Consider the following 143,507-nt stretch of genomic DNA (forward strand, 5'->3'; position numbering starts at 1 on the left):
ACTATGCAAGATTTGCTTTAGCGCTCCCGCTACTGGTCTCCTGTGAAAGTTCACTGTCGTAAACGTCCACCGCATCACCCCCCACCCCCCACCCCCACCCCCCACCCCGCGTGCAGAACGTGTCCCACTCCCGTTTTCTTTTTTTCCGCTCGTCAAAGGTTTTTTCTGTCTTTCTGGTTCTGCCATCCGTGAGCACCTAAGGGTGGCGTTGCTAACGCTAGCGAGGGTTTCATGTTTGTTATATGCGCTTTTGTTAAATCTTCTGCAGTGGCAGTTCCTCGCGCTGCCCGGGAGCTTCCTCTGGTTGCTCCCTCTGTCGTAGACATGCCTGCCTCGCACACTCAAACTTATTGGAAAACAAACACAATGGGAGATGCTTTCAGCTCAGTGCAGCGAACTCACTCGCGCACACTTCTACGGGTGGAGGTACCACTCCTCTTTATTTTTCAGTTACCAAACAGAAATTAGAACCAATCAACACATCATGCAAAGATCGTCTATTGCAACACAACGACAGATATCACACTCCAACAGCTTTTATACTTGTAATCCCGTATATTCTGGTTGTGTACCGCACTGGTGGGCGGTACACAACCAGAATATATGCTTTGATGGGAGTAGTGACCGTTAAAGCATGATATTCAAACGTTGTGTTGTTGTTCGACGGGCGCAGTGAGGAGGAGGACCAGTTGTCCGGAATGAGAATGCCAGCACCGCCTCCTCGGCCAGTAGAGTGAGGGGTGTGGCTTAGCGCAGCTGACGCAGAGAGTGCAGCTGGAGTAGCTGAGTTTTCTGGGCTGATCCACGTCTCAGTCAGGGCTAGGACCTGAATGTCTGAGAGTTTCATCAGAGAACTGATGAATTCTGTCTTATTAACTGCGGACTGACGGTTCCAGAGACCGAAGGTAACGGAGTGTGGGCTGGACCACTTCCAGAGAGAGTGGACAGGTTGTGTAGATTGCGTTTGCGGAGGACTACGCGTCTTTTCCGGTTGCCGACGATGACTGGGATACGTAAGAAACACATTGTGCGTTAGACTGTGACAGACAGACCTTAGTGAAGCCGGTGTCCTTGCTCGGTGGACTCACGCAGGTAGACTCGCAGGTCTTTACCCTCTGTGGTCTTCACACTATGTGGGCTGACGCTGGGGCTGACGCCCAAGCACAGTCTGTGCTGTTAAGTACCTGATGGAGTAATGCTGTTTCCAACTTGACTGATTGCGCCCGGCTGACCCGCCCCTGTCTGATGTCACTGGAGCCACACAATAGAGGGTGTGACCCGCGTCAACGACCTCTCTACTGGGCAGACAGAAACCGAAACTGCAGTGCAAGCACCTAACCACCCCCAAACACAACAACAACAACACAATAAGCAATTCAAACTCACCAAAGCTGGCTCTAACTTCTGCAGTCTAAGATTCAGTGCTTGTTACTGTTACTGCATTAGAACTCTTAAGTGAGCCAATGATGTTATTTACCCCAAGTTCTGTTATTTCCACTGAGATAGAACATGGGCCTTGAGGGGTCACTGAGTCCAGATGTTATCTGAGGGGCAGGAAAAAGTTCAGTTATTTCCCTAACAGAATTGCAGAAAAAAATGATTAAACTCATTAGCTAGAGAAAATGGATTTGTCACCAGCGCATCATCAATTTTAAGTTTTAAGTTAAGGTCTTGGACTGATTCTTTATTTTGCCTGCCAAGTAATTTGTTGAGATTTTGCCGTATTTTTTTGCCATCAGTAATCATATCCATATAGAATTTTGCTTTAGCCTTTCGTAGAGTGTTGGTGACTTTGTTTCTGAAGTATGTGAATTTCTGTCTATCAATTGTAAGACCTGATTTCAAAGATTTTTTAAGCTGCACATCCATCTCTCTCATTAGTTTACTGCATTCATCATTTACCCAGGGTAACAAATTGCCTTTTTGCTTGTGATGGCTCCCCCTAATGATAAATCTTGACATTACATCATTAATTTTGAGTTTAAATAAATTGCTACAGTTCTCTATGTCCTCACTTTGAATTATTTCACTCTAATCCATCAAATGCAGAGTTGCCACCAAATTGTGTGAAACTAAAGAGCAGACTGAGTCATCCTTCGCTGTCTCCGCCGCTCGTCGAAATCGCCACATTGGTGTCAGAAGTGGGATGGAGCCACGGCAAACACCAGAGAGAAGACGCCCGGAGAATGCAGGAAGGATCGCCGCTCAGTGGGGGACCCTGAGCCGGCCCGACGGATCTAGCGACTGGCGGAAGCACCGTCCAGAAGCGGCGAGGATGAAGATGGTGATGGTCGCGTGGATGCGGGAGCTCGCCCACCAACCGCTCCGGCGAGAGTCGCCGTCAAGCTGCCGAAGTATGACGGCGCTGGCTCACTGGAGCTCTTCATCAAGCAGACACGAGTCGCAGCTATGCATAACGGCTGTAGTGACCAAGACACCGCCGCGCATCTAGCCCTGGCCTTGGAAGGCAGGCCCAGCAAGTTCTCCTCGACCTGGCACCGAGGGAAGAGCGGGTCCTGGCCACGTTGATCACCGCACTCGAGCGGCGCTTCGGGCAGCGCACTGTAGAGGCCGCTGAGAGAGAAAAGCTGAATAATCGCCGCCGCCACAAAGGAGAGAACCTGGGCTCCTTCGCCGCCGACGTCCAGCTATACGCGCAGCAGGTCTTCCCCCACCTTCCCCGTAAGCGTGCTGGAGGAACTGGCCCTCCATGCATTCCTGCAAGGACTCACACCTGAACGGCTACATCAGCATGTGCGGCTCGCTACACCACAGACCCTGGAGGAGGCCCTCCGGGAAGCAGAGCGAGCTGAGACGATCCTCTCCATACCGGGGGTCAGCACCAAATCACCGCCCCGTGTTCAACTGGCTGAAACCGCAGAGGAAGATGCTGAAGCAGCCCTCCAGGCACAGCACTCCAGATCGCCCCAGGCAGTTCGTCGGAGGCACCGAGAAGCTGACCGCTGTTACCAGTGTGGCGAGCCAGGCCACGTTGCAAGAAACTGTCCAGCGCCCGCCCCAAAAAGTCAGGCTCCGGGAAACGGGAGAGGAGCATCTCCATGAGGGGGTCGCTGCTCTCCGCTCCAACCCCTCGCCCAGGCCCGTGTCTGCTGGTGGGACAGTGCAGCTGTGCAAAAGGGCTGTACCTGTCCTGTCATGTAAACAATCAACCCTGCCACGCCCTCGTCAACACCAGCTCCACCATCTCTACAATTCTACAATTCTACAATTTCATTTAGCAGACGCTTTTGTCCAAAGCGACGTACAACACAAGCAAGAATATAGACATAAGAAAGAGAGAAACCATTAGTAAATGCTTCAATTGCTTCAAGTGCGATTGGTCAAGGGAGTTGCCATCAAGTTGCAGAAGAGGAGCCACTACCCCCCCCCCCCCCCCCCTTTTTTTTTTTTTTTTTGTGTGTGTGTCAACTTAGTCAGTGGTACATAAGTGCTGGGTTTTATAACACCTGATCTATTCTTCCCCGAACATGGGGTCGGATTAAGACCCTAAGTGTTCTCTGAACAATTGAGTCTTCAATTGTCTCTTGAAAGTAAAAAGAGACTCGGCAGAACGCACCGAGTTAGGTAGTTCGTTCCACCATTTGGGAACAACAGAGGAGAAGAGTCTGGCAAGAGATTTAGAGCTGTGCTGGGCTGGAAGCACCAGACGTCTCTCACATGCAGAGCGAAGAGGGCGTGAAGGAGAGTAGACCTGGATCAGGGAGTCCAGGTAGGCCGGAGCCGTTCTTGTAAGCGTTTTGTAAGCCAGGAGGAGAGATTTGAATTTGATCCTGGCTGCAACTGGAAGCCAATGAAGGGAGATGAACAGAGGAGTGACATGAGCTCTTTTGGGCTGGTTGAAGACCAGATGTGCTGCTGCATTCTGGATCATCTGTAGAGGTTTGACTGTACATGCAGGGACACCCGCCAGAAGAGAGTTGCAGTAGTCAATGCGTGATATCACGAGAGCCTGAACCAGAAGCTGTGTGGCCTGTTGGGTCAGGAAGTGTCTGATCTTCCTGATGTTGTAGAGGGCATAACGACAAGACCGAGAAACTGAGGCCACGTGAACCTTAAAGGTCAGCTGGTCATCAATCATGACACCCAGGTTTCTGGCTGAGTTTGTGGGCACAAGTAGGCTCAAGTGAAGTTGGACACTGATCTGAGGCTGGACAGATGGACAAGCTGGAAAGACCATGAGTTCAGTCTTAGACAGATTTAGCTGAAGGTGGCGTTCCTTCATCCAGGTGGAGATATCAGCCAGACATGCTGATATTCGAGCTGAGACTGTGGTGTCGTCAGGTGGAAAAGAGAGGAAGAGCTGAGTGTCGTCAGCATAACAGTGGTAGGAGAAGCCATGGGAGCGAATCACTGCACCAAGTGAAGTGGTGTACAGAGAGAAGAGTAAGGGGCCAAGCACCGACCCCTGAGGGACCCCTGTCGATAGGCCATGTGACCTTGACACCTCCCCTCGCCATGAAACTCTGAAAGATCTGCCTGTGAGGTAGGACTTGAACCACAACAGGACGGAACCTGAGATGCCAAGGTCAGAGAGTGAGGAGAGGAGGATTTGATGGTTCACGGTGTCAAAGGCAGCAGACAAGTCCAGCAGCAGGAGGACAGAGGACTGACCAGCAGCTCTTGCCAGCCGCAGAGATTCTGTGACTGAAAGGAGTGCAGTCTCGGTGGAGTGGTCGCATCTGAAGCCTGACTGAAAAGGGTCAAGTAGGTTGTTGTTCCGCAGGTGTTCAGAGACTTGGTTACATACTGAGCGCTCCAGTATTTTCGACAGGAATGGTAGAAGTGAGACTGGCCTGTAGTTTTCAACCTGGGCTGGGTTGAGATGAGGCTTTTTTAGTAGTGGGGTGACACGGGCTTGTTTAAAAGTAACAGGAAAAATGCCGGTTTCCAGGGAGGAACTGACAATGTGCGTGACTGCAGGTTTGATTATGGGCAAGATGGTCTGCAGAATGCTGGTGGGTATTGGATCGAGAGGACATGTTGTCGGTTTTGAGCTCAGAAAAAGTCTGGAGACCTCATCCTCACTCAGAGGAGCAAACGAGCAGAGAGAAGGCACAGTAGTGGGTTTGAGCTGACTGAGCTGGTCAGGCTCAGAGAACTGGTTGCTGATTGCAGCCACCTTTTCAGTGAAAAGGAGGCAAACATATCAGGAGTCAGCTCAGTGGACGGCTGAGCAGCTGGAGGAGAAAGCAGGGAGTTGAACGCCATAAACAGTTCAGAAGCTGCACAGATCTTGTTCTGATAAAAAGCTTTCTTTGCGGACTGCAAGCGGGAGGTAAAGGAAGCAAGTTTCTGTTTGTATGAGGACAAATCAGCGGGCTTGTGGGATTTACGCCACTTTCTTTCTGCTGCCCTGAGTCCAGCTCTTTGTTCTCTCAGAACTTCTGAGAGCCATGGTGTGGCCTGGCTTCCTCCCCGACACGGCGGGCCGACCCTCCGCCGACTGGGCCCCCACCGATGTCAAGCTGATGACCGTCTCCGGGGAGAAGATTGACATGGCGAGGAAGAAGCAGCTGACTGTCCGCGCTGGTGACTGAGAGATAAAACACGAATTCTGGCTCGCCAATATCCAGGCCCCCTGCATCATCGGTCTAGACCTGCTGAGCCGCTGGAGAGCCAAAATCGACGTCACCAGAGGCAGCATCATCCTGGGGTCCCACATCCTCCCGCTCCAGCCTGACTGGGAGAAACACTGCCGAGTGGGGCAGACCAACGACTCCACCCACTCTGAAAAGCAGTCGTCAACTACGTCCGCGAAACGTGAAGTGAACTCCATTCCTACAGAGCGGGCACCAATCGCAGGGCGGGAGCAGAGCTCCGCCCCCTTCAAAAAGCTGTCTCCAATGACGTCCGCCGTCCAGAGACAGTGCCTCGCCGAGTCCACCTCCCCTGTTGGCCACCCAGCGTCAGCAGCTTTGCCGCAACCACCAAGCTGCACCTCTGCCTTCCACTCCCTCCAAGCTGGGCTGACTGAGGCTCCCATCCAGGCGTATCCATCCCCAAACGAGCCGTTCATTGTGGACACTGATGCCAGCAATGTCGGTGTGGGAGCGGTGCTGTCTCAGGGAGAAGGGGAGGCCGAGAAAGTCGTGGCCTACTTCAGCAGAGCGCTAAGTATGGCGTCATTTTAGTGCCAAAATTCAGCGTGCATAAAAATCATAATCGCGCACAGTTAAACCACTCTTCTGTGCGCTCGCGATGCCTCTGCGCTCGCGATGCCTCTGCGCGCGCGCGGTCACTTTCTACACGCGCGACATCACTTTCTGTGCGCGTGCGATCTCTTTCTGCACGCGCGGTGACATGTCTGTGCTGTCTGCTCGCGCGGTGGTGTTGCCTTCTGGCACTCAGGGGGCAGGCTTTGAGTTGATGCCACTCAACTCCTTCTCCTTTGTGATTGGTTGCTCTAAACGTCTACTGTCTTCCGGTCAGAGCCAATCAGAGGTTAAGTAGGGCGGGTAGTCATCGTTTGGCGGCAGAATTGGAAAATTGAGGAGTAAAATTCACATAACATAACCTCCATACAGTGATTTGATTACTGTGGAGGAGACCTGGCTGTTTCCTGGGAGGAGAAAGAATGAATAAAAATGTTTTCATGGAGCCATCAAGGCTATCTGTCTCAAATGTATATGTAAATTATATTTGATTTATATCTGTTAGTGTATATCTGTTATTCATCTAATTATAAATCTTAATTTTTTTTAAATTACATTTAATTTGTATCAGCTAGTGTATATCTGTTATTTATTTAAGTATATCTGTCTTAGATTTATACGTAAATTATATCTAATTCATATCTGTTAGTCTATATTTGTTATTTGATTATATCTGTCTTAAAATAATATTTAAACTCTATTTAATTATGTTGTTTAGTTTATATCTGTTATTTAATTATATCTATCCTAAATTTATAGTTAATTTTTTGTCCTTTTTTTCTGTCTTTTTCCCTCTCTCTCAGATTTCATTTGATTTTATGCCAGGATCAGTGAAGTACTTTTGCTTTTTTTTTTCTTTGTTTTGAGCAGGTGATATGTTGATAAGTTTCATAAGTCACAAAAGTAATAGACCCATTTGAAGACAGTAGATGTTTAGAGCAACCAATCACAAAGGAGAGGGGGGTTGAGTGGCGTCAACTCAAAGCCCGCCCCCTGAGTGCCAAAACTCAACATCACCGCTCGAGCAGACAGATCAGACATGTCACCGCGCGTGTAGAAAGAGATCGCATGCAAACAAAGAGTGATGTCGCGCGCGTAAAAAATGACCACGCGCGCAGAAAGAGACCACGCACGCGCGGAGAGGCATCGCGAGCGCACAGAGAGTGGTTTAACTGTGCGCGATTATGATTTTTTTGCGAGCGGAATTTTGGCACTAAAATGACGCCATAGCTAAGCCGGAATGAGCGGAACTACTGCATCACCCGAAGAGAGCTGCTGGCAATGGTGCTGGCTGGCTCTGCGGCAGTTCCGGCCGTATCTCCTGGGCCGGCGGTTTCTCCTCCGCACAGACCACGCTTCGCTGACATGGCTGCGGAGTTTCAAGAACCCGGAGGGCCAGGTGGCTCGCTGGATTGAAATCCTCCAGGAGTTTGACTTTGACATCCGGCACTGGGTGGGCACAGCAATGTTGACGCGCTATCCCGGTGGCCCTGTGCAGCAGCCGAGTGCCGTTACTGTCAGCGGCAGGAGGAGCGGGGACCCAAAGCCCAGAGTGCGGACGTGGTGAGTATCACCCACGGTCTCTCACTCTCCGCTGCTGAGTTACAGGCGTCCCAGGCGGCGGATGAAACACTGAAATTCCTCCAGAGATGGCTGGAGGCGGCCCGGCGGTCGGAGCGGGCCGAGGTGACTGGCTGTGCACTCCAGGTGAAGGCGTACTACTCGGAGTGGGGCTGCTTTGAGAGTCATGACGGACATTTGTACTGCCGCTGGAAGGCGCCGGGTCGAGGGCACGACCTACTCCAGCTACTGGTTCCAAGAGCGCTCCGTTCCTCAGTCCTGGGTGTCGTTCATGGCGCGGTGGGGACCGGACACTACGGCATCGCCAAGACGCTGCACCGGCTGCGGGCTCGATTCTACTGGCCGGGCTGCCGGTGGGACGTCGAGCTCCACGTGCACTGCTGTGACACCTGCACTGTTCAGAAAGGACCAAGTCAACGCTCTCAAGCGCCGCTGCAGCCACATCTGGTGGGGGCCCCCATGGAGCATGTCGGGGTGGACATCCTGGGTCCATTCCCCATCACCGAGTCTGGAAACCGGTCTGTGTTGGTCGCCATGGACTACTTTACAAAGTTCCTGACCAGAGTGCCTCCACAACCACCGAGCGGCTGGTGGAGGAGATGTTTTGCAGGTTCGGTATGCCGGAGGAGCTCCACAGAGCGACAGGTTAGTGGAGCGCTTCAACCGCACCTTGGCCACACAACTCGCCATACTCACCAGCCGCCACCAACGGGACTGGGACTGCCATCTGCCCCTGGTCCTGTGGTCATACCGATCCGCGGTACAGGACTCCTCCAAGTGCACGCCGGCTGCCCTGCTTTTCGGTCGGGAACTGCAGACCCCCGTGGACTTAGCCTTTGGGCCACCACCGGAACCAGAACTTGCTGCAGGTCCCGAGCTGGACTACTTCCAGCACCTGAAAGAGCGCTTGTGTGTGGCGTACGCTTTTGCCCGGCAAGCCCAGGAGGACGCGGGGCTCCGGCAGAAGCGTGCGTATGACACCCAATGTCGGGAGCAGCCCCTCACCCAGGGACAACGGGTGTGGGTGCACTGCCCCACTCGCAAAAAGGGACCCTCCCCGAAACTCTCCACCCACTGGCGCGGACCGGCCGTGGTGCTGGAGAAACTATCGGAAGTGGTCTACCGGGTCAGGATGGCTGACCGAAGATCTCCGGTGGTTTTGCACCGGGACCGGCTCTCCCCGTACCAGCCTTTGGAGCTGCCCGGGGGGGGGAGCAGACGGCACCGCAAGCCCTGGAACTGTTGACGTACACCCCCGGCCAGGACCGGCGCCAGAGGGTCTGCGTCGCACCACTCACCGCCGGCAGCGACCGGGACATTTGGACTTATTTTGTTCATGGCTCCGGGGTTTCGGGGACGTTTAAACCCCTCGGGTGGGGGCTATGTAGCGACCACAGAGGGTCGCTAGGGGGCGCCAGAGGGCCGCTGCCCTGCGAGACTGTGTTGAGCCGCAAAGGCTCATGGGAAGCGGGACCATTTGGGCTGTTTCAGGCCAGTTTGTGTGTGTGTCTTGGTTTGTCCACGTTTCCTTTTATTATGGATGTGTTTTGTTTATTGTTGTTGTGCTGTTGCCACCTGTTTTTTGTTTCTTTTATTTTCATTTGTGTGCACCGTGGGTCAGGGAGACTTCTTGGGGAGGGACCTGGCCTGCTCGCCTCCAGGGAGGGCGCTAATGTGCGCAGATTGGTTGTTCTCACAATAAACCAGTACTTGTGTAAAACTAAAGAGCAGACTGAGTCATCCTTCACTGTCTCCGCTGCTCGTCGAAATCGGCACAGTATTTTTCACATACAACAGGACTGCTCTGGCTCTACCAGAGCCTCTGTCTTCCTGTATACATTATACCCAGGCATATTTACAAGGGATTCTGGAGAGTCCTGTGTTTCAGAGAGACCCATAAAGTCAATGTTGGAATTTCAGAGCAGATTTTCAAGCTCCTCACGTTTAGATGCCATGCTCCTTATATTCAAATGTGAGCCCAATAAGCCTTTAGGCTTGGCCCGCGGGTCCCATATGATTTTAGCTTGAATCAAAGTACTGAAAATATTACAAGATTGATATCTTTTCAGTACTGGATTCCTCAGTCTTAATGTTTGTGGACTGGTTTGAGTGTGTAACTTTGAGCACTCACCAGTAGAGGTGACAGATCGTGCAAGTTGCTGGTTTAGGCTGTCTCCAGGATCCAAAATATTTGCCCCAGAGTCTTTCAGCACGCAATCCCCTGGTCCACCATGCAGGCAGCAATAACCGTTTCCAGGCAGGACAAGATGATCAAAAAACCTCCTCGATTGCATTGCACACAGCGAGCAGAAGCCGGCAGACCCGACAGCTCCCTGATCAGCTGATAAGGACATGGAGGCTGACCCTGTTGTTAGCTGGCCGCCGCTTTCGTTGGAATTTATGCCGCGATCCGCTGCATTCCGTGAGGTTCCGTGGGTCCAGTCCAGTGCCGGGGGTTGAGCAGCACTTCCTTGCGCACACGGAGAGCCCGTGACGGCCGAACCCACATCCCGCACATCCAGGGGACCCAAAGCCAGAACAGCTGCTGTCCCTCCAGGGTGAGGCACACCACCAGGGCTGCCCACTACACGACCAAGGACTGGCCAGGTAGGAACAGCAACGGGCCGCCGCCACCACCAGTCAGGGGAAAACCACGGCCCCACAAATCCCACAGGTGAGTGAAACACTGCAGGAGGCCAGATGTTAGGGTGCGCGCACTGGATGCGTAAAGATGAAAGTGGCATCGATGGCGTTGCACAAGTTGTGCTTTGCGTTGTTTCCAGAAGTTGGGGGCTGTTGAGACTGAATTTGAAATGCAAAAAAAGATGCTTGAAACCTCTAAGGGCCAATCCCAATTCTACCCCTTACCCCTACCCCTTACCCCTACCCCTATGATATGCGCGTTCACGAGGCTTAAGGGCTATCCCAATTCTCCTTTTTGAATAGGGGTAGGGGTAAGGGGATAAGCAGTCGGGTTTCATCTATTTCACCCCTTTCAGCGAAGTCTGCATCGATGCTCCCTATTCTCTATAGGGGTAGGCGGAGTTTCACATTGGCCAGAAAAAAATAACATGGCGCCCACCACGGAGTCGCACAAATGTAAGATTGCTTTCTGTATACTATTTAAAAAGCTATAAAAAGTGTATTTGCTTCACTGAATTTATAGATAAACTAGCGTGACAGTGTCCCAGTCATGGATTAACGTTTTAGCGCTGCGCAGCACCGTTTCCAATCGTGAATTTGTAACTTATGAAGAGCACTTATCACTGAATTAAAGTCATCCTTTATCATGTTTTTAACGTAATATGTTAGACACAGGGACCCCCGATGAAACCCGACTGCTGATTCAGTTTAGAGCCGGGTTCCTCAATTAGCGGACCGCGGTCCACGACCGGACCGCGGCACACCTCGCTGCTGCCCCAGGGCAAATGTATGGAAAAAAAAAAAAGAAAAAAAATCTTTCTTTAAACGCTCCATGTTCCGTGTGAGCACCGTTCTGCACCGCGCCGCTCTGCGCATGTCCAGCGCACTCCGTCGCACCGCACTGCTCGGCAGTCCTCGGTATCCCCCCCCCCTCCCCCCCTCCCCCTCCCACAGGGCGCTGAAGTCCGGACCCATGCTTGTATATAAAAAGCAAATGTGGACCTTCAAGATTTGTATTTGAGGACCCCTGGTTTAGAGGTTAAAAAGGAAGAAAAGTTTTTGAAATCAAAATACAGCGCCAAAACACATTGGGAGTAAATTATATTATTCGTCTAAGCTATAATATGTCAGTAATAAAACGTGTTTATATAAATATATCTGTATTACTTTAGGAAATTCATAAAATAAAATGGCTTGGAAGGGGAAATTACAGCCCAGCAAGCTTCAAAAAAGTGGGAGAACCTCAAAAAGAAATATAAGGTAAATAATAATACCATTTTTAAAAAAATAAAAGTAATTTCTAATGTAATTTCTATCATTTCTAATATCCATAATTTTTTGTTGTTATAGGAGTGCGGCGGGGCTTAAAGGGCCAAGGGGTATCCCAATTCATAGTGCTGCAAAGATAGCCCTTGCCCTCAGCCCTATTCTAAAAGGGGTAGGAGAGTGATAGGGGTAGGGCTAAGGGCTAAGGGGTAGGGGTAAGGAGTAGAATTGGGATTGGCCCTAAGTCTCAGCACAAGTTCTTTTATTTGATTAAAGATGATCAGACAGAGGAAAAGGTCTAATGCTAGCAATAAAATCAAAATACAGGACGTCCCAGACCACCGCCCTGCGAGAACTGATCTCAGTCAGAACCCCAGGCAGAATGGTGTCTGACTGGTAATATACAAGGGATTTCATGCACTGTGTTTGCCCAGTTAGGGAGGGTTGCTTTCCTCCACTTCTTCCTTGGATTTTACGACCAGAGCAGAGATACCAGACCTTCTTCCCATATCACTGTGGCACTGATAATGGCTTGGCTTATCATGACAGGCCATTCCACAAGTTGAGATGTTTAGACTTTTTCACCTCTTAAGGCACTTAGGCAACAATAAGTGTAGTGTCTGTTAATCCTCTGACCAGATCTTTCTCCAAGGCTGTGGTTTAACATTGTTTATAGCTCACTCTGAAGGTTAAACTAAAGTGACCTTTCAAACATGCAGTCACAAAGTACAAAAGCAGAGTGGTAAAATCACAGTTTAGTCATATAAATAGAATAGAAATATAAATGGAATAGAAATATACAACAGGACCTGGATTTAGTTCGATATCACCCGCAAGCATGAGAATCGGAGCAAGCTGAGAAAACTGATTTGATATCAGTACCCATCACTGTTTGTTTCTTTAGGCCACAGAAACAGGACCCTGTTCCAGCCAGGCGTTTCTGTTGTCCTGCCAGAAATCCTTTCAGAGTATCTTGAGCAACAGAGGCTAAATTGGATCGAATGTGACCTAACATCTGAACTGCTCCTCAGTGATGCTGGTGAAATCCAGGGAACAGGAGGGAATGCTTTGTCATGGTTGGAGTCCCACACAAATTCACTGTTGTGTTTCAGCAGCTGTCGCAGCGGTGCATTGATCTCAGACAGATGTTGGGCGAACCTGGCGAGGTAATTGATCATTCCTAGAATAGTCTCTAGCTCTGCCTTGTTCCATGGTGGCTGCATCTCCTTCACAGCGTTCACTTTCTGTGGATCAGGCTTTATGCCTTCGTGCGACAGTGTGTGGCCAAAATAGCTGACCTCTGGCATGCAGATGTGACACTTGTCAGGGTTCAATTTCACACCTCTCTCGCAGCTGCACTGCAGCATGGCTCTGAGGTTTCGGTCGTGTTCCTGCTTGGTCTTGCCGTACACCAGCACATCATCAACGATGGCTGCTACGCCGCTGAGGCCCTCACACGTCTTGTCCACGCGTTGCTGGAACTCATCCTGTGCTGATATGATCCCGAATGGCAGGCAAAGGAACCAGTACCTGCCAAACACTGTGTTAAACATTGTTAACATTGAGGATTCATGGCTGAGTTTGATTGACCAATAGCCAGACCTGGCGTCCAGAACGCTGAAGTATTTGGCTCCAGCGAGCTTGGTGGTGACGTCCTCCAATGTAGGTAAGGGGTAATGAGGTCTCAGAATGGCTTTGTTGAGGGGCCTGGGGTCTAGACACACCCTCAGTTTTCCTGACTTTGGCTTTTCAACTACAACAAGTGCGTTTACCCAGTCTGTGGGCTCTGTGACTTTGCAGATGACTTTGTCATTTTCCATGCTGTCGAGCGCATCTTTAAAGGGGCTATATCATGCAAAATTCACTTTTTAGATAGATAGATAAGACTTCATTGATCCCACGATGGGGAAATTCCACTGTTACAGCAGCCCAAAGAAGAAGTACCACAGTTGCAAATAAATATCAATAAATAGAAAAAACAAGAACACAAAGTGCAAAAAAAGTTTGCAGGCAACCATTTCACACATTTTGCAGGCAACCACGTGCACATCCTTAGCACCAGAAACAGGAGGATGGGGCATGCGCCACTGCCCAAAAGTAGATGGTTGAGTATGCAGACCGGAGGAGGCAAAAACACATCAAAAACACCACACAGGGGAATTTATACAGCGGCATTGAATAGTCTGACAGACGCTGGAATAAATGACCTGCAAAAACGCTCCTTCTTACACCTAGGGTGCACTAGTCTGTTGCTGAAGGAGCTTTTTAACGAGTTCACAGTTTGGTGCAGAGGGTGGGAGGAGTTTTCCAAGTTGGACAGTAGTTTGGCCAGAGTCCTCCTCTCTCCCACTACCTTCATGGAGTCCAGAGGGCAGCCACAGACTGTATGTTTTAACCTTGTTATATAGTTATGTACTCACCAAAAACACCCCCAAAGCGTTTTTTTCCTTCGTGCCTGCGTGTTTGAGCTTTGCTTGTGTTTCAACTGGTCAGATAGGCAGCCCCTCCCGCACCCGTGAAAACGCTCCGTTTCCCACGTTCACGTCACACGGAGAAGATGGCTCCCCTGAGCCCCCCCCTCCCGCAGGCCCTCGGCAATCAGCGTTGCTGCTTTTTGTAACTCGGATTACGGAGATTAACTTTAACCATCATCTGAAAGCAACAGTCAAGCAAGAGCAAGAGTCTGAAGGGTCTGCGCTTGGTGAGTTTCTCACAGGAAAAGATGTTTTCGCGTGTCTTTGCATGTAGAGAAGCTCGAGCTAAAGAGCTAAAGCTAGCTAGCGTATTTGTTTTGAAGCGCTGATTGGCTGAAGTACCCTGTCAGTCAAAGTCCACAGGGGGAGAGGCGGGATTTTCAGTGAAACAGAGCGTTTTCTCTTCCGGGTTTCAGAATTAGCCCCAGAAAATCTTTTATTTCACACAAAATGACTTTTCCTTAGCGCCAAAAATAAACTATAGCCATGTTAATGCCATTTCTAGGGTTTGGAGTAGCTAAAAAAGCATGATACAGCCCCTTTAAGGGGCTTTCTTAGAGCTATAGGGATTCTGCGGAGTGGGCATACTACTGGTGTGATGTTAGGGTCCACACTAAAGTTACATTCACCTGGGAATTCACCTATGCCCTGGAATACGTCAGCATACTCGTCCATAATGCTCTGACAGTCAGTGTCCATTTTGTTTTTCTTCTCAGGCATGGCCATCACCATTTTGACTAGGTTTAAGTCATGGCATACTTTGATGGCAAGAACAGGTGGGGCGCTAGTGTCAACAATGTGGAAAGCTAACAGTAGTGTACTGTTTTTGTGTCTGCACTTTAACTTACATTTTCCATCCACGGATAGTGCGTGTCCTCCGTAGTCTGTGAGCTTGCATGTTACTGGTGTTACTGCCACATCTTTGAATAATGTCTGGAAAATGTTGACTGGAATAGTGTTGGTCTGGGCGCCAGTGTCCACCTCGAATCAGACCTTTTGAGGGGGAGAGCCAAGCTCGACGTCTGTGTATGCTTGCTCGCTGCTTTTCCCTTCATTTTCAATAGTGATGCTGTTTATGTAGAGGCCTGAATCTTCTTTATTGTTATGTTCCTCATATGCATCTGCATTGTCTCTGACAGTGTGTACTGTTGCGATGAGAACCTGACTGTGCTGAAGGCTTAGATTTGCATGCTTTTGCAAAGTGATTAAACTTTTGGCATTTCATGCACTGTTTTCCTTTGGCTGAACATACAACTTTGCTGCTGTGGTGACCGGCACTGTATGTGCAGGGCTTTTGTGTCAACAGATTTTCTTTGGGTCTTGCAGATTTCTGTTGCCTCATCTGCCTGTGTGGCTTTCTGCTTACAGCATGTACAGTGGCATGATCCTTACGCCTCCCATTGCCTTCAGCTGTTGATTTGCTATCTCATGGGATTGGTGGGGTTGGTTGGTTGGTTGTAGGATTGGTGGGGTTGGTTGGTTGGTTGTAGGATTGGTGGCTTGGTTGGCTGGTTTGATTATTGGTTGGTATGCAACTCAAAACTTGTGGATGGAATATGATCTGGGCAATGGAACAGGGAGGAGGCGATTTAAATGAGATCCAGGTCTGATTCTTTCCAGGTGGTGGTATGAGCTCCCTATGCCTTTGTCTTGTTTAAAACTGACAAACAAATGCTGCTACAGGTGCACCGGTGTTGGGCCCAAATAAAAAAAAAATCCAGCTTGATGTTATTTTACACCCCAGAAACACCAGAACTTGTGCTTGAGTCTGCACATGCACACATTTCTCATTTCAGATTTCTCAGTGAGTTTTCATGCAGTTGCAAACTTGACAGACAGATGGATGACTAAATGCTTGCTTTCTGGGATAATTGATAGATCAGGTGTTAAAGGTCTAATACACGATTTTCTCGAAAAGACGAAGCCCCACGTCTGTTACTCACTTTTTGAACATCGCGCATGCGCCAGACCATCCGCCCGGCTCTCCTGCTTCTCCCAGGAAACGCAGAAGTGTACGAGCGCGATCTCCTCTTCTCCGGCGTGCACGGCTCTGTTTACAGTTTCTGCGATCCGCCTCGCTCATAAATAAAGCTTTTTTTTCCGAAACAGTTACAGTTTCATTATGTCAGACTCGCCATCGGTAAGTACGAGCTCAGAAGCTCACCGGCTACATAAACACTCTGAATGCGCATGTGCAAAAGGGAGAAGCTGATTGGGCGCAAGCACGTAGAACCGCCTTACGAAAGCAGCTCGTCAGAATGATTGACAAACAGACCCACCAATTATTTAGGTGGTCCACCCGGAAATCAAAATGTTGTATTACACCTTTAATTGTGGGCTGGTTGGGGGAATTGTTGTTGGTTGGGTGATTGGTTTAATGTTTGGTGGGGATTTATTGTTGGTTGGTGTTTGGCTGGTTGGTTTGTTGGTGGATTGACAAGTTAACCCAAAAGTTGTGAATACAATACGATCTGCACTGCAAAAAATTATAACCTAAATACAAGATATCAACACTTAAAGGTGCCTTAAGGAGTTTGCACATTGCGAAACAGCGCCCCCTGTAGGCCTTGGGCGTAATGCAGCTTAGTGAAAAACTTGTCCCTGTGGCTCGCGTGCACGGAAGAGGGGAACTCCGTCTTCGCTCTTTTAGAAGTGCTCAAGTAAGATTTAAGTTTCTTTTACCTGGTGGAGTCTGTGCTGGAGCTGTGGCAGTGCTAGAAGCCAGTCTTTTCTTACTTTCTGGAAGCTCCTGCTCAGTTGTTGCTCACTAAGCATCTGGCGGAGTAATGGCGGACAAATCGAAACCGAGCCAGCCGGAGCACGCATTACGTCATTCCTTTCAAATTCTCCCCAAAAAAATGCTGGTGCCGGACCGGCACTGCAACTTTCAAGTGACAATTTTAGCGCTGTTAGAGGTACTTGTAATGAATATATCAGGGCACATTGTACACATCATTAAAAATGTGTACCATATTTATGGTGGAAAATAAGTATTTTTAAGGTTGTAAAACTCCTTAATGCACTTTTAAAGAAAATTACTCTTAAAACTAGTGAAATTATCTGTCCATGCAGCAAGTGAATTTTACTTAAAACGAGATCTTGATATAAGAATATTAAACCAAGAAATAAGCCTCTGTATCTTAAATATATCTTAAATCAAGTGAGATGAGACATTTTGACTGAAACCAAGACTTTTGAACTTTGTAAGATTTTGAATTTTTGCAGTTTTTGCAGTGTGGATAATGTGTGAGAGGATTTAAAGGTGCTTTATGGAGTTTGCACATTTCATGCGAAACAATGGCCCCTGCAGGCCTTGAGCGTAACTGCAGCTTAGTGAAACGCTCGTGCCGGTGGCTTTCGTCCATGTACGTGCCCGGAAGAGGGGAACTCCTTCCTCGCTCTTTCAGTAGCACTCGAGTAACCTTTAAGTTTCTTTGGCCTGGTGGGGTCTGTGCTGAAGTTGTGGCAGTGCCAGAAGCCGGTCTTTTCTTACTTTCTGGAAGATCCATCCTCAATACTGCTCAGTTGTTGCTCGCTAAGCATCGGGCGGAGTAATGGCGGACATTGTCATTGACAGTGGCGGACTGTGCATTTCACACTAAGGCCTTCAGAACAGATTAACTATTTTATGTCTATAAAAAAAATCTTATATGCAGATATGCTTATAAAGAGCTGTTGCACAGCAGATAGATACTTGTGCAGCCACAATAAATGCCTTTACTGAAGTGCACACGTCTCCTACTACATCTGTGCACATACAATAAGCATCAACTTAATAAAACAGCAATATTATTTAGGAAAAGAGGAACATTTTACTCACCAAAATCCCGATTATTTGTAAACAAAATACATCCTCCTTTCCTTCCTCAAAAAGAATGAAATTGTTCTGTCATACAGATTATCCGTGCGTTTCAGTTCCATAAAGCCAGGGCTGAAAGTCCAGCTTGCCCTGTGGTATTTCTGGCATAAGTTTTATTTCTCTTCAGGTCTTCTTCTTCTTCTTCTTTGGAATAATTGAGGTAGGCGACCAACAACTTAGGTGTATACCGCCCCCTACTGTATCTCTTGGTGAATGTAAATCAGAAGGCCTGGATCTGCTGTTGTTAGTGTACGCTAGCTAGAAGGCGACTTGAAATCTGATTGGTTGAAGCAACTGTCTGCTTGACGCTTCACTTTACTTTACAGGGCTATCAGAACGGACAGTGAAGGCCTCAGGCAGATTTCTTTGACTCTAGCAACAGATGATGCCTGAAATCTGATTGGTTAAATGATTTAAAAGAATACTCCGAAGATTTTGGACCCACGCCCTATCCCGATCATTTACAGAGTGAGATAAGCTCATAAATACCTTTTTTGTGTCCGTTCATCCAGTGCCTGGCTAACAGCTGTTAGCATCGTAGTTAGCTTAGCTCAACTACGTCAGGTGAAGAGGAGACAGAGCCAGACTAAGAAAGTGGACAAAATACTCCTTCCAGTGGACCAGGGGACGGCGTATTAGCACGCGAAGTAAATCCGAATGGTTATAAAACTTTTTAAAAGACGTGTTTTCTTTTCAATCCCTTAAAATAGCGTTTTGATACACACAGATCTGCACAAGCATAGTGCTCCGCGGAAGGATATATCAGGCGCACAGCGGCCGAGTCTATGCTTCTACTGCTGTGCTCCGGTATATCCTTCCGCGGAGCACTGCGCATGCGCAGGTCTGTGTAGATCAAAACATTATTTTAACGGATTGAAAAAAAAAACATGTCTTTTAAAATGTTTTATAACCATTTACTTCGTGTGCTAATACACTGTCCCCTGGACCACTGGAAGGAGTATTTTGTGCACTTTCTCAGTCTGGCTCTGTCTCCTCTTCACCTGCCGTAGTTGAGCTAAGCTAACTACGATGCTAACAGCTGTTAGCCAGGCACTGGATGAACGGACACAAAAAAGGTATTTATGAGCTTATCTCACTCTATAAATGATCGGGATAGGGCGTGGGTCCAAAATCTTCGGCGTATTCCTTTAATATGAAAAAAACATGTCTGGAAGCAGCGCAACCATGGGAAAACTATAAAAGGAACCAGAACATACCGTTTGGAATCATTTATTATTATTTATGGACAAAATATAATTTACATCAGTCTGTAATTCAGATACTTTTTAGGCCAGCAGAGAAGGCCTTGCAGGCCCTGACGGCCCACCACTGGCGGACAAAACGAAAGCAAAGCAAATCAGGCCAGCGGGAGCACGCTTTACGTCACACCCTCTCAAATTCTCCCCAAGAAATACTAATTGCCCGACCTGCACTGCAACTTTCAAGTGACAAGTTAGCGCTGTTAGTGACACTTGCAATGAATATGTCAGGGCACATTCTACACATCATTGAATATTTGCAACATATTTATGGTGGAAAATAAGTATTTTTAAAGTTTAAAACTCCTTAATGCACCTTTAAATGAGTTCCAGGTCTGATTGTTTCCAGGTGGCATTATGAGCTCAATGAAAAAAGTTTGTCTTGTTTAAAACTGACACATACAAACAAATCTCAAAGGTGAAAAAGTAGGTCTTGAAAAATTTATTAGATTCTTAGTTTCCACCTAATTCAATGAATGATCTTTAAACAGTTTATGTGAGTTTTAATTGAAACTTAAAGCTCCTGTCCGGAGTTTTGAAAGAATGAGTTTTTTTAATCCAACGTCTCAAGGTTCCACCCTCCCTCTGCTTTAGTGAGCGACCAAGCCACGCCCCTTTAATTGTGCACGCTCATTACCCGTAGGCTGAAAATTAGTGCCTCCGCAAGCATCTTACATGTTTAGCTGTTTACGGTGAATGTTCAGCAGACAATGGATATATTCGAGGTAAGCGGGGCGGCTGCTGCATAGCTAACTCACTTCTGCCTGGGCGAATGAATCCTTGGTAACCCCTGTTCATCCACCTGGTGATAAACGACATGATCCAGCTCACAACAACCATCAGCCTCTTTGTCTACAGTTACATCTTCTATAAAATCAATGCTTTCTTCTGTTGTTTAATCTTGATATTCGCCATCTTCACCACTTTCAACACTCCGCTTAACCTGGCTGCCATGGCCATGGAGTGTTACATCGCTGCCTGCTTCCCTCTGCGACACTCTGAGTTGTGCACCATCAAACAGACATACATCCTGATCGGGTGTATTTGGGCCATGAGTGCTTTATCCATATTTACAGACGTCTTTAATGCTGTAGCAACAGAGCCTTTACGTTTAATGTATGCCACAGTTTACTGTGAGAGGGATAATCTCTTCCGGCATTCGTTCAGCATATAAAAGAGGGAGATTTCCTACATAATTTGTCTGGTTGTTGTTTGGCTCAGTCTCTTCTACATAGGGTTGCCAACTCCCAGAGATTGAAATAAGGAACGCCTCTCGCAGGCAGCTGAAAAAAATTGGGTTTTTGGGGGGTCAAAAACACATATATAACAGCATTTTGCCACAGTTACTCCTATTACAGACTATAAAAACACATTAGGCTACTGCATTACACCTACAGTAGCAAGATTGCAATAACTCATGATCAGCTTCATCAGTTTGTATTTGAGGCCTACAGTGAGACAGTTATCATTCAAGTATCATCATCATCATGGCAGCAGCTCTCAGCCACTGCACCGGACGGTAGAGCAGCTCAGCAGCTCCTTCAGAGGCCGACTGAGACCCTCAGAGCAGGAAGGAGCTACCACAGGCCTCTCATCCCCACCGCTGTCAGACTGTACAATTCTACTGTGTAGAATATGAGCAATAATCCTGGACATTATAGTATCCTGCACCCCCCTTTAAAAAAATTCAGTGACACTTTATCATCCATTCACTCTGCTGTATCCATTCACTCCACTAAAACATGTTGTATATATTATATCATACTGTATAGTTATATATTGCATCATATATTGCATATTGTATTGTCTATATTGTATATATTATATATATCCTGTTATATTTTTAAGATTCAGGTTGTACATACAGTTAGATCTTCATTGTCTTTAGCTTCTATTGTCAATCCTACTATGATTTGCACTGTTACTTGTTAATTATTGCACCATTCATTAGTTTTGCACCCTGCTGTGGGTACTATGAGCCTATACACCTGTACATTTCTCCACTGTGAGATTAATAAAGTCTTCTATTTCTATTCTATTCTATATTTATTGCTAAATGTGCAAAATAACATCAAACAGCTGCTGTCTCTTCTGGATTTTAACATGTTCTTTTTTTATTTTCAACTAAAAAAGTGCAAAATCAAAACTGAAAAACCTTCTGAACAAAGAAACCAACAAGGTTCCGTTTCTAAACTGAAAACACTCCACAGTCTGCAGCAGCAGACACAAATCAATGAACTAAACATAATATATCCGATATGGAAACGGCACAAACTTACATGTCTCTGGAAGCCATGCTGCGCTGCTTTAATGTTTTCATTTACTTCTTCCCATGCGCTCTGTGACCAAACTGACTACTGGCCAATGAACTGCCGCAGCCTCCTGGGAACGGTCTTTTTTTGACCAATGAGATAAGAGTGATTCTGCGTTGTCAAGCCATCTCTGTCAGCTCATTGGTCACAGAACGTCAGAGAGCCGGTGAACAATTTACCGTAAGTTTTCAAAAAAAAGCGCAAGTTCCATTGCTCACGTTTTGACTCTCAGAAATACGGAACAAAGTGCGTTCCTTTTCAGCTCAGTACGGAACGCACACTTTTACATCCAAATACGGAACGATTCCGTTTTTCAAGGAACGGTTGGCAACTCTACTTCTACAGTTACTTCAATATTATTTGTGCTGCTAAAACTGCAAAAGTCGCAAAATCAACAAGTGGAAACATGTCAAATACCAGGAACACCGTCCTGCTTCACAGCTTCCAGCTCCTGCTCTGCATGCTCAACTACGTGTCCCATATAATGATCAGTGCGTATGTGTCCTGGTTTCCCAGACATTTTCGACAAGTTCTGTTTTTTCATTACATCACCATCCAGATCTTCCCCAGATTCATCAGCCCCATTGTGTACGTGCTGCGAGACAAGACTTTTAAACAGTATTTAAAACAGTATCTGGTGTTTACAGTGAGTGCATGACACAAGCAATAGATTACAGTCATATACTTATTAGCCATAACATTATGACCAGTGACAAGTAACAGGAATGTCACTGATTCTCTGTATCATGACTCCCTGATGGGACATATCATGCATTCAGCATGTCAGAAAGTCTTTTATGTTTAGCGGGTGTTTTACTTTGAAATCGCAAATCGTGACGTCACTTCCTTTACCGAGTGCAATGTAATAAAGGCATGGATTACTGTTTTAAAGTGCTCGTGTGCAAGAACAGATTTCACGATGGCCAACTTCCTGAGGTGGAAGAAGCTGGACTTAACTACTGCGCTTATCTGTGAATCCAGTTTAAAATCACTGTCCATTTTAAAACCCAGATTTTAAACAATATCTTTCACATATGGAGTCAAGGGGCCCAAGTCAGCAGGTGGAGGTTCACAGGAATCACTGGGACCAAAGACAATCACATCTGTTTTACTCTCATTAAACTTCAGAAAGCTTAGGGCCATCCAGGGTTTAACGTCCTCAAAGCAACACAGTAGAGGCGTTAATGAGAAGGCCTCTTTCTTTTTCAATGGGACATAGATCTGGCTGTCGTCCACATAACAGTGGCCCAGTTTACATGGGTGTTTTTTCAATCCGATTGAAAACAATCGTGTTAAATGCATGTGTAAGGCACCGTATTAGAGGCACTAATGAGAAGGCTTCTTTCTTTTTTAATGGGACATATAACTGGCTGTCATCCGCATAACAATGAAAGGAGATGCCGTGCTTTCTCAGGATGGACCCTCGTGGCAATAAATATATAGAGAAAAGCAGTGGCCCCAGGATTGAGCCCTGTGGAACCCCATAAGACAGAGGAGTGGAAAAGGATTCAGAGCTGGCCAGACAAACACACATCGCTCTGTCTGTCAGGTAGGACCTGAACCACTGCAGTGCAGGACCACTCATGCCAACCAGGTGCTGCAGTCGGGATATCAAGATATTGTGGTCCACGGTGTCAAATGCAGCAGTCAGGTCCAGCAGAACCAGAACCGCATAGTCACCAGAGTCATTTGCCAGGATGTCATTAAAAACCCTGAATAGAGCTGACTCGGTGCTGTGCAGGGGTTTAAAACCGGACTGGAAGACCTCTTAGATGTTATGATTGTCCAGATGGTTTTTCAGCTGCAGGTAGACAACCTTCTCCAGGACTTTTGAAAGGAAGGGCAACTTTGAGATGGGCCTAAAATTAGCCAGGACAGCCTGATCCAGGCAGGGTTTCTTTAGAAGGGGTTGTACCACTGCATGTTTAAAATGTACAGGGACAACACCAGAGGACAGACTGCTGTTAATGACAGCAAGGACAAGCTGACCAATGCAGGGAAAAATGTCTTTAAAGAGATGTGGGGGAACAGCATCTCGGGGGGAACCTGAGGGCTTAATGTGGGCAACCAGATCCTGTAAGGATGATAAGGTCACTGGCTCCAACTTATCAAATACACCAGAGCAGTGAACAGAGTCAGAGGGATCATGGTCAGGTGTCAAAATCAGGGCCCTGGTGGAAACAACCTTATCAATGAAAAACTGAAGAAAGTGCTCACAGGTTTCAGAGGATGGTTCTATGCAGACAGGCTGTGGGGCGTTAAGAACATATACAGCACATGTGGGTCATGGCGGTTCTCCATAATAATGTTTGACAAATATTCTGTCTTCACGCCTCAAAATAGAGAGAGAGCTGCCGAGTGGCTCTGTGTCTCTGTGTCCTGTTGGCGAGACGTGACTCAGTCCGTTCCTGCAGCCACAGTCCGCTGGATGCACCGAATATTTAACTGAAGATGCAACAATACTTTCATATCACTGTAGTCATGCAGAAAAACATGACAAGGATTAAGAGCAGCTGTTGAATGTAGTTTTTCTTTTTGTAATTTTTATTCTCGTTTAATATTAGCTTTATGAATGTCTCAAGAACTTTTAGGATTGCCTTCACGTGTGCACACGCACACACACACACAGACACAGACACACACACACACACACACACACACACACACACACACACACACACACACACACAGACACACACACACACACACACACACACACACACACACACACACACAAACTGCATGAGTTTATCAAGCACGGCAATCTATAAGTTACAATCAAACTGGGAGTGCCTCCCATCCTTTCAGACGTCAGACGGATTTCTGCAGGTGAGTGTTTCATTGTTGGAATTTTCTGTGTGGAAATGACTGTGTTATTAACACGGTATATAGATTTAGAGTTACTTTTTGAAATTCTTTTCATTTCTGAATGTTTAATTTCTGCAAATACCAGTTTCTTGGAGTAAAATTTCCACCCATCATATTTGTCGCTATTTCTCTAATTAAAATTCATGACCAAGCAGGACCGATTAGAATGGACACAAGTGCAGAAAAAGAAAAATCAGATCTTTAGGAAATGCTCACTCATGCACGCAGAAGCAGCACCACAGCGCAGTGAACATGTTTTTGTTTTTTATCTGAACTTCTGACATTCAAACAGATTTTTTCACTTATTTAAGCTGACATGCTTTTAAGTCAACATTATCAAAAGATTATGTTCTTTACTATGAATAATACGGCAAAGAATTACTCTTATTTCAATAATTAGCGGAACAATTTTTTTCCTTTATTCTCATTTTCTTAAATGATTGATTTTTTTGATTGATTTTTTATTTCAGTCTTCTTTTAGCATGGAAACACAAGTAGCATAATTCTTAGTACTTAAACAATACATTTGACTGAAAGGGTATAGGCAGAAGTTTATCACTTGTATCGCCTACCCCCAGCAACATAAACATTACCAAGACAGCAACAAAAAATTGATCTCAAAAAAGAAAAGAACTAAACCGATCTAGTTCATACAGGTATTACTTCTTCTTCTCCTTATAATTTTTATTTTTATTTTTTTTTTTTCCACCTCTCGGTGTCTCTTACCCTCATACATCTCACACCCACACACTATTCTATGTTCAAGACACACACCCAAAATTATACACTCACACACAAACACACACGCTCAGCCATAATTTGATTACAGTCATTTGTATACTTTGCAAGTTTCCAGAGTGAGTTAGTTTGATCAGTAACTTTATATTTATTTATAATACTGACCTTGTACATTTTTTTAAAAGTGTGAACATTTTTGGAGCCCTTTCATGTATCATCCAGATAATTCCATAAGTTGACGCCTCTAAACGAAACGCATCGACTTTTCAAGTTGGTCCTCACTGGAGCCGTTATAAAAATCATGTCTCCTCTGAAATTATACTGTCTCTCTCTGGGTTTGAACAAGACTTGGATATTGTGAGGGAGCATATTATTATGAGCCTTATATATGACTAAAGAAGTGTTCAGATTGACAATATCCTGAAATTTAAGACACTTTAATTGTATAAAAAGATCATTGGTTGGAGCATCGTAATCTCCCTGAGTTACAATTCTTATTGCCTTCTTTTGGAGTAAGAAAATTGAATTCATGCTTGTCTTATAATTATTCCCCCAGGTTTCAACACAATAACTAAGGTACGGAAGGATCAGGGAGTTGTATAATAATTTAAGAACACTTTTATTCACTGAATGTTTAATTTTATGTAATATAGCAATTGTTTTTGACACTTTTGTCTTGATTGTGTTAATGTGCAATTTCCAGCCTAATTTATTATCAAGTATTACTCCTAAAAATTTTGTGGAATCCACCCTTTCAATCTCTACACTGCCAATTTTAATACAACACTGTTTGTTGATTTTTCTGTTACCAAAAATCATGTATTTAGTTTTGTTTACATTTAGCGATAATTTCTTTAATAAAATGTTTCATATATCACTGTACTTCTACATAGAAATTCCTCTGCTATCTGACAGAGGGTCCCGCTGCACTTCCTGCGACAGACTGGCGACCTGTCCAGGGTGCTGGGATTGACTCCAGCCCCCCGAGCCACTGAAAAGGACAAAGTGATCGAGAAATAGAATGAATGAATACTTCCATTCCTTGTTTGGTTTAATGTATAATCTGACACTACAGAAGCAGATTCCTACAGTTCAGAGATATTTAATTGCGGTTTAAATTACTTTGACTTGGTCAAAATAATATTTTATTTACTTTAGGAAATTTTTCACAGTGATTAGGGGAGGGGGTGGGAGACACACGTTGACATGTCTGCTTTAGCAAGTTTATAATTTAACCATAAAAACAGGCACACAGTTAAAGCTTTAACAGTGCTGCAGAATATTTATCATCTGATGATTTGAATTATAGAGAAAGCAGCTTTCATTCATGCGAATACCTGGCAACGTTTTTCAGATGCTGGTCCATGTTTTTTTTTTTTTTTTTTTTTTTTTTTTCTAGTCTTTCAGACATTGGAATGAATCAGACAACAGTGATCTATCGGGACTCCTTAACAGAAGCCTTAATCAAGAACATGGTAACCTTGACTATCTGTGTCTCCATCATCTACATCAATGGGATGCTGGTGCACATCTTCACCAGACACCAGGTTTGATCCACCACACTTTGATCCTGTCAGTTTGCTCTCAATAGTGTCCTGTGTATTTAAATCAATGCCTTGCTGTTTCAGATTTTCTATATGAATCCCCGGTACATCCTGTACATCCACCTGGTCATCAACGACATTATCGTGTTGATAGTGTACATCCTGCTCCAAGCCCTGACTTACAACTTGTCTGGAATCAACGTCTCATTATGCATCATTCTGATCGTGACGGCTGTTTTGTCCAATCAGAACAACCCTCTGACCATCGCTCTGATGTCTGTAGAGTGTTATGTGGCCGTTTGCTTCCCTCTCCATCACTCACGGATCTGTTCTGTCAGGAGGACGTACGTCCTGATCGCTCTGATCTGGCTGGCCAACTCACTTTCAATCCTTCCAGATGTGTTTGTCACATTGGGAACAGAAACCACAGATTTCCTTCTTTCCAGGACTATTTGTATGAGGAAACTGGTTTTAACGAACATTTATCTCACAAGGAAGAGGTCCATATCTGACATTGTGTTTTTAGTGCTTGTTTGGCTCATTGTTTTCTTTGCATACTTCAAGATCCTGTTAGCTGCAAAAGCAGCTACTGCAAATGCTAAGAAAGCTCAAAACACAATCCTGCTTCACGGTTTCCAGCTGCTGCTCTGTATGCTCAACTTCCTGTTTACTCTGATAGTACGAGGATTGGTTGTCTTTTTTCCCAGAAGGGTTCTCCACGTTCGCTTCATGGCTGCATTATTCATCCAGGTTTTGCCTCGACTCATCAATCCAATAATTTATGGGATACGAGACAAGATGTTCAGGAAGTACCTGAAAAGGTATCTGCTCTTCAAAAATAACGCAAACATTCATCCACTAAAGACTCAGAAGAGATCATTATAAAAATTGTTTCTGACTTATGTCTTCTATCAGTGCTCATGTTCACCTACAAAAACACTCAAAAGATCATTGTAAAACACAGTTCACACTAAAGCTCCATTTCTGTGACAATGGTTTCTAATGAAAATGCAAAAATGTTGCTTTCCTGTGCTTTCGGTGCTCTGCGGAACTGACAGTGCAACCTCCTGAAAATGTTGGGTTCCATCTCTGTGTAGTTGATGGGAACGCTGCTATTTGTGCATGCCACTTCAGTCATAGTGTGGAGTTCTTCTGCATATGAGCGAATAGACTGATAACAACTATGTTTACCTCTGGCGTGTCATGACTCCCAGTGCATATTCTTCTGGACTTGGTCTTGATGTGGACCAGATAGCTGGAATGAGGGGATGTCAATGCATTTGAATAGCAGAATAAACAAAATTAAAGCCGCATGCGGTGATGAAAGCCATCGCCGTAAGTGCTTCACTCCCTGCTATTGCCGTCGACGTCTCGCGCTCGCTAAATTGACATTAATGAAAACGATTGGTAAAAGTAATTTTTTAAATTGCATTGTAATCTTTGAACACTCCCATAGGTGGCGCTGTAGCATCTATCACAGTCATTCATACATCGATATAGTCAGAATCATGTAGTGTGTAATTGATCAAAATTTCAAGACAGTCGGACAAAGTATGTGCTTGTAAGAAATGTTTATGTATTTTTTTGGGGGGGTCTTTGCGCCCCTGCTGGCATAGAATTTTACTGCACAGTTTGGTTACTGTGGAAGAATGTTAATATTTTAGGTCTACGGTAGGGGGCGCTATAGAGTTGAGTTGTATTAAACTTTATAATGCATTACATGAGGACCATTATGGCACATCACTGACTGTAATATGAGTGTTCTGGGTGTGGCGCGGAGCGGGAATGTAATTTGTCAATTTCCCTATTTAAACAAAACCAACAACGCCACCCCAGGAATTGCACCTGGAGAATTACAGAACTAAAACACACAGATTCGGAACTTTACGGAGAGGTGGAGACTAGTCAGTTGGTTTTGATAAGTTTTATTTACAGAAGAAAAAATATTTATGACTGTACTTTATTATAACAGTCTCTTTTTAAAAGGCCAAGAATTGCTTAAAAGTAGTGAAGCAACTTTTCTTGTCTCACACACACACACACACACACACACACACACACACACACACACACACACACACACACACACACACACACACACACACACAGTGAAAAAGAGGACTAGGAGCTAGGGCTTAACCGTGACTGGGGAGGGGGAGAACCAGAGGGGGTAGAAACCTTAAACTAAGGGAAAACACAAAAACTCAACACAGCAAACTAAAAAAATGAAGTGCACCACAAACTAAACGGAGATGACCACCACCACTGGACTCCACCACCAGCTCCTAGAACAGAACAAAACAAGTATTACAATTTATAAAAAAAAATGAATTTCAGTTTTCCCACAATGGAGGGAGGGATAAACGGTGTCCCAATTGCGCAGCCCTCCTTCAACAAGACATTAACTGGTGAGCCGTGTAGTAGTCACCATCCAGGGGCAACAACCAGACATCAAACCCTCCCTGTGGTTAGACGAGGCGCCATCCTAACGGCGGCCGCACTGAAAGCAGGGAGAGTTTAGGAGCAGTACAGGCCGCGGCAGGACAGGTCTACACAGCAGCAAGCAGCAACAGCGGAGTGCAAAAGCAGCAAAGCGACAAATAATTTGTAGCAAAGTGTCGAGGCAGGGCAAAACAGCAGCATCTGAAGCAGAAGTGGAGAAGAAATATTAGATTGGAATGTTGGAGCTCAAACACCACAATAACAGACATTCCTTACCACTTTTGAGCTGAAATGCATCTCCTCAAAAGGGAGAGGCTCGAGCCGAGAGCTGCACTGGTTGCCTCGTGACAATACAGAGGCTAAGTTAGGCTAAAGCTAAGCTAACTTAGCTACCGGAGCCCTGTACCCCCACGAATGAAAAATACGCTTACCAGCGATCGTGCCGCGAGAGGCGTAGGTCCGCGTCTAAATGAACGACTGTCTGTGCTAAAAATAGATGCTCTAATTAGAAAGGGATTTTTACCCATTTCCAAGAAGAGCAGAGCTCCTCTTACCTGCCGCGAGGCACCGAAGAACACGAAGTGAGACGCCGGTAGGCGGGCAGATGCGTGAGGTCAAAGGGGGCAGACCAAGAGACGGCACTTTTATGGATCACCAGCTGGTGCAAGTGGCCAATGAGAGCCCAGGCCCTCAATTGAAATCCCACCTCCAACCACGTAATGCCACATAGGACAATGCCTGAGCTCGTGAGGGGCTGTCGAAATAACAGGAAATGAAGGTGTTATTCGACGGCGTGCTATGAGGAGACCAAGCGACGTATCAAAAAAAGCTGGCTGATTATTGAAAGTCAATGTGTCTAGATGCAGTGTGCTGAAATTGGGCTCATTTGGAAGAAAGGAAGTAAGAGTTCAGTTCATTTCAAAAATGAAAAGCGAAATGGTGGCGAATTTTGTATCCAAGATGGCCGCCTTCCTGTTGGTCCCACAGATTTTGGCCAAGAGAGTTTTCTGTTTGTCCCCTCATGCTCTGTCACTGGTGTGAATTTCGTGTACCTATGTCAAAATATGGCCACTCTGTGGGCCATAGGGGGTCTGATTGTAGGTGGCGCTGTTGAGCCAGTGTTGATCTGTCACTGTGGAGGTATAAATTTCATTGAATTTTTCGCCAGGCCGGTCACGTAGATTCCAAAAAACCCTACATTCAGCTATGTTCAGGGGGTGAAAAATACATTCTCGTGGGACAAAGAATAATAATAATAATAATAATAATCATAATAATAATAATGATAATACAGAAGAAACTGAGCAAAAACAATACCCTTCGTCGTTACACTACGTGTTACGGCGATGGCTAATAACACAGAAGAAACTGAGCAAGAACAATACCCTTCCCTAACTGACAGCACCAGTCATAAGAAGAAGATGCACAACGAAAGAATTAGAAACTGTTTTGTGGGCAAACATGGAGTGATTAGGAAGTGCAGGCGCTTATTGATAGATGGTTAAAAGACTATAAATCACTATTGTTCGTGGTTAGCCGTTAGCTGAAACCGCTAGCCAGCAGTCGGATTTCATCTTCTGCCTGTCTGGTCAGTGTTTTTCTTCGGCAGACAGTTCCCCCACAAAGAGCAGCTGCTGTTACTGCATGATGTTGCAACTGATCGTCTCTCAAGAGTGCAGTTTGCAAGAAAGGCCAACAAACTGAAGGTGTAAAAAAACCCTAACATCTGAATCCCACTTCAGGCATAATGGGTTGTACACTGCACGGGAAACCATGCCTGAGCTGGCCAGAAAAGGGGGCCCACCTAACAAATTCTCTGGTGTGTGTCAGATCAGAAGAAGAGGCAAAAGGCTTAACGGAGGCCATCTGGCCAAGGTTGCCTCAAATCAGACCTCAAATCGTTTGAACAACCCCCGGATGGAAGCACCACTCTCCTGGGGAAGTACTCTGACTGCAGAGGGAGTCTGATAGCGGGTTCACGCCTCAGGCAAATATATGGCCTACAATCCAGACAAGTTGTAGCCCAACTGAGAAGTTGCTGGGAGGCCTGCAATAACCGGGCACACTTGGTGCCGCCCTGGTGGTTGACGTGGAAGGTGACCAAGGTGTTGACTGACCGTGCGAGTACGTGCCTTCCCCTCAGGTATGGTCAAGAAATATGTAAGGGGGGGGGGGGGGCTGCCTGCTCTTTTTTTTTTTTTTTTTTAATTTTCCCTTGTCCTGTTCGGCAGCTGGGGCGTGCAATATTGTATGATTGTAGCCTTGTACTATCCGAACAGATTTTAATGTTAGCAGCAGGAGGAGACTGAGTCTCCTCCTGCTACAATCTATGTACAATCTATGTACAATCTATGTACAAATCTTTGTACAATCTATGTACAAAGTCACAATACAAAACAGTGTTGTCGACGCACCACACGCAACCTAGAACAATCCCAAACCCCCAATCTAGACAACACCAAAACAGAGCCGACAACCAACACAGAAAATTACAGAACCATACATACATTTTTTTTTTTTCCTTTTTTTCCGAACCATATTAGTGAACAGACCAGGCCACAAAAATAAAAGGAGGTGTAGGGGAGGAAGGAAATGCAAGGACACCACAAACCGTTTTTTTTTTTTTTTTTGAATATAGCTAGTCGTAACTAGTAGTAAACTCGGCGCGTGCATCAAGAGAGGTCTGCTACAGATCACCATTAGTCTAACCACCACAAGAAGACAAGGTAACCGAGTATGTGAAGAGTGATTAAAGATCAACGTGATCATGTTAATATGATGGTGACAATGATGGTGATAGTGATCATGCATATATGACCTCTGACCTCTGAGAAGGCCAGAAGCAGGCCAGAGAGGCCCTCAGAGCCCAGACAGCCGGCGGTCATCACAGAGCCCGGATCCAAGCCGCCCCCCCAGGCAGACGCCCACGCTCTTGTCCAGAAACGGGGCAGAGGAAAGCCCCGGCCAGGGACCCCGGCAGCCCCGGGGCCCGGGCCCCGCGGAGCCACGACCGGCAGGAGCCCCGAGAGCCCAAGGCCCAAGAGCCCAGGAGCCAACCCCCCACCCAGGCGGAGGGCCATGACCCACCCGAGAGAACCAGCCCACACGGGCGGCTACCCACCCCAGGCCAGTACACCCCCCAGCGCCCCGGCCACGCACCCCGAGATCCAGGGCATCACCCCCCCCCCACGACCCCCACCCGGAACCCACCCCCCCGTCCACCGCCCGGCCCACCCCTCCCACCCCCTGTCCTCTCCCGCCTCACTCCCCCCCTGCCCCAACCCAACACTCATACCCACTCACTCATACTGACACACACACATGCACACACACAACCACTCATCCCTAAACCAAACGCCCACACACACTCACATTACAACACACTCACACACTCACACACTCTCACGCACACGCTAACAAGCACGTGCGCACACACACACACAGTCAACCCTAACCCAAACACACTCACATTCCCGCGTCATCCAACTGTCATATCCTGTGGGAGACACCCCCGGAAGGCAAGGGAACACCGAACCCCACATCCAGGACCCCCCACCACCCACAACTGCCGCCCCCACCCCCACACCACCGCCGCAGACAGATATGCACCCCCCAGAGCCAGCAGCCCCCCAAACCACAGCCGCTCCAAACCCCAGGCCTGTGGGGAAAACAACAGCCCCCCCCCCCCCGCCCCACCAGAAGGAATCCGGAAACGGGGGCGCAGAAGACCCCATTGCCCTCCCTCCCCCCTCCGTCTCGTGAGTGTTGATGGAGTATATGTTGTTTGCGATTAAAATTTGAGGGGCAGTAACCACACCGTGCCGCAAGTGAGGCCAAATGAGCAGTCCCATCTACCTGAACAGCCCCACCCCCGACACGGCGCGCCAAGACCCCCCGACGTGTGTGTTTGTATGTATTTGGTCGTGTTAGATGACCAAGTGCAATTAAGACTGAGAGGCGAGCCACCGAAGCGTGCAGTGATTGGGGCCACTGAGATGGCCCCCTCCACCACACCCAACTTGATAAGCCCGCCTCCCAAAGCCCTACGTGTGTGTGCATGAGAGCGGCGGGAGAGAGGTGTCCGGGGATGCCGCAGCACCCCCGTCACCCAGGAGCCCCCCGATGAAGGACAGGGCCAGGGGCCAGGAGCGCCACCCCCGCCGCCCCCCCCCCCCCCCCCCAGGACCAGGGCGGACAGCGACCATGGCCAGAGAGCCACCGACCCAAGAAGCACACACCCATCATGCATCAGGAGGAGTGAAGGTGAGGACAGACAGGGGGCAGCAGAAGGACCCAGACCCAGGGCTCACCGCCCCCAGGCCCACCGGGGCCACCCCCCACAGGACACCGCACTCTCTCATACATAGCTCCAATCGCCCACACATATACACCCACACGTACAGACATACATACATACTTAAAGATACACACCCACACACACATACATACACGCTCACAGATACATACCCACACACATACACACTTACACATACATAGTCACACACATACACATACATATCCAGATACACACCCACACACTCACATACACCTACATAAATACCCACACATACAAAAAAAATACATACATACTCACACATACACACCCACACACATATACACATACACGCACCTTCCCCAACACCCTAAGGGGGCTGCCTGCTCTGGAAGAAGGCGCTCATGGGAGAAGGCCAGGCCGGTTGTGGGACCTCCACCTGCAGCCATTCCAAGGCTGCATGCGTAACAGCATGTGTTTAATCATCCTGTCTCACTCACCAATCTCTGAGCCGACCGCACAGATTTCGGCTCTGATACCACGGAGACTTGATAATAATAATAATAATAATAATGCATTGGTTTTACATAGCGCTTTTCAGGACACTCAAAGACGCTTTACATTGCATTGCATTATTCATTCACACCATACTGGGTGGTGGTAAGCTAAGTTTTACATGTCCGAGCAGCTGATGGCAGAAGATCGCCTCGATTTGTAAAGTTTGTCATATTAAGGCAAGATGTGAAAAGAAAAGAAGACTCCAGCCTTAGCCATAAGCAGGCCAAAGTGGTACGTTCATTTTTCCTCTGTAAATGTGTAGATGCTTTTTTTTTTTTAGATACTGGTATTGGGGTTAATCATTTTGCTATATTTTGTGTTTTGCATTCTGTTATTAGTTGTACGGTGTTTGGTGGAGGTGAAACCAATAAACATCTGTGAAAAAGAACATGACATCTTCACGTTGTAGCCGAGGCCGGCATAGGTGAACTCCGCCCATACAAAGGAACGAGGATAGGGGCTTACCAGGCAGCCAGAAAACACAAACACACACAAGGGGGATCTACACACCACGTGGCACCACAAACCAAGGACACCCAGAGTGGACGTCACTGCAAACAACGGATCACCACCACCACCAAGAGACTTGGACCCAAAAACAAGTCAAATGCACAAAACCCACAAAGAATAGATAAGAAAAGAAACAAAAATTATTGGAGAAAGAAAGAAAATTAAATAAAAAGACAACAATAACAGAGGTTTTAGCCAACCAAAGAAAAAACAACAACCACAGTGTAGGTTTCAGAATTGCCTGCAAATAACATTTTAAAATCAGTACTCTGAAGTGCAATATTGTTCATGACAAAGGAGCCAACCCTCACAGGTGAGCCAGGTGAAGGAGTCATGGATAGTTGTACAGCTACGCAGAGAGCCTGTCGACGAGGAAACAGCTACAATGAGAAACAACGAGCCAGCCCCAGCAGCGAACGGATGACGCAAATTGCAGTCAGCTGCACATGCAAACATGCTGCAGACACAACACGAGTGGTCACGTGGACATATTGTGGATCGGTGAAGTAAGGGGGAAGCTAAACTTACCCTTTTCAGTGGTGCAAAGCCCTCAAGGCAGAACAAACGCCACCATGCAGAAACCACACTGCAGCCTGATACTGCCCAAGCAGCACCACTGCAGCAGTGTGGCATGAGGGAAGCAGGGCAGGTGTGAGCCAGCAGGTAAAATGCACCCTGCCCCCCTCAAGGCACCGCCCCCCATTCACACCATCAGCTGTGTGGGAGAGTCAGCAGAGAACTGGGGCAGAGGTCATCCTGCTGCACTGGCATGGTCCGGGTGGGTGGCATCCTCGCCTTATGCACAGGAATGGCAGGCTGCCATTCTCACAGGACAGATCTCATCTCCTCCAGCTCCCCGTGCAATTGGTCCACCTCCGAGGGAAGCTGCCACTCGGTGTTGATCCTGTTGATAGGGGGTCCCACAGGCAGTGCAGTGGTGAGAGCCATCCATTCTTTTGCACCCAGCTCTCTTTTCTTCATGAAACTCCCTATCTGCGAGAAGCTGAGGGAAGGAGGCGAAGGCCACCTACACTGCAGACGCAGATCACAAGGATAGTAGCATAGATAAAGCTCCATCCAGCACCGGCAACAGCCACATTGCGGCTCCCTGCTCCTCCTGCAGCAGGTCAGAAAACAACAGTAGTGCGACGAGCTGAGAGAAGGGGGAATACACCGCCTACACAGCAGACGCTTGACGACTAAGCCCGTAAGTTTCAGCTGGGGCCATGCTCGGGAGAAGGAGCGGCCGCACAGCGGCTCCCTCCAGACAATGACCGGGCAGGACTGGCGATGATAGCAGGCGAATGAAACACAGCAGTGGCCTTCAACAGCGGTGGAAAAGCTAACACCCTATTGGGGTTTACATTGGGTAATCCGTATTAGATTAAGTATTAAGGATTCCCGGAAGTAATTAATTACTTTAAGTAGTTTATTGACATATTAATTTGAGTAAATCCGCTCCACACCTCTCGCTTGTGAGTCGGGGCGGGGGCGACACGTGGGCACGTGCGTGGACGAGTGCCCGGATCCGAGCTTCGCGCTCTCGTTTGTAAAATATCGCGGCCGAATATTAGCATAAAGAGGGAAGATGGAGCGTGCTGCTTCTTTGTCACTCACACGGACGGCGCAGCTCTGGCTGTGTCTCCGTGCGGGTCTGAGGTGGGAGCGAAGCGACGTGCTCGCGGGGGTGCATGCACGTGGGTATGGCTCCCGAAAGAAAAACAGTCAAAGAACAGTCAGAGAACAAAACTCCGGTTTCAGTTCACAAATAAAAGCACAAGCTTGGAGATTATCACACTTCTATCTACACCTGCCCAGACACGCTCAACTCAACTCAACTCAACTAAACTTTATTTACATAACACTTTAAAAACAACTGCAGCTGGCACAAAGTGCTGCACAAAGTCACAAGATATAAGTACAAATGCAAGAATAAACGCGCGCTCCTTGAACTTCGGAAGCCGCGGCAGACCAAGCCAGACGCTTGCGCGCTGTCAGCGACGACTCTGCTAAATTGCAAGCGTAGAAGAAGAAATTCCACTGTTTATATTCTGCTGTGAGTGACCGAGCTGTGGACAATCACAAAAGTGATTGGCTCCTGTTTTAAAACTTTGACTTTGGTGTCCTGCTGAAAGCGCACAAGCGTCTGGCTTGGTCTGCCGCGGCTTCCGTAGTGCAGGGAGCGTGCGTTGACGTGCACTGGGGCAGTACGAGAGAGCACTGTTTAGACTCCAAAAAATGTATTAAACGACCTCGTTTCGAATTAATTATGGACGTTACCCGCTCAGGAAACTGGGATTACAGCGGACGAGCAGTATGAAGGAAAATAGGCACGTTTTGTGGACTTTATGGACCTTTTTCTTTCGGGCTCTAACGGTCCCTGTCATATGGAAGTTTGTTGACAACGAAAATCCCCCTGGATCTCCGGCTGCATTTGAGACATCAAAAAAGTGCTCCATAGATTTCCTCGGCAAAAGGGTGAGTAGAAAATGAGGCCAAATCATTGTTTGGGTGAAATATTCCTTTAAGACGTTGTAGTCCACGGTGTCAAATGCAGCAGTCAGGTCCAGCAGAACCAGAACCGCATCGTCACCAGAGTCATTCACCAGGAGGATGTCATTAAAAACCCTGAGTAGAGCTGACTCGGTGCTATGCAGGGGTTTAAAACCAGACTGGAAGACCTCCTCGATGTTATGATTGTCCAGATGGTTTTTCAGCTGCAGGTAAACAACCTTCTCCAGGATTTTTGAAATGAAGGGCAACTTTGAGATGGACCTAAAATTAGCCAGGACAGCCTGATCCAGGCCAGGTTTCTTTAGAAGGGGTTGTACCACTGCATGTTTAAAATGTACAGGGGCAACACCAGAGGACAGGCTGCTGTTAATGACAGCAAGGACAAGCTGACCAATGCAGGGAAAAATGTCTTGAAAGAGATGTGGGGGAACAGCATCTCGGGGGGAACCTGAGGGCTTAATGTGGGCAACCAGATCCTGTAAGGATGATAAGGTCACTGGCTCCAACTTATCAAATACACCAGAGCAGTGAACAGAGTCAGAGGGATCATGGTCAGGTGTCAAAATCAGGGCCCTGGTGGAAACAACCTTATCAATGAAAAACTGAAGAAAGTTCTCACACGTTTCAGAGGATGGTTCTATGCAGACAGGCTGTGGGGCGTTAAGAACATATACAGCACATGTGGGTCATGGCGGTTCTCCATCATAATGTTTGACAAATATTCTGTCTTCACGCCTCAAAATAGAGAGAGAGCTGCCGCAGTGGCTCTGTGTCTCTGTGTCCTGTTGGCGAGACGTGACTCAGTCCGTTCCTGCAGCCACAGTCCGCTGGATGCACCGAATATTTAACTGAAGATGCAACAATACTTTCATATCACTGTAGTCATGCAGAAACACATTTCAAAGATTAAGTGCAGCTGTTGAATGTAGTTTTTCTTTTTGTAATTTTTATGCGAGTGTAATATTAGTTTTACGAATGTCTCAAGAACTTTTAGGATTGCCTTCACGTGCGCGCACGCACACACACACACACACACACACACACACACACACACACACACACACACTGCATGAGTTTATCAGGCATGACGATCTATAAATTACAATCAAACTGGGACTGCCTCCCATCCTTTCAGACGTCAGACAGATTACTGCAGGTGAGTGTTTCATTGTTGGAATTTTCTGTGTGGAAATGACTGTGTTATTAACACGGTATATAGATTTAGAGTTACTTTTTGAAATTCTTTTCATTTCTGAATGCTTAATTTCTGCAAATACCAGTTTCTTGGAGTAAAATTTCCACCCATCATATTTGTCTCTATTTCTCTAATTAAAATTCATGACCAAGCAGGACCGATTAGAATGGACACAAGTGTAGAGAAAGAAAAATCAGATCTTTCGGAAATGCTCACTCATGCACGCAGAAGCAGCACCACAGCGCAGTGAATGTTTTTTTTTTTAATCTGCACTTCTGACATTCAGATTTTTTCACTTATTTCAGCTGACATGTTTTTAAGTCAACATTATCAAAAGATTATGCTCTTTACTATGAATAATACGGCAAAGAATTATTCTTATTTCAATAATTAGCGGAACAATTTTTTCCTTTATTCTCATTTTCTTAAATGTTTCATATATCACTATACTTCTACATAGCAAATCCTCTGCTATCTGACAGAGGGTCCCGCTGCACTTCCTGCCACAGACTGTCGACCTGTCCAGGGTGCTGGGATTGACTCCAGCCCCCTGAGCCACTGAAAAGGACAAAGTGATCTAGAAATAGAATGAATGAATACTTCCATTCCTTGTTTGGTTTAATGTATAATCTGACACTGTAGAAGCAGATTCCTACAGTTAAGAGATATTTAATTGTGGTTTAAATTACTTTGACTTGGTCAAAATAATATTTTATTTACTTTAGGAAATTTTTCACAGTGATTAGGGGAGGGGGTGGGAGACACACGTTGACATGTCTGCTTTAGCAAGTTTATAATTTAACCATAAAAACAGGCACACAGTTAAAGTTTTAACAGTGCTGCAGAATATTTATCATCTGATGATTTGAATTATAGAGAAAGCAGCTTTCATTCATGCGAATACCTGGCAACGTTTTTCAGATTTTTTTTTTAATCTTTCAGACATTGGAATGAATCAGACAACAGTGATCTATTGGGACTTCTTAACAGAAGCCTTAATCAAGAACATGGTAACCGTGACTGTCTGTGTCTCCATCATCTACATCAATGGGATGCTGGTGCACATCTTCACCAGACACCAGGTTTGATCCACCACACTTTGATCCTATCAGTTTGCTCTCAGTAGTGCCCTGTGTATTTAAATCAATGCTGTGCTGTTTCAGATTTTCTACATGAATCCCCGGTACATCCTGTACATCCACCTGGTCATCAACGACATTATCCTGTTGATAGTGTACATCCTGCTCCAAGCCCTGACTTACAACTCATCTGGAATCAACGTCTCATTATGCATCACTCTGATCGTGGCGGCTGTTTTGTCCAATCAGAACAACCCTCTGACCATCGCTCTAATGTCTGTAGAGTGTTACGTGGCCGTTTGCTTCCCTCTCCATCACTCACAGATCTGTTCTGTCAGGAGGACGTACGTCCTGATCGCTCTGATCTGGCTGGTCAACTCACTTTCAATCCTTCCAGATGTGTTTGTCACATTGGGAACAGAAACCACAGATTTCCTTCTTTCGAGAAAGAGGTGCCTGAGGAAAATCGTTTTTAAGAACATTAATCTGGAAATTAAGAGGCCGATATCTGACATTTTATTTTTAGTGCTTGTTTGGTTCACTGTTTTTTTTGCATACTTCAAGGTTTTGTTTGCTGCAAAAGCAGCTATTGCGAATGCTAAGAAAGCTCGAAACACCATCCTGCTTCACGGTTTTCAACTGCTGCTCTGTATGCTCAACTTCCTGTTGAACCTGATCTTTGAAGGACTGGCTGTCGTTTTTCCCAGAAATATTGCAAATCTTCACTTCATGCTTTCTTTTTTCATCCACATTTTGCCTCGACTCATCAGTTCAATAGTTTATGGGATAAGAGACAAGACGTTCAGGAAGTACCTGAAGAAGTATCTGCTCGTCACAGATAACTTTGTGAAGATTCATTCATTTACGTGAAAATGGTTTCTAATGAAAATGCAAATTTTTATCTTTATTTTATTTTTTTCCTTTGGGTGCTCAGGGGAAAGAAGGAGGAACTGAACCTCCAGTATGTCATGACTCCCAGTCCATATCCTCCTGGCCTTGGTAGTTTCAGAACTGAGTGTGACTTGAATCCAACTTGGTCATCTGTCTGTACAAGTGTCTGCATACTCGTTAATCTTTATAGCATCTTGTTCTCTGCACACTGTATGTGTGTAGCTTCAGTACAAAAACAAACAACAGCACCCACTCACAGAGTTTCTGCCGTTTTCACTTGAAATATTAGCACACAAAAGCAGCCTACGTTCTGCTGTCTTGTCACCTTTGTGAACCAACGAAAACAACACAGCTAATGACGTTATGGTTAAAAACATCAACTGGACTCACTTTGTTTCTGTCTTGTTGATTGTGTCAAGAAATTAAATAATGCTAACATCCATGGTTTTTGCTTCTGACATTTTTATGTAAACAAGACAATGTTAGTGATATTAATCTATAAAAAACTGAGAAAATGTGCAGACAATTCACATGGCTCTTCAGCTAAACCAGGAAATATTTTATTACTTTATGGTAAAACTCTTGAAAGCAACACATTTTAGCATCAGGCTGCAGCATCAAACAAGAACAGGATTGCTTTTTAATTTTTTGACAACAAGGGAGCAAACTTGTCCCTCCACCAGAGATGGGAGTAACTCCGTTAAAATAATTTATGTTACTAATGGTATTGCTATTTTTTTAGATATAAGTAATCTAACTAATTAGTTATTCCGGAATTATATTTAAAAACAAATAAAAGAATCTCAAAATGGACTCTAAAGTTCAAAGGGAGTCAGTGGAGGGAGACCAGGATGGGAGTGATGTGGTCCCTCTTACGTACTCCAGTTAGTCGCCGCGCTGCAGCATTTTGGACCAACTTGAGACATGTGAGGGACGACTGGCTGACTCCAACATAAAGTGCATTGCAGTAATCCAGCCGAGATGTAATAAAGGCATGGATTACTGTTTTAAAGTGCTGGTGTGTAAGAATAGATTTCACTCTGGACAGCTTCCTGAGTTGGAAGAAGCTGGACTTAACCACTGCGCTTATCTGTGAATCCAGTTTAAAATCACTGTCCATTTTAAAACCCAGATTTTAAACAATCTCTTTCACATATGGAGTCAAGGGGCCCAAGTCAGCAGGTGGAGGTTCACAGGAATCACTGGGACCAAAGACAATCACTTCTGTTTTACTCTCATTAAACTTCAGAAAGCTTAGGGCCATCCAGGGTTTAACGTCCTCAAAGCAACGCAGTCGAGGCGTTAATGAGAAGGCCTCTTTCTTTTTCAATGGGACATAGATCTGGCTGACGTCCACATAACAGTGGCCCAGTTTACATGGGTGTTTTTTCAATCCGATTGAAACAATCGTGTTAAATGCATGTGTAAGGCACCGTATTAGAGGCAATAATGAGAAAGCTTCTTTCTTTTTTAATGGGACAAATAACTGGCTGTCGTCCGCATAGCAATGAAAGGAGATGCCGTGCTTTCTCAGGATGGACCCTAGTGGCAATAAATATATAGAGAAAAGCAGTGGCCCCAGGATTGAGACCTGTGGAACCCCATAAGACAGAGGAGTGGAAAAGGATTCGGAGCTGGCCAGACAAACACACACAGCTCTGTCTGTCAGGTGGGACCTGAACCACTGCAGTGCAGGACCACTCATGCTGACCATGTGCTGTAGTCGGGATATCAAGATATTGTGGTCCACGGTGTCAAATGCAGCAGTCAGGTCCAGCAGAACCAGAACCGCATCGTCACCAGAGTCATTCACCGGGAGGATGTCATTAAAACCCTGAGTAGAGCTGACTCGGTGCTACGCAGGGGTTTAAAACCGGACTGGAAGACCTCTTAGATGTTATGATTGTCCAGATGGTTTTTCAGCTGCAGGTAGACAACCTTCTCCAGGATTTTTGAAATGAAGGGCAACTTTGAGATGGGCCTAAAATTAGCCAGGACAGCCTGATCCAGGCCGGGTTTCTTTAGAAGGGGTTGTACCACTGCATGTTTAAAATGTACAGGGACAACACCAGAGGACAGACTGCTGTTAATGACAGCAAGGACAAGCTGACCAATGCAGGGAAAAATGTCTTTAAAGAGATGTGGGAGAACTGCATCTCGGGGGAAACCTGAGGGCTTAATGTGGGCAACCAGATCCTGTAAGGATGATAAGGTCACTGGCTCCAACTTATCAAATACACCAGAGCAGTGAACAGAGTCAGAGGGATCATGGTCAGGTGTCAAAATCAGGGCCCTGGTGGAAACAACCTTATCAATGAAAAACTGAAGAAAGTTCTCACAGGTTTCAGAGGATGGTTCTATGCATGGTTTGGATTCGTATATACAGGCCAGAGGTTATTTTTGCCTACCTTGACATGTTTCGGCTGCCAAGCTGCAGCCTTCCTCAGAAGTGTCTCTATGCAGACAGGCTGTGGGGCGTTAAGAACATATACAGCACATGTGGGTCATGGCGGTTCTCCATAATAATGTTTGACAAATATTCTGTCTTCACGCCTCAAAATAGAGAGAGAGCTGCCGCAGTGGCTCTGTGTCTCTGTGTCCTGTTGGCGAGACGTGACTCAGTCCGTTCCTGCAGCCACAGTCCGCTGGATGCACCTAATATTTAACTGAAGATGCAACAATACTTTCATATCACTGTAGTCATGCAGAAACACATTTCAAAGATTAAGAGCAGCTGTTGAATGTACTTTTTCTTTTTGTAATTTTTATGCTAGTGTAATATTAGCTTTATGAATGTCTCAAGAACTTTTAGGATTGCCTTCACGTGTGTGCGCGCGCACACACACACACACACACACACACACACACACACACACACACACACACACACACACACACACACACACACACACTGCATGAGTTTATCAAGCACGGCAATCTATAAATTACAATCAAACTGGGACTGCCTCCCATCCTTTCAGACGTCAGACAGATTACTGCAGGTGAGTGTTTCATTGTTGGAATTTTCTGTGTGGAAATGACTGTGTTATTAACACGGTATATAGATTTAGAGTTACTTTTTGAAATTCTTTTGATTTCTGAATGCTTAATTTCTGCAAATACCAGTTTCTTGGAGTAAAATTTCCACCCATATATTTGTCTCTATTTCTCTAATTAAAATTCATGACCAAGCAGGACCGATTAGAATGGACACAAGTGTAGAGAAAGAAAAATCAGATCTTTAGGAAATGCTCACTCATGCACGCAGAAGCAGCACCACAGTGCAGTGAACATGTTTTTGTTTTTTTATCTGCACTTCTGACATTCAAACAGATTTTTTCACTGATTTAAGCTGACATGCTTTTAAGTCAACATTATCAAAAGATTATGCTCTTTACTATGAATAATACGGCAAAGAATTACTCTTATTTCAATAATTAGCGCAACAATTTTTTCCTTTATTCTCATGTTTCTCATGTTTCATATATCACTATACTTCTACATAGCACTTCCTCTGCTATCTGACAGAGGGTCCCGCTGCACTTCCTGCGACAGACTGGCGACCTGTCCAGGGTGCTGGGATTGACTCCAGCCCCCTGAGCCACTGAAAAGGACAAAGTGATCTAGAAATAGAATGAATGAATACTTCCATTCCCTGTTTGGTTTAATGTATAATCTGACACTATAGAAGCAGATTCCTACAGTTAAGAGATATTTAATTGTGGTTTAAATTACTTTGACTTGGTCAAAATAATATTTTATTTACTTTAGGAAATTTTTCACAGTGATTAGGGGAGGGGGTGGGAGACACACGTTGACATGTCTGCTTTAGCAAGTTTATAATTTAACCATAAAAAGAGGCACACAGTTAAAGCTTTAACAGTGCTGCAGAATATTTATCATCTGATGATTTGAATTATAGAGAAAGCAGCTTTCATTCATGCGAATACCTGGCAACGTTTTTCAGATGCTGGTCCATGTTTTTTTTTTTTTTTTTTTTTTTGTTGTCTTTCAGACATTGGAATGAATCAGACAACAGTGATCTATCGGGACTCCTTAACAGAAGCCTTAATAAAGAACATGGTAACCGTGACTGTCTGTGTCTCCATCATCTACATCAATGGGATGCTGGTGCACATCTTCACCAGACACCAGGTTTGATCCACCAAACTTTGATCCTGTCAGTTTGCTCTCAATAGTGTCCTGTGTATTTAAATCAATGCCTTGCTGTTTCAGATTTTCTACACGAATCCCCGGTACATCCTGTACATCCACCTGGTCATCAACGACATTATCCTGTTGATAGTGTACATCCTGCTCCAAGCCCTGAGTTACAGCTCATCTGGAATCAACATCTCATTATGCATCATTCTGATCGTGGCGGCTGTTTTGTCCAATCAGAACAACCCTCTGACCATCGCTGTGATGTCTGTAGAGTGTTACGTGGCCGTTTGCTTCCCTCTCCATCACTCACGGATCTGCTCTGTCAGGAAGACGTACGTCCTGATCGCTCTGATCTGGCTGGTCAACTCACTCTCAATCCTTCCAGATGTGTTTGTCACATTGGGAACAGAAACCACAGATTTCCTTCTTTCGAGAAAGAGGTGCCTGAGGAAAATCGTTTTTAAGAACATTAATCTGGAAATTAAGAGGCCGATATCTGACATTTTATTTTTAGTGCTTGTTTGGTTCACTGTTTTTTTTGCATACTTCAAGGTTTTGTTTGCTGCAAAAGCAGCTATTGCGAATGCTAAGAAAGCTCGAAACACCATCCTGCTTCACGGTTTTCAACTGCTGCTCTGTATGCTCAACTTCCTGTTGAACCTGATCTTAGAAGGACTGGCTGTCATTTTTCCCAGAAGTATTGCAAATCTTTACTTCATGCTTTCTTTTTTCATCCACATTTTGCCTCGACTCATCAGTTCAGTAGTTTATGGGATAAGAGACAAGACGTTCAGGAAGTACCTGAAGAAGTATCTGCTCTTCACAGATAACTTTGTGAAGATTCATTCATTTACGTGACAATGGTTTCTAATGAAAATGCAAATTTTTATCTTTATTTTACTTTTTTTCCTTTGGGTGCTCAGGGGAAAGAAGGAGGAACTGAACCTCCAGTATGTCATGACTCCCAGTCCATATCCTCCTGGCCTTGGTAGTTTCAGAACTGAGTGTGACTTGAATCCAACTTGGTCATCTGTCTGTACAAGTGTCTGCATACTCGTTAATCTTTATAGCATCTTGTTCTCTGCACACTGTATGTGTGTAGCTTCAGTACAAAAACAAACAACAGCACCCACTCACAGAGTTTCTGCCGTTTTCACTTGAAATATCAGCACACAAAAGCAGCCTATGTTCTGCTGTCTTGTCAGCTATGTGAACCAACAAAACAACACAGCTAATGACGTTATGGTTAAAAACATCAACTGGACTCACTTTGATTCTGTCTTGTTGATTGTGTCAAGAAATTAAATAATGCTAACATCCATGGTTTTTGCTTCTGACATTTTTATGTAAACAAGACAATGTTAGTGATATTAATCTATAAAAAACTGAGAAAATGTACAGACAATTCACATGGCTCTTCAGCTAAACCAGGAAATATTTTATTACTTTATGGTAAAACTCTTGAAAGCAACACATTTTAGCATTAGGCTGCAGCATCAAACAAGAACAGGATTGCTTTTAAATTTTTTGACAACAAGGGAGCAAACTTGTCCCTCCACCAGAGATGGGAGTAACTCCGTTAAAATAATTTATGTTACCAACGGTATTGCTATTTTTAGATATAAGTAATCTAACTAATTAGTTATTCCGGCATTACATTTAAAAACAAATCAAAGATTCTCAAAATGGACTCTAAAGTTCAAAGGGAGTCAGTGGAGGGAGACCAGGATGGGAGTGATGTGGTCCCTCTTACGTACTCCAGTTAGTCGCCGCGCTGCAGCATTTTGGACCAACTTGAGAAATGTGAGGGACGACTGGCTGACTCCAACATAAAGTGCATTACAGTAATCCAGCCGAGATGTAATAAAGGCATGGATTACTGTTTTAAAGTGCTGGTGTGTAAGAATAGATTTCACTCTGGACAGCTTCCTGAGGTGGAAGAAGCTGGACTTAACCACTGCGCTTATCTGTGAATCCAGTTTAAAATCACTGTCCATTTTAAAACCCAGATTTTAAACAATCTCTTTCACATGTGGAGTCAAGGGGCCCAAGTCAGCAGGTGGAGGTTCACAGGAATCACTGGGACCAAACACAATCACATCTGTTTTACTCTCATTAAACTTCAGAAAGCTTAGGGCCATCCAGGGTTTAACGTCCTCAAAGCAACGCAGTCGAGGCGTTAATGAGAAGGCCTCTTTCTTTTTCAATGGGACATAGATCTGGCTGTCGTCCACATAACAGTGGCCCAGTTTACATGGGTGTTTTTTCAATCCGATTGAAAACAATCGTGTTAAATGCATGTGTAAGGCACCGTATTAGAGGCGCTAATGAGAAAGCTTCTTTCTTTTTTAATGGGACAAATAACTGGCTGTCGTCCGCATAGCAATGAAAGGAGATGCCGTGCTTTCTCAGGATGGACCCGAGTGGCAATAAATATATAGAGAAAAGCAGTGGCCCCAGGATTGAGACCTGTGGAACCCCATAAGACAGAGGAGTGGAAAAGGATTCAGAGATGGCCAGACAAACACACACAGCTCTGTCTGTCAGGTAGGACCTGAACCACTGCAGTGCAGGACCACTCATGCCGACCAGACGCTGCAGTAGGGATATCAAGATATTGTGGTCCACGGTGTCAAATGCAGCAGTCAGGTCCAGCAGAACCAGAACCGCATAGTCACCAGAGTCATTCACCAGGAGGATGTCATTAAAACCCTGAGTAGAGCTGACCCGGTGCTACGCAGGGGTTTAAAACCGGACTGGAAGACCTCTTAGATGTTATGATTGTCCAGATGGTTTTTCAGCTGCAGGTAGACAACCTTCTCCAGGATTTTTGAAATGAAGGGCAACTTTGAGATGGGCCTAAAATTAGCCAGGACAGCCTGATCCAGGCAGGGTTTCTTTAGAAGGGGTTGTACCACTGCATGTTTAAAATGTACAGGGACAACACCAGAGGACAGACTGCTGTTAATGACAGCAAGGACAAGCTGAACAATGCAGGGAAAAATGTCTTTAAAGAGATGTGGGGGAACAGCATCTCGGGGGTGAACCTAAGGGCTTAATGTGGGCAACCAGATCCTGTAAGGATGATAAGGTCACTGGCTCCAACTTATCAAATACACCAGAGCAGTGAACAGAGTCAGAGGGATCATGGTCAGGTGTCAAAATCAGGGCCCTGGTGGAAACAACCTTATCAATGAAAAACTGAAGAAAGTGCTCACAGGTTTCAGAGGATGGTTCTATGCAGACAGGCTGTGGGGCGTTAAGAACATATACAGCACATGTGGGTCATGGCGGTTCTCCATAATAATGTTTGAGAAAATATTCTGTCTTCACGCCTCAAAATAGAGAGAGAGCTGCTTGCAGTGGCTCTGTGTCTCTGTGTCCTGTTGGCGAGACGTGACTCAGTCCGTTCCTGCAGCCACAGTCCGCTGGATGCACCGAATATTTAACTGAAGATGCAACAATACTTTCATATCACTGTAGTCATGCAGAAACACATTTCAAAGATTAAGAGCAGCTGTTGAATGTAGTTTTTCTTTTTGTAATTTTTATGCTAGTGTAATATTAGCTTTATGAATGTCTCAACAACTTTTAGGATTGCCTTCATGTGCGCGCGCACACACACACACACACACACACACACACACACACACACACACACACACACACACACAGACAGACACACATACACACACACACAGAGACACACACACACACGCGCACACACACACACACACACACACACACACACACACACAAACTGCATGAGTTTATCAAGCACGGCAATCTATAAATTACAATCAAACTGGGAGTGCCTCCCATCCTTTCAGACGTCAGACAGATTTCTGCAGGTGAGTGTTTCATTGTTGGAATTTTCTGTGTGGAAATGACTGTGTTATTAACACGGTATATAGATTTAGAGTTACTTTTTGAAATTCTTTTCATTTCTGAATGTTTAATTTCTGCAAATACCAGTTTCTTGGAGTAAAATTTCCACCCATCATATTTGTCGCTATTTCTCTAATTAAAATTCATGACCAAGCAGGACCGATTAGAATGGACACAAGTGCAGAAAAAGAAAAATCAGATCTTTAGGAAATGCTCCCTCATGCATGCAGAAGCAGCACCACAGCGCAGTGAACATGTTTTTGTTTTTTATCTGAACTTCTGACATTCAAACAGATTTTTTCACTTATTTAAGCTGACATGCTTTTAAGTCAACATTATCAAAAGATTATGCTCTTTACTATGAATAATACGGCAAAGAATTACTCTTATTTCAATAATTAGCGGAACAATTTTTTTCCTTTATTCTCATTTTCTTAAATGATTGATTTTTTTGATTGATTTTTTATTTCAGTCTTCTTTTAGCATGGAAACACAAGTAGCATAATTCTTAGTACTTAAACAATACATTTGACTGAAAGGGTATAGGCAGAAGTTTATCACTTGTATCGCCTACCCCCAGCAACATAAACATTACCAAGACAGCAACAAAAAATTGATCTCAAAAAAGAAAAGAACTAAACCGATCTAGTTCATACAGGTATTACTTCTTCTTCTCCTTATAATTTTTATTTTTATTTTTTTTTTTTCCACCTCTCGGTGTCTCTTACCCTCATACATCTCACACCCACACACTATTCTATGTTCAAGACACACACCCAAAATTATACACTCACACACAAACACACACGCTCAGCCATAATTTGATTACAGTCATTTGTATACTTTGCAAGTTTTCCAGAGTGAGTTAGTTTGATCAGTAACTTTATATTTATTTATAATACTGACCTTGTACATTTTTTTAAAAGTGTGAACATTTTTGGAGCCCTTTCATGTATCATCCAGATAATTCCATAAGTTGACGCCTCTAAACGAAACGCATCGACTTTTCAAGTTGGTCCTCACTGGAGCCGTTATAAAAATCATGTCTCCTCTGAAATTATACTGTCTCTCTCTGGGTTTGAACAAGACTTGGATATTGTGAGGGAGCATATTATTATGAGCCTTATATATGACTAAAGAAGTGTTCAGATTGACAATATCCTGAAATTTAAGACACTTTAATTGTATAAAAAGATCATTGGTTGGAGCATCGTAATCTCCCTGAGTTACAATTCTTATTGCCTTCTTTTGGAGTAAGAAAATTGAATTCATGCTTGTCTTATAATTATTCCCCCAGGTTTCAACACAATAACTAAGGTACGGAAGGATCAGGGAGTTGTATAATAATTTAAGAACACTTTTATTCACTGAATGTTTAATTTTATGTAATATAGCAATTGTTTTTGACACTTTTGTCTTGATTGTGTTAATGTGCAATTTCCAGCCTAATTTATTATCAAGTATTACTCCTAAAAATTTTGTGGAATCCACCCTTTCAATCTCTACACTGCCAATTTTAATACAACACTGTTTGTTGATTTTTCTGTTACCAAAAATCATGTATTTAGTTTTGTTTACATTTAGCGATAATTTCTTTAATAAAATGTTTCATATATCACTGTACTTCTACATAGAAATTCCTCTGCTATCTGACAGAGGGTCCCGCTGCACTTCCTGCGACAGACTGGCGACCTGTCCAGGGTGCTGGGATTGACTCCAGCCCCCCGAGCCACTGAAAAGGACAAAGTGATCGAGAAATAGAATGAATGAATACTTCCATTCCTTGTTTGGTTTAATGTATAATCTGACACTACAGAAGCAGATTCCTACAGTTCAGAGATATTTAATTGCGGTTTAAATTACTTTGACTTGGTCAAAATAATATTTTATTTACTTTAGGAAATTTTTCACAGTGATTAGGGGAGGGGGTGGGAGACACACGTTGACATGTCTGCTTTAGCAAGTTTATAATTTAACCATAAAAACAGGCACACAGTTAAAGCTTTAACAGTGCTGCAGAATATTTATCATCTGATGATTTGAATTATAGAGAAAGCAGCTTTCATTCATGCGAATACCTGGCAACGTTTTTCAGATGCTGGTCCATGTTTTTTTTTTTTTTTTTTTTTTTTTTTCTAGTCTTTCAGACATTGGAATGAATCAGACAACAGTGATCTATCGGGACTCCTTAACAGAAGCCTTAATCAAGAACATGGTAACCTTGACTATCTGTGTCTCCATCATCTACATCAATGGGATGCTGGTGCACATCTTCACCAGACACCAGGTTTGATCCACCACACTTTGATCCTGTCAGTTTGCTCTCAATAGTGTCCTGTGTATTTAAATCAATGCCTTGCTGTTTCAGATTTTCTATATGAATCCCCGGTACATCCTGTACATCCACCTGGTCATCAACGACATTATCGTGTTGATAGTGTACATCCTGCTCCAAGCCCTGACTTACAACTTGTCTGGAATCAACGTCTCATTATGCATCATTCTGATCGTGACGGCTGTTTTGTCCAATCAGAACAACCCTCTGACCATCGCTCTGATGTCTGTAGAGTGTTATGTGGCCGTTTGCTTCCCTCTCCATCACTCACGGATCTGTTCTGTCAGGAGGACGTACGTCCTGATCGCTCTGATCTGGCTGGCCAACTCACTTTCAATCCTTCCAGATGTGTTTGTCACATTGGGAACAGAAACCACAGATTTCCTTCTTTCCAGGACTATTTGTATGAGGAAACTGGTTTTAACGAACATTTATCTCACAAGGAAGAGGTCCATATCTGACATTGTGTTTTTAGTGCTTGTTTGGCTCATTGTTTTCTTTGCATACTTCAAGATCCTGTTAGCTGCAAAAGCAGCTACTGCAAATGCTAAGAAAGCTCAAAACACAATCCTGCTTCACGGTTTCCAGCTGCTGCTCTGTATGCTCAACTTCCTGTTTACTCTGATAGTACGAGGATTGGTTGTCTTTTTTCCCAGAAGGGTTCTCCACGTTCGCTTCATGGCTGCATTATTCATCCAGGTTTTGCCTCGACTCATCAATCCAATAATTTATGGGATACGAGACAAGATGTTCAGGAAGTACCTGAAAAGGTATCTGCTCTTCAAAAATAACGCAAACATTCATCCACTAAAGACTCAGAAGAGATCATTATAAAAATTGTTTCTGACTTATGTCTTCTATCAGTGCTCATGTTCACCTACAAAAACACTCAAAAGATCATTGTAAAACACAGTTCACACTAAAGCTCCATTTCTGTGACAATGGTTTCTAATGAAAATGCAAAAATGTTGCTTTCCTGTGCTTTCGGTGCTCTGCGGAACTGACAGTGCAACCTCCTGAAAATGTTGGGTTCCATCTCTGTGTAGTTGATGGGAACGCTGCTATTTGTGCATGCCACTTCAGTCATAGTGTGGAGTTCTTCTGCATATGAGCGAATAGACTGATAACAACTATGTTTACCTCTGGCGTGTCATGACTCCCAGTGCATATTCTTCTGGACTTGGTCTTGATGTGGACCAGATAGCTGGAATGAGGGGATGTCAATGCATTTGAATAGCAGAATAAACAAAATTAAAGCCGCATGCGGTGATGAAAGCCATCGCCGTAAGTGCTTCACTCCCTGCTATTGCCGTCGACGTCTCGCGCTCGCTAAATTGACATTAATGAAAACGATTGGTAAAAGTAATTTTTTAAATTGCATTGTAATCTTTGAACACTCCCATAGGTGGCGCTGTAGCATCTATCACAGTCATTCATACATCGATATAGTCAGAATCATGTAGTGTGTAATTGATCAAAATTTCAAGACAGTCGGACAAAGTATGTGCTTGTAAGAAATGTTTATGTATTTTTTTGGGGGGGTCTTTGCGCCCCTGCTGGCATAGAATTTTACTGCACAGTTTGGTTACTGTGGAAGAATGTTAATATTTTAGGTCTACGGTAGGGGGCGCTATAGAGTTGAGTTGTATTAAACTTTATAATGCATTACATGAGGACCATTATGGCACATCACTGACTGTAATATGAGTGTTCTGGGTGTGGCGCGGAGCGGGAATGTAATTTGTCAATTTCCCTATTTAAACAAAACCAACAACGCCACCCCAGGAATTGCACCTGGAGAATTACAGAACTAAAACACGCAGATTCGGAACTTTACGGAGAGGTGGAGACTAGTCAGTTGGTTTTGATAAGTTTTATTTACAGAAGAAAAAATATTTATGACTGTACTTTATTATAACAGTCTCTTTTTAAAAGGCCAAGAATTGCTTAAAAGTAGTGAAGCAACTTTTCTTGTCTCACACACACACACACACACACACACACACACACACACACACACACAGTCTCGTATTTCTATCCTTGTGGGGACCGTCCATTGACTCCCATTCATGTCTAGCCCCTAACCCTGACCCTTACCCTAACCCTAACCCACACCACAACAAAGCCTAACCCTAAAGAAATGTTTTTGCACTTTTACTTTTTTCAGTAACAACAACATGGTCAAGAAAACACTGTTTCTCCTACTTAGGACCGGAAAAAGGTCCCCACAAGGCACGTCGTTCCACGTTTTGCTATCCTTGTGGGGACATTTGGCCCCAACAAGGATAGAAATACGAGAACACACACACACACACACACACACACACACACACACTTACAGAGAAAAAGAGGACTAGGAGCTGGGGCTTAACCGTGACTGGGGAGGGGGAGAACCAGAGGGGGAAGAAACCTTAAACTCAGGGAAAACACAAAAACTCAACACAGCAAACCAAAACAAGGAAGTGCACCACAAACTAAACGGAGATGACCACCACCAAGGGAATGCACCACCACCACCACTGGACTCCACCACCAGCTCCTAGAACAGAACAAAACAAGTATTACAATTTATATAAAAAAAATGAATTTCAGTTTTCCCACAATGGAGGGAGGGATAAACGGTGTCCCAATTGCGCAGCCCTCCTTCAACAAAACATTAACTGGTGAGCCGTGTAGTAGTCACCATCCAGGGGCAACAACCAGACATCAAACCCTCCCTGTGGTTGGACGAGGCGCCATCCTAACGGCGGCCGCACTGAAAGCAGGGAGAGTTTAGGAGTAGTACAGGCCGTGGCAGGACAGGTCTACACAGCAGCAAGCAGCAACAGCGGAGTGCAAAAGCAGCAAAGCAACAAATAATTTGCAGCGGAGTGTCGAGGCAGGGCAAAACAGCAGCGTCTGAAGCAGAAGTGGAGAGGAAATATTAGATTGGAATGTTGGAGCTCAAACACCACAATAACAGACATTCCTTACCACTTTTGAGCTGAAATGCAGCTCCTCAAAAGGGAGAGGCTCGAGCCGAGAGCTGCACTGGTTGCCTCGTGACAATACAGAGGCTAAGTTAGGCTAAAGCTAAGCTAACTTAGCTACCGGAGCCCTGTACCCCCACGAATGAAAAATACGCTTACCAGCGATCGTGCCGCGAGAGGCGTAGGTCCGCGTCTAAATGAACGACTGTCTGTGCTAAAAATAGATGCTCTAATTAGAAAGGGATTTTTACCCATTTCCAAGAAGAGCAGAGCTCCTCTTACCTGCCGCGAGGCACCGAAGAACACGGGAGTGAGACGCCGGTAGGTGGGCAGATGCGTGAGGTCAAAGGGGGCAGACCAAGAGACGGCACTTTTATGGATCACCAGCTGGTGCAAGTGGCCAATGAGAGCCCAGGCCCTCAATTGAAATCCCACCTCCAACCACGTAATGCCACACAGGACAATGCTTGAGCTCGGGAGGGGCTGTCGAAATAACAGGAAATGAAGGCATTTTTCGACTGCGTGCTATGAGGAGACCAAGCGACGTATCAAAAAAAGCGGGCTGATTATTGAAAGTCAATGTGTCTAGATGCAGTGTGCTGAAATTGGGCTCATTTGGAAGAAAGGAAGTAAGAGTTCAGTTCATTTCAAAAATGAAAAGCGAAATGGTGGCGAATTTTGTTTTCCAAGATAGCCGCCTTCCTGTTGGTCCCACAGATTTTGGCAAAGAGAGTTTTCTGTTTGTCCCCTCATGCTCTGTCACTGGTGTGAATTTCGTGTTCATATGTCAAAATATGGCCACTCTGTGGGCCATAGGGGTCTGATTGTAGGTGGCGCTGTTGAGCCAGTGTTGATCTGTCACTGTGGAGGTATAAATTTTATTGAATTTTTCGCCGGGCCGGTCGCGTAGATTCCAAAAAACCCGACATTCAGCTATGTTCAGGGGGTGAAAAATGCATTCTCGTGGGACAAAGAACAACAACAATAATAATAATAATAATAATAATAATAATAATAATAATAATAATAATTAAAGCCGCAAGCGGCATTGGTCGGGACCGAGGCTCCCCTCTCCCAACATGTAGTTGTTAGCATCTCCCATCCACTAACATGTAGCTGTTAGCATCTCCCATCCACTAACATGTAGCTGTTAGCATCTCCCATCCACTAACATGTAGCTGTTCGCATCTGTCATACACTAACATCAAGTTGTTAGCATCTCCCATCCGCTAACATGTAGCAGTTAGCATCTCTCATCCACCAACATGGAGTTGTTAGCATCTCCCATCCGCTAATATGTAGCTGTTAGCAGCTCTCATCCACTAATTTTGAGATGTTAGAATGTCCCATCCACTAACATTGAGCTGTTAGCATCTCCCATCTACTAACATAGAGTTGTTAGCATCTCCCATCCACTAACATAGAGTTGTTAGCATCTCCCATCCACTAACATACAGTTGTTAGCATCTCCCATCCACTGACATGGAGTTGTTCGCATCTCCCATCTACTAACATGTAGCTGTTAGCATCTCCCATCCACTAACATGGAGTTGTTAGCATCTGTCATCCACTAACATGGAGTTGTTAGCATGTGCCATTCACTAATATGGAGCATTTCGCTTCTGTCATCCACCAACATGGAGTTTTTAGCATGTCCCATCCACTAACATGGAGCAGTTAGCATCTGTCACCCATGAACATGGAGTATTTAGCATGTCCTATCCACTAACATGTAGTTGTTAGCATCTGTCATCCATTAACGTGGAGTTGCTGGCATGTCAATTCCACTAACATGGAGCTGCAAGCATGTCCAGTACACTAACATGCAGCTGTTGGCATCTGTCATCCACTAACATAGAGTTGTTAGCATGTCCCGTCCACTAAAATGGAGCTGTAAGTATCTGTCATCCACTAACATGGAGTTGTTTGCACGTGTCATTCACTAACATGGGGCTGTTAGCATCTGTCATCCACTAACATGGAGCTGTTAGCGTATGTCATCCACTAACATGTAGCTGTTAGCATATGTCATCCACTAACTTGTAGCTGTTAGCATATGTCATCCACTAACATGTAGCTGTTAGCATGTCCCATCCACTAACATGTAGCTGTTAGCATGTCCCATCCACTAACATGGAGTTGATAACATCTGTCATTCACTAACATGGAGTTGTTAGCATGTCCCATTCACTAACATGGAGCTGTTGGCGTCTGTCATCCACTCACATGGAGTTGTTAGCATCTGTCATCCACAAACATGGAGTTGTTAGCATGTCCCATCCACTAACATGGAGTTGTTAGCATGTCCCATCCACTAACATGGAGCTGTTAGCATCAGTCATCCACTTACATGGAGTTGTTAGCTTGTCCCATCCACTAACATGGAGCTGTTAGCATCTCCCATCCACTAACATGGAGTCATTAGCATTTCCCATCCACTGACATGTAGTTGTGACCATGTTCCATCCACTAACATGGAGCTGTTAGCTTCTCCCATCCACTAACATGGAGCTGTTAGCTTCTCCCTTCTGCTTTTAAAAGGATACTTCAACATTTTGGCAAATTGGCCCGTTTAGCCCAATTCTTTCGTCATTTCGAACAGCATAATTACGTTTTTTGAGAGGGCGAGCTGTTGTTTATTCAGAGGTGACTCGGGGAAGGTTTTCTGGACGGACACAATGGAAGTGAATGATATTTTTGCTTCCCCTCGTCAAACTCATCAAATACACAATCCAACAACCCCCAAACACTTTGGTGGACACGTTATAATCCGCACATTCACTACGCTGTGGAACACCAACAAATAATATTGTAGCGTTACGACACTGAAGCAAATACTGGGAACTACTTTTTCTTTTGAGATCACTACGCCCAGACGCCATATTTAGTAAGTAGTTCCGTCTTAGCAATCTTCGCAAAATCAACTCAATCTCGTAATTTTGCATTAATATTTCACTAATATATATGAAGGAGTCATGGATAGTTGTACAGCTACGCAGAGAGCCTGCAGACGAGGAAACAGCTACACTGAGAAACAACGAGCCAGCCCCAGCAGCGAACGGATGACACAAATTGCAGTCAGCTGCACATGCAAACATGCTGCGAGAAGCTGAGGGAAGGAGGCGAAGGCCACCTACACTGCAGACGCAGATCACAAAGATAGTAGCATAGATAAAGCTCCATCCAGCACCGGCAACAGCCACATTGTGGCTCCCTGCTCCTCCTGCAGCAGGTCAGAAAACAACAGTAGTACGACGAGCTGAGAGAAGGGGGAATACACCGCCAACACAGCAGACGCTTGACTACTAAGCCCGGAAGTTTCAGCTGGGGCCATGCTCGGGAGAAGGAGCGGCCGCACAGCGGCTCCCTCCAGACAATGAAGGGGCAGGACTGGCGATGAAGGCAGGCGAATGAAACACAGCAGTGGCCTTCAACAGCGGTGGAAAAGCTAACACCCTATTGGGGTTTACATTGGGTAATCCGTATTAGATTAAGTATTAAGGATTCCCGGAAGTAATTAATTACTTTAAAGGTGGAATACAACATTTTGATTTCCGGGTGGATCACCTAAATAATTGGTGGGTCCGTTTGTCAATCATTCTGACGAGCTGCTTTCGTAAGGCGGTTCTACGTGCTTGCACCCAATCAGCTTCTCCCTTTTGCGCATGCGCATTCAGAGTGTTTATGTAGCCGGTGAGCTTCTGAGCTCGTACTTACCGATGGCGAGTCTGACATAATGAAACTGTAGCTGTTTCGGAAAAAAAAAGCTTTATTTATGAGCGAGGCCGATCGCAGAAACTGTACAGAGCCGTGCACGCCGGAGAAGAGGAGATCGCGCTCGTACACTTCCGCGTTTCCTGGGAGAATCAGGAGAGCCGGGCGGATGGTCTGGCGCATGCGCGTTGTTCAAAAAGTGAGTAACAGACGTGGGGCTTCGTCTTTTCGAGAAAATCGTGTATTTCACCTTTAAGTAGTTTATTGACATATTAAATTTGAGTAAATCCGCTCCACACCTCTCGCTTGTGAGTCGGGGCGGGGGCGACACGTGGGCACGTGCGTGGACGAGTGCCCGGATCCGACAGGCGCTTCGTGCTCTCGTTTGTAAAATATCGCGGCCGATTATTAGTATAAAGAGGGAAGATGGAGCGTGCCGCTTCTTTGTCACTCACACGGACGGTGTAGCTCTGGCTGTGTCTCCGTGTGGGTCTGAGGTGGGAGCAAAGTGGCGTGCTCGCGGGGGTGCATGCACGTGGGTGCGGCTCCCGAAAGAAAAACAGTCAAGGAACAGTCAGAGAACAAAACTCCGGTTTCAGTTCACAAATAAAAGCACAAGCTTGCAGATTATCACACTTCTATCTACACCTGCCCAGACACGCTCAACTCAACTCAACTCAACTAAACTTTATTTACATAACACTTTAAAAACAACTGCAGCTGGCACAAAGTGCTGCACAAAGTCACAAGATATAAGTACAAATGCAAGAATAAACGCGCGCTCCTTGAACTACGGAAGCCGTGGCAGACCAAGCCAGACGCTTGCGCGCTTTCAGCGACGACTCTGCTAAATTGCAAGCGTAGAAGAAGAAATTCCACTGTTTATATTCTGCTGTGAGTGACCGAGCTGTGGACAATCACAAAAGTGATTGGCTCCTGTTTTAAAACTTTGACTTCGGTGTCCTGCTGAAAGCGCACAAGCGTCTGGCTTGGTCTGTCGCGGCTTCCGTAGTGCAGGGAGCGCGCGTTGACGTGCACTGGGGCAGTAAGAGAGAGCACTGTTTAGACTCTAAAAAAATGTATTAAATGACCTCGTTTTGAATTAATTATGGACATTACCCGCTCAGGACACTGGGATTACAGTGGACGAGTAGTATGAAGGAAAATCAGCACGTTTTGTGGACTTTATGGACCTTTTTCTTTCGGGCTCTAACGGTCCCTTTTATATGGAAGTTTGTTGACAACGAAAATCCCCCTGGATCTCCGGCTGCATTTGAGACATCAAAAAAGTGCTCCAGTGTGTTCCTCAGCATGAGGGTGAGTAGAAAATGAGGCTAAATCGTTGTTTGGGTGAAATATTCCTTTAAGATGTTGTGGTCCACGGTGTCAAATGCAGCAGTCAGGTCCAGCAGAACCAGAACCACATAGTCACCAGAGTCATTTACAAGGATGTCATTAAAAACCCTGAGTAGAGCTGACTCGGTGCTGTGCAGGGGTTTAAAACCGGACTGGAAGACCTCTTAGATGTTATGATTGTCCAGATGGTTTTTCAGCTGCAGGTAGACAACCTTCTCCAGAATTTTTGAAAGGAAGGGCAACTTTGAGATGGGCCTAAAATTAGCCAGGACAGCCTGATCCAGGCCGGGTTTCTTTAGAAGGGGTTGTGCCACTGCATGTTTAAAATGTACAGGGACAACACCAGAGGACAGACTGCTGTTAATGACAGCAAGGACAAGCTGACCAATGCAGGGAAAAATGTCTTTAAAGAGATGTGGGAGAACAGCATCTCGGGGGGAACCTGAGGGCTTAATGTGGGCAACCAGATCCTGTAAGGATGATAAGGTCACTGGCTCCAACTTATCAAATACACCAGAGCAGTGAACAGAGTCAGAGGGATCATGGTCAGGTATCAAAATCAGGGCCCTGGTGGAAACAACCTTATCAATGAAAAACTGAAGAAAGTTCTCACAGGTTTCAGAGGATGGTTCTATGCAGACAAATATTCTGTCTTCACGCCTCAAAATAGAGAGAGAGCTGCCGCAGTGGCTCTGTGTCTCTGTGCCCTGTTGGCGAGATGTGACTCAGTCCGTTCCTGCAGCCACAGTCCGCTGGATGCACCGAATATTTAACTCAAGATGCAACAATACTTTCATATCACTGTAGTCATGCAGAAACACATTTCAAAGATTAAGAGCAGCTGTTGAGTGTAGTTTTTCTTTTTGTAATTTTTATGCAAGTGTAATATTAGCTTTATGAATGTCTCAAGAACTTTTAGGATTGCCTTCACGTGTGTGTGCGCGCACACACACACACACACACACACACACACACACACACACACACACTGCATGAGTTTATCAAGCACGGCAATCTATAAATTACAATCAAACTGGGACTGCCTCCCATCCTTTCAGACGTCAGACAGATTTCTGCAGGTGAGTGTTTCATTGTTGGAATTTTCTGTGTGGAAATGACTGTGTTATTAACACGGTATATAGATTTAGAGTTACTTTTTGAAATTCTTTTGATTTCTGAATGCTTAATTTCTGCAAATATCTGTTTCTTGGAGTAAAATTTCCACCCATCATATTTGTCTCTATTTCTCTAATTATAATTCATGACCAAGCAGGACCGATTAGAATGGACACAAGTGCAGAAAAAGAAAAATCAGATCTTTAGGAAATGCTCACTCATGCACGCAGAAGCAGCACCACAGCGCAGTGAACATGTTTTTGTTTTTTTTATCTGCACTTCTGACATTCAAACAGATTTTTTCACTTATTTAAGCTGACATGTTTTTAAGTCAACATTATCAAAAGATTATGCTCTTTACTATGAATAATACGGCAAAGAATTACTCTTATTTCAATAATTAGCAGAACATTTTTTTTCCTTTATTCTCATTTTCTTAAATGTTTCATATATCACTATACTTGTACATAGCACTTCCTCTGCTATCTGACAGAGGGTCCCGCTGCACTTCCTGCGACAGACTGGCGACCTGTCCAGGGTGCTGGCTGATTATTGAAAGTCAATGTGTCGAGATGTAGTGTGCTGAAATTGGGCTCATTTGGAAGAAAGGAAGTAAGAGTTCAGTTCATTTCAAAAATGAAAAACGAAATGGTGGCGAATTTTGTATCCAAGATGGCCGCCTTCCTGTTGGTCCCAGAGATTTTAGCCAAGAGAGTTTTCTGTTTGTCCCCTCAGAAGAAGAGGCAAAAGGCTTAACGGAGGCCATCTGCCCAAGGTTGCCTCAAATCAGACCTCAAATCGTTTGAACAACCCCCGGATGGAAGCACCACTCTCCTGGGGAAGTACTCTGACTGCAGAGGGAGTCTGATAGCAGGTTCACGTCTCAGGCAAATATATGGCCTACAATCCAGACAAGTCGTAGCCCAACTGAGAAGTTGCTGGGAGGCCTGCAATAACCGGGCACACTTGGTGCCGCCCTGGTGGTTGACGTGGAAGGTGACCAAGGTGTTGACTGACCGTGCGAGTACGTGCCTTCCCCTCAGGTATGGTCAAGAAACATGTAAGGGGGGGGCTGCCTGCTCTTTTTTTTTTTTTCCCCTTGTCCTGTTCGGCAGCTGGGGCGTGCAATATTGTATGATTGTAGCCCTTTACTATCCGAACAGATTTTAATGTTAGCAGCAGGATGAGACTGAGTCTCCTCCTGCTGCTGCCTTTATTTAAAGCTGGCATCCGGCATGACTGCCGGACAGGACCGGGACGGAAACGCTCAGAGAGCAGGGACAGAAAGAGAGAAAGATAAAGAGAGGGAGAACGGGGAGGGGGGGGGGCACAATCTATGTACAAAGTCACAATACAAAACAGTGTTGTCGACTCACCACACGCAACCTAGCTACCTGAACAGCCCCACCCCCGACACGGCGCGCCAAGACCCCCCGTCGTGTGTGTTTGTATGTATTTGGTCATGTTAGATGACTAAGTGCAATTAAGACTGAGAGGCGAGCCACCGAAGCGTGCAGTGATTGGGGCCATTTAGATGGCCCCCTCCACCACACCCAACTTGATAAGCCCGCCTCCCAAAGCCCTACGTGTGTGTGCATGAGAGCGGGGGGGAGAGGGGTCCGGGGATGCCGCAGCACCCCCGTCACCCAGGAGCCCCCCGATGAAGGACAGGGCCAGGAGCGCCACCCCCCCTCTCCAGGACCAGGGCGGACAGCGACCATGGCCAGAGAGCCACCGACCCAAGAAACACACACCCATCATGTATCAGGAGGAGTGAAGGTGACAGACAGGGGGCAGCAGAAGGACCCAGACCCAGGGCCCACCGCCCCCAGGCCCACCGGGGCCACCCCCCACAGGACACCGCACTCTCTCATACATAGCTCCAATCGCCCACACATATACACCCACACGTACAGACATACATACATACTTACAGATACACACCCACACACACATACATACACGCTCACAGATACATACCCACACACATACACACTTACACATACATAGTCACACACATACACATACATATCCAGATACACACCCACACACTCACATACACCTACATAAATACCCACACATACAAAAACATACATACTCACACATACACACCCACACACATATACACATACACGCACCTTCCCCAACCCCCTAAGGGGGCTGCCTGCTCTGGAAGAAGGCGCTCATGGGAGAAGGCCAGGCCGGTTGTGGGACCTCCACCTGCAGCCATTCCAAGGCTGCATGCATAACAGCATGTGTTTAATCATCCTGTCTCACTCACCAATCAATCTCTGAGCCGACCGCACAGATTTCGGCTCTGATACCACGGAGACTTGATAAAAATAATAATGCATTGGTTTTATATAGCGCTTTTCAGGACACTCAAAGACGCTTTACATTGCATTGCATTATTCATTCACACCATACTGGGTGGTGGTAAGCTACTATTGTAGCCACAGCTGCCCTGGGGCAGACTGACGGAAGCGAGGCTGCCAATCTGCGCCATCGGCTCCTCCGACCACCACCAACCATTCACTCTCACAACTTTCATACTAGGCAAGGTGGGTGAAGTGTCTTGCCCAAGGACACAACGACAGTTTTATGCCTGCGGGAGCAGGGATCGAACCGCCAACTTTCCGGTTATAAGACGACCTGCTCTACCAACTGAGCTACTGTCACCCCGACACCCTCACCCTCACCCTCATAAAAATGAGAGGCAGAAGCTGCAAGGGACAGACATCCTCCTTGGGGACATGTACTGGTGTGGCAGGGTGGTGGAATTTTTAGTTTAATGCCGCAGACAACGCCACCTGGGGAATTTCGCCCCAGGACACAGTTGGGTGGGGGTGGGGTTATCAAAAAAAAAAAAAAAACTAATTAGGGTGCCAAAGATGCAATTCCCAAAAATATGACAACAATTTTATTATACCAAAAAAGGGGTTTACCATAGATATGGAGGAGCAAAGTACAATCTAAATTCACTAGGATCATGGGTGATGTAACGGATGGTGTGATATTTACATGGAATTTCATTTAAAATCCTATAGGTGGCAGTGTTGCACTGTAAATAATTTTATACTGCATTTATTTGTATGTTGTATTTATGAAGAAGCACGACAAGTAATGTTTGTTTTTGTATATTAACTTAAGCACTTTGCTAAGAATTGAAGATATACCTGGATTTATTTATTGATAAGTTGGGGAAAATTCTATTTATTCGAATGAGTTCCGCTTCCGAGTTCCGCTTCCGAGTGATGCGATGTCAGCAGAAGTTTTACATGTCCGAGCAGCTGATGGCAGAAGATCGCCTCGATTTGTGAAGTTTGTCATATTAAGGCAAGATGTAAAAAGAAAAGAAGACTCCAGCCTTAGCCATAAGCAGGCCAAAGTGGTACGTTCATTTTTCCTCTGTAAATGTGTATATACTGTTTTTTTTTTAGATACTGGTATTGGGGTTAATCATTTTGCTATATTTTGTGTTTTGCATTCTGTTATTAGTTGTACGGTGTTTGGTGGAGGTGAAACCAATAAACATCTGTGAAAAAGAACATGACATCTTCACGTTGTAGCCGAGGCCGGCATAGGTGAACTCCGCCCATACAAAGGAACGAGGATAGGGGCTTACCAGGCAGCCAGAAAACACAAACACACACAAGGTGGATCTACACACCACGTGGCACCACAAACCAAGGACACCCAGAGTGGATGTCACTGCAAACAACGGATCACCACCACCACCAAGAGACTGGGTACCCACTTGGGACCCAAAAACAAGTCAAATGCACAAAACCCACAAAGAATAGATAAGAAAAGAAACAAAAATTATTGGAGAAAGAAAGAAAATTAAATAAAAAGACAACAATAACAGAGGTTTTAGCCAACCAAAGAAAAAACAACAACCACAGTGTAGGTTTCAGAATTGCCTGCAAATAACATTTTAAAATCAGTACTCTGAAGTGCAATATTGTTCATGACAAAGGAGCCAACCCTCACAGGTGAGCCAGGTGAAGGAGTCATGGATAGTTGTACAGCTACGCAGAGAGCCTGTCGACGAGGAAACAGCTACAATGAGAAACAACGAGCCAGCCCCAGCAGCGAACGGATGACGCAAATTGCAGTCAGCTGCACATGCAAACATGCTGCAGACACAACACGAGTGGTCACGTGGACATATTGTGGATCGGTGAAGTAAGGGGGAAGCTAAACTTACCCTTTTCAGTGGTGCAAAGCCCTCAAGGCAGAACAAACGCCACCATGCAGAAACCCCACTGCAGCCTGATACTGCCCAAGCAGCACCACTGCAGCAGTGTGGCATGAGGGAAGCAGGGCAGGTGTGAGCCAGCAGGTAAAATGCACCCTGCCCCCCTCAAGGCACCGCCCCCCATTCACACCATCAGCTGTGTGGGAGAGTCAGCAGAGAACTGGGGCAGAGGTCATCCTGCTGCACTGGCATGGTCCGGGTGGGTGGCATCCTCGCCTTATGCACAGGAATGGCAGGCTGCCATTCTCACAGGACAGATCTCATCTCCTCCAGCTCCCCGTGCAATTGGTCCACCTCCGAGGGAAGCTGCCACTCGGTGTTGATCCTGTTGATAGGGGGTCCCACAGGCAGTGCAGTGGTGAGAGCCATCCATTCTTTTGCACCCAGCTCTCTTTTCTTCATGAAACTCCCTATCTGCGAGAAGCTGAGGGAAGGAGGCGAAGGCCACCTACACTGCAGACGCAGATCACAAGGATAGTAGCATAGATAAAGCTCCATCCAGCACCGGCAACAGCCACATTGCGGCTCCCTGCTCCTCCTGCAGCAGGTCAGAAAACAACAGTAGTGCGACGAGCTGAGAGAAGGGGGAATACACCGCCTACACAGCAGACGCTTGACGACTAAGCCCGTAAGTTTCAGCTGGGGCCATGCTCGGGAGAAGGAGCGGCCGCACAGCGGCTCCCTCCAGACAATGACCGGGCAGGACTGGCGATGATAGCAGGCGAATGAAACACAGCAGTGGCCTTCAACAGCGGTGGAAAAGCTAACACCCTATTGGGGTTTACATTGGGTAATCCGTATTAGATTAAGTATTAAGGATTCCCGGAAGTAATTAATTACTTTAAGTAGTTTATTGACATATTAATTTGAGTAAATCCGCTCCACACCTCTCGCTTGTGAGTCGGGGCGGGGGCGACACGTGGGCACGTGCGTGGACGAGTGCCCGGATCCGAGCTTCGCGCTCTCGTTTGTAAAATATCGCGGCCGAATATTAGCATAAAGAGGGAAGATGGAGCGTGCTGCTTCTTTGTCACTCACACGGACGGCGCAGCTCTGGCTGTGTCTCCGTGCGGGTCTGAGGTGGGAGCGAAGCGACGTGCTCGCGGGGGTGCATGCACGTGGGTATGGCTCCCGAAAGAAAAACAGTCAAAGAACAGTCAGAGAACAAAACTCCGGTTTCAGTTCACAAATAAAAGCACAAGCTTGGAGATTATCACACTTCTATCTACACCTGCCCAGACACGCTCAACTCAACTCAACTCAACTAAACTTTATTTACATAACACTTTAAAAACAACTGCAGCTGGCACAAAGTGCTGCACAAAGTCACAAGATATAAGTACAAATGCAAGAATAAACGCGCGCTCCTTGAACTTCGGAAGCCGCGGCAGACCAAGCCAGACGCTTGCGCGCTGTCAGCGACGACTCTGCTAAATTGCAAGCGTAGAAGAAGAAATTCCACTGTTTATATTCTGCTGTGAGTGACCGAGCTGTGGACAATCACAAAAGTGATTGGCTCCTGTTTTAAAACTTTGACTTTGGTGTCCTGCTGAAAGCGCACAAGCGTCTGGCTTGGTCTGCCGCGGCTTCCGTAGTGCAGGGAGCGTGCGTTGACGTGCACTGGGGCAGTACGAGAGAGCACTGTTTAGACTCCAAAAATGTATTAAACGACCTCGTTTCGAATTAATTATGGACGTTACCCGCTCAGGAAACTGGGATTACAGCGGACGAGCAGTATGAAGGAAAATAGGCACGTTTTGTGGACTTTATGGACCTTTTTCTTTCGGGCTCTAACGGTCCCTGTCATATGGAAGTTTGTTGACAACGAAAATCCCCCTGGATCTCCGGCTGCATTTGAGACATCAAAAAAGTGCTCCATAGATTTCCTCGGCAAAAGGGTGAGTAGAAAATGAGGCCAAATCATTGTTTGGGTGAAATATTCCTTTAAGACGTTGTAGTCCACGGTGTCAAATGCAGCAGTCAGGTCCAGCAGAACCAGAACCGCATCGTCACCAGAGTCATTCACCAGGAGGATGTCATTAAAAACCCTGAGTAGAGCTGACTCGGTGCTATGCAGGGGTTTAAAACCAGACTGGAAGACCTCCTCGATGTTATGATTGTCCAGATGGTTTTTCAGCTGCAGGTAAACAACCTTCTCCAGGATTTTTGAAATGAAGGGCAACTTTGAGATGGACCTAAAATTAGCCAGGACAGCCTGATCCAGGCCAGGTTTCTTTAGAAGGGGTTGTACCACTGCATGTTTAAAATGTACAGGGGCAACACCAGAGGACAGACTGCTGTTAATGACAGCAAGGACAAGCTGACCAATGCAGGGAAAAATGTCTTGAAAGAGATGTGGGGGAACAGCATCTCGGGGGGAACCTGAGGGCTTAATGTGGGCAACCAGATCCTGTAAGGATGATAAGGTCACTGGCTCCAACTTATCAAATACACCAGAGCAGTGAACAGAGTCAGAGGGATCATGGTCAGGTGTCAAAATCAGGGCCCTGGTGGAAACAACCTTATCAATGAAAAACTGAAGAAAGTTCTCACAGGTTTCAGAGGATGGTTCTATGCAGACAGGCTGTGGGGCGTTAAGAACATATACAGCACATGTGGGTCATGGCGGTTCTCCATCATAATGTTTGACAAATATTCTGTCTTCACGCCTCAAAATAGAGAGAGAGCTGCCGCAGTGGCTCTGTGTCTCTGTGTCCTGTTGGCGAGACGTGACTCAGTCCGTTCCTGCAGCCACAGTCCGCTGGATGCACCGAATATTTAACTGAAGATGCAACAATACTTTCATATCACTGTAGTCATGCAGAAACACATTTCAAAGATTAAGTGCAGCTGTTGAATGTAGTTTTTCTTTTTGTAATTTTTATGCGAGTGTAATATTAGTTTTACGAATGTCTCAAGAACTTTTAGGATTGCCTTCACGTGCGCGCACGCACACACACACACACACACACACACACACACACACACACACACACACACACACTGCATGAGTTTATCAGGCATGACGATCTATAAATTACAATCAAACTGGGACTGCCTCCCATCCTTTCAGACGTCAGACAGATTACTGCAGGTGAGTGTTTCATTGTTGGAATTTTCTGTGTGGAAATGACTGTGTTATTAACACGGTATATAGATTTAGAGTTACTTTTTGAAATTCTTTTCATTTCTGAATGCTTAATTTCTGCAAATACCAGTTTCTTGGAGTAAAATTTCCACCCATCATATTTGTCTCTATTTCTCTAATTAAAATTCATGACCAAGCAGGACCGATTAGAATGGACACAAGTGTAGAGAAAGAAAAATCAGATCTTTCGGAAATGCTCACTCATGCACGCAGAAGCAGCACCACAGCACAGTGAATGTTTTTTTTTTTTAATCTGCTCCTCTGACATTCAGATTTTTTCACTTATTTCAGCTGACATGTTTTTAAGTCAACATTATCAAAAGATTATGCTCTTTACTATGAATAATACGGCAAAGAATTACTCTTATTTCAATAATTAGCGGAACAATTTTTTCCTTTATTCTCATTTTCTTAAATGTTTCATATATCACTATACTTCTACATAGCAATTCCTCTGCTATCTGACAGAGGGTCCCGCTGCACTTCCTGCCACAGACTGTCGACCTGTCCAGGGTGCTGGGATTGACTCCAGCCCCCTGAGCCACTGAAAAGGACAAAGTGATCTAGAAATAGAATGAATGAATACTTCCATTCCCTGTTTGGTTTAATGTATAATCTGACACTATAGAAGCAGATTCCTACAGTTAAGAGATATTTAATTGTGGTGTAAATTACTTTGACTTGGTCAAAATAATATTTTATTTACTTTAGGAAATTTTTCACAGTGATTAGGGGAGGGGGTGGGAGACACACGTTGACATGTCTGCTTTAGCAAGTTTATAATTTAACCATAAAAACAGGCACACAGTTAAAGTTTTAACAGTGCTGCAGAATATTTATCATCTGATGATTTGAATTATAGAGAAAGCAGCTTTCATTCATGCGAATACCTGGCAACGTTTTTCAGATTTTTTTTTTAATCTTTCAGACATTGAAATGAATCAGACAACAGTGATCTATTGGGACTTCTTAACAGAAGCCTTAATCAAGAACATGGTAACCGTGACTGTCTGTGTCTCCATCATCTACATCAATGGGATGCTGGTGCACATCTTCACCAGACACCAGGTTTGATCCACCACACTTTGATCCTATCAGTTTGCTCTCAGTAGTGCCCTGTGTATTTAAATCAATGCTGTGCTGTTTCAGATTTTCTACATGAATCCCCGGTACATCCTGTACATCCACCTGGTCATCAACGACATTATCCTGTTGATAGTGTACATCCTGCTCCAAGCCCTGACTTACAACTCATCTGGAATCAACGTCTCATTATGCATCATTCTGATCGTGGCGGCTGTTTTGTCCAATCAGAACAACCCTCTGACCATCGCTCTAATGTCTGTAGAGTGTTACGTGGCCGTTTGCTTCCCTCTCCATCACTCACAGATCTGTTCTGTCAGGAGGACGTACGTCCTGATCGCTCTGATCTGGCTGGTCAACTCACTTTCATTCCTTCCAGATGTGTTTGTCACATTGGGAACAGAAACCACAGATTTCCTTCTTTCGAGAAAGAGGTGCCTGAGGAAAATCGTTTTTAAGAACATTAATCTGGAAATTAAGAGGCCGATATCTGACATTTTATTTTTAGTGCTTGTTTGGTTCACTGTTTTTTTTTGCATACTTCAAGGTTTTGTTTGCTGCAAAAGCAGCTATTGCGAATGCTAAGAAAGCTCGAAACACCATCCTGCTTCACGGTTTTCAACTGCTGCTCTGTATGCTCAACTTCCTGTTGAACCTGATCTTTGAAGGACTGGCTGTCGTTTTTCCCAGAAATATTGCAAATCTTCACTTCATGCTTTCTTTTTTCATCCACATTTTGCCTCGACTCATCAGTTCAATAGTTTATGGGATAAGAGACAAGACGTTCAGGAAGTACCTGAAGAAGTATCTGCTCTTCACAGATAACTTTGTGAAGATTCATTCATTTACGTGAAAATGGTTTCTAATGAAAATGCAAATTTTTATCTTTATTTTATTTTTTTTCCTTTGGGTGCTCAGGGGAAAGAAGGAGGAACTGAACCTCCAGTATGTCATGACTCCCAGTCCATATCCTCCTGGCCTTGGTAGTTTCAGAACTGAGTGTGACTTGAATCCAACTTGGTCATCTGTCTGTACAAGTGTCTGCATACTCGTTAATCTTTATAGCATCTTGTTCTCTGCACACTGTATGTGTGTAGCTTCAGTACAAAAACAAACAACAGCACCCACTCACAGAGTTTCTGCCGTTTTCACTTGAAATATCAGCACACAAAAGCAGCCTACGTTCTGCTGTCTTGTCACCTTTGTGAACCAACGAAACAACACAGCTAATGACGTTATGGTTAAAACATCAACTGGACTCACTTTGATTCTGTCTTGTTGATTGTGTCAAGAAATTAAATAATGCTAACATCCATGGTTTTTGCTTCTGACATTTTTATGTAAACAAGACAATGTTAGTGATATTAATCTATAAAAACTGAGAAAATGTGCAGACAATTCACATGGCTCTTCAGCTAAACCAGGAAATATTTTATTACTTTATGGTAAAACTCTTGAAAGCAACACATTTTAGCATCAGGCTGCAGCATCAAACAAGAACAGGATTGCTTTTTAATTTTTTGACAACAAGGGAGCAAACTTGTCCCTCCACCAGAGATGGGAGTAACTCCGTTAAAATAATTTATGTTACTAATGGTATTGCTATTTTTTAGATATAAGTAATCTAACTAATTAGTTATTCCGGAATTATATTTAAAAACAAATAAAGAATCTCAAAATGGACTCTAAAGTTCAAAGGGAGTCAGTGGAGGGAGACCAGGATGGGAGTGATGTGGTCCCTCTTACGTACTCCAGTTAGTCGCCGCGCTGCAGCATTTTGGACCAACTTGAGACATGTGAGGGACGACTGGCTGACTCCAACATAAAGTGCATTGCAGTAATCCAGCCGAGATGTAATAAAGGCATGGATTACTGTTTTAAAGTGCTGGTGTGTAAGAATAGATTTCACTCTGGACAGCTTCCTGAGTTGGAAGAAGCTGGACTTAACCACTGCGCTTATCTGTGAATCCAGTTTAAAATCACTGTCCATTTTAAAACCCAGATTTTAAACAATCTCTTTCACATATGGAGTCAAGGGGCCCAAGTCAGCAGGTGGAGGTTCACAGGAATCACTGGGACCAAAGACAATCACTTCTGTTTTACTCTCATTAAACTTCAGAAAGCTTAGGGCCATCCAGGGTTTAACGTCCTCAAAGCAACGCAGTCGAGGCGTTAATGAGAAGGCCTCTTTCTTTTTCAATGGGACATAGATCTGGCTGACGTCCACATAACAGTGGCCCAGTTTACATGGGTGTTTTTTCAATCCGATTGAAACAATCGTGTTAAATGCATGTGTAAGGCACCGTATTAGAGGCAATAATGAGAAAGCTTCTTTCTTTTTTAATGGGACAAATAACTGGCTGTCGTCCGCATAGCAATGAAAGGAGATGCCGTGCTTTCTCAGGATGGACCCTAGTGGCAATAAATATATAGAGAAAAGCAGTGGCCCCAGGATTGAGCCCTGTGGAACCCCATAAGACAGAGGAGTGGAAAAGGATTCGGAGCTGGCCAGACAAACACACACAGCTCTGTCTGTCAGGTGGGACCTGAACCACTGCAGTGCAGGACCACTCATGCTGACCATGTGCTGTAGTCGGGATATCAAGATATTGTGGTCCACGGTGTCAAATGCAGCAGTCAGGTCCAGCAGAACCAGAACCGCATCGTCACCAGAGTCATTCACCGGGAGGATGTCATTAAAACCCTGAGTAGAGCTGACTCGGTGCTATGCAGGGCTTTAAAACCGGACTGGAAGACCTCTTAGATGTTATGATTGTCCAGATGGTTTTTCAGCTGCAGGTAGACAACCTTCTCCAGGATTTTTGAAATGAAGGGCAACTTTGAGATGGGCCTAAAATTAGCCAGGACAGCCTGATCCAGGCCGGGTTTCTTTAGAAGGGGTTGTACCACTGCATGTTTAAAATGTACAGGGACAACACCAGAGGACAGACTGCTGTTAATGACAGCAAGGACAAGCTGACCAATGCAGGGAAAAATGTCTTTAAAGAGATGTGGGAGAACTGCATCTCGGGGGAAACCTGAGGGCTTAATGTGGGCAACCAGATCCTGTAAGGATGATAAGGTCACTGGCTCCAACTTATCAAATACACCAGAGCAGTGAACAGAGTCAGAGGGATCATGGTCAGGTGTCAAAATCAGGGCCCTGGTGGAAACAACCTTATCAATGAAAAACTGAAGAAAGTTCTCACAGGTTTCAGAGGATGGTTCTATGCATGGTTTGGATTCGTATATACAGGCCAGAGGTTATTTTTGCCTACCTTGACATGTTTCGGCTGCCAAGCTGCAGCCTTCCTCAGAAGTGTCTCTATGCAGACAGGCTGTGGGGCGTTAAGAACATATACAGCACATGTGGGTCATGGCGGTTCTCCATAATAATGTTTGACAATATTCTGTCTTCACGCCTCAAAATAGAGAGAGAGCTGCCGCAGTGGCTCTGTGTCTCTGTGTCCTGTTGGCGAGACGTGACTCAGTCCGTTCCTGCAGCCACAGTCCGCTGGATGCACCTAATATTTAACTGAAGATGCAACAATACTTTCATATCACTGTAGTCATGCAGAAACACATTTCAAAGATTAAGAGCAGCTGTTGAATGTACTTTTTCTTTTTGTAATTTTTATGCTAGTGTAATATTAGCTTTATGAATGTCTCAAGAACTTTTAGGATTGCCTTCACGTGTGTGCGCGCGCGCACACACACACACACACACACACACACACACACACACACACACACACACACACACACACACACACTGCATGAGTTTATCAAGCACGGCAATCTATAAATTACAATCAAACTGGGACTGCCTCCCATCCTTTCAGACGTCAGACAGATTTCTGCAGGTGAGTGTTTCATTGTTGGAATTTTCTGTGTGGAAATGACTGTGTTATTAACACGGTATATAGATTTAGAGTTACTTTTTGAAATTCTTTTGATTTCTGAATGCTTAATTTCTGCAAATACCAGTTTCTTGGAGTAAAATTTCCACCCATATATTTGTCTCTATTTCTCTAATTAAAATTCATGACCAAGCAGGACCGATTAGAATGGACACAAGTGTAGAGAAAGAAAAATCAGATCTTTAGGAAATGCTCACTCATGCACGCAGAAGCAGCACCACAGTGCAGTGAACATGTTTTTGTTTTTTTATCTGCACTTCTGACATTCAAACAGATTTTTTCACTGATTTAAGCTGACATGCTTTTAAGTCAACATTATCAAAAGATTATGCTCTTTACTATGAATAATACGGCAAAGAATTACTCTTATTTCAATAATTAGCGCAACAATTTTTTCCTTTATTCTCATGTTTCTCATGTTTCATATATCACTATACTTCTACATAGCACTTCCTCTGCTATCTGACAGAGGGTCCCGCTGCACTTCCTGCGACAGACTGGCGACCTGTCCAGGGTGCTGGGATTGACTCCAGCCCCCCGAGCCACTGAAAAGGACAAAGTGATCTAGAAATAGAATGAATGAATACTTCCATTCCCTGTTTGGTTTAATGTATAATCTGACACTATAGAAGCAGATTCCTACAGTTCAGAGATATTTAATTGTGGTTTAAATTACTTTGACTTGGTCAAAATAATATTTTATTTACTTTAGGAAATTTTTCACAGTGATTAGGGGAGGGGGTGGGAGACACACGTTGACATGTCTGCTTTAGCAAGTTTATAATTTAACCATAAAAAGAGGCACACAGTTAAAGCTTTAACAGTGCTGCAGAATATTTATCATCTGATGATTTGAATTATAGAGAAAGCAGCTTTCATTCATGCGAATACCTGGCAACGTTTTTCAGATGCTGGTCCATGTTTTTTTTTTTTTTTTTTTTTTGTTGTCTTTCAGACATTGGAATGAATCAGACAACAGTGATCTATCGGGACTCCTTAACAGAAGCCTTAATAAAGAACATGGTAACCGTGACTGTCTGTGTCTCCATCATCTACATCAATGGGATGCTGGTGCACATCTTCACCAGACACCAGGTTTGATCCACCAAACTTTGATCCTGTCAGTTTGCTCTCAATAGTGTCCTGTGTATTTAAATCAATGCCTTGCTGTTTCAGATTTTCTACACGAATCCCCGGTACATCCTGTACATCCACCTGGTCATCAACGACATTATCCTGTTGATAGTGTACATCCTGCTCCAAGCCCTGAGTTACAGCTCATCTGGAATCAACATCTCATTATGCATCATTCTGATCGTGGCGGCTGTTTTGTCCAATCAGAACAACCCTCTGACCATCGCTGTGATGTCTGTAGAGTGTTACGTGGCCGTTTCCTTCCCTCTCCATCACTCACGGATCTGCTCTGTCAGGAAGACGTACGTCCTGATCGCTCTGATCTGGCTGGTCAACTCACTCTCAATCCTTCCAGATGTGTTTGTCACATTGGGAACAGAAACCACAGATTTCCTTCTTTCAAGAAAGATGTGCCTGAGGAAAATCGTTTTTAAGAACATTAATCTGGAAATTAAGAGGCCGATATCTGACATTTTATTTTTAGTGCTTGTTTGGTTCACTGTTTTTTTTTGCATACTTCAAGGTTTTGTTTGCTGCAAAAGCAGCTATTGCGAATGCTAAGAAAGCTCGAAACACCATCCTGCTTCACGGTTTTCAACTGCTGCTCTGTATGCTCAACTTCCTGTTGAACCTGATCTTAGAAGGACTGGCTGTCATTTTTCCCAGAAGTATTGCAAATCTTTACTTCATGCTTTCTTTTTTCATCCACATTTTGCCTCGACTCATCAGTTCAATAGTTTATGGGATAAGAGACAAGACGTTCAGGAAGTACCTGAAGAAGTATCTGCTCTTCACAGATAACTTTGTGAAGATTCATTCATGTACGTGACAATGGTTTCTAATGAAAATGCAAATTTTTATCTTTATTTTATTTTTTTTCCTTTGGGTGCTCAGGGGAAAGAAGGAGGAACTGAACCTCCAGTATGTCATGACTCCCAGTCCATATCCTCCTGGCCTTGGTAGTTTCAGAACTGAGTGTGACTTGAATCCAACTTGGTCATCTGTCTGTACAAGTGTCTGCATACTCGTTAATCTTTATAGCATCTTGTTCTCTGCACACTGTATGTGTGTAGCTTCAGTACAAAAACAAACAACAGCACCCACTCACAGAGTTTCTGCCGTTTTCACTTGAAATATCAGCACACAAAAGCAGCCTATGTTCTGCTGTCTTGTCAGCTATGTGAACCAACAAAACAACACAGCTAATGACGTTATGGTTAAAAACATCAACTGGACTCACTTTGATTCTGTCTTGTTGATTGTGTCAAGAAATTAAATAATGCTAACATCCATGGTTTTTGCTTCTGACATTTTTATGTAAACAAGACAATGTTAGTGATATTAATCTATAAAAAACTGAGAAAATGTACAGACAATTCACATGGCTCTTCAGCTAAACCAGGAAATATTTTATTACTTTATGGTAAAACTCTTGAAAGCAACACATTTTAGCATTAGGCTGCAGCATCAAACAAGAACAGGATTGCTTTTTAATTTTTTGACAACAAGGGAGCAAACTTGTCCCTCCACCAGAGATGGGAGTAACTCCGTTAAAATAATTTATGTTACTAACGGTATTGCTATTTTTAGATATAAGTAATCTAACTAATTAGTTATTCCGGCATTACATTTAAAAACAAATCAAAGATTCTCAAAATGGACTCTAAAGTTCAAAGGGAGTCAGTGGAGGGAGACCAGGATGGGAGTGATGTGGTCCCTCTTACGTACTCCAGTTAGTCGCCGCGCTGCAGCATTTTGGACCAACTTGAGACATGTGAGGGACGACTGGCTGACTCCAACATAATGTGCATTACAGTAATCCAGCCGAGATGTAATAAAGGCATGGATTACTGTTTTAAAGTGCTGGTGTGTAAGAATAGATTTCACTCTGGACAGCTTCCTGAGGTGGAAGAAGCTGGACTTAACCACTGCGCTTATCTGTGAATCCAGTTTAAAATCATTGTCCATTTTAAAACCCAGATTTTAAACAATCTCTTTCACATGTGGAGTCAAGAGGCCCAAGTCAGCAGGTGGAGGTTCACAGGAATCACTGGGACCAAACACAATCACATCTGTTTTACTCTCATTAAACTTCAGAAAGCTTAGGGCCATCCAGGGTTTAACGTCCTCAAAGCAACACAGTAGAGGCGTTAATGAGAAGGCCTCTTTCTTTTTCAATGGGACATAGATCTGGCTGACGTCCACATAACAGTGGCCCAGTTTACATGGGTGTTTTTTCAATCCGATTGAAACAATCGTGTTAAATGCATGTGTAAGGCACCGTATTAGAGGCACTAATGAGAAAGCTTCTTTCTTTTTTAATGGGACAAATAACTGGTTGTCATCCGCATAACAATGAAAGGAGATGCCGTGCTTTCTCAGGATGGACCCTAGTGGCAATAAATATATAGAGAAAAGCAGTGGCCCCAGGATTGAGCCCTGTGGAACCCCATAAGACAGAGGAGTGGAAAAGGATTCAGAGCTGGCCAGACAAACACACACAGCTCTGTCTGTCAGGTAGGACCTGAACCACTGCAGTGCAGGACCACTCATGCTGATCATGTGCTGCAGTCGCGATATCAAGATATTGTGGTCCACGGTGTCAAATGCAGCAGTCAGGTCCAGCAGAACCAGAACCGCATAGTCACCAGAGTCATTCACCAGGAGGATGTCATTAAAAACCCTGAGTAGAGCTGACTCGGTGCTATGCAGGAGTTTAAAACTGGACTGGAAGACCTCTTAGATGTTATGATTGTCCAGATGGTTTTTCAGCTGCAGGGAGACAACCATCTCCAGGATTTTTGAAATGAAGGGCAACTTTGAGATGGGCCTAAAATTAGCCAGGACAGCCTGATCCAGGCCGGGTTTCTTTAGAAGGGGTTGTACCACTGCATGTTTAAAATGTACAGGGACAACACCAGAGGACAGACTGCTGTTAATGACAGCAAGGACAAGCTGAACAATGCAGGGAAAAATGTCTTTAAAGAGATGTGGGGGAACAGCATCTCGGGGGGAACCTGAGGGCTTAATGTGGGCAACCAGATCCTGTAAGGATGATAAGGTCACTGGCTCCAACTTATCAAATACACCAGAGCAGTGAACAGAGTCAGAGGGATCATGGTCAGGTGTCAAAATCAGGGCCCTGGTGGAAACAACCTTATCAATGAAAAACTGAAGAAAGTTCTCACACGTTTCAGAGGATGGTTCTATGCAGACAGGCTGTGGGGCGTTAAGAACATATACAGCACATGTGGGTCATGGCGGTTCTCCATCATAATGTTTGACCAATATTCTGTCTTCACGCCTCAAAATAGAGAGAGAGCTGCCGCAGTGGCTCTGTGTCTCTGTGTCCTGTTGGCGAGACGTGACTCAGTCCGTTCCTGCAGCCACAGTCCGCTGGATGCACCGAATATTTAACTGAAGATGCAACAATACTTTCATATCACTGTAGTCATGCAGAAACACATTTCAAAGATTAAGAGCAGCTGTTGAATGTAGTTTTTCTTTTTGTAATTTTTATGCTAGTGTAATATTAGCTTTACAAATGTCTCAACAACTTTTAGGATTGCCTTCACGTGTGCACACGCACACACACACACACACACACACACACACTGCATGAGTTTATCAAGCACGGCAATCTATAAATTACAATCAAACTGGGACTGCCTCCCATCCTTTCAGACGTCAGACAGATTTCTGCAGGTGAGTGTTTCATTGTTTGAATTTTCTGTGTGGAAATGACTGTGTTATTAACACGGTATATAGATTCAGAGTTACTTTTTGAAATTCTTTTGATTTCTGAATGCTTAATTTCTGCAAATACCAGTTTCTTGGAGTAAAATTTCCACCCATCATATTTGTCTCTATTTCTCTAATTAAAATTCATGACCAAGCAGGACCGATTAGAATGGACACAAGTGTAGAGAAAGAAAAATCAGATCTTTAGGAAATGCTCACTCATGCACGCAGAAGCAGCACCACAGTGCAGTGAACATGTTTTTGTTTTTTTATCTGCACTTCTGACATTCAGATTTTTTCACTTATTTAAGCTGACATGTTTTTAAGTCAACATTATCAAAAGATTATGCTCTTTACTATGAATAATACGGCAAAGAATTACTCTTATTTCAATAATTAGCGGAACATTTTTTTCCTTTATTCTCATTTTCTTAAATGTTTCATATATCACTATATTTGTACATGGCACTTCCTCTGCTATCTGACAGAGGGTCCCGCTGCACTTCCTGCGACAGACTGGCGACCTGTCCAGGGTGCTGGGATTGACTCCAGCCCCCTGAGCCACTGAAAAGGACAAAGTGATCTAGAAATAGAATGAATGAATACTTCCATTCCCTGTTTGGTTTAATGTATAATCTGACACTATAGAAGCAGATTCCTACAGTTAAGAGATATTTAATTGTGGTGTAAATTACTTTGACTTGGTCAAAATAATATTTTATTTACTTTAGGAAATTTTTCACAGTGATTAGGGGAGGGGGTGGGAGACACACGTTGACATGTCTGCTTTAGCAAGTTTATAATTTAACCATAAAAACAGGCACACAGTTAAAGTTTTAACAGTGCTGCAGAATATTTATCATCTGATGATTTGAATTATAGAGAAAGCAGCTTTCATTTTTGCGAATACTTGGCAACGTTTTTCAGATTTTTTTGTAGTCTTTCAGACATTGGAATGAATCAGACAACAGAGATCTATCGGGACTTCTTAACAGAAGCCTTAATCAAGAACATGGTAACCGTGACTGTCTGTGTCTCCATCATCTACATCAATGGGATGCTGGTGCACATCTTCACCAGACACCAGGTTTGATCCACCACACTTTGATCCTGTCAGTTTGCTCTCAATAGTGTCCTGTGTATTTAAATCAATGCTGTGCTGTTTCAGATTTTCTACACGAATCCCCGGTACATCCTGTACATCCACCTGGTCATCAACGACATTATCCTGTTGATAGTGTACATCCTGCTCCAAGCCCTGATTTACAACTCATCTGGAATCAACATCTCATTATGCATCATTCTGATCATGGCGGCTGTTTTGTCCAATCAGAACAACCCTCTGACCATCGCTCTGATGTCTGTAGAGTGTTACGTGGCCGTTTGCTTCCCTCTCCATCACTCACAGATCTGTTCTGTCAGGAGGACGTACGTCCTGATCGCTCTGATCTGGCTGGTCAACTCACTTTCAATCCTTCCAGATGTGTTTGTCACATTGGGAACAGAAACCACAGATTTCCTTCTTTCGAGAAAGAGGTGCCTGAGGAAAATTGTTTTTAAGAACATTAATCTGGAAATTAAGAGGCCGATATCTGATATTTTATTTTTAGTACTTATTTGGTTCACTGTTTTCTTTGCATACTTCAAGGTTTTGTTTGCTGCAAAAGCAGCTATTGCGAATGCTAAGAAAGCTCGAAACACCATCCTGCTTCACGGTTTTCAACTGCTGCTCTGTATGCTCAACTTCCTGTTGAACCTGATCTTAGAAGGACTGGCTGTCATTTTTCCCAGAAATATTGCAAATGTTCACTTCGTGCTTGCATTCTTCATCCACATTTTGCCTCGACTCATCAGTTCAATAGTTTATGGGATAAGAGACAAGACGTTCAGGAAGTACCTGAAGAGGTATCTGCTCTTCACAGATAATGCAAATATTCATCCACTAAAGACTCAGAAAAGGTCATTATTAACATTCATTCATTTCCGTGACAATGATTTCTAATGAAAATGCAATTTATTTATTTATTTATTTATTTGGTCCGGCGGCAGTAGTTCAGATGGTAGAGCGGGTCGTCTTATAACCGGAAGGTTGGTGGTTCGATCCCCGCTCCCGAAGGTGTAAAACTGTCGTTGTGCATGACGCTTCATCCATCTTGCCTAACTATGAAAGTTGTGAGAGTGAATGGTTGGTGGTGGTTGGAGGGGCCGATAGCGCAGATTGGCAGCCTCGCTTCCGTCAGTCTACCCCAGGGCAGCTGTGGCAACAATAGTAGCTCACCACCACCCGGTATGGAGAGAATGAATAATGGAATGTAAAGCTTCTTTGAGTGTCCTATAAAGCGCTATATAAGACCAATGCATTATTATTATTATTTTTATTATTATTATTATTATTGTTAGGGTGCTTAGGGGAAATGATGGAGGAACTGAAGCTCCAGCATGTCATGACTCCCAGTCTATATTCTCCTGGACTTGGAAGTTTCAAAACTGAGTGTCACCTGTAATCCAACTTGGTCATCTGTCTGTACAAGTGTCTGCATTCTCGTTAATCTTTATAGCATCTTGTTCTCTGCATATGAGTGTAGCTTCAGTACAAAAACAAACAACAGCACCCACTCATAGAGTTTCTGCCATTTTCACTTGAAATATCAGCACACAAAAGCAGCCTACGTTCTGCTGTCTTGTCAGCTATGTGAACCAACAAAACAACACAGCTAATGACGTTATGGTTAAAAACATCAACGGGACTCACTTTGTTTCTGTCTTGTTGATTGTGCCAAGAAAGAACAGTAATTAATTTATAATAATGTATATGTAAATATTTTGCTTCTGGTATTTTTTATGTAAACAAGACAACTGATGTTAGTTATATTAATCAACGAAAAACTCAGAAAATATGCAAATAATTAACATGGGTCTTCAGTTAAACCAGGAAATATTTGATTACTTTATGGTAAAACTCTTGAAAGCAACACATTTTAGTATTAGTTAGAGTCAAACAAGAACAGGATTGCTTTTTAATTTTTCGACAACAAGGGAACAAACTTGTCCCTCCACCAGAGATGGGAGTAACTGTGTTAAAATAAATGATGTTACTAACACATTATTATTTCTAGCTACAAGCAATCTAACTAATTTGTTATTCTGGCATTACATCGATGTTACCATTGCTGATCACAAGATGAGGCGTGGTTCCATTAATATAATTCATCGTCCAACTGAGCCGATGGAGCATGAAGTTTGTATTTTTTTTTCTTGCAGAAAAAAGGAACCCTGTTGGCGCAAAGTGTGTCACATGACGCAACAGAGATACAGCCATGGAGACCTGATCTTTCAAAGGCAGCTTCTAAATGGAAGTACAGACTTCTATTGACATACATCTATTGTGTTTTATTATTCTTTTACAAATGTAGAAATGCTATCTACAGTTACAAATGAAGTTTGGTGTCTTGTCTCATACTCTGCTCAATCCAACTTTATTTGTATAGCACTTAAAGGTGCATTAAGGAGTTTTACAACCTTAAAAATACTTTTTTTCCACCATAAATATGTTACACATTTTTAATGATGTGTACAATGTGCCCTGACATATTCATTACAAGTACCTCTAACAGCGCTAAATTGTCACTTGAAAGTTGCAGTCCCGGTCCGGCTCCAGCATTTTTTTGGGGAGAATTTGAAAGGAATGACGTAATGCGCGCTCCGGCTCCTTGAGTTTCGTTTTGTCCGCCATTACTCCGCCAGATGCTTAGTGAGCAACAACTGAGCAGGATCTTCCAGAAAGTAAGAACAGACTGGCTTCTAGCACTGCCACAACTCCAGCACAGACTCCACCAGGTAAAAGAAACTTAAATCTTACTTGAGCGCTACTAAACGAGCGAAAACGGAGTCCCCCTCTTCCGTGCAAGCGAGCCACAGGAACGAGTTTTTCACTAAGCTGCATTACGCCCAAGGCCTGCAGGGGGCGCTGTTTCGCATAAACCGTACAAACTCCTTAATGCACCTTTAAAAAAAAACTACTTCTGGCAAAAAGTGTTGCACAAAGTCATAAAAAAGTGCAAGTGCAAGATAAAATGCAATACGAACAAGGAAAACAACAACAAAAACAACAAAAAGACATTTGATAAAACGGTAAAAAAAAACAGGGGCAGAGTCTCAGGCTGAGTTAAAAGACAGTAAATAAAAATGTGTAAGATCTTTCTTAAAAATAGACAGTCAGGTAGCCTGTCTGGTGCGCAATGGCAGTTCATTCCAAAGCTTAGGGGCTGCTATAGAAATAGCTCTGTCCCCTCTTAGCTTACGCTTGGACCTCGGCAACTCCATGAGCAGCTGAACAGCTGACGCAAGACTCTGTCTGAACCAGGGCACCTCTGGGAGTGGCTGATCAGCTGACCTGAGGCGCCGAGCAGGAGTGTAGGGGTGAAGCAGTTCAGAGAGGTAAGGTGGGACAAGACCATTCAGGGATTTAAAAACAAATAGAAGAATCTTAAAATGGACTCTAAAGTGCACAGGTAGCCAGTGGAGGGAGGCCAGGATGGGAGTGGTGTGTTCCCTCTTACTCCAGTCAGTAGCCGCGCTGCAGCATTTTGGACAAACTGAAGACGAGCGAGAGACGACTGGCTGACTCCAACATAAAGTGCATTACAGTAATCCAGCTGAGATGTAATAAAGGCATGAATTAGTGTCTCAAAGCACTCACGTGCAGGAATAGGCTTCACTTTGTCCAACTTCCAAAGGTGGAAGAAGCTGTACTTAACCACTGTGCTCATCCATGAATCTTATTTAAAATCACTGTCCATTTAAAACCCAGATTCAAGGCAGTCTTCTTCACACCTGCACACCTGCATGGGTGTTTTTTCAATCCGATTGAAAACAATCGTGTTAAATGCATGTGTATACATGGACAGCATACAAAGCGATCCACGATCAATCCTCATTTACAAGGGCCCTGGGTGAAGCAGATTATATGGCATTCTGTGACATGCGTATTCAGTCTCTTACGGAACTTTCAGGTCTTTAGCATTGCAGCCAGAAGTCCTCAGCACCTAGTAGAGTGTTTTAATCTCCTGGATATCTGATCAAATAATCTTCCAAAATCTCCATGATAAGCTGCTCAAAGAGCAAGCGCTCCCCTGGCCAGAGTACCACCCCGCCGGTGTGGAAGGAGTCATTGACTTTCCTCTGCTTGGCTCTTAACCTTTTTCAGACAAAATCTGAGTTTAACCCTCTCGGTGTTGGTGACATCCAACTTGCATCTCAATCGTCCATAACCCAAATTGTCCCGCTTTCAAAAGAGTTCGCACAAACTGACAGCGTCAGTTTTTGCCCGTTGATTTGAAATGACCGACATCTTCTTAATCCTCCAGAAGATCAGGATGCAGCACAGACCGATCAGCCACAGGCCTCTCATCACATGATTGCACATGACAAATTAAAGTGAAGACTGTCTTGACATTTCGGAGAGTGTGTGGTGTTTTTTGTTTTATTTTGTGTAGTACTGGTTGTAGAGTCTGATGGCAGCAGGGAGGCTGGGGTGACGCAGCCTGTCACTCACACAGCTCTGCAGGGCCCTCAGGGTGTCCTGCATGGGATGGTAGACCCTGTCCAGTAGGGATGTTAGCTTAGCTAACTTCCTTCTTTCTCCCACCATCCCCACTGGGTCCAGAGGACACCCCACGACAGAGCTGTCCTTCTTGATCAGCCGATCAAGCTTCCTCCTGTCAGCAGCCCCAGCAGACCACTCCATAGAAAATAGCTGAGGCCACCACAGAGTCATAGAAAGTCTTCAGGAGTGGCCCCTGCACCCCAAAAGACCTCAGTCTCCAGTCTCCTGAGCAGATAGAGTCTGCTCTGGCCCTTCTTGTAGACTGCCAGTAGAGTTTATTGCTGAGGTGAAGACCCAGTCCACTCTCTCAATGTCCCTGCCCTGGATTTCACTGGTGTTGGGGGTTTGTGACAGCGCCTGCGGAAATCCACCACCAACTGATTGGTCTTTCCAGAGTTGATTTGGAGGCAGTTCTGTATTCGCAAAGCTCTGGATCAATGAGATCATCATCATCTGAGATGAGACTCACGATTGCAGAGTCATCAGAGAACTTCTGCAGGTGACAGCTGGCCGAGTTGTAAATGAAATCCACAGTGTACAGGGTGAACAGAAAAGGAACCAAAACTATTCCCTGAGGGGCTCCTGTGCTGCAAACCACCATGTCAGACTCACAGTCCCGTGCCCTCACAAACTGTGTGTTTGAGAGGTAGTCCAGGATTCAGCCCAAGCGGTGGTGATGGCTGCACCCCAAAAGGGATGCAGGGGTGGCTCACCATTCCCAAAAAGGTTGGTGATCCACCCCTGTGACCTTCAGCTTGTCCCTCAGAAGAGCATGGCTGGATCGTGTTGCAAGCACTGGAGAAATAAAAGAACAGGATCCTCACAGTGCTTTCAGGCTGCTCCAGGTGGGACAGAGCTCAGTCCAGGAGGAAGATGACAGCATCGTCCACCCCAATGCCAGCCTGGTCTGCAAACTGCAGTGAGTCCATCGATGAGCTCACAAGAGGGTGGAGATGGGCGAGGACCAGCCTCTCTAGAGTCTTCATCAGATGGGACGTCAGTGCCACCGGCCTGTAGCTGTTGAAATCCTTGGGGTGAGATGGGTACTGGTAATACTGGTACCATTATAATACTGGTAGTGATTCGGTGGTTGTATCGCTCAGTTGTGGTGAAGGAGCTGAGCTAAAAGGGTAAGCTCTAGATTTACCCATCAGTCTCCGCCCCTCATGGTCAAGAGCTTTGGGATATGACTGAAAGGACAAGATCCTGGATACAAGCGGATGAAATGAGCTTCCTCCGTAGGGAGGCTGGGCGCTCCCTTAGGGATAGGGTGAGGAGCTCAGTCACCAGGGAGGAGCTTGGACTAGAGGCGCTACTCCTCCACATCGAGAGGAGCGGGCACCTCTTTAGGATGCCTCCTGGATGCCCCCCTGGGGAGGTGTGCCAGGCATGTCCCACCGGGAAGAGACCCCGGAGAACATATAGGATGCGCTGGAGAGGCTATTACCCCTTTTCCACTGGCCGAAAAACCCGTTTAAACCCGCTAATAATCGGCTCCTCATGGCAGTGGGAAAGAGTTTAATCGGCATTTCGACCCGGGTCGTTCAACCTTGCAATCGACCCGGGAATTTACCGGGTCAGCTTTCTACCGGCTTTTAGTGGGAGGGACACATCCGGGAACTTACATGACGACGTTGACGCAGCGTGGCTACGTCAGCCCGCTAGTTGCTGTTTCTGGACACAGCGTGAGATATCCTTCGTCAAGATGACCCAGCATTGGCAGGATAGCGAGACCAGAGAGCTTTCCCTGATCCATGGGGAAGAGGAGATTCGTCTACAGGTAACACTGACTGTGTTCGGCTGCATTGTTTACTTTTGTTTTGCTCCATCGTGCTGATGATGTCACTGCTGACCCGTCAGAGGACGGGGGAAGTCTGGACATCTCTGCTTAGACTGCTGCACCTGCGACCCGGTCCCAGATAAGCGGTGGAAGATGGATGGATGGATCGATGGATGGAAGGATGGATGGATGGATGGATGGCTACAGAAGGCTGATTTTGGCTCCTAAAAATGTCTACATTAGCACCTCCATATAGTCCATGACTGGAAGAGGGTGGTCTGCGCTCCCTGGGTTGGCAGAGAGACCCTGCTCCAAGTGGAGTTCACATATCTCAAGGTCTTGTTCAAGAGGGGGGGACGGAGAAAGCGTGAGATTGACAGGCTGATCGGTTCAGCAGCTGCAGCATTTTGGTCTGTTGTATTGAAGAAGGAGCTGAGCTGAAAGGCAAGACTTCAAGCCTTCCAGACCAGAGCAGGTGGAGGAACCTGGAGCTTTTCTCTCCTGGTCCTCAGGCATTGCTCCATCCTGGTGGAGTCGTTGATGGAGCTACGTCAGAATTCTTCCTCCTGGAGAACCACAGAAACATCTGTTCCCCAAACAGAAAGTTTTCCCCTCTAACATACTGCAGGGTGTCTGTGATGCCAAAGGGAGGTTTACTGATGTCTATATTGACAACCTGGGATGTGTATGAGGCCCTGGTCTTACTCAGATCCCCCATGAACCAGCTGGTCCTGTATCCACCAGTTGGGTTTCTGCTGGGTGGAGGTGGAGACTCATCCCTGCAGCACCCAGTTACCTTTATGACACTGTCAACCTGTTGGAAGGCAGAAGCTTTATCTCAATAATCAGAAACATAAACATGTCCACAGTGAATTCTTCCCATGATAAGATCACAATATATCAATTACAGGAAGCATATCTGGTGACATTCAAAGTAAAGAAAGAGATCAGATACCTTGGATTAGGCCTTCAGATTATGCCTCTTATATTTATAGCTTGTTTGACGTCACAGCCAACCCTGCAGATGTCCTAAAGTCACTGAGGAGGACAAAAAAACAAAAAACAAAAAGAATCACATACTACAAACTCAGTGAGTTATTCATACGTGCATTAATTCAAGCATTAAAAAACAAACTTCACTCCATCCACATCTGGCTGCAGACCACCTCTGGATCAGGTCCTGTTTCCTCAGTAGTCCCTTGATTGAAACAGTTCATGGTTGTAATCTGAGTGCTCAACATTCACCAGTATAACGAGCAGAAGACATTTACACCACTGAGACTAAACTTTAGGGTCAATAGTAACATACGAGGGGGTACCCAAAAGAAACCGGAATTTGGTCAGAAAACAATAATAATAATGAGTTCCGACTTCTGGCCGTCAGATGTGCTGCAGGTAAGCCTCATGCACATCTGTGAGAAATCTGAGCTCCGAGAGTGACACTGACGCCTGTCAGGCGCTATTTATAGTAACAGAGTGCAGAGGCAGTCTGCGATTTTTCCAAAATGGCGACATTGACTGGGAAGCCAGAGCAGCGCGCAAACATTAAATTCTGCGTTTTGCTGGGAAAAAACAGCAGCAGAAACACTCACCTTGTTGCAACAAGTCTACAAGGATGATGCTCTGAGGAAGACTCAGGTCCATGAGTGGTTCGGGTGGTTTAAAAAGGGCCAGATGTCGGCGCGTCAGGTCCGCTCAGCCGTGAAAACAATGCTGAGCTGCTTCTCCACTGTCCAGGGTATCGTCCACAGCGAGTTTGTCCCTCCAGGTCAGACTGTAAATCAGGACTACTACATGGAAGTCCTCAGACGCTCCGTGAGGACGTGAGGAGGAAGCGGCCCACGTAGTGTTGGAGTGGAGCCGGTTGATCCACCACCACAGAGCGCCAGCGGACACGGCGCTGCGCGTCACGCAGTTTCTGGCGAAGAATGAGATGAATCTCCTCTCCCATCCGCCTTATTCGCCAGCTGTAGCCTCGAGTGACTTTTTCTTGTTCCCCAAGTTGAAGAAGGAGCTGAAGGGACAGCGGTTTGCAGATGTGGAGGAGGTGACAGAAAAATCGCAGCCAGCAAAAAATGGCACAATTACACGCGGGTCTGACGACGCATTCGTGAAGTGGGAGACACGGCTGGAGCGCTGCATTAATGCGGATGGAGACTATTTTGAAGGCGACAGTGATGTTTTATTTTGAAATGTCAGAAATAAAAAGTTACAGTCGAATTCCAGATTCTTTTGGGTCCACCCTCGTACATTCACCTCTCCTTTGAAACATTAAAGTTAAATTAAACAGCTTTAAACGTGAACTTTTCCTTCAGCTGAGCAGATTTACTCTGAAACAGATTAAACTGGGCCAAGTCGCCGTTGGATTCACACAAAACAATACATATGTCACGTTAAACCACAGCTGAGAGTCACAGCCAGCTGCAGCCGGCATGAAGCAGCTGAGCGCCAGGTCGCCTCGGTGCGCCGTCCGGATTCCCAAATGTCTGAAATCATCGGAACAAATTTTCAAATAAGCTTGAAATGGACAGATTGATCCCCTATCAACATTCTAAACAGCTATAATCTCACCTTAAACACCGTGAAAACTAAGTTCTGTTAAACAATTACGCTAATATTTCAGAGTTTTTTTTTACTCACCGCTGTGCGTTTACTCCTCCGGCATGTCTTGCGAAATGCATTCTGGGTAATTTCGCTTCTCAAGCCTGCACAAGTCTGGTACAATGCAGACTCAGTAAAGTGGGCGGAGTTAGTCCACATTAGGGTATTTCATGCGTGCTGAAACCGGATGGATTGATGGATGAAGAGTAAAATATACAAAAGTTTCTTGAGATGGAGCGATGGCTTTTCAGTGTTTTTTGTCTCATTAGATTTCAAAAGATGTTAAAAATAGAATAAGTAAGAAATTTACTATGAAATTCAATAATATCATTCTCAGTTTTCACCTTTCGTTGAAGAAACATTCCCTTTAAACAACCTGTCATCCCCATCGATAAATGACTTGGTCAAGTTTTTTTCTTTCAAAAGGACAGTTATGGAATGGAACAAGTCCGATGGGCAGGGCTAGACCGTCACACTTCCGGATTCCAGAGCCAATCATATGTGTGTTCCTGAGGTTGCCAAAAAAGCAGCAATTGGTATTGTATGACTGCACCATCGACTGATAGGCCATGCACATGTGTGCCACACGCGCCAGATGCCAAATGTGCGTGACGCACATGGGATGCTGGTCATGTGCACACCTGAAACGTCTAAACCAGGGGTGGGGAACCCTGGTCCTGGAGGGCCGCAAACCTGCATGTTTTCCATGTCTCCCTGCTTCAACACACCTGAATCGAATCAAGATTCATGGCCAAGTCCAGCAGAAAGCCAGATAACGAGCCTCATTGCAATCAGCTGTGTTGAAGCAGGGAGACATGGAAAACATGCAGGTTTGCGGCCCTCCAGGACCAGGGTTCCCCACCCCTGGTCTAAACTCTCTTAAAGTTGACCAAACTGGTAACCTGCGCAGGGGGGACTACAGTATGTCACAGAATATTACTGATTGCACCTTTAAAGGTGCATTAAAGCTTGTGTCCGGAGTTTTAAAAGAATGAGTTTTTTTTATCCATCGTCCCGAGGTTCCGCCCTCCCTCTGCTTTCGTGAGCAACCAAGCCACGCCCCTTTAATTGTGCACGCGCATTACCCATGGGTTGAAAATGAGAGCCTCCGAGTCCTACAGCATCCTACATGCTTAGCTGTTCACGGTGGATGTTCAGCAGACCATGGATATATCCGAGGTAAGCGGGGCAGCTGCTACGTAGCTAACTCACCTCTGCCTGGGCGAGTGCGCGTGCTCTCTGGCTGCGTGCACACGTTGATTGACAGCATGACAAAGCGGAAGCTCGAAATCTATTGGCTGAAGCTGACCAGCGCTTTTTCGGATAACATGGGGGTCTATGAGAAGAAGGCAGAGCTCATGAATACATTTTTATATTTCTTTATGCTAATATTATATTATAGTATTGAACGAGACTAACACATTTAAGCTCTGTTAATAAAAAGGATACATACGTTGGAAACGAACGGAAACTCCGGACACGAGCTTTAAAGGTGCATTAAGGAGTTTAAAACATTAAAAGTACTTATTTTCCATAACAAATATGTTACAAATATTCAATGATGTGTAGAATGTGCCCTGACATATTCATTGCAAGTACCACTAAGAGCGTTGACTTGTCACTTGAATAGTTGCAGTGCTGATCGTAATGCGCGTTCCCGCTGGCCTGACTTGCTTAGCTTTCGTTTTGTCTGCTATTACTCCGCCAGATGCTTAGCGAGCAACGACTGAGCAGTCTTAAGGATGGATCTTCCAGAAAGTAAGAAAAGACCAGCTTCTGGCACTGCCACAACTCCAGCACAGACCCCACCAGCAAAAGAAAATTAAAGGTTACTCAAGCGATACTGAAAGAGCGAAGGAGTCTGACCAAAAGTTACAAATGTAACTTTACTTACTTCAGTTGAAGCCATTCTTGAGAATCGATCTCCTCTTCTGCGTGCCAAGGCTGCTAATGCAGTTTTATTCCCCTCTTCCGTGCACACCCAAGGCCTGAAGGCGCCATTGTTTCGCATGAAATGCGCAAACTCCTTGATGCACCTTTAAATATATTGCAAATTTTGCAAAACTTATCCAATCTGTTGTTTTTAAAACAACTTAATTTTAATGCAACGCACACACACGTGCACACGCTCACACACACACACACACACACACACACAATCAATGTTCTATATTGTTTAAGCCAGCGGAGGGTCACGCGGTGCTGGAGCCAATCTGAGTTTCCGTTGGGCGAAGGCAGGATTCACCCTGCACACACACAGACCTGCCAGCCTTTATAAACTCAGCACCTGCAGCAGCCTGATGTGGAGCAGCATCGAACCCCGGTAGGTCCTGACTTCATGCATATTCCTCTCATGTGCTGCCTACTAGATATGTATTCTGTTCATATGATTCACTGGGATTTGCTGAAACTTCTATCAAACTGAGCAGGTAGAACAAAGAGAGTTTTATTCCCAGTTAACGGCCCAGCCTTTTTTTCTCTATGCTTTTTGCAGATATTTTCTGCTGTGTCGACTGAGGGGGAATTCTGCCACGTCAGACATGAACTCATCTGCAGCAAACGGCTCTTCCACCCCGGCTGTGTTTACCAGGGATAATTTTGTGGCAGCTGTGGTGAAGAATGTGATTGTCACAACTCTCTGCCTCTCTATCAACTACATCAACGGCATCCTGCTGCACACCTTCAGAAAGCACCAGGTCTGATGTCTCACAGTTTAAAAAGAAATAACAGTTCATTCAGCAGGTGTTCTCCATTTAGGGATCTGACAACAAAATCTACTGCTGCCGACATTTTCTGTTTGTATTCATCATTGTGTTTTTTTCTGTTTATAATGAGCTTCAAGCCACAGTTAAATTATAATAATTGGAACTGAATTTATTAATTGATGTTACTATACAGTTGATCAGTAGATAAATTCGGTAGCTTTCTCGGGTACAACAAAAATGTCCTGACAGTCTAATAATCTGTATTATTACTTTAGAACAGGCTTTATCATCATTATTATTAACAATATATAACTACATTGGAGAGCTGTTATTCTTACTGTGCAAAAGAGCAAAACGCAGTAAGCAGAAAAGGTGCAACAGAACAGCAAGAGCAGTACAACAGGATTATCTGAGTAACAGTTATAGCTTAGAGTATTTACTTGTACTGATAGATGTTTTAGGATTTATGTTACCATGATTATAAAACTGACATTTTTAAATTTTCATTGACAATACTGACAATATGCCAAAAAATTATCATTATTATTATTATTATTGTTATTATTATTATTATTATTATTATTATTATTATTATTATTATTATTATTATTATTATTACAGAAAATGTTTTCTGGCATTGGTGCACAATAATGCACTGCATATTTTAGATTCAGTTTTACTTCAGTCCATATCAAACATCCATAAACTACTTGTTATTTTTACGATTATTCATAAAGTCGTAGTGCTGTAGTTGCTTATAAGCTTTTGCAGAACATTTTCTGCTCGCTCTGTTGGTCCAGGTTGAAACATGAGTAATTTTGTGCCAAAAGAGAAAATAATAAATCTTCACAGCACTGCTTTCATCCTGAAATAACTTTTGTTTCTCAGGTGTGACTCCTTTCACTGTTTGACTCCTTTCATTTCATAAAAAAACTTTGCCATTACAGGACAACATTTTGAAAAAAGTCTGTTTACACTTGAACGACAGACACATGGAAAATGATGTAGCTGATTTTGTGATTCATGCTGTTTTTAATGTGATAAAGTCACGTATGATGCAGAGAACAGTATGCTGCAAACATTGAAGCTCTTTTTTTAAACCTGTCCTGTGCAGCATGGAAGCAGCAGGATGGAAGTCTTGCTGCTGTTATTTTCTCTGCAGGTTTCTCCATGTGTGCTTCAGATTTTGGTTTTGGGTTCAAAAGGTGAAGAATCCCTCTCATGACTGTCATGCATGTTCGAAATGCTCAGTTTTTGTTCTTTACACATAGAAAAAACTCGGGGCATGTTCATAAACTTTTCACAACGATAAAATCAAAATCTGAATTGTGAGTTTCCTGTGTTTGTGCTCGCTGCAGGTGTTGAACTCTAACCCTCGCTACATCCTGTTCATCCACCTGGTGATAAACGACATCACTCAGCTGGCTGTGTCCACCCTGCTCCACATCATCATCTACGCTTTCTACACCATCACGATGCCCGTCTGCACCGTCCTGCTCATCATCGCCATCACCGCCACCTTCAACACGCCGCTGAACCTGGCCAGCATGGCGGTGGAGTGCTACATCGCCGTGTGCGTCCCGCTGCGTCACTCGCAGATCTGCACGGTGAGGAAGACCTACGCGCTGATCGGCCTGATCTGGGTGGCCAGCTCGCTCTCCATCCTGCCCGACCTCTTCGTGCTGCTGGCCACCGAGCCGCTGAGCTTCCTCCGCTCCAAAGTGCTGTGCGCCAGAGACTTTGTCTTCAGGAGCTCGTACAGCCTGAGGAAGCGGGACACTTCCCACATCGTGTGTCTGGTGGTGGTCTGGCTCACGCTCATATACACCTACTTCAGGATCCTGTTCGCGGCCAAAGGAGCCACGGCGGACTCCAGAAAAGCCCGGAACACCATCCTCCTGCACGGCTTCCAGCTCATGCTGTGCATGCTGACCTACGTGAGACCCATGTTCGAACAGGGTCTGCTCCTCCTGATGCCCCACAAGTACCCGGACATCCGCTTCGCGTTTTACGTCATCGTGCAGATCCTGCCGCGCTTCGTCAGCCCCGTCGTGTACGGGCTGAGAGACCAGACCTTCAGGGCCTACGTGAGGAGGTACCTGCTCTGTAGGGGCCACAGAGGCAGCCAGCAGAAACACCTCACCAGGACCAAAACAGCGACACAGTGACACACACACGCGCGCACACACAGTCTTGTATTTCTATCCTTGTGGGGACCGTCCATTGACTCCCATTCATGTCTAGCCCCTAACCCTGACCCTTACCCTAACCCTAACCCATACCACAACAAAGACTAACCCTAAAGAAATGTTTTTGCACTTTTACTTTTTTCAGTAACAACAACATGGTCAAGAAAACACTGTTTCTCCTACTTAGGACCGGAAAAAGGTCCCCACAAGGCACGTCGTTCCACGTTTTGCTATCCATGTGAGGACATTTGGCCCCGACAAGGATAGAAATACAAGAACGCTCACACACACACACACACACAAACGGTGAGGGAGAGCATCAGGGCATGTTGTCTTACACACCCTGTGTGTCATGCTGAAGGCTGAAACTCTGAATGATCGCTGAAGAAAATGTGTCCTTGTGACTTGCAATCTTTCCTCTCACACACGCCTTGAATTGTGTTCAATCTGCAGACGAAGGGCTAAAGAGCACTGTTTTCAGGGAGCAGAAGGCAAGTGACTGTGTTTTACAGAGAACTATGTTACCCAGCGAAAAGAAACAGTATACGATTCATGATTATTTTTTTGAAGACAGAGTGACAATAACTGCAAGTCCTCGGGTCAGTCTTCCTTCGTTCTCTCTTTCTTATGGTGTGTTCACACCGGACGCGTCGCGGCCGGGCGTCGTCGACGCTTGGGACGCCTCGAAGCTGATGCTTGTGACGCTTCGAGCACGACGCTTGACACCAGGAGGTCACAAAGCTCACGACGCTTGCGACGCTCTTGACACGCGTCAGTTTATTGGCACGCGGGAGGTTGATTTCTGTTTCCAGCTATGGCGGATCGCATCAGGAGAGTGGCTTGGCTTTATTTGTTAAATAAAGCTAGACCGCGTCGTCGTCGGGCACATGGGCATCGTCTCTGGGTTCATTCCATTATTCAGAGGCGTTCTGAATTTCGCAGTTTCACCATTTGCTCCAGGAGCTGCGTGAGGGTGAGGGTCGCTTCCAGGGCTGCTTTCGTCACTCCCGTGCCCAGTTTGACGACCAGCTGGCCCCAGTGTTGCCAACTCCCCAGTAAGAAAAGTCGCTATTGGTTGGTCTGCTCCTCTCCGCTCTGACTGCAGCGGGGAGCGCTGCGTGAGACTGACTGCTTGTGAGTGCTTTGGGATGGGGGAGGGGCTCACGGCAGCACCCGCTGCTCATTGACGACAGCAACGAGACGTCCTGTCACGTCTCCAGAGCACCAGAAAAGGTCGCTAGATTTGTAGCTAGTCGCTTTTGACAAAAAAAAGTTGCCAAGAGGCTTTGGAAAGTCGCCAGATTTAGCGAGAAAGTCGTCAAGTTGGCAACACTGGCTGGCCCACATCGGTGTTCGGATCACTCGTAGTGACGTAGCACCGGAGGGATCGTCTCTGATTTTTTGACGCCCAGCGGCAGCGCGTCGAAAGTTCAGTTTTCCCAACCCTCAAAAAGCGACGCTCACGATGCTCCTGACGCTGGGGACGCGCATCGTGGGCGTCAACGCTTGAAACGCTCGAAAGTCAACGCTCCTGACGCGCCGCCCCGCCGCCCGCCGCTCCACGATCCTCGTCCACCATAGACTGTGCATAGAAAAGCACCGCTCACAACACCCGCGACACGTCCGGTGTGAACGCACCATTATGAGCAAGAAATAAAATTCAGTTTTCTTGTGTGAATTTTCCTCATTCTGTCTCCTGACAAATACAAATAAACAGAAACACACACAGAGGTGAAGACACACACGTATAAACACACACACACACACACACACACACACACACACAAACACACAAACACACACTGCTACGGCGACTTTTTCTGTCCCAGTAAGTAAGAGTCGCCCTTTGAGGAAATTTCAACTCGCAGAGACAAAAGCAGAGCTTTTCCAGATTTCCAAAAGGTCCACAATTTAGCTAAACAAACAAAAATATTCAACACAAAACACAAACAAAATAATCAGCCAGAATTGTGGCTGAAATCCTCAATATGAGTTACTGCGGTTGAAAACTTGTCTCTCTGCATCCTCCTTCAACGAGACAAAAACAGAGGAGGGCCTGACCGGCAGGAGGAGACAAAACAAAAACCTTAATATTCCTCATCAATACTTTCATTTATTTAAGTTAGTCAAGTTTATTTTGATTTCTCAACAGGATAGCACATATAAAAATAAATAAGAATGGAGACTTTTCAAACCTGATCAGTATGGATTGATCAAATTCACTGAGAAAACCATTGGACTTCATTACCTTTATTTTGATTAAAAATTATGAATAAATGATTTAGAAACAACTGCCTTCCTCTGCTTATCAGATCGGATCCTTTTGTTTTCATTGGATTGATATTTATGGATTACAGTCAGGTCGGCACCAATCCAAGTCAGCCCTGGCCAACTCGGCACCGCCCCCGGGATACAGTCAAGTTGGCATCTAGCCAAGTCGGCATCAAGCCAAGTCGGCTTCGCGGGGGCGCTCTCAAGTGGCCGATTTGGTTGGTGCCAACTTGACTGTAAGCAGCTTAACAACTCGGCCAAAAGCCTCTTTTTTTTTTAATCACGATGCGGCTGCGGTGCGACAATTTGCACAGTTTTATAATTATAATGAAAGGCGACTGGTTTGATCAATCGCCGCCTGGTCACATGATCTGGTCACATGACCAGAAAGCCGCTCGCGCTGCGCGCTCATAGCTAAGCTACTCGGTTCAAACAGAATGTCAAACATGAAGCTCCAGGTCCATTCTCCACCTCTAACCTGTCAGTCACCATAATCACACAGTTTGTCCTCCAGTCCCCCGCCTGCTACATGAGGAGAAGTGGTGCAGCCGGCACGAAAAAAACTGTGCAAATCGTCGCGCTGCAGCCGGCATTGTTGCACTACAATTCCCAGAATGCCTTGGGGACCATAGTCACATGACCAGACAGCTGCTAAGCGCTCGTAGCTAAGCTACTCGGTTCAAACAGATCCTCAAAAAACTGTGCAAATGGTCGAACCGTAGCCAGTATCGTGATTTTTAAAAAAAGAGGCTTTTGGCCGAGTTGGTAAGCAGCTTACAGTCAAGTCGGCACCGACCAACTCGGCCACTTGAGAGCCCCCCCCCCCCCCAAGAGGCCGACTTGGCTAGATGCCGACTTGGCTTGATGCCGACTTGACTGTATCCCGGAGGCGGTGCCGAGTTGGCCAGGGCCGACTTGAATTGGTGCCGACCTGACTGTATCCCGATATTTATGTGGAATAACTTAGTGATCTTTGACATGATTTGAATAAAACTGTCTCAATACTAAATATTAGTGTCTTCAGCTCTGTTGCATGCGGCTCTTCGTTTATTTCATTGTAATGCTTGAGCGCCTGTTTGGTGGTGCAGTGGTTTGCTCACTCATTACATTTCACCGAGAGTGAAAACAGTTTTTTCATGGTACTAAACATTCCTCACACAGTTTAAAAACCTGTGTTTGAGGTTTGTTGGTGACTCTTAATGTTTCTTTAATTATTTGTCTGAATTAATGGCTCTAAACCTTAAAAATATCCAAAGAAAGAAAAAACGCACACTTAAAGGTGCTGTAGGCAGGATTCGTCATCTCCGCCATCTTGCTTAGGGTTACCTAAGCAAGATGGCGATTTGACCCATCTAAGATGGCGATTTGAAACCCAGCACAGCCAATCCTGTCCTGTTTTCTCTGACATCACGCCCTTACGCAAGTTAAGACCCTCCCACAAGAACGTGTGACGAATGCCCCTCGACCAATCACGGTTAGAGCCTCAGGGGCTCTTCTGATTGGTCAAAGATACATGGAGCTGTCGAGGTTCCTTTCCAGCTCATAACAGAGACAGATGGAAACGCTGCGACCTCGCGGTAGTGCAGTTATGCTACACTCCTAAAGGATTATCAATGGATACTCTAACATTTAATCCAAAGAAAACACAGAAAAATTAGCATTGACTAGCAAAATCCTGCCTACAGCACCTTTAAGAAAAGATTATAGAGATACTTTTATCTGTATTTTAGGATTTTTTTAATCCCATGTTCAGAAAACAACATTTTGGTTTAACACGTGAAGGTTAGAAACGATGAAGTAGTTTGCATGCCGGGTCACTGGTGGGCGCTGTGTTTTTATAATTAAACCATGAAGGCAGAAAACAGCAGGATGTGAAGATCATGGCTCCTTTACTCTGTCCGCCACTAAGAAATGTTCTCCACGTATGCAGATGATGGTGTAGTAAATGTTAGGGAATGTTCATTCTGCTCAGACAATTCATCCACTCACATGAGGAGAAAAACTATTTCCTCAACGTGTAGAGCTCAAGAACAGAACACAGAACAGCTCACTTTCCCTGTTTTCACCAAGATTGATAGGAGGGTATTTCTAAATGCTCTCCTGTCTATCAGAAGCTTTTGAGCAACACCGAATGTGTAAACAAACAACCGAAAAGCAACTCAAATTTACTGCAACAGCTGAAACCAGCCTGATTAAACTGCACGGGGATACTTAATGCCACCGATCAGGGAAAAGAAATCTAAATCTAAAAACCAGGGGCTCTTAGTTAATGGTTTGAAGTAATATTGTGGAAGTCTACTATCCAAAAAGCGAAAATTCTCCACAAATGGTTAAAAAGCACTAAATCCTCCTCTGGGACCACAGCAGCCTTTCAGGCCAGAGCAGGAAAAGAATAGCAAGTAGGGGTGTAACGGTACACAAAAGCCACGGTACGGTACGTACCTCGGTGTAAGGGTCACGGTTCGGTACGTTTTTCGGTACAGTGGGGGAAAAGTAAAAAAAGCTCACAAATGTACCAGAACATTTTTCCCAAGCTTTCCCATGCGACACATTATTGGCCCAGTTTGCATGGTGTTTTTTCAATCCGATTGTAAACAATAGTATTAAACGCGAGTGTATTCATGTACAGCATACAAAGCATCCATGCGCACAAAGTCTCACGAGGAACTTGCAGGTCTTCCTCTCTGCAGCAGCAGTCCTCAGCGCCAAGCAGAGAGTTTTTATCTGCTGATATCTGCTCAAATAATGTCCCAAAATCTCCATGATATGCTGCTGAAGGAGCGGCTGCTCCCCTGACCGCAGCACCGCCGTGCGGAGCAGCACGTCTCGGTGTGAGCTCTGCGCCGCATGCCGATGTTTCGAATTAACTGGTGCCTGTGTTAACTTGTGACCAATAATGACTGAAACATCTAGTCGTTCTGGCGAACGTCGGTTATCGACAGTTACAGTGAGTGTATACGTTTAAAGTCTTTTGTGAGTCTTACTTTAACAACTGCTGTAATCAGCATGTGTTTACACAGACCTCCGCTGTCATTCATTAACACGGGAACCAGTTAATCCATAACACCAGCCGGCGATCGCTCGTATTCTGCTATAGAGCTCTTTATACAACTCGCTGTTGCGCGATTTGGTTCTATCTCGCCTCTCCAATGTTTTTTATGTCGGGGTTTTGTATTAAAAAAGTGTTTTTCCACCACCGTGGCGTTCTCTGCTGGTTTTTTGACTGTGCTGCTTCCCGTTTACTGGCACGTCACACGTCACTCCGTATGAGGGAACGCACGCGGAACAAATACTCTCCCGTTTAATCCGCTCCGCCACACGCTGCAGCTCTCATTCCGCTTGTACTTTCTTCTTTGTTCATGTTTGGACCTGCTTGTTCTACTTCTTCTTCTTCTGTGATAATGGTGGTTGCCGGCAGCTTTTAGGCTCATTACCGCCATCTAAGGTTGGAATTTTTTTTTTTTTTTTTACTCACTGGTGTATTCGTCGTGTGATTGTGTGTGCCGAACCGTGACCCCCGTACCGTGACGGTACGGGACGAATACAAATACCGTTACACTCCTAATAGCAAGCTGAATCATCAGCATGATGGACTCAGTTAGACCGGAAGATTTAAAAAAATATATTATTGGGTATTTAATAATATATTATTATTAGGGCTGTCAAATGATTAAAATTTTTAATCAGATTAATCACAGCTTACAAATTAATTAATCATGATTAATCACAAATAATCACAACTTCCAACTGTCTGAAATATACCCTTTTTTCCTGTATTGCATCAACAAAAAAACGTCAGGACATGATTATATATATTTAACACGTGATGTGTTTTATATTTAAGGCTCCAAATAAAATAAATATTCAAAAACTAAAACATGCACACCATAACATACTGTCTGTGTGTGTGTGCAGTGCTCCCTCTGCAGTCCCTCTTAAGTTGGCTTTTGGCAGGAGTTACATTTTCAGGTCTGTAACAAATGTGGTACCACAAGAAAAGTAAAACTAAGAGATACCACACTTTCTTCTTGCACAATTAAACAGGTCATTCTTAGCCAGTGTTCGTTTTTGTGTGGAAAACAGAAAACGGCTTAAACATTTTTTTAATCAAACAAGTAGAATCCATGGGGCCAAGCGGTTTATCTCCCTCCATATTGCTTTCTTCTTCTGTTTTGATAAATGAATTGACGCCAGGCCTCCTCTGCCTCCTGTCTGCTGCCCGTCCATGCTTCACGTGTCCGCGTGGGTGTGTGTTGCGCGTTGGTCCGCGTGATGTAAAAATCGTCATGAATTCCTGTCCGCTAGGGTCCGCGCGGACCGAACCGCGGACGTCCGCGCAGCAGCCAGATTGTAGCGTGGGAGAAAGCGCGTGCGCATCGGTGGTGCACAGACACTCCAAAGCAGACGCGGAAACGCGTACATGTGAAGCATGGACGAGCCGAGGCTGAGGTGAGGCTTCTTCTTCTTCTTCGGTTGATGGCAGCTTGCAGGCAGCTTGCATTCCACGCGGGTGCACTACCGCCACCCGCTGGTAGAGGTGAGGCTTGTCATGATGCGCATGAGTTAAACTGTGTTAAAAAATTTTTATCAGATTAATTACATAAATTAATTAACGTAATTAACGTGTTATTTTTGACAGCCCTAATTATTACATATAATAATATATTATTTGGGGTGATTCGAACAATAAATCCTCAACACAAGAGAGTAAAGATGGAAAACTATTCTTTGACCGCAGTGTTGTCACCATCATCATTATCATCATCATCATCATCACCTTCCTCTGCCCACAGCCTCCCTTTAAAGGCTGCAGTGTGTCGCTGTGAGCCTTCAGCTCCGACTGGACTCAGGCAGGTGAGACCAAGTGTGACTGACCATTTTCTTCATGTACATGTCAGGATCACTCTTTCTAATCTTACTTTGAGACTTTATTCTCATTTTTTGCATTAAATGTGATCATTTGCCAATAATGCTTTATCATCTTTGTGACAATATTTACTGCATCTGGTTTGTTTCCTCTAAGATAACCCTGAGAATCTAAAGATAAAAACAGTTTGTGTGAAAAAAAAGTGTAATAGAATATTAGATTATTTTAGTGTTTATTTCTGATAAATAGTGTTTGGTTAGAGGCAGTTAGTGCCCCTAAATTTTACTGAAAAAAAAAAAGTTTTAGGATCAGCACACACAGAGATCTCCTGCTACTGACTGTATGTGCAGATTTCTTAAATTAATATCACATTGTACATAATGTAAAGACAATCTTCAAGGGGAACTAAAGCCTGTTTTCAGCTGGAAAATGTGAATTATATGTGATTCTCAACACGTTTTTCATGCCAAATCATACTAATGACAAATGATCACCACTGGCTTTTAATTTTTGTGTGCTGATGTGAGACAGAAAAGGATACAGAAAAAAAGGCAGTTGTATCACTGTTGTTTATGTATTTAATTTGATTAGATTTTTAACTGACAAAACTGCTTCAAAATTGGCCTTTTTAATTACTAATCTGAATTAACTATGACAATTCCCTGCCTGAGTTTTTTTAATGTTGTGTTTTCATTAAGAAAATCATTCATTCAGTCATCTTAATAAATAAGTGTAAATGTAAAAGTATATTTACGTGTGCTAGAATAGGCAAACATGCAGCCTCTCTTGTTCTTTACTCAGCTAAAGTTGAACTGAATGTGCCATTTCTGTCTCGTTTTATCCTTTAACGTCTCTCTTTTATTCAACAGCAGGTTTTATGTGTGCACATCTGTGAGCCTTTATGTCTTTCTGCATCATTTTGCTTTTTTAACATATCTTTTTATTATTAACTTTGCTCCAATGTAAGGCACTTAATGATCCCTGATCCAAAGCAGTTTTAAAAGTTGAACTAGTCAATCAAATCTCGTTCACGTTTTGAGGTGCACTTTATACACTATTATGTGTCCTGTTTAGTCACTTTTGCATTGTTTTGTACTTGTGGTTTGGTTCATTCATTGGCTTAAAGGAAAAGTAAAATATTTAAATATTGAATACATCAGAAATAAATATCAGGAAGTTGATCTACTTCAAATTTAGTGGAATTTTTTTACCTTTTTAAGTTTTACAGCAGCTACTTAAAAACAGACTTCCGAAAACAACAGTTTTATCTGAATGATGTCCAATATTTTGGAGAGTTTGTAAATGAATCCATTTCTTTATGAGGTGAAAATCTCAGCTTCTCTACGCCTTCTCAGTGTGTTTCAGCTTCAGCAGGATGAGCTCATCTGTGGACTACAGAAACAACACCACGTCCTTCAATCAGGTATTTAAAATCATCATCAAATCCAGTGTCATCACTGCATGAAGTCAGATTTTAAACTTGTATTATATGCTTTTTGCCAGTTTTCATGATAAACTTTCAACGGTTTGTTTTGAAGTTTTTCTTTGAGTGTTTCTGTAAAATGGTAACTGAAGACGTATTTGTTGAAGGAGATCCCAGATCAGCAGCTCGTCTTTAAAGGTCAGGCGCGACTCGGTGAACCCCGCTGTGTTTTCTAACCACCACATCCCAAAAAAGACATTCCGTCCTCCAGACTCGCCCCAGCGTTCCATTATCTGTGGTGAAAAGTGGATGTGAAATGTGTTCTGACTGCATAAACGTGACGGTAAAACGCTCCTCCTGTCCCGCGGCTGCAGTTTCTGTTCGTCAGAGATACTTTCACCAGCGCCTTCATCAAGAACCTGATCGTGGTTCTGGTCTGGCTCGTCCTCAGTTACATCAACGGCACCCTGGTAGCCACGTTCTTCAGACACCGGGTACGTGCACACCCACACACGCACACGCACACACAAAGTTCTTCACAGCATTAACAGAAAAATAACAGAGAAAGGGTTAAACAGATAAAAAAAAATATCATTCTAATAAAAATCATAATGGATTAAAGGATTTGCATCCACTGCATAAAGTTAAAACATTTTCTGGAGACCTGGATCCTTCTTAGTTTCATACTCATGGAAACACACTCTGAACACCTGGACACACACACATACTGTTTTTCATGCTTCAGGAGGACCTCATGGTGGCATCATCCTCATGAGGAAAGGCCCTCATTACATGCATACGTAAATCTAAGTCAAGCATGTTTAATTAAATAATTAGTAAGTTTCGGATTTATTGTATTTAAGGTATTTATATATCACCTTCTTTTATTTGAAAATAATGCCAAATGATTTTCCCCTTCAACCCACCTGTCGGTTTACATCCTGTTCAGGGCCTGGAGGCCGCCACTGTTCTTACTGTCCACCGACTCGCTCATCACGGCCGTTCACTCCACATGTGCAGTAGCAGCATTTTCAAGAAGTTGTGTTTTCATGAGAACAGAACCCCAAAACATAACAAAAGTTCCTCGTTTTCACTTAAAAACGTCATGTAAACAGGATTTTAGATGAAGTGATGATTGACGGATAGGATGCTGTAATCGGCTGCATAAAGACGTATCTGACTCCGTTTCTCCTCCAGATCTTCTATGAAGATCCTCGCTACATCCTCTTCATCCACATGGTGATCAACGACGCCATCCAGCTGACGGTCACCATCACCCTCTTCGTCCTCAGCTACATCCTCTTCAAGATCAATGTGTCCTTCTGCTGCTTCTTCATCCTGGTGGCCGTCTTCACCACCAGAAACACGCCGGTCAACCTGGCCAGCATGGCCATCGAGCGCTACATCGCCATCTGCGAGCCGCTGCGCTACGCCCAGATCTGCACGGTGAGGCGCACCTACATGGTGATCGGGCTGATCTGGTTCATGTGCGTCGCTCCGGACATCACGGACCTGTTCGTCACGCTGGCCACCGAGTCCCTGAGGTTCTTCCACCAGTCCGTCTTCTGCCTGCGCCAGAACATCTTCAAGGACCCCATCCTGGCGCACAAGAGGCTGGCCTTCGACATCATCTACTTCTCCTGCGTCTTCCTCGTCCTGGTCTTCACCTACCTCAGGATCCTGTTTGCGGCCCGGGCGCTCTCCACCCAGAAGATGTCGGCGCAGAAGGCGAGGAACACCATCCTCCTGCACGGGGCGCAGCTGGCCATGTGCATGCTGTCCTACATCTCCCCCAGCGTGGAGGTGGTCCTGCGCTTCATCTTCCCGGGGAGGGTCCTGGAAATCCGCTTCGCCAACTACCTGATCGTGTACATCCTGCCTCGCTTCCTGAGCCCCATCATCTACGGGGTCAGGGACAAGAAGTTCCGGAAGTATCTGAAGATGCACCTGATGAGCTGCAGGCGGGGCGGCACGGCGCAGAAAGTGACCCCCGTGGACGAGGGCAACTTCTAACAGGCCGAGGACACGCTCTTTCAGTTTTAATGTGGAAAGAACAAAGAAAAATGCTGAAAAAGCATGAAAAGTGTAACTCCAGTTCTAAAAGCACTAAGACAAAGTTTGAAATGTGAGTTAAAACATAAAGCGAAGATTTCTAAATAGTAAAATATCAACATTTAAACAAAAATATTGGATTTATTTGCAGCCATTGGCAACAGTGATAGTGACTGGAAATATAAAGTAAAGCCTGGGTCACTTTTTAAATTCAGGTCAGATTATAGAGCATCTTCCTCCCTTTATCTGATAAAAACAAGACTGAGCTTTTTAACCAAACTTTAACCAAACCAAGCTTCAGCCAGCATTATTATGTAAAATGTCACAAAAAAAATCTTTACGATCTTATTCGACAACTTATTCCCAGCTGTTGATAATGCAACTTTTTTGAAATGCGACTTTTTGAAAATGCGACTTTTTGAAGATGCTCCTGCTCAATGTCAACAGAAAAAATGAAACTTTTCTGAAAATGCTGATCCTGCACATGATCACAGCGGTCGAAGGAAACAGGAAACAGTGTGTGTGTGTGTGTGTGTGTGTGTGTGTGTGTGTGTGTGTGTGTGTGTGTGTGTGTGTGTGTACTCTTACTCTGAATTTAATTGAGCTTCTCAAATAAAGTCCATCACTACACCGGAGTACACATTATTTTTCACATACACACACTGTACTGCTGTCTCCATGCACACAAGGGGTTTTATTACATGAAAACAGCTCCTACTGGTGGCCAAACATGGAAACTGCATCGTTTCAGACAATGTTGCCATCTAAACATGAAACTTTTCTGAAACTAAAACTCAAAACAGATACTTGAAATGTGTGAACGGGGTCCAAGCTTAAGACTGGACGGACATTTTGTTCTTTTGATAAAGTCATTCAAAGGTGAGATTTGGAACCATTAACCTTAGAAACTCAGTTAACGTGTGAGGTAAAACGTGCTGAAGCAGGCACGGATTCTGGCTTAGGCAGCGAAGAACTCAGGCTTCTTTTCTTCTTTTTTTTTTTTTTCTTTTTTGAAAGGTCAGGGGTAAACAGACTTGTGCTTTGGTGTAACAGAGACCTTGAGGAGGTCCGCAGACTCCAACTCCCCTTGACAACATGATCAATACACACACACACTCACACACACTCTCCTCATAAAAGAGGCGGCTGGCTGCAGGAGGCCTGCGGCCGCCTCTCTGATTCAGCAGGTGAGAAACTCCTTCAGTCTTTCTGTGTGGAATTTGTCTGAGACGCTTCATCAGGTCACAGCTCCTGCAGGTGCTTCATTTCATTATTTGTCTTTAAGAAAAAAGCTTTAAAATGTTCCATTCTGCTCTACATCTTTTGATGTTGTGAATATTTAGAACAGAAATATGTCAATCTTCATCAGGTGTGTGTAGTGGTTTTGTTCAGTGACAGAAAAGAGATTAACGTTCCAATTTTGTCAAAAATGCAGGATTTATATTTAATTGACTGCAGGCTCTGTTTGTTTTAAACTGACACAATGTGAGAAACCTCATGTTAAGTTAAGATGCAACATAATATGCATAAAATGCCATCACATTATGGACTTAATGTCAGAATTTTCTTGAAAGTAGACCTTTAAAACTACATTTTAGCATCAACCTTTTTTAAAATTTTACATAAAAATATATAAAATAGTGTTTAAAACAAAAAACATGAGGCAACATTTAATTCTAACAAAATGAAGGTCAGTTATTATTTGTACGAACCGTCTGTAATATTTCAGGTTATGTGTAATAAATCTAAAATTAGTTTGGATCTAATAAAGGGAAAACTGATTTTTATGAACTCTTTCAGTTTTTCTTTTCAAACTTTTGAAAATTTCCAGCAGTGACTTTGCATTCATGTGCAAATAAGTTAAATGTTGTAGAAATGTCACAATAAGTTTTTAAGTTTAATGAAGCAAAGTAGCTCCTGCTGATACAGAAATAATGAAGTACATCGTAGAAAAGTTAATAGCTTTCTTTAATTATTCTCTTTCAAACGAAGACAAAATGTTCATAGTTTAGAATATTTTCATATTTTGATATACTTCACTGTGAATTTTCATGATGAATGAATGAATGAAATTTATTGAATACATGCTTCCGTTTTGTACAACCAACCACTATATTCCACAATTGAGATATATATATATATATATATATATATATATATATATATATATATATATATATATATATATATATATATTACAATATATATTAATTTAATATATATAAATAATATATATAATATAATATTCAAAATGAATGGGAAGAAGTGTAAACTTAAAAGCCCCGTCCCTTTCATATTATTTATTCATGAAAAAACTTCACGATCAATTTCATTACATCCTGCAGAACAATAGTTCTTTATAAATGCTCAGATCATCATTCTGACATATTCATGTTCATGTTTAGTCATTATTTTTCTGTTTTAATTTAATAATCTACAATAATTCTCCTCAGCTGATGAACAACAACCTCAAATCCTTCAATCTGATGAATTTATTCATATGAATCCCTTTTTAATTCACGTCACTCTTAATATTTTCTCATTGTTCCTGAAAGAGATTTTTTTTATTCTACAGTCTTCTGTTGTGCTCTATTTCATTTTACACTGTGTCAAGAGTTTGACGTCTGTTTTTATCTAGAAATCTACATTATCTTCAGACGTGAAAAGAAGAATAAAAATCCCTTAAAAGTTATATTTCAGCTTAAGAGAAATAATTCATCTTCAAAGCAAAAATCAACAGATCAATATCTGTTTAAAAGGTTCTTTCTGATGATGACGTGCTGAGACCAAAATCAGAAATATCTGATCTTATGAAACGTTCTGATGTTAAACATTGCATTTTCACATTTCAGAAGCTAAAATCATGAAGAATAAAATATAAAGAATATGTGAAATTGTGAATCTGTTTGAAATTAAAGCAAGTTTGGATTAATAGAAAATGTAAATATAGGGTAACAAAAAATCTGCTTCTGTATGTCACATCTGAACACACTGAGTGTATTTTATTCAACAGACAAAAAATAGTAAAAATCACACAAACGTTTAAACTTTTAAAGCTGTTGAAGAAACATTTTACTTGAATTAAAGGAATTCTCTAAAATAATCTTTAATCTAGAAAAGATTTAAATCCTATTTTAGGTGCTGAATATTTTGTCATGTACTTTGAGTGAATGCTTGAAATGAAAAATGTTTTCATTTATAAAATTTATCTTAATTTTTAAACAGTAATTCATCATCATGTCCCATTTCTTCTCGTGGGATTTTTTGTTTGTTTGTTTTTAAGTAAAAAGCAACGATTAACAAAGCTTCCCGTTATGATTTATCTGAACAGAACAAAGTTTCAGGTTTTATTGAGATTTGATTTTTGGTTTGATCATATTTAAAAGACTTAAATCTTTAAATGCAGTTAGTTTCCTGTGAAGTGACGTTTCTGCATCTTTGATCATCATCATAAAGTCCAACATGAAAACTGCACAATGAGTTGTTTTATTTTGTGTTTTTAAATTATATTTCCAGAAAATCAAGAATCTATATAGTTAGTACATGCTTATTGTGATCAGACAAGCAGAAATGGTTTATATTACTTCAATTTATTCTCCCTCAAGAGTTTAAAATCTTACTGTGAATCTTGAACTCATAAATTTGGAAGGCACAGAATATTTTAACAATGTTTTCTATTGTAGTTAATTGACAAATGAGAATGTATATATGGATGTTAGTGAGAAAACATTATTCGAAACTGTTGTTGTTTATTTTAATGTGTAATATGAAATGCTTTATGGTTAATCAGGTTTAGAAACTGGAGCTGCAGATGAACTCCTCCTCCTCCTCCTCCTCCACCGGGCTTCCTGACCTGCTGCTGAACAGCAGCTCCCTGCTGACAGGCGGCGCTGTGGCGTTCCCCAAAGACAGCTTCACCAATGCTCTGACCAAGAACATCGTGGCCATGCTGGTGTGGCTCGCCCTGAGCGTGATCAACAGCAGCATGGTGCACACCTTCCTCCGACACAGGTGCAGCCAACAGCCGGAAATACACAGCTGAACCAACACTTCTCTCCAACTGTAGTTGTAGTTACAGCTCTAAACACGCCAGCAGCTCAATACTGCCCCCTACAGTACTAGAATTTTACACACTATACCTTTAAATTCTTGTCTTTTTAAAAGAACGTGTGCGGACTGATGTGTTGGGTTCCTCTGCCTGCAGCCTCTTCTATGAGAACCCCCGCTACATCATGTTCATCTGCATGGTGATCAACGACGCGCTGCAGCTCACGCTGGTGACCGCCCTCTACGTGGTCAGCTACATCTTCAGGAAGATCCACGCCTCAGTCTGCTGCCTGCTGGTGACGCTCCGCACGGCTGCCGACGCTGACGTTCCTCACCGTGCGTCGCTCTCATTCCTCACGCCCTCTTCTCGCTCAGATCATGACTGCGGTGCTCACCACCCGCTCCACCCCGCTCATCCTGGCCGGCATGGCCGTGGAGCGCTACATCTCCATCTGCTTCCCCCTGCACTACGGCCAGATGTGCACCGTCCCGCGCACCCTGGTCCTCATCAGCGTCATCTTCATGCTGACCGTCACGCCGCCCGCCACGGACCTCCTCATCACCGTCGTCAAGGAGCCGCCGCGCTTCTTCCACGCCAACATCTTCTGCGACCACTCGCTGCTGTTCCGAGACCGCTCCATCTACTACAAGAACTGCTTCTTCGACGGGGCCTACCTCTCCTTCGTGGCTCTCACGCTGGTCTACACCTACTGTAAGATCATGCTGGCGGCCAGAGCCGCCTCCGCCGGCCTGGCGTCCGTGAAGAGAGCCAGAAACACGGTGCTGCTTCACGGGGCTCAGGTAGGCCTGCAGCAACGCATCCATCAATGGTTCGATGCGTCCATCAGTCATAACACAAGAATTTATGCACGCTTCTGTTCATCCAGCCACTCATGCACACACCCATCAGTCCATGCAACCAACCAGTGCTGCAATGTAACGATAAGTTTTACAGGTTTGAATCCCAAAGCTCCCTGAACACGACCTGTGACCTCCATCTGCTCTTAGGATGCTTTAATATGGCTGCACCTCCACAATCCAGAAGCAGGATGGGTAAACGCTAAGCGCCAATCACCGCTGGTAAAAAGTGAAGATAATGCTTAAGTGTAGAAAAGCTCTAATACTGGGGAAATTCCAGCAGGGGGCGATGATGTTTTCAAAAAGAGTTCAGGTCTCACTGGAACCCATTCAAAAATACCCATTTTCAGAGTGCAAATAAACATATAAAGCTCCCAGTTTCAGAACATGTTCTGGTCTCTGTCACTAGTTTCTACAGCCGTGGCGTCTTGACCATGAGTTAAAGTTTCACATAAATCGCCCTATCACAGCGCCTCCTCTGTCCACATCCTGTCACGTTGTGTGTCGGAACAACTGTGGAAGCAACATGTTTCATCATTCACCAACACCGGAAAAACTATTAACTATATAAACTATTAACCTTTTAAACAAAAAGTACTCATGAGGGAATAGTTTCTCTTCCTGTTTGAAAGCTTTTCTTTAGTCAAATACAGATGAAATGACAGAATATTGCATAGTATAACCAGAAATAGAAATTCAAATGAAGATCACCCTTCTAGATGAAAGTATAACTGTAGATACTGTAGGTATGGAAGGTTTACGTCCTGCAGTTGAAACCTAATGATACACATTTACATCACCCTAAAGGAGGAGGAGGAAGCAATGACTGGAAAGATAAACGGCTGCGTGCGGCTGTATCATTATGTCTCAGCAGAATGAAATAAACCTTTTGTTTCTGCTCTCTTCACCGAACTGCAAGTCAAACAAACACACCCAGCGAGAGACAAAACCACAGCAGGTGTTCAGGAATCACACGGAGCATCAGTCAGACCTGGATTGTTCTCCAGCAGATCTGCTCCAGTCCAGGTTACAAGGTCTGAGACTGCAGCTTCCAGGAAAGCTTTTGTGGCATTTTGGGTAAAAACGCAGCTTTTTGAGAATTTCTTCAAACGTGGGAACTTTCTGAAAATGCTCCAACTCTGTCTCCATGGAAACGGGGGAAATGCAGCATCTCTACTGCTGAAGTCCATGTTCTGCACATGCTCAGATGAAGAGTAAAGTTGCCTCCAGAGCCGTGAAGAGGACGTGACAAGCAGAACAAATGTTTAAATTGGAGAGATTTTACATGATTTAAAACCCTTTTATCATCTGACGGAGCTCATACTTTCATAAAACACTCAAGACATGAGTGTGAGATCAGTGCATCCGTTGTGAATGCTGCATATCTCAGTTGTGTGTCTTTGTCCTTTGGTCCTGCTCCTGCAGCTGATGCTGTGCATGCTGGCCTTCGTGGTTCCCTCCCTGCAGGCGGCTCTCATCTCGCTCTTCCCTCAGCTCAGCCTGGAGATCCGCTACATCTTCTTCCTGCTGGTCTACATCATCCCGCGATTCCTCAGCCCCGTCATCTACGGCTTCCGGGACGAGCAGTTCAGGAAGTACTGGACCCGCTACCTGTCCTGCCACCGTGGCGGCGCCGTGCAGATCAGGCCGCTGGTGCTGAAGGTGAACCTGCAGGTGAAGTGACCCCATCGCGGAGCCACAGCCGAAAATCCTCCGTCACCTTCAGGTTGCTCTGCAGCACGAACAGCGAGAAGTACACTGAAACGGACCACAGCTTCAGGACAGTCGGAGGAACCAGGACTGGGGCGATAAGTTCAAGTCTGAGGAGCACACATGTCCTGAGTGGACAGTTTCCTGGAATAAAACACCGGGCGTGGCTCACATGTCATTTTCAAAGCACTTTATCATTCGTCTTAAAGGGCCGCATGGGGGAGCAGTGGAAGGCGCTCTCGCCTCACAGCAGGAAGGTTGTGGGTTCAAGCACCGTCCAGGCCCCTCCGTGCAGAGTCTGCATGCTTCTCAGCATGTTGATGCATGTGAGGTTAATTGGTGATCCTAAATTTCCCAAATCAAATTCAGATGCTTTGGGGGGAAAAGGTTTAAAAAAGAAGACGAAGAAAAGTTACCACAGAGATACACTGATTGTTACCGTCAGTCTTCTCATCTGATTGATATAGTCGTCATGGTATTTAACTGAAAATGATATTCTGCAAAAAAGAAAATAAAGATGACAAAACAAGAACCATTGAAGATTCATCAATCACTATGATGGAAATACAAGTTTTGACCACCAGATGTCCTCCTCCTCACAGACATGCAGCTGTGTGTGTGTGTGTGTGTGTGTGTGTGTGTGTGTGTGTGTGTGTGTGTGTGTGTGTGTGTGTGTGTGTGTGTGTGTGTGTGTGTGTGTGTTGAAATCAGCTGATTAGACTTGTTCTTTTGCAAAAAAAAAAAGTGCACTAGAAAAATCTTGAAGTTTTATCTTTCTGGATTTTAACGAATTTTTGAAGAGCTCTACTGATTTAGGTGAAAAATGAGTTTGCTGTTATTAAATTGAAAATGAGACCTTGATCTGTTTAATTGCTTATTAAAAAGGGTTGTTCAGGGAAATTAATCATGAAAAAAATGAAAAAGTCTGTTTTTCCAATGTATCATCATTGGTAGTATTTTGAAACTCGGTGCAGCATTTTAACATTCTGGATGTAAATCATTTATATTTGATGGAATCAATTTGACTCCCCAGAGATTCTTCCCTTTTCTAAATGTCAGAGAGAGCAAGAGGAGGAGGAGGAGGAGGAGATGAGAAGGGGAGGAGGAGGAGAAGAAGAGGTGAGGAGGAAGAGGAGGAGAAGGAGGAAACATAAATATACATTATGTATTCTATAAATTCTTCACTGATTTGACTCTATAACAGTAAATATTTAAATAACATGTCGAATAAATCGCTTCAAATAAAAGGTTTCTTGGGTATTTGAGTGTTTTTCTCTGTAAGAACATGTAACTTCACTGATGACAAAATGCTGACTGTAACACTATACAGTATTTATTTGAAACACAATTTTTAATCCCTGAATTAAAAAAAAACATTTTGGTGTGGTTTAAAAATAACTAATACTCCAAGTAATTTAACACCAGTATTGGAGGAACACATTTAATATATTTTACATGTATTTTTAAAAACTCAAAAGTGAATAGCAAACATAAAAAAAATTAAAGCCGCAAGCGGCATTGGACGGGACCTCGCCCTCTGGCAAGGTGGCCCGACTGAGGTCGTCCTCGTACCTTGATGACCGAAGTGCAAGTCACTGGGAACCTTGCTCCTCCATAGACTTCCAGCACCCTCTCACCCACTAACATGGAGCTGTTAGCATCTCCTATCCGCTGACATGGAGTTGTTAGCATCTCCCGTCCGCTAACATGTAGCTGTTAGCATCTGTCATCCGCTAACATGTAGCTGTTAGCATCTCCCATCCGCTAACAGGTAGCTGTTAGCATCTCCCATCCGCTAACAGGTAGCTGTTAGCATCTCCTATCCACTGACATGGAGTTGTTAGCATGTCCCACCCACTAACATGTAGCTGTTAGCATCTGTCATCCGCTAACATGTAGCTGTTAGCATCTCCCATCCGCTAACATGTAGCTGTTAGCATCTCCGATCCGCTAACATGTAGCTGTTAGCATCTCCCATCCGCTAGCATATAGCTGTTAGCATCTCGTATCTCTCACCCGCTAGCATGTAGCTGTTAGCATCTCTCACCCGCTAGCATGTAGCTGTTAGCATCTCCCATCCGCTAACATGTAGCTGTTAGCATCTCCCATCCGCTCACATGTAGCTGTTAGCATCTTCCATCCGCTAGCATATAGCTGTTAGCATCTCGTATGTCTCACCCGCAAGCATGTAGCTGTTAGCATCTCTCACCCGCTAGCATGTAGCTGTTAGCATCTCTCACCCGCTAGCATGTAGCTGTTAGCATCTCTCACCCGCTAGCATGTAGCTGTTAGCATCTTCCATCCGCTAACATGTAGCTGTTAGCATCTTCCATCCGCTAACATGTAGCTGTTAGCATCTTCCATCCGCTAACATGTAGCTTTTAGCATCTGCCATCCGCTAACATGTAGCTGTTAGCATCTCCCATCCGCTAACATGTAGCTGTTATTATCTCCCATCTGCTAACATGTAGCTGTTAGCATCTCTCATCCGCTAACATGTAGCTGTTAGCATCTATCATCTGATTCAGCAGGGGCCACGGCAATGGATTGCAGTGCGGGAAGCTCCATTGCCGTGGCCCCCGCTGAATCGGTTGGATTTAAATAACTTCTGAAGGAATCCAAGCTGCACCATGTTTGTCTGAGTGAGTATATGGGCAGGCACACACCTATAAATAAGGTCCAGGTATCAAAAAAACCGGAGTTGCCCTTTAACACTGTTGAATTTGAAATTATCCCTGTGCTTTGTTAAAAATGTCATATTTTGCAAAAATATGGGGTGTGAGGCTCTTATTTTGATAGTCATGTCTGCTCCACTATGTCAAACACCAATATATCCATGTGAGTGTGATTCCATACATTCATTTGCCTGTTTGAGCAGCAATCCATCACTCGTGTGATTTATGGTCACGGAGCGCCATCTACTGTGGAAAGCAGGGACAACATGCAGAATGTTTTACAGCAGTTCTCAGATCAGCCTAGAGGCTCAATGCCCATATATAGCATAAGTAGGTCACATGACGTTAGAGTGTGACTCGGCAGACACACAGTTTCTCTTTGGTAAAAACAGCTGGTCTTGGCATTCCCGTTGCCCAAAATGAAAAAAACACCCTCAACTTTGATAGGCATTTTAGTTGTCTTTACATATATCAAGTTTTCAGAGCAGTCAGACTTATAATTTTGACCATGGAAGCCTTAATTGGTGAAGAAGGAGAGAGTTTTTGAGCAAAAATGTACAATAAAAGTGTGAATGACGGACTTCCTGTTTGATTTAGGTCATGGGTACGAGTGAGTAAGTTGTAGATCTCGATGAGATGAACGCATGCATATGTTTCTTTTCTTTGTACGACACTGTGAAGGGTGAAACAGTCCATATTAGTGGTTTTTGAGTGAAAAGTGTTTTGAGGCACATTTGATTTGACAGGAAATAACGGACTTCCTGTTGGATTTAGGTATAGGTATGTCTCTTGGTAAATTGTAGAGCTCGATGAGACGAACTCATCCATGTTGATTTTATTTCTCTGCGACATTCGTGCGGGTCGCACTGTCCATTGTAGTGTTGCAAGTGCGTTTTCAGACTTCAAACTTTAAGGGTTAATAAAATCCACACCCTGAGACTTTTGAAAAAGTTTTTAACAACTTTGTGAGAGACACTTGTCCTCTTTTATTTGGCACTACTCTGACGTCTCGACGACAAGCAGTCTCGGAGCAGATAATTTTTAAAGGAGGAGTCATTTTCGGCTGATTTTCATCAAAATTTGACATATAACTTGAAATAGCGGACTTCCTGTTGGATTTAGCATAAAAATATCAGATCCTTTTTTGTAGATCTCGAGGAGACGAACGCATGAGAGTTGGTTTGATCTCTCTGCGACATTCCTGCGAGTTACGGTGGCCTTTTTTCACATTTCTAGGTGGCGCTAGAGAGCGGATGGAGATATGGGGTTATTTTTTCCATTTTATGAAATTTTTCAGCAGTCTGCATGTGCCTGCCAATTTTGGTGAGTTTTTGAGCATGTTTAGGGGGTCAAATTTGCTGTCAAACAGGTGGTGACGATAATAATAAGAAACGAACGAAGAACAATAGAGGCCTTGCCCTCAGGCAAGGTGGCCTCAGTTGAGGCCACCTCGCCCTCGGGCTCGGTCCCTAAAAATCATCTGTAAAACAGAATCCCACAGTAATTCTGCAGAATCTAGTCTGAAAGTGTCCAAAGATTTATATAAGTGTTATTTGTATCAAACACTTTTGAGAGAGTGAGATGAATCAGATCGATAAATATATAAAAACACAGATACTGCCGCAGGGTCAGAAATTGATAAGGAATTGAAAGCACAATCTGATCATTGAACCAGTTTGAATGATTTCGCTTGTAGAAACTCCTAAGAAATTTTATTTCATTTCTATAAAGAAGATTTTATTCAAAGGAATTCTTTCTGAAAGTAAATTTAAAAAATTTCAATTAAAATGTTATCCCCCCCCCCCCCCCCCCCCCCCAATAATCTCTACACTAAAGGATCGTCCTGCAAACCGGATTGGACCTGTTAGTGGACCAGTTTTGACCTATGGGCCTTATGCTTCACGTCATCTGTTCAGTTTACCCACTGTAGGCCACTCAGAAAGAAATAGTTGGAATTTGATTTTAAGATATTTAGCGTGTGAACAGAGTAACTTAAATGCTATGATTTTTTTAAATAATTGAATCGATTAAAGTCATCTATATTTCACCATGTTTGCACAAAAAATTTTAAATTCAATATTTACACATTTCTACATTTATACATTATTAGGAATACGAGGTTTTTTTTATTTAACTGTATTATTACTGATTTGGAAGAAATAATAAGAACTGTGGAAGGCACTAAATACGGTCCGTAAATGGTTAAAAATGAGGTTTGATACTCAGTGAAACGATCGGATTCCGGGAAGAGCCGGAAAAAACCGAAGAGTGGATTCCGGAAAGAGCCGGAAAACCCCGAAGAGCGGCTCGGAGGTTCGAAGCGCTGGCGGATCCGCAGCCGCTCAGATGGAACGAAGCTGCGGACTCCCTCCGCTTTTCTCCGCTCCTCTCCCGGTGTCAACAAAGTTTTAAGAAAAGAAGCGCGTTTTATTTTGTTCTTTTCTTGGAATCCGATGCGTTTGTGCTTTTTATTGGAGGCAGAGTAAAAGTTGGGAGCGCATGATGGGCTGAATCAGAGAGCGGAGCATCCTGAACTCAGGTAAATCACTGAAACGCTCGAGCTCTGTGTTTAACTCAAAGTCTGCTGATTTCGGTATATTCCCTGCTCTGCATAAGTTTTAGAGTCCTTACCGACTCTCTACATGTGAGATATTGTTTTCTATTGATACTTTTTCCCACTCCAGTAGCTTTTGAATTATAGATCATCTTTATTTCTGTACGTGCACCGTTAAAAGCCCCCGGGAATCCAGCATGGACCCTCATGTGTCATGTGTCTTGAAACTAAAGTATATATGCATATAACACATAACACAAGTCAACGAGGACAGAAGAAATATAAAGATAATCCCAAAAATCATGACTAAATCATTGAAAATAGATCAAATAGAAGTGACAGGAGGAAATATGTTTGTGTGAAGCATGTTTCATTTCATAAATTCATATTTCTTATTGTTTCTGAGACATTAACTGATCCTTCAACAGCAAAAACTTACATTATTTATAGAAAAACTGAAAATAAATTTAAAAAAATATTTTTTCAAGTATTTTATTATATAAAAATACATATTTTATTTATAAAAAAAGAAAAATGGGTACTTCAATGAAATACATTTTGATATTGAAAAATTATTTTATAAAAGTATACATTTGATTTTTTCAATATTTAAAAAAAGTCTATTATAAGTTCAGTTTACAGACAGAAAAGATTGGAGCAAAGAGGATGAAACAAGCATAAGTGGCAGTCTTCATCCCAGAAAAACAAATAATTTGGGATAGATTTGACATTTGTTTACTGAAACACCTAAAACTCTCATTAATTTTAGGGTTTTGTTGATTTAGAGTTTTCACATTCATCATTGTAATACGCTTTAAAAGACATTTTGATGGCTGCAGAAATCTTGGAATAAAAAGTTCAAACTGGATTTTTTTGATTCCTGAACTCATCTTGTAATACCGCCTTGCACCATGAGGGTGCGTAGTGAGTCCTGGTAAAATCTCTCTTGGCTCAAATTGCTACAACCCAAAAAAAAGAAAAGAAAAAGGAATCAAACTAAAACCACCTGCTGCTGAGGAGTGGCTTTACTTCAAGCCTGCTGATTACCTCTGTCAAGGAGGTTATGGAATCACGTCGGTTTGTTGGTTGGTTGGTTGGTTGGTTGGTCTGTTCGCAACATTACGGAAAAACTTATGGATGGATTGCAATGAAACTTTGTGGAAAGGTGGGTCTTGTGCTAACTTAGAATCCCTTAAATTTTGGTGATGATCCGGATCACTGTCTGGATCCAGGAATTTTTTAAAGGATTGTTTATCATTGAGAGATAGGGCAGTCTTTGACATAGTTGGGCAGGCCCGCCGACAGAGGGCCTGTGCGGCATGAACGCGCCACGCTACAGCACACTGCACCGCTATGCGCACCGCGCAGCTGCACGCTGCAGCGCTCCACTCCGATCACACCCCTGTTGTTTTATTATATATGGTGTTCTTATTATTGTTGGTGACTGATTTGACCTGAAGCGGAGGTCTGCGCTCTCTGAGTGCCAAATTCTAGTTTACCTTTAAGACTGTTTACATGTTTTCAAAACTTTCCTTGAGGTTTTAGTTTCTCTTTACGCAACATTGTTTTCAGTATGACTGCTGTTTCCATAGAAACGGACATCGTTTTCAAGTGTTGCCATGTGAATGTGAAACTTCACTGAAATGATAATGAGTAAATGATGCAGCGCTGAAAAAGCACCCATCATTCATGTGGAAACGTGCGCTCAGCGTTGTTTTTATAAGGCGGTGCAGCTGCAGCTGGAAGCTCAGGTAATCACAGGTCAGAGCTTCGTTAATTACTTACACAAATATGCTGTGTTTGCATTCACGTTTCCCTCTCAGGACGCTCCATAAACATCAGGATGAAAACATTTCCTCTCCTGCTCTGCTGCTGCTGCCACCTCCTCTCATCCACCTGCACCGACCCATCTGCATGATGGTCGATGTTTCTGCTGCAAACACAGTCAGCACATTTCTCCAAAAATGCAACATTTCTTCATAAGCTGTGTAATTTTCCATCACATACAAATGCCATTTATTGATTCTTAAAGTTACAGAACAAAGAAAGATCTCCTCAGACCTCCTCAGTTCCCTTAAGCCATCAGAAGGAAAAAAAAAAAAGGATTAAATCTGAGCGGGAAGGAAGTGAGCGATGGAGCCGCAGATGAAGTCAGACCGAACTGGTTAAAACAGGATTAGCTGCACATTATCCCGACACCGTTTCCCACATCGAGCATTTAGAGGCAATAGGAGTTTATTAGATCAGATCAGATTACAGCTTCACCTGCAGGGGGGCCTTCAGTCTTTTTCTAGATGTCTCAACTGTTTGTAGTGAAAACACATACATTTTCACATTTTTGTTTGAAAAAAGTTTCACATTTATATTACTGTGACTACCAACTCTAAAACTACCAGGACCAGGAGAATCTGGACTGGGACTTATGAGGCTCTGGAGGAAAACACTGCTCTTATTGTCGAAGGTTATGGTGCGCATTAGCAGTAGCAGTGTTTGTGGCGTTTCCACTCGTTTCCATGTCAAGCAGGGTAAAAAGCGCTATACAAGTGTAGTCCATTTACCATTTACCATTTACCATGGAGACAGAGGTTTGTTGAAAAGTTCCACCTTGGGAGCCATTCTCCAAAACTTGCATTTTCAGTGACTTTGAGTACTGTTGTCATGTAAACAGACAACCAAAACTCAACCAAAATGTTCCGTTTTCACTTGAATCCGTTGTGTGAACGAGTCCTCATTTGAACTGAGTCAATCTAGCAGGTCGTTTAGAAAAAGGTTGACTTTCCAGACACATTAAGAATCTGTTTAAAAATGGACATTCTTCCACTGTTGAGATTTTTTTTTTTTTTATGTGAAGTTTTTCCTTTTTTCTGGATAAAAGCATGAATGACATGCACTGTCTGAGAGCAGTCAAAGCTTTTCTAAAACAAAAGGACAAAACATAGTCATTAAGACAAGTGTTTAACCAAATTATGTAAATTCCTTCAGAAACAGGGTTTCTCCTGGTATGCAGAATAATAAAAACTATTTAAAATGAAAATGCAAACCAGTTCCTATCAACACAAACTGTGTTTGAAGCTTCCAGACTCCCCCACACACTCATTTACTGCCCTACAAACACCCACACACTGTCACACTGTCTCTACCGTGAAAAGGAACTCGGCAGTCAAAAGTCTCAACAGCTGAAGAAATAAAGTTCAGCTCAAACCCTGAAACTGAGGACGATGTCATGACGTCTTCTCAAACGTGTTATTTTTAAACCCGTGTTTCTGCTGGAAACCAGTTCAGATTTTTTTCCCATTATTATTATTGCTAAGCAACAAGTGAGAAACAGACCTGGGTGGTATTTATGCTTCATATGTCACTATGACAACCCACAAATCTGATGTTTAAAAATGTAAATAATGGAACCTTCACGCATCAACCAGAGTTTCATCCCGTTTCTTCTCCACCTTTGCTGCTGACTATATCAAGTTAAATTAAATTGACTACTTTAACGTCAGTGTTTCATCCTGTACAGTTCTCGGTCTAACAGCTTCACGGTTCAAAACGGCATTCCCCAAGGTTCTGCACTGGGACCACTTCTCTCTTCTGTTTTAAGAAATGATTTCCCTCAGATCAGCTGATCTGTTGCTGATCTTCCCTTAGATCCTTTCTGGTTTTACTGGTTCCATTGAAACAATAAGAAGAAATCCAATAGGATGGTTTCTTTGTGGTCCCGTCCTGATGTGCATGCTTATTACACATATGGGTCTCTTATTGATGAACCTCTAAATATCTTGAACTGGACTGATCCTGAACTCTCCTTCAATCCTCATATTGATTTCATTAACCAGATCTGATTTCCAGCTGCAGCTTGATTATGAACTTGTTAAGCACATATTAGTTCAGATTCCCTCTGTGAGTATTGATCCAGGTAGGAGGACATGGTCTTATGTCAGAAAACATTTTATCTAGTTCAGTAAAGGAAACAGCGTGAACCGATGGAGTCACTTGGATGAGGACCAAGCGTCTTCCATTACATATGTCTCCATTCTGAGATGAGTTTGGTTCCTTGTTCTTTTTGGTTTGGAAGAGAAGTGGAAGTTACTGAATATTCTAATAAAGCGATAACATGTTGTCGGTGTTGTTCTGACCGCACGGAGATGAAGATCCTCTCGTCATTTGGCAAGTTTGAAGTTTTGAGGTCTTCAGTGTCTGTTTTAAAAGAGGAAGACCATGAGTGTGTGAGGTGGTGACTTTGACGAGGAGGACAGATGGAGCGTGAGTCCTTCAAATTCTGGCACCAGTGGACCCTCGTCTCTTAAAAACAAAACGATCGAAGTCTTTGTCAGTCCAGTCGTCCTTCCAGCGTCTGGACACGCATCAAAATCTGGCATCATTTGAAATACGTTCAGTCACAAAGGGCTTTTTTTGGGGGGGGGCAGATGACGGGGGGGGGGGGGGGGGGGGGGGGGGGGGGGGGGGGGGCAGATGACCTTTGAGGTTCTGCTGCTTGCCAGATACCAGAAGTGTGACACAAATCCTAAATTTACGTAGAATTGTGGCTGCTCCTGCATTTTCAATGTTGTTGACAGATGTTTAAAAACCATAATGGTAAAGGACAGTGCTTGTTGCTCATCGGACAGTCTGTGCTCGCTGTTCTGTGCCCGAGCTGGAGGCCACATAACAACCTCAGGATGTTTTGTACCTACCTGCTGGGGTACGCTACTGCCGAGAGACAGAAGACTGGTTGCCTGAGATTATTTCACCCGACGTACATCCTGATGAAGAGACAGAAACACAAAAACACATTTCAATCTGTCTAAAGCAGTGACTTGGATCAATCTAAATGTATAACAGAAGTTATTCAAGTTTGACCCACAACCTCCAAGAATTTAGCAATGGCTAACAGAAGGCAGTTAACGCCTATTCAGTGTGTTTGCACTTCAGCTCGTCCTCCTCCGATAGGCTGAATTAATAAACGCTCACTTTTCTGTTCAAAACAAGGATGAGCTCGTCTGTCTTCCCCATTCTAGCTGACTCATCGATGTCCAAAAGTTTGTGACAAAGACGAGCCCGGGTTTTATTTTCTGCTCCAACTCTTTGACCTTCCTCTTTGTGTCCTGGGCACTTTAATTCCGCCTGCTCTGGTTAATGCACTTCTTCCAGCGGGCGGCCAGACATAATTTGATGCTCCACATACTTAATGTGAACGACAAAAACACAACGTGCACTGGTTCGGAGCCAAAAGGCTTTAAATGGATTTCAAACAGACTCGATCCAGACACAAATCCTGCAGTTGATGTTCATGTGGCGCGGTGGAGCAGTGGTTCGCCAGTGTCACCTGGCATGGGGGAAGACTCAAGTTTGACCTTAGGCAGGGGCTTGATGTTGTGGAGTTTGCATGTTCTCCCCGAACTCTTTGACATAAAACTGTTTTACTGTACTGTTGCTGTGCTGTCGATTCACTCATTAAGATCATCTGAAGTTACATCAGCTTGTGGAGGAAGATGCTCTGCAATCTGGATGTTATTTTAGGAAGATGTTCTATGATCTGGATGTTAGTGGAGGATGGTTTTTATCGTAGAATCAGTTGAAGGTGATGGAATTTTACAAACAGAAAGTTAATGTGTGGAACAAGAATAGAAAGGAACGAGAAACATAGCATGTAGAAAACAAGGATCGTGTTTCATTCCAGCGTCTCTCTCTCTCTCAATACTCACTACAAAGCTGCGGTTACTGAACACACCGAGGACCTCGTGTAACTGAATCTGTACGGCAGATCAGATGTTCGCAGCCGATAACATCCATAAATCCTGCGGGAGGAGAGCAGAACCTGTTAGGAGGTAATGTGTTGGAGATTCCTCCAGCAGGACGGCGTGGAGACATGAAGCTGCGTTCTCCTCCTCCTCGCTGAGCAGGTGGAACCATGGTGAAGGAGAGCGTTCCCGGCTGGCTCCAGCAGGACTCGGACTCGGAGGGTCTGCTCCACGTCAACGTGGGGGGTCTGAAGAGGAGCCTCTGCTGCAGCACTCTCAAGAAGTTCCCCGACACGCGGCTGGGAAAACTGCTGGCGTGCGACTCCGAGGAGGACATCCTGCAGGTGGGTCACCTCACCTGTGTGAGTGAGGAGTAATCAGATTACTCCCCATGGACTTAGGTTGGAAGCAGGATTACTTAATAATTAGTTACAGAGATTAGTGGGATGATCACTTTAGAAGCTACTCTGGTGAAGCAAATTTTAATAACCGTTTAATCTGAAAATATGAATCAGATATAGGAAAAAGAGTGACACCATAAGACAGATTTTTATTTGTTTTAACTTTGACAGATTTACATTTTATTTTTATATCATTCTGTATTTTGTAATTTCACTGAAATGTATACTTACTTTGCCCACTTTGTTTTATTTCAATGAAATATATGATGTGTTGTGTAGTTCCTTTGTGAGAAGGTGATATATGGAGATGTGAACGCTCGTGGACTTTGGGAGTTGGCGTGAGGAGTGGCGCTGAGCCTCGTGGGTGGAGCTGGAGCGCGAATCTCAGTGCGTCCAAAAATAATAAATAAAAAAATCCCTCACTTCCGGTGAGGACATGCAGTAATGTCCTGAGCAGGTGGTGTGTTTTCCTCTACACACCGCGCCATTTACAGCTTTTAGTCATTCAAATCTCCAGTGAAACTCACCACACACTTCCTGCTCCGCTCCGACGGTTCCAGTTGGAGCGCGCGCCTTCAGCTCACCTGTCTGACTGGAGATGGCGCATTCCACTGTCTGAGAGGTGGGGGGGGGGGAACTGTCGTATATTTGTTTTGGGTGAAAGTAATTTATTGTAAATATTTGGAACAATATAATTGTTTTATTTTTTAGTTAAATCCAGTAATTCTGTTCAGGTTTGGTGAAGGCTAATTTAGGTTGTTTCAAACACCCCTTGAGATTTTGGTTCAGCCCGGCATGTCCTGATTGGACAGATTTAGGGTTAGGGTTATGTAGGGCTGAACGATATGGGCAAAATTTCATATCTCGATATCCATGCCAGATATCTCGATATCGATACGATATATTACAATGGATTCAGTGAAAGTTCAGCATGTTTCAGAAAAAATTAAAACATCATAATACAAAAGGATGTCAAAAAAAATGCAGTTTTATTTATGAGAACTCACTGCCACTACCACCAAACTCGTTTATGCAGATTCTGCAACTGCCCTCTACCATCAGCTGTCAACCAGTAAACGAGGTTTGTGGTTGGCTGGCCTTACCTGTGTATGGGCGAGCTTACATGCAGGGCAAGCAGGGGAAATCTTGATATCGTTGATTTTGAGAAACTAATGTCCTGAATGTTCATATCCCGATATCAATATGATAACGATATATCGTTCAGCCCGAGGGTTATGCACTGATGCCTCATTAAGTGTGAGGGAGAGAAGGGAGAGAATGTCTGCCAGCTTGACGAGAGGCTGGAAGTATTTTTTTAAGTTGAATAAAATAAATTGTTGAAAATAAATGAATGAGTAAATGTATTGATTTCTGAACAAACTCCAAACTTCCACCATATTTAATTCCAGTCCTTCCAATGAAGTCCAGGCTGACAACATCCCGAGTCGGGGTGACCTCTTGGCCGATTGGCTCTGTAAAGCTTGTCTCTTCTGCAGGTGTGTGACGACTACGACGTGCAGCAGAAGGAGTTTTATTTTGACAGGAATCCGGGCCTCTTCCCATACGTGCTGCACTTTTACCAGACGGGAAAACTTCACATCATGGAGGAGCTGTGTGTCTTCTCCTTCAGGTCTGATTCACACACTCGTCAGTTCATCAGTGAAGTTCCACCTTGAAACGGTTCAGACTGAGTTTGAGCCTGAACCCTGAAAGCCGTCTTCCCTCAGTCAGGAGATCGAGTACTGGGGCATCAACGAGTTCTTCCTGGACAGCTGCTGCAGTTATCGATACCACGACCGCAAGCTGGAGAGCAGCCGCCACCGCAGCTGGGACGACGAGAGTGACGTGAGCAGCATCGACACGTCCGTGGACGAGATCTCCGATTTGAACCGGTGAGACCGCCTCAGTCCTTCCTCTGTTTCATTTCCACCAGCATGAAGTCAGAGCAGGTCGAAGATCTGGTTGACATGTGTGTCTGGCACCAAGCAACAATCTTTATATAAATCAACAATAACTTGTAAGATAACTATTGTCCAAGAAGTGAGCAGTTAGGAATGTTCTCTAACTTGTACAGCAGTGGTGCCTTTCTAGAATTCCCACGTCTGGAACCCCCCTTCTCACTGATGAACCTGGTGTCTCCTGCAGGGACATGCAGCATTTCCAGGAGGTTCGCTATGGAAACGTCCGGAAGTGTCTGTGGCTGACGCTGGAGAACCCGGGATACTCCATCCCCAGTAAGCTCTTCAGCCTGCTCTCCATCAGCGTGGTGATCACCTCCATCGCCACCATGTGCATCAACAGCATCCCCGAGTACCAGGTAGGTCTGGAGAACCTGGGAGGGGGAGCAGTAACCCCACAGGTGTCTGACTTTGACCTCTGACCCTCCTCAGACCTTTGACTCCGACGGGAAGCTGATAGAGGACCAGACGATGCAGACTCTGGAGGTTTTCTGCACCTGCTGGTTCACCTTCGAGGTGAGTCCGCCGAACCTCGCTGTCACTGGGAGACGTCCCAGAAACAGGAAGTCCAACGCTGCATGTTTCTGGTCTCTCGGAGGTCGTGACGCGGCTGCTGCTCGCCCCGAACAGAAGGAAGTTCTTCCACCACCCTCTGAACATCATCGACATGGTGTCCGTGGTTCCCATCTACATCACGCTGGTCTTCGACCTGACGCTGGGCTCCGAGTCCGAGCTGGGGGAGCTGGGACGCCTCATCCAGGTCAGTCTGCTGCCCCGCTGCACCAACGCCGCAGTTCAACTCTCTGCTGTGACATTACACACAGATCCCCCTCTGCGAGAGCAGACTGTGGACATTTCCTGAACCGTCTGCTCAGCTTCACAACAATGAAATAATCTTCACAATCTAAACCTTCACCTTCGCCCTTCAGACATTAAATCAGTTTCTGTTTTTCCATCTTAAAAACAATTAAAAAGAGAAATTTGTTATTATCCTTTGTCTTAATATCAAAAAGAGTATAATAATATAAAATATTAATGAAAACAAGGAAAAGACAGACTTGGGATTATAACTTGAAACGGAACAAACAAAAATTGTACTGAATAAATTGTGACCATCAATGATTCTAAAACAATAACAAACAAGAATAAATCCAACTGAACAACAACAAAATAAATAAAGAGGCTAAATCTTGATGCACAATAAAATAATTTTGAGTTGAAATGTCAGTTAAAACTGAAACAAAATTAAGTTCAAATAAGACTCAAGCTTTAAAGACTCCACCTCTAACACTACTCTTTATTTTAACCTGCCAATGTCCATTTAGATTAGATTAGATTAGTTTATTAGAGAGGGGACAGCGCAAATTCATAAAACACATGATTATACAAGGTTAAAAAAGCCAGAATTAGCCAAAAGGCTATTTTTCATCTGTCGTCCCCTGGCCATGATGTAAATAAAAAGGCATTTTAAAAAACATTTACACGAAGACAAACAGTTGATAGAACAAATGACAAACTCTAACACATAAAACACAACATACAAAGACAACCGGTAAAAAGGACAATTAAAAGAAGATTTGTTTTCCATGAGGCTCCGGCTGATGGCTGTGTAATCGTCTTCTCCTTCCTCTCAGGTCTTCAGGTTGATGAGGATCTTCAGAGTTTTGAAGTTGGCCCGACACTCAACCGGCCTCCGCTCTCTGGGAGCGACCCTCCGGGTGAGTCTGTCTGTCTACCCCCCCACCCCCACCCCACGGGGTAAACTCATGTACGATCTTCCACACGGTGACATTCAGCAGCTCCAGAGAAACAAAGCCGGGGAGTTTATTTTATTGTTTGTTGGCATTTCGGTGTGTTGACCTTTGAGGACGTAGCAGATGAAGGCCAGCGGACTGAGACCAGATGCTGGATGATATTCAGATTCAGGATGAAACACTCATTATTCTCCTTTATACAGAAGAAAATCTTAAAATCTTTAGAAACTCTCCAAAAAAAAAACCCAGGAGAGACACACTGAGCTGCATTTTAATGGTGCCTCCTGTCTTCATGTGATGTTCTGCTCCGTCCGGCCGGAGCAGCTCGCAGGTCGTACTTATTAAATCCAGATTTCCACCTGCTTTCTTTCCGTCTGCAGGCCGCTCCTGTTCCAGGCTCTTCCTCTCCTGGATGCTCTGCTGTCTCCATCAGAGCGACGAGGAGAGGATTACCTGTGTATTAAACATCACCGTACAGCAGTCCTAATGTAAACTGATCATTTGCCATGCTTTTTAAGAAGCAGCCTGGTTTCTGGCTTTGGATGGATTATATTTACATTTAGAGTGCAGGAGCACTTAAATAGATGAGCAGCAGCAGGAGCGACACGCTGAGAGCCTCTTCGCTCTCTTTCCTGCATGTTAACCAGCAGAAAACAACCAAACTCATTCATCAGGTCACATCTGAGCACTCATTCAGCAGCGAGGAAAAACCGTACGATCCTCTGAAATGTGACTTTATATTGACAGATAGGAAGAAAACAGCTGTTAACGAGTTTTATTCTTCTTCTGCATATAGAATCCTTCCCCCCACAGAGACACGGGATCAGACCGGCGCCCTCTGCTCGGTGGGGTTTCTAACCGGGTGTCCCGTCTTGTGTCTGCAGCACAGCTACCGTGAGGTGGGCATCCTGCTGCTCTACCTGGCCGTCGGCGTCTCCGTGTTCTCCGGCATCGCCTACACAGCCGAATACGAGGAGGTGGGACTGCAGTCCGGGCTTCACTGGGGAGATGGAGGGAGGGAGGGAGGGATGGATGGATGGATGGATGGATGGATGGCTGGACAGGTGGAGGGACAAATGGATGAGAGATGGATGGGTGGATGGATGGATGAATGGATGACAGATGGATGGAGGGATGGATGGAGGGATGGATGGAGGGATGGATGGATTGATGGATGATAGATGGATGGATGGAGGGATGATGGATGGATGGACAGGTGGAGGGACAAATGGATGAGAGATGGATGGGTGGATGGATGGATGAATGGATGACAGATGGATGGAGGGATGGATGGAGGGATGGATGGATTGATGGATGATAGATGGATGGATGGAGGGATGGATGGATTGATGGATGACAGATGGATGGATGGAGGGATGATGGATGGATGACAGATGAATGGAGGACAGATGGAGGACAGATGGATGACAGATGGATCAATGAACAGATGGATGACAAATGAATGGATGGATGATGGATGGATGGATGGAGGGACAGATGGATGGATGGATGGATGACGGATGGATAGATGGATGGATGGATGGATGACGGATGGATAGATGGATGGATGGATGGATGACGGATGGATAGATGGTTGGATGGATGGATGGATGGAGGGACAGATGGATGGAGGGAGAGATGACAGATTAATAGATGGATGGATGGATGGATGGATGGATGGATGGATGCCTGCCTCTTCTTGCTATGACGGACTTGCCCGGTGTACCCCCCCCCCCCCCTGGCTTCCCCTGCAGGACGTGGGTCTGGACACCATCCCGGCCTGCTGGTGGTGGGGGACGGTGAGCATGACCACGGTGGGCTACGGGGACGTGGTGCCCGTCACGGTGGCCGGGAAGCTGGCGGCCAGCGGCTGCATCCTGGGCGGCACCCTGGTGGTGGCGCTGCCCATCACCATCATCTTCAACAAGTTCTCCCACTTCTACCGGCGGCAGAAAGCCCTGGAGGCGTCGGTGAGGAACAACAACCGCAGGAAGGTGACGATGAGCCGCGAGAGCGAGCCGGACGAGGACGGAGAGGACGGAGAGGACGGCGAGTCGGACGGAGACAGCCGCTGCCTGGACGATGATGACGACACGGACAGGGAGGACGACATCGAGCTGGAGGACGAGGGAGGCGTGGTGAACTACAGCTACGTGGAGCATCCGTCCTACACCTCCATCATGAGGAAGACGGATCTGTATGGGCTGTGAGGACGACCTGGACTCATCAGGCCTGGATCGGATTCATTATTCACTCTGCTGTGAAGCCATGGAAGCTGCATTTCAACCAAAACATTTCTGCTTGATGAAAATTAAAGCATTACACCTCCGATCCAGAGGGGGTGACAGAGGAAGGAGGAGGTTCAGACACTTCAGAACAAAGCAGATCTACTCAACTCATCCAAAGCTCAGTGGAGGTAAATGAAAAAGAAAAGTCTGACTTGGATCAATTAGTTCCTTCTTCCTGCCATGGAAACACAAACTTCCTCTGGCGGTTCTCTGTACTTCCTGCAGTCAAAATGCAGTGAAGCAGAGCGAACTGTTGGACTGATCCTCAGTTCTGGTTCACCTTAAGAGAATCATTCTTGACCTCCGAGGCTAGACGGTGCTTTTTTTTGAGCTTCCAAGACAAACTGACGTCCAGCTTCATCTGTCGTGCATGTGGATTGTTTTCAGGGTTCGGTAGTTCATCAGTTCAGATGTTAGATTAGTTTATTTCGCTGCTGAAATATGTCAGAAATTAAAGACTTCCTGATCAAAAACACCTGAAGAAGAGCTGAACTGAAAAAAAAATTGCTTTACCTGAACTGAGCTGAAGAGAAAGAGCATGCACGTGTATGAAATGAAGAAAATAAAAAAGAAATGCCATTTGTTCGAAAAACCCTCTGAATCACTCTTTACAGAGAATTACACTGAGACGCCTGTGAACCCACCCTGGTGTGAAACTCCAGGGCAGGTTAGGTTTGTTAGCATCAGTTACTGTCACACAGCTAACAGGCGTCCTTGAGAATGCTTTAGACAGAATATTTCTTACTTCGTCTTCCTGAGCATCAAGCTCACAGGTTACAAACCGCTGCAGCTCCGCCCTGAAAGGCGAGCAGCAGGAGAAAGTTGGAGGAATGACATTAGGACGGCTCTGCAGCTCAGCTTGAGTTTCACATAATGGACGTGGCGGCGAGCGGGAGCTTCCGGAAGGTTTCCTCTGCGAGCTGAGGGCATTTAGAAGGAGGGGGGATTGACTCTAGCAGGGTTTGAAGCTCTGCGGACGCTGCAAACGGCCAGAAAAGGAGAAGCTGAGCGTGTTTTTATTGTAATCTGAAAAGCTTTGGTGTGACATGACACTGCTGATGTACACAGGTCGATAGGAAGAGTCGATATTTAACCACCTCTGCAGAAAGAAGTTTGTCTGGACTGAGTGAAAAAGCTACAGCAGGTCAGGTGTTTGGTGATTCCCGACAGATCTATGAAAGGTAGATCAATCAAATGAAAAGAAGGAGGCATGATGGGTGCATCGTACGTCCTGCATCTTCACATCATCAGCTTGCTGAGAAATTTTTCAAAAAAGCGAAACTTTTTTTACTAAGAGGTGAACACATATCCATGTTGTTTTTTCTTTAACCTGAACTAAATGTGCATATAAAACCTCCAGATAAACAAAAGCAAAACTAAAGCAGAGCGTGTTAATCAGATCTATCTTCAGCAGCAGTGGGACCTTCTCTGCTTTAACCAACACACCTGTTTACAGGGATGCACCAGTATCGACACCAGTATCAGCGACGTCTGCGGTTTGGAGATTCTTTAAAAATGAACGAGAAAGTCAGACGTTATGTTCCGCCAAAGCATCCCCAGGTGAAAGCCGGTTTCTACACCATGAACTCAGCGCACTGCGCTCTGCAGGGCTGGAGGGCTGACGGAGGTGTGTGTGGCATCGACGGGGTGTTTCGTGGCAACGCATCGCCTTCGCACATCATTTGCATTGAGTATAAATCAGACTTTACTGCAATTAATAAATACTCATAGCAGTACTCTGTATCGGGATATAAAGGTCAAAACTCACACTTTGTACTCATTCTTTTAAAAAAGTATTGATGCATCTCTAATACCTTCACCTAACAGTAACTGGGCCGCTGCTGTTTTCTATTGATTATATTCTATAGAGGATATATGTATATACTATATCTATATATACTATTTATAGATTATATTCTGTGCCGCAGCCCTGCAAATAATTTCCCTCTGGGATTAAAAAACTATCTTCTATCTCACACACCAGGTGAAAGACAGATCAGATGGGCGCTCGGCTGATTGAATATTTATCCGTGTTGTTTCGGCAGGCTGAGGTCTGATGGTGGAGAGGAAAGCTGGAGGAATGGGAGAAGTTTGAGAGTTTTGACAGGTGTGGCAGGACAAGAGGAAAGAAAGACTTTCTTTTCTTCACAGAAACTTGGTTCAAACTGTCAGTCTGAAGACTGGAAAAAAGTTGATTTATCTTATCGTAATAAAGATTAATTTGAAACGATGACATGTGAACAGGGTCTGGACCATTCCTCTTCAAACATTTACTGCAGTTACTCATTAGTTTAGGGGAAAATGTGGAAAATTTCTAGAAATGTTCATTTTGGTGATAAACACTATTAAAGTCTAGGAAAAAAAACAGTGAAATTGAAGAGGTCTTTCCAGTATTATGTCCTTTATTAGAGAAGCAAACTAAACACAAAGCAAACAGCAGAGACTTTAAAGGAACCTTTCAAACATCCTGCATGCTGGGACAGATTCACACATGGGAAACAAGAGGGGAGAAACTTTAATTTACCTTCAGGCGCAGCCGAAATGACCTCCGAATCTTTAGAAACCTCTGAATTTGAACTTTACAGGAAGGTACAAAAACTATCAAAATAAAGTGTTGTTTACCAAAAAAATGTGCAAAGAAAAGACCAGATTAAGACACGAGAGGAGAGTCCAGATGCTGCCTGCAGTTCAGTAGATTTCACTCTTTAAATAAATGAGGTTCAGTTCAGAAGAGTCAGGAACCAACATCAACAGTGGACTTCTCCTTTTCTGTTTTTCTTCGTCGTAAAAAAAAAAAGTGAGCATTTGCTCATGTTTGGTCCTCTCCTAATAAAATTAATTCAAAAGAATAAAACGTTCCGACTCCAGGAGTTCTCAGTGTCGCTGTAATGCAACTGTTCACAACTGTTCTTCAGATACGAGGAGCAGAAAAGAGGATGCAGCAGCGCAAACAGCAGCTCAAGTGTGTCGAGTTTCAATCTAGAGAAGCAGGTCGTTTCCTGCAGCCGTGTTGGCTTTGTACGGATGTTGAGATGTGAGGAGCAGAAGACTTGTTCTGCTCCTCACATCTGTGGAAAAGGTGGAAGATCATCATTAAAATGACTCAACGCCGTCCGTTACGTACTGCTAACCATGTGCTGTAGTTGGAGAGGACAGATTTGAGTCAATAAATCCAACAAAACCAACCAAGAGGTTTGATTTAAAATCATAGAAAAATAAGAATCTGAGCAGAAAGCGTTCATATGGAACAAACAGTGGTTGATTCAAAGACATCGGGACACTTGAGTCTCCAGTGATTTTGACACATTTTCAAATCCAGCTTCAAAACACTGCGGAAGAAGAAAAAACAGAAAAACACACCAACAAAGATTCAGTGGAGATCCGGAGAGCAAACGGGACGTGCCGTGTCCCGTCGAAGACTCGGATCCAGCTGAAGGTTTTCCATTCAACGATTCAGACTCCTGACCGAGGCAGATGATCCCTCGTGGAGTTTCAAACCTTCAGCTGCTCTTGCCATTCAGATGTGCCTCTGTGGAGGATTTTATTTTACAGCCCTGAGGAGTTTTAAGACCTGAGAAGAAGTTTTCAATCTCCGCACGCTCCACCGTACGCTCCCACAGGGATGAACCGTCTCCTGCAAATATATCTGTCTGTCTGAGGAAAGCTTTATGAATCCGAGAACCAAAGGACGAGAACGAAAGAAAATAAACCACGAACTAAAAAAACACAAGAAACTAAAAAACTGAAAATAACAAATGAAATTATAAAAACAAATAAGGCAAAGAAAAAAAAGGCAAAAATTACCCTGTTGAAATAAAAACATTACAAATTATAATAATTTGATGGAAATTTGATTCTAACAGAAAAGTGTTGAGATAATTTAGAGGAAAAAAATGTGACAAAAACAACAAAAATCAAAGTTTGCTCCCTAAATTTTAAAATAAATGTATTAAGTTTGTTGTTTCTACTCCAACTCCCATCATTTCTTCTGTGTTACTGAAATATTCTCCTTATTTATATTACTCTAACACGTCTGCCTCTTTTTTCCCAGTTTTCCTCAGTTAACATACAAAAAGCCTTTAAAACTGTAATTTAACTGTTGTTCAATACGTCCACCAAATGTTAAAACTCAAAATGACAAAAAAGTAACTTGATGCTCAGTAAACATTTCTCCCTTCAGTGGACTGACAGAAACGTTTTCCCTTTGCTCTCCTCTCCTGAGGAGAGTCTGTGCTTCGTGTTTCTTTGTGCTTGTATCTTTTGGACCAGACGCTTTCTGGATTACGCTCGTCGTCATCAGGGTTTGATGAAGCTACATGTCCACCAACTTTAAACACCTGCTGGAAATTTAAGTTCCTAGTGAAAAATAGCATTTATATTTCGTTTTTAATTTGGATTCTAAATAACGGCGACCACAGTGTGAAAATAATCCATCGTTCCCGCTTCAAACGAGCTTGACATCTGATTTAATGTGTGCTCACTGGAACCTTGGGAAAGTGACTTTCAGACAGAGGAACTCCGCTTGTTTTCCACTGAAGACACCCTGAGGAACGAACCTCCTCTGATCTAACTAAACATCACAGTGAAGCCAAACACAGACACACACACACACACGCACACACACGCACGCACACACACACGCGTCTTCACACCAAAAGAACGTGAAGGTTCCAGGTCTGTTCTAGAGCCTAAAAATCAAACTGTCAGCAGATGAAACCTACAGGAGACGGACTCTAATGAAGGCATGTTTTCTACTCTTTTCTGGCTCCCAGAGTCTGGAGAGGTAAGACCAAAAGCAGTGGAGCGTCTGTCTTCTGGAGGAGTACCGAAGCTGAACCGTCTCAGATGAAACTGTACCACATGGAAAAGCAGAAAAAAAAAAAAAAAAAAAAAAAAAAAAACCTAAAGGCTTCCAGAGATCTGGCGGATCTTCATGGATCGTCACCGCGGCTTCGAACCTGACATTTCTCTAAGTGTTCAGAGCAGAAGTGCAGTGGAGCTCATACAGATCCCTGAGGATCTCCAACGGATCGGACCTTCTTCACCTTCTTCTTCTGTGAAGTTCAACAAACAGCAGTTTTCCAGACGTGGCCTCAGACCGGATCGTCGCGGCCTGCGGGGGGGCGTTCCTCAGACCCCCCTCACAGGAAGCACCTGGATCCTCCTCAGTAGGTCTGCTGCCGCCGCTTCTTGGCCTCGATGGCGTCCAGGATGGGCTGCCTTTTGGCCTGGTAGCGCTGCCGGATCTCCTCGATCTCCTGCTCCATCTGAGGGTCCAGAGAGGCCAGGCGTCTCCTCAGCTCCTCCACAGACCAGGAACTCACCTGCGCCGGACAACGTTTAGGAGAAAAAACAAGGCTTTGCTCAAAAACGCTCAATTCAAACCAGGTTTCACAACTAAATGCTCATCCTGACACCATCCCCGCTTCTGGAAATGATTACAAACTACATCTGATTATCACATCAGAGTCAAATGTGACTTTACTGACGAAATGAACCAAACAGCAGATAACCAAAAAAGAGAGCTCACATACCAAACCAGCCTTTGATAAAACAACACAGATGCAAAAAAAAAAAACAAAAAAAAAAAAAAAAACATAAAGCAGAAAAACTACTATATGACAAAAGAAAAATCGCTATACAATGCAAAATAATATAAAACAAACAAAAAGAAATCACTATATAACTACTGGCATCAGTACTGAGCAAGAAGCTAAACGTCAATACTATCAATAAATTAAAAAAAATAAACTTAACCCCATCAATGTAGAGCTCTAGAGATTAAATTACATTTAATTTATATCTGTTATTATTATTATATTGTACATATGTGTCAATATAAATGTATATTTAAATACATCTGTTAGTGTACATCTGTTTTTTTATTTAACTACATCTGTCCTAAATTTATATTTAAATTATATTAAAATTTTCTATGTATGGTTTGGGTTTGTAAATTTTCACATTTCTATTTCTATTTCTATTTTTCTCTGTGCTGCTGGAACACTGCAATTTCCTCCTGTGGGACACATCAAGGACTTCCAATCTGATGTTTTGTAGCATGTAAGTAAATCTTGAGTAAAACAGGTGGAGAAAGTGAGATCTAACAAAGTGTGAATACTCGTTTTGGAAAAACTTCCACAGAAAGAAAAGCGATCATCAGAGGCAGATTTTTAGCTGTTTGGGGATCAATACTCGGCAAGTCCGTTAATGGACACTTCAGAAAATCTTTAGCCGGCGCTCAGAATATCTCTCTCAGGTGTGTGTGAGCGGCTCTATTTCAGTGGCTTTCAGAGGCTGTGTGTATTGACATTTATTCAATCTGCTGCTCGGTGAGAGTGAGGGCCTCAGGGAGGGACCCGGAGCCTCCTGCCTCCCCCCCGGGGGACTCCCCCCTCCCTCCCCCTCCCTCCCCCTCCCCCCTTCCCCCCCCCGCTACCAGCAGCTCTGCTCTCAGGCTATTTATTTCCCCGATCGATGGGGCAAAAATAACGCTGGCGTCCCGGTCCGGCAGACGGATAACCGTGACGGGAGGAAGGACGGTTCGAGGACTGGACCGCACACACTTCAGGGTGGTGGAGTGTGCCGTCCTCCAGTCACACGGTTCGATCCTCCAACTCCTCCCCATTCTGTGTGGAAGTCGCTTGAACGGTCGTGTAAATGGCGTCCCATTGAAGGTAGAGGCTGAATGCACGGGGCTGAATATCAACCTTCAGAACACTGCGGCCGGGGAAGAACCTCAAACTTTCAAACTCTGATAGAGCCAGTGAAAACAGACGGTTTAGGAGGAAAAGCGATTTGCCTCAGGATGGCTGAGTGTGAATTACGGAGGGTTCTCTTCAGATACACTAATAAGAGATCACTGCTCCCATCTGGAACATCTCTGCTGTTTTTACTACCAAGAAAACAATCATCAAACATTTAGTGTTCCAGCTGAGAGCCAACAAGCGCTCTGCTTTTCTCACCGCAGAAACAAAGAAACGGAGCATAAAGAGGATTCAGCGACAAGCAAGGAGCTGAGAGAAATTGGGAAGGATTTCCTGAGCATCGCTTCACATTAAAGGTGTTTTTCTCAGTAAACGTTGTTTTTGGAAAGTTTCCTCCTCTTGTTTCCATCAGGACGTTTCAGGGAGAAGCCGAGCTGAGAGCGAAACACACAGAGCAGCATGTCGGAGCTGAAGAGCTGAAGACGTCTCAGAGGAGCAGCAGGAGAACAAACTCCGGCTCAGAGAGGAAATTACACACATAGATCAAAGATGATGCTCCCTGGAAATAAAGGTTTTTCTTCTCAGCCTTCTCGAGTTTTTTCAGAAAATGTATTTACAACTGTAATTTTCAATATTCTATCATTCAGATTGCTTCAATAAACCAACAACTTTCTAAAACTGCAGGGTCTTTTATTTTCCCTTGTTAACAAAGTTCATTTCTTTTGGTTTGGTGGGAGAAAAGCGTGTTCGCTGCTTTTCTAGAGATATATGCAGCAGAAAAAACAGCTACTAAATTAACTTGTGCATTTCAGGCCTCGTTTACACGACAATGGAGCTCTGAACCACCGAAAAGATCATCTCTGTGCAAAAGGGGGAAAAAAAAAACAGAACTATTTCTTCTTTTTGTTGTTTCTCCTCCTGTTCTGTCCAGCATCAACGCAGCAGAATGAAGGTCTGGATTAGAAATCTGGTAGTTTCAGCACCATCGATAACACTGACCCTACATTCTGAGATTTAACCTCCTGTCAGAGTTTGTTGGAGAAATCGACCGCGGCCTTGAGATCTAAGGAGAAGACGAAGGATGGAAAGAGGCAACGGGGAGGATGAGAAGGCGGAAAAAAGAAAAGCTGTTCCGTGAAGAACAAAAATAGATCCGGGAAGAAAGTGTAGAAGAAACGTCAGACTGGAAGGACCGGGAGGTTGGTAGTTCTACGTCTTCTCATGAATAATGTACGTTAGTGCTTTCCACGCTGTTATTGTCCCACGGCTGAATGAAGCTAAAAGGGAAAACACTGAGGTGGGGCAGCGATACACACACCTGAGTGTGAGATGGTAAAACCATCCAATGACCGATAATCCGGAGCTGGAGGAAGAGGAAGAGGAACGCCGAGACGTCAGTCCTGGAGGACTACATTCAAAAAACTTCCAAAAGCAAAAGATAAAAATAGCAGAAAAGACAAATCTAAAATTAAACACCGTTCGCGTGAAGCTGTCAACAAGATGCCTCGCTGCATTAAAGATCCAAAGAAAAAAGCGTTTTATCCTCATATTTGCAAGTCTAATGGAAGAATAAATCCCCGTAAGGTGGGATCAGGGGGCTGGAGTGAAGCTGATGTGACCGTCGGCTTTTCTCTGCGGAATTATTCATTTAGAACATGCTGGAGGACGATTCTCCAAACTCTGACACGAAGTTCATGAAATACGTCGTTTCTGATGACGTTTCTGATATGAAGTCAGAAGCACAGAGTCAAAACAAAGATATGTTCTAAAAACCTACTTCACTAAAAAGATGAAAGCCTAAATGCTTCTGGAAGTGTCACAGAAGTCAGACCGGAGTTATCAGACAGCATCGACCTCGGAAAAGTTCAGACCTGCTTTAAGAAGGTGGAAAAAAAAAAAAAAAAAAAAAATCCAATAATTCCCATAGAAGCAGAGATGAGTGAGTGGAACAGAGAAAGAGAGCTCAGTGTTATCGTACTGGCTACTGGCAAATACTGTAGATCTAAATATATGAGAAACAACAGTTTCTCTCAGCGATGAGCGAACTGAGACGATATCTGGGAGCTATTGAAGGTGTCGGCGCCGAGAGCGATTCACCTCCTGAAAACACAACGTGAACCGAACAACAGAAGAAGAGTGACGGGCCGGGTCGACCAGAGGTCACCTGTCAGCCTCGGTTAGCGTAGCAGCTTCAGAACACACACCGACACAGATCTGAGTCTCCGTTAAAGACACACACACATCATGAGTAATTAATCAGCAGCAGAGCGCACACACTGAGAAAACCTGTTTATTATTAGTACTGAATGCTACTAAGTTAATGCTACACCGGGCAGTTGTCATAAGTTTCGTCAGGAGATGTGTTTAGAAAAACGTAAGCGTCATTCTTCCAGGTTCTTTTTCAGCTTCCATAAAGACTCTCTGCCTCTGTGGATCCACGTCGTATTTAAAGGTCACATGTTTAATATTTAATTCCAGCAGCAACCGTTTGTCCTGGTAAAGCATCTCGGAGTGAGACAAACAACCGCCACGCCTCCACTCACTCCAATACCGTTTCCAGCCCTGACGATGTAAACACACTGTACAAGACAAGAAAAGAGTCCGTAGCATCACCATTGTTTACTGCAGCGGCTCAGATCAACAAAGCTAAAACGGCTGTGAAATGCAGAAACACAACTTTATTGTAGTTAGAACTAGAAAAAGTAACTAAAAACAAAGATTCCTTCTCCTTCTGAAAAGAAAGGTTTTTGCGCTGCTTTAAAGTTTCGTTTTGAAATAAGATCAATTAATAATGTGCAATAATCTGTAATCAGAACGCATTTTCTTTTCCCAGCATGACCTTTCCCTTTAACCTTTACCAAGAAATCACAAAAATTAATAACAAGGACAAAACTGACTTTGAGAAGGGACACACACACAGTGAGGAGACAATAAAATGTTGGATTAAAAAAAGCAAGAAGCTCTATATTTTGGATGCTTGAGGAGGAAGATGCTCTATAATCTGGATTATTATCAGGTGAAGTTACTCCAGCAGTGAGCCTAAACACAGGCTGACGCCACCATAAAGGGAGTTTCAGTAACTCGGTGAGCAGAACTGAGACGGGGATGAACAATAATGAGAAAAGTGTTGAAGTAACTCTGCTGCTTAAAGGCTGAACAGCAGCTGTAACCTTCCTGATGTCCACTCACCACTTCCAGATCCCCCTCTGGGGGCACTTTGCGGTGGTCTGCGTTGTTCTCCCCCCGCCCTCCCCCGTCGTTGTGGACGTTGGACTCCCTCTCCTTCTGCTCAAAGTACTCGAGGAAGGACGGCTTGGCGGGCTGCATGGTCTCGTCTCTCCCTGCGAAACACACATCGCCGGTCAGCGGAGACCACATTAAAGCACAAGGACACACACCGGGACAGATTTACAGCCGGCAGGCCAGGAAAGTTGATAAATCTGAGACAGAGTCGCTGAAGGTGAAAAGCACTGACACACACACACACACACACACACACACACACACACACACACACACACACACACACACACACACACACACACACACACACACACACACACACCACACACACACACACACACACACACACACACACACACACACACACACACACACACACACACACACACACACACACACACACACACACACACACACACACACACACACACACACACACACACACACACACACACACACACACACACACACACACACAGCTGGTCAGTACCGGCCAGGCTGGGTTTAATGCTCCTGGATGAAGTCATAAAGGAAGATATTCTGCTCTCATAATTTACAAACACCATAAATTCCCTTCTTTTCCCTCCTTATTCAGAAGTTTCATGTCATGACTGAAGGTAAGGAAACATCATCTTCAGCAGGCGCCGTCATCTGACTCAAATGAAAGTGTCTGCGTCTCTCTTCTATGACTTTGGCTGAATCCCATTTCACCCCTTAGCCCTTCCCCTTGGCCCTACCCCTCGTTTTGCGCGTTCACGTGGAGGGGTAGGAGTGTCCCAATTGTCATTATGACGGAGGGGTAGGGCCAAGAAAGAGGGCCAGTCACCCCTCCAAAAGGAGATTCTCGAGAGGCACACTCCAAACGGAGGGGTATCGGCCGATGGCGAGGGGCGCTTGTTCTTTCAGCCTAGGTCATGCCTGGCGGGCGGGGTGAATTCACTTCCGCATTGACGGGAGTGATCGTTTCCACACCCGCGCATTCCAGGCGCATTCCAAACACAACAGATAGACGATTATTTTCAATAAACTGGTTTCTTCAACACGGCCCGCCTGGAATGCGCGGGTGGGAAACGAGCGCCCCCGCCAATGCGGAAGTGAACTAACCCCACCCGCCACTGACGGTCCAGGCGAACAAAACAAGCGCCCCTCGCCACCGGCGCCACTGGATGACAGATTTCTCAGAAAGCCTTCCAAGATCGGCAAGATGGCGGCGTCCGCAACGAAAGACGTTCATAAATGTCAGTATTTTGTCAATTAATAAAGTTTTAAAATGTAAGAAAAACATTCTTCTTCGGCAGATAATTGTCGCATCTGCCTACGTCATCGGCAGCGACAACTACTGATGACGTACGCGATTGTCGGAGGGGTGTCCCAATTCGGAGGGGTTGACTTTCTCCCCTACCCCTTAGCACTCCGTTTCATAGGCGGAGGGCTAAGGGGAAGGGCCAAGGGGAAGGGCTAAGGGGTGAAATGGGATTCAGCCTTTGTGATGGTTGACGGTAAAGGCTTCGGTCTGAACACGACTCGGCGTGAAGAGCAGATTTCTGAAGCTTGGCTTCTTGTTCGTCATCTGGGAACTTTAAAAGACGTCGTCAGTGTGAACATGTTAAATCAGCAGGTGGAGCAGAGTCAGGTCACCTGCAGAGAGGTCAGAGATATAACCACCCGCCGCATAACGGCCCATCAAACATCTCGTTCTTATTCCTGTTGCACTGCATTGAAGCAAAGGATCTCAATCTGGGTTCTGGGAGTGAGAGAACAGACTCATGTTTTGTTGAATCACAGATCAGACTGGGGGTCTGCGCTCTTTCCTCTGAGGTACAATCTGGAGGTTTCAAAGTTAAAACGGCTACATTTAAAATTGGCAAAAGATTTTCGTGAGAGCAGTTTTCAAAAATTTGTACTTTGATGTTTTCAGTGACTCCAAATAGAATTGTTGTGTAAACGGATCAAAATAAATCAACGAAAGTTTTGTGTTTTCACTTGAAATCGTTGCTGTGTGAACAAGCCCGGAGTCAAGTAAAGATCTGCCTCCTCTGAGGGCCGAACGGTTAACACACACACACACACACACACACACACACACACACACACACACACACACACACACACACACACACACACACACACACACACACACACACACACACACACACACACACACACACACACACACACACACACACACACACACACACACACACACACACACAGTCTTGTATTTCTATCCTCGTGGGGACCGTCCATTGACTCCCATTCATGTCTAGCCCCTAACCCTGACCCTTACCCTAACCCTAACCCACACCACAACAAAGCCTAACCCTAAAGAAATGTTTTTGCACTTTTACTTTTTTCAGTAACAACAACATGGTCAAGAAAACACTGTTTCTCCTACTTAGGACCGGAAAAAGGTCCCCACAAGGCACGTCATTTCACGTTTTGCTATCCTTGTGGGGACATTTGGCCCCAACAAGGATAGAAATACGAGAACACACACACACACACACACACACACACACACACACACACACACACACACACACACACACACACACACACACACACACACACACACAGTCTCGTATTTCTATCCTCGTGGGGACCGTCCATTGACTCCCATTCATGTCTAGCCCCTAACCCTGACCCTTACCCTAACCCTAACCCACACCACAACAAAGCCTAACCCTAAAGAAATGTTTTTGCACTTTTACTTTTTTCAGTAACAACAACATGGTCAAGAAAACACTGTTTCTCCTACTTAGGACCAGAAAAAGGTCCCCACAAGGCACGTCGTTCCACGTTTTGCTATCCTTGTGGGGACATTTGGCCCCGACAAGGATAGAAATACGAGAACACACACACACACACACACACACACACACACACACACACTCTGTATAAGTTTCCTGCTGTCTGACCGCAGGATGAATGTGCAGAAAACCAAGATTTACCCTTCAGGAATCAATGCAGTGCTGCATTATTAAAGCATCTATATGGGAGGAGGACACGATCACCGTAATACTTCTGCATTAACATGATACAGCGGCGGATCTATACTGGTGAACAACATCCAACTGTGAGAGGCAGAGGATGATTTAAGGCTTTTAACTACTTACAGGTGACAGAAAGAGAGAAGATGTAGAGAGACCGGCCATAGCTTCAGTCTGCGTCATGTAAACACTTCAATCAGACTGAAATTACAATCTGATCAGATAGGAAGGTGTAATCTGTTTATGATCCATGCAAACGGCTCATCAGACCTTTGTGTCTCTGATACGAAGCGTAAAACAATGAAACAAAAAGACTTGATGGCAAGTTGGACTACCCGGTTCAGAAGACCGACAGAGCTTCCCAATCGACTCTGAACTAAGTTCAAACTAACAACGCCGACTCGGCTTCAAATAAACTGATCAGATTATGATGATGGTTTATATACACCAACAACGAGTCAGTTAGATCAGTCCCAGAATGCTTTGCACTTTGTGACACATGCTCATGACTCTGGTTTCACCTCAAGTGGATTTGATGGGTGGAGGCTGAGATGTCCCCGATTCAGGAGACAGGACCAGAAACCAACGCTGATCAAAGTCTTCATGTTTACAGGAAACATTTTGATTCTGCTCAGACTTTCATTGCCGTTATTTGCGTCCGTGTAAACACAGCCACTGTGTCTGTGGTGAAGTGTTTGATTCATGGCTTTAATATGTATCTTTGGCTCCTGAAGCATAAACACATCCGACACAAATCCCGCGTGAACGTTCCAACAAGCAAATCACGCTCAGCATTTAATATCATCTGTCATATTGATCCTGTTTATCTGCATCATGGATGAAATGATTCAGCGAGATCGTCCTCTTCTGAGGAAAAGAAATGACACCATACCAGGAGTGAAGCTCGTCTTCTGAAGCCTCATTTATAAAACCGCGTCAAAGCGACACTAAGAATACACACAGGCTGCGCATATCGACACGACACAGAACACGAGGGGAAGCGTGCAGACCGCGGAGCCTGGGATTTGTCCGCTGGACTCCGTCATGAGGCAGGCTAAGAAAAGTTTGGCTGCGACGCCGCACACCTCCGAGAATATGGACGACGCGGTGCAGGAGGCTAGCGTATAGCTCGCCGCTCCAGTTCAGTGGCGTCACCAGACGCTAAAACACCGTCACCACCAGTCTTCATGATCACAAACCCACAACTACAGAATAAACACTGCAAACAAGTGTGATGCTAATCTTTCTACACCCCTGCTGAATGACTTCGAGGCACACAAAACCTCGATGCAGAACTTCCTGGATATTTAGGCGCAATGCACTGCCTTATGTGTACTGCAGACACAGCAGGATACATCAGCCTTAAACTCCTGCTCCAGAAACCGTTTGACGGACAATAACCAGATTACATCAAATGTCAGGCAGTAACAGAAAAGGCGGGATGACGACCGAGACTATTCAGCGTTTAGTCTTTGTTCCTGCAGCTTCAGACTGAGCAGGCTAAAGGTGCAGCTGATGTAAGACGGCCTTCTCCAGATATTTATCACCCAGGGTGATTAAAATCTCATTTCCTCCTTACTGAGGGTCAAAGTTTCTGTATCTCCTCAATATCATCACCAAGTAAGGCCTCGATTTATGAGCTTACATATGCCTGCCCACAAATCATCCATTCCTGAATAAACCTTGGCGTACAGGCAAAATCCCAGATGGTGATTTCATTCATTTAAAATGTGGCTGAGAGTCAGGAGTACAGGAGAACTCAGTGACCTAAACTAATTCAAAAAGACCCAAAAATGGGTGAAAAAATAAACTCAAGGTGCCACAACTGTTATCTTGAGTCTACTGGAAAATCATTAATTTAGAATGTCAACAAATGACCAAAAACAGTAAGATTTCAGTACTTTAGCATGCTATTATAGTTAATATGATGGCACATTGTGTACTTGAAGGCATGTCCGACTACATCCAATCAAAACTGCCTTATATTCAGACTAAACATCACGACAAATGGAAAAAGAAGACGTTAAGTCTTCATCTCGTCTTCACTTGAAGGCACTCTTTCTCATTCCAAAGCAACATGAAACCCAACACACTGTGAGAATGTGATCCATCTCCTGTCAGATAGTGCTCTCATTCATAAACACACAGACACGTTGAGCGATGGTCTGCGTTCAGAGCTTTCTAACGCTGATTAATGACCAGCGTCTCATCGCTCATCTCACTTGTGGATCTTCAGTCTGTTTCCAGTCAACCGCACAATGCGCTTAAAGTGGAGCGAAGAGAATAAACCCAGTTAATTCTGCTCGCTGCCGTGAACAGCGTCAGGAAACTCGCTCGTTTCCCCAATAAGGACTTTTCTCAAACATCGGAAGACGACGGGCGGTCAGACGCACATAACTCCGACACGTATCGTCTCTCCGACTCCAGTGGTGTTGTTTGGTAACTTCAGCAATTATCTGAGCTGTCAAAGACTTTTTCCAGCTGTGCTTCACATCTGTAACGTGTGACCTGCTGGGCTTTCTGGTTGCCATGACGACGCGGTGTGAGGCCAGCGAGCGACAGCGTTCAGAGTGTCGTCTGGTTTGTTTTGTGTCACATTTACTGGAAACGGTTGTGATCGATGTGTCGCATCCTCGTGCTTTTTTTTTTAACCCTTCACTGTTGAACAAATAACCTGATTTAGTTACTTATTGTTAGTTATTTCCTAACTAAACGCTGGCACCGACTCCAAACTCATATGCATAAAATCATGCACAATGATCATGTTTTCATTTATGAGATCAAGACCAGATTTTCAGGGGCCGAGTAACGAGTCAAGACCAAGTGCTTGAAAATGACACCAGTACTACAACACGACAATACAGGCATACTGGAATTTTTCCATATAACTCCACTGCACAAGTCAAAAAGGCATCAAATACTCTTCAAGTATTTATAAAGGAGGAAAAATAAACAGAATAAACCAAAATATACCAAAAAACTTATGGAAATATGCACTGTATAACATAAAAAGCACAAAAATTACAAGGAAAAGAGAGCAAAGGCATGTGAAATGTGAGCTATTCGCAATACACAACACAAGGTCATTAAAGAAGTGTGACGATTACAAACAAATTCACCAGATTAAATTATTCAGATGACACATCCAAGTCAACTGAGCTCATTAACATTGCTTTAGATAGTAGAATTAGAGAATGAGATTTCCTGGAAAAATGGGTGTAGAAAAAAAAAGATTCGGTTTCACAGAGATGATGAACCTCGAACCCAAAGAGACTTCTTCCTCCTCCTCCTGAAACTCCTGACAACAACATGAAAGTTTAATGAGCGCGAGAGGAGCAGCGGCAGAAGCATTGTGTCTTCGTAACGAGGGCCTTGAGGGTGTGAGGGAGGGAAGCGTGCTGCTGGACCAGACCTTTTAATGAATAAACAACGCTCCTTTAATCTACACAGCAAAGCTTGTGTGCATCGCTGAGGCTCCCCAATGGAAACTCTGAATTATTTACATCAACATCAAGCTCAAGTCTGAATGAATCTGAAGCTACAACAGTAACAGAGCCCTCCTTTTACCGTGAGTCACTGAACATTTCAGCTTGTTACAACCAGCAGCTTTCTCAGTCTACGGTAAATAGTTCTTCCATTCTCCTCTCGTCCTCCAGTGTGTTCATGAAGCTAATGCGTTTGCATTACTGCAGCGTTAGCATGAGCAAAGCGGTCAGCACAGTGTGTGTGTGTGTGTGTGTGTGTGTGTGTCAGTCTAGTGACCGACTCACTCATTGGCTTCAGCTGAACTTATAATTAATCAGAGGAAGATGCTCTATAATGTTAGTGGGAGGAAGATGCTCTATAATCTGGATGTTGACTGTAGTGATGAGGGGAATGTAATGGACGATGTTAAAACGACTGACATTGTATAAGCAGTAAAGTAAAATTAATAATTGATATTGTGCATTATTAATTTATCTAAAGGCCATTTAACCTTTTAACAGCATGGTCAGAATCAAATCTTTTTAAAAATGTAAAAACACTTGAATACCATGTCAATAGTTTGTTGCCTTGTAGAAACAAAATCCTCAATGAATCATGATT

At 44.3% G+C, this 143,507-nt stretch overlaps 10 protein-coding genes, 2 long non-coding RNA genes and 3 pseudogenes across 12 annotated transcripts in view; 12 read left to right on the forward strand and 3 right to left on the reverse strand.

Annotated features, from left to right (window-relative positions):
* The first annotated feature begins 20,042 nt into the window (after nucleotides 1–20,042).
* On the forward strand, nucleotides 20,043–22,237 carry LOC115388489 (odorant receptor 131-2-like; annotated as a pseudogene).
* Nucleotides 22,238–26,588: 4,351 nt separating this feature from the next.
* LOC115388894 (odorant receptor 131-2-like) lies at nucleotides 26,589–27,602 on the forward strand. Its single transcript, XM_030092202.1, has 2 exons — nucleotides 26,589–26,720; nucleotides 26,802–27,602. Exons 1-2 carry the CDS (start codon nucleotides 26,589–26,591, stop codon nucleotides 27,600–27,602), a joined length of 933 nt encoding a protein of 310 aa, XP_029948062.1.
* A 1,098-nt stretch (nucleotides 27,603–28,700) lies between these two features.
* Nucleotides 28,701–29,908, reverse strand: LOC115388843 (uncharacterized). Its single transcript, XR_003931524.1, has 3 exons — nucleotides 29,714–29,908; nucleotides 29,591–29,645; nucleotides 28,701–29,002 (listed from the first exon to the last, which is right to left on the reverse strand). It is a non-coding gene; the product is annotated as an uncharacterized LOC115388843 (long non-coding RNA).
* Nucleotides 29,909–34,204: 4,296 nt separating this feature from the next.
* Nucleotides 34,205–35,592, reverse strand: LOC115388842 (uncharacterized). The gene is made up of 2 exons (XR_003931523.1): nucleotides 35,029–35,592; nucleotides 34,205–34,862 (listed from the first exon to the last, which is right to left on the reverse strand). It is a non-coding gene; the product is annotated as an uncharacterized LOC115388842 (long non-coding RNA).
* A 3,567-nt stretch (nucleotides 35,593–39,159) lies between these two features.
* On the forward strand, nucleotides 39,160–40,158 carry LOC115388490 (odorant receptor 131-2-like). The gene is made up of 2 exons (XM_030091654.1): nucleotides 39,160–39,291; nucleotides 39,373–40,158. Exons 1-2 carry the CDS (start codon nucleotides 39,160–39,162, stop codon nucleotides 40,156–40,158), a joined length of 918 nt encoding a protein of 305 aa, XP_029947514.1.
* Nucleotides 40,159–44,202: 4,044 nt separating this feature from the next.
* LOC115388895 (odorant receptor 131-2-like) lies at nucleotides 44,203–45,569 on the forward strand. The gene is made up of 2 exons (XM_030092203.1): nucleotides 44,203–44,334; nucleotides 44,416–45,569. The coding sequence occupies exons 1-2, from the start codon at nucleotides 44,203–44,205 to the stop codon at nucleotides 45,199–45,201; spliced, it is 918 nt and encodes a 305-aa protein (XP_029948063.1). The 3' UTR covers nucleotides 45,202–45,569.
* A 4,817-nt stretch (nucleotides 45,570–50,386) lies between these two features.
* On the forward strand, nucleotides 50,387–51,400 carry LOC115388863 (odorant receptor 131-2-like). The gene is made up of 2 exons (XM_030092162.1): nucleotides 50,387–50,518; nucleotides 50,600–51,400. The coding sequence occupies exons 1-2, from the start codon at nucleotides 50,387–50,389 to the stop codon at nucleotides 51,398–51,400; spliced, it is 933 nt and encodes a 310-aa protein (XP_029948022.1).
* Nucleotides 51,401–68,066: 16,666 nt separating this feature from the next.
* Nucleotides 68,067–69,066, forward strand: LOC115388491 (odorant receptor 131-2-like; annotated as a pseudogene).
* Nucleotides 69,067–73,096: 4,030 nt separating this feature from the next.
* Nucleotides 73,097–74,096, forward strand: LOC115388492 (melatonin receptor type 1B-B-like; annotated as a pseudogene).
* A 3,867-nt stretch (nucleotides 74,097–77,963) lies between these two features.
* LOC115388493 (odorant receptor 131-2-like) lies at nucleotides 77,964–79,010 on the forward strand. The gene is made up of 2 exons (XM_030091655.1): nucleotides 77,964–78,095; nucleotides 78,177–79,010. Exons 1-2 carry the CDS (start codon nucleotides 77,964–77,966, stop codon nucleotides 79,008–79,010), a joined length of 966 nt encoding a protein of 321 aa, XP_029947515.1.
* A 10,524-nt stretch (nucleotides 79,011–89,534) lies between these two features.
* On the forward strand, nucleotides 89,535–91,867 carry LOC115388495 (odorant receptor 131-2-like). Its single transcript, XM_030091656.1, has 2 exons — nucleotides 89,535–89,690; nucleotides 91,058–91,867. The coding sequence occupies exons 1-2, from the start codon at nucleotides 89,535–89,537 to the stop codon at nucleotides 91,865–91,867; spliced, it is 966 nt and encodes a 321-aa protein (XP_029947516.1).
* An 8,971-nt stretch (nucleotides 91,868–100,838) lies between these two features.
* LOC115388496 (odorant receptor 131-2-like) lies at nucleotides 100,839–102,462 on the forward strand. Its single transcript, XM_030091657.1, has 2 exons — nucleotides 100,839–100,943; nucleotides 101,647–102,462. Exon 2 carries the CDS (start codon nucleotides 101,686–101,688, stop codon nucleotides 102,460–102,462), a length of 777 nt encoding a protein of 258 aa, XP_029947517.1. The 5' UTR covers nucleotides 100,839–100,943; nucleotides 101,647–101,685.
* Nucleotides 102,463–106,411: 3,949 nt separating this feature from the next.
* LOC115388497 (odorant receptor 131-2-like) lies at nucleotides 106,412–109,089 on the forward strand. The gene is made up of 4 exons (XM_030091658.1): nucleotides 106,412–106,512; nucleotides 106,706–106,844; nucleotides 106,924–107,349; nucleotides 108,832–109,089. Exons 1-4 carry the CDS (start codon nucleotides 106,448–106,450, stop codon nucleotides 109,087–109,089), a joined length of 888 nt encoding a protein of 295 aa, XP_029947518.1. The 5' UTR covers nucleotides 106,412–106,447.
* An 11,161-nt stretch (nucleotides 109,090–120,250) lies between these two features.
* On the forward strand, nucleotides 120,251–126,417 carry LOC115388587 (potassium voltage-gated channel subfamily S member 2). Its single transcript, XM_030091773.1, has 9 exons — nucleotides 120,251–120,424; nucleotides 121,978–122,111; nucleotides 122,209–122,373; nucleotides 122,627–122,798; nucleotides 122,872–122,955; nucleotides 123,038–123,199; nucleotides 124,074–124,157; nucleotides 125,078–125,170; nucleotides 125,948–126,417. Exons 1-9 carry the CDS (start codon nucleotides 120,251–120,253, stop codon nucleotides 126,401–126,403), a joined length of 1,524 nt encoding a protein of 507 aa, XP_029947633.1. The 3' UTR covers nucleotides 126,404–126,417.
* Nucleotides 126,418–128,854: 2,437 nt separating this feature from the next.
* LOC115389070 (serine/threonine-protein kinase 4-like) overlaps nucleotides 128,855–143,507 on the reverse strand; it is a 26,588-nt gene continuing 11,935 nt past the window's right edge. The window contains exons 10-11 of the mRNA XM_030092457.1: nucleotides 136,378–136,529; nucleotides 128,855–131,805 (exon numbers count right to left, since the gene is read on the reverse strand). Coding sequence (XP_029948317.1) covers nucleotides 131,647–131,805; nucleotides 136,378–136,529 — 311 coding nt within the window. The 3' untranslated portion in view covers nucleotides 128,855–131,646. The remainder of the gene's footprint in view (nucleotides 131,806–136,377; nucleotides 136,530–143,507) is intronic.

The sequence above is a fragment of the Salarias fasciatus genome, chromosome 5, assembly GCF_902148845.1.
Source record: "Salarias fasciatus chromosome 5, fSalaFa1.1, whole genome shotgun sequence".
Taxonomy (NCBI): Eukaryota; Metazoa; Chordata; class Actinopteri; order Blenniiformes; family Blenniidae; genus Salarias; species Salarias fasciatus.

Bases quoted from the DNA above. Each gene is read 5' to 3' on its own strand.
- LOC115388894 (XM_030092202.1), top strand. From the start codon at position 26,589: ATGAATCAGACAACAGTGATCTATCGGGACTCCTTAACAGAAGCCTTA. The intron at 26,721-26,801 runs GTTTGATCCACC...TTGCTGTTTCAG, and splicing joins ACATCTTCACCAGACACCAG to ATTTTCTATATGAATCCCCG.
- LOC115388490 (XM_030091654.1), top strand. From the start codon at position 39,160: ATGAATCAGACAACAGTGATCTATTGGGACTTCTTAACAGAAGCCTTA. The intron at 39,292-39,372 runs GTTTGATCCACC...GTGCTGTTTCAG, and splicing joins ACATCTTCACCAGACACCAG to ATTTTCTACATGAATCCCCG.
- LOC115388895 (XM_030092203.1), top strand. From the start codon at position 44,203: ATGAATCAGACAACAGTGATCTATCGGGACTCCTTAACAGAAGCCTTA. The intron at 44,335-44,415 runs GTTTGATCCACC...TTGCTGTTTCAG, and splicing joins ACATCTTCACCAGACACCAG to ATTTTCTACACGAATCCCCG.
- LOC115388863 (XM_030092162.1), top strand. From the start codon at position 50,387: ATGAATCAGACAACAGTGATCTATCGGGACTCCTTAACAGAAGCCTTA. The intron at 50,519-50,599 runs GTTTGATCCACC...TTGCTGTTTCAG, and splicing joins ACATCTTCACCAGACACCAG to ATTTTCTATATGAATCCCCG.
- LOC115388493 (XM_030091655.1), top strand. From the start codon at position 77,964: ATGAATCAGACAACAGAGATCTATCGGGACTTCTTAACAGAAGCCTTA. The intron at 78,096-78,176 runs GTTTGATCCACC...GTGCTGTTTCAG, and splicing joins ACATCTTCACCAGACACCAG to ATTTTCTACACGAATCCCCG.
- LOC115388495 (XM_030091656.1), top strand. From the start codon at position 89,535: ATGAACTCATCTGCAGCAAACGGCTCTTCCACCCCGGCTGTGTTTACC. The intron at 89,691-91,057 runs GTCTGATGTCTC...TGCTCGCTGCAG, and splicing joins ACACCTTCAGAAAGCACCAG to GTGTTGAACTCTAACCCTCG.
- LOC115388496 (XM_030091657.1), top strand. From the start codon at position 101,686: ATGGTGATCAACGACGCCATCCAGCTGACGGTCACCATCACCCTCTTC.
- LOC115388497 (XM_030091658.1), top strand. From the start codon at position 106,448: ATGCTGGTGTGGCTCGCCCTGAGCGTGATCAACAGCAGCATGGTGCAC. The intron at 106,513-106,705 runs GTGCAGCCAACA...CTCTGCCTGCAG, and splicing joins CACACCTTCCTCCGACACAG to CCTCTTCTATGAGAACCCCC. The intron at 106,845-106,923 runs GTGACGCTCCGC...CTTCTCGCTCAG, and splicing joins CCTCAGTCTGCTGCCTGCTG to ATCATGACTGCGGTGCTCAC.
- LOC115388587 (XM_030091773.1), top strand. From the start codon at position 120,251: ATGGTGAAGGAGAGCGTTCCCGGCTGGCTCCAGCAGGACTCGGACTCG. The intron at 122,374-122,626 runs GTGAGACCGCCT...TGTCTCCTGCAG, and splicing joins GAGATCTCCGATTTGAACCG to GGACATGCAGCATTTCCAGG. The intron at 122,799-122,871 runs GTAGGTCTGGAG...GACCCTCCTCAG, and splicing joins ACAGCATCCCCGAGTACCAG to ACCTTTGACTCCGACGGGAA.